At 41.2% G+C, this 144,179-nt stretch overlaps 1 protein-coding gene across 1 annotated transcript; it reads left to right on the forward strand.

Annotated features, from left to right (window-relative positions):
• The first annotated feature begins 7,820 nt into the window (after positions 1-7,820).
• On the forward strand, positions 7,821-57,551 carry LOC126188140 (DDB1- and CUL4-associated factor 13). The gene is made up of 9 exons (XM_049929630.1): positions 7,821-7,995; positions 11,813-12,012; positions 26,457-26,654; positions 36,558-36,726; positions 36,803-36,950; positions 42,929-43,082; positions 49,960-50,106; positions 57,096-57,259; positions 57,415-57,551. Exons 1-9 carry the CDS (start codon positions 7,926-7,928, stop codon positions 57,500-57,502), a joined length of 1,338 nt encoding a protein of 445 aa, XP_049785587.1. The 5' UTR covers positions 7,821-7,925; the 3' UTR covers positions 57,503-57,551.
• The last annotated feature ends 86,628 nt before the right edge of the window (positions 57,552-144,179 follow it).

A 144,179-nucleotide genomic window follows, 5' to 3' on the forward strand; every position in this document is an offset into this window, starting at 1 on the left:
CCAATAAGAACTTATTTGAGTTAGTAACACTATCATTCAACTTAATTCCCACAGTAAAGTTCCCCACTAGGATAGCCACTTGCTCACAAACAGCCATTGATAATATCTTTATAGAAAAGTCCAATGAACAAAATTATATTACAAAACCAATAGTCAATGGCCTCTCAGACCATGACATGCAGTTCCTTCTGTTAAATGTTAATACTGAACAGGATATAAAATCTGTTAAATCTGAGCTCAAGAGGGTAATCAGTAAGCCAAAAATTGATTATTTTAGGACACTCCTCAGAGACATTCACTGGACTGATGTTTACAGTGCTCATGGCATGAATGAAAAATATAACATTTTTGCTAATAAAGTGCTTACCTTATTTGAACACTGCTTTCCCCCAAAACTTACCAAGGTTAGAGCAAAGTCTACAAAGAAGCCATGGATTACTCGAGGAATAGGGGTATCTTGTAAAACAAAAAGAAAACTGTATCTGTCAATCCGAAACATTTCCAATGTTGATGCTATAGCACATTATAAGAAATACTGCAAAATATTAAAGACTGTAATACGGATGTCAAAGCAAATATATTACAAGGAAAAGATAGCCATATCAGATAACAAAATAAAGACAATATGGGATATAGTGAAGGAGGAGACTGGTAGAACCAGACATGAAGAGGAACAAATAGCATTAAGAGTAAATGATACATTGGTGACAGATGTGTATAGTGTTGCAGAACTTTTTAACAAACATTTTATAACTGTTACTGAAAAGATGGGGTTGTCAGGTTCGGTAGATGCTGCTATGGATTACCTTAGACCAGACATTTCAAGTAACTTCCATAATATGAATTTGACCCTCACTACCCCAACAGAAATAATGTCCATCATAAAATCTTTAAAATCAAAAACATCTAGTGGGTATGATGAAATATCAACAAAGTTAATTAAAGAATGTGATTCTGAGCTAAGTAACATATTAAGCTATCTGTGTAACCAGTCGGTTATCAGTGGAATATTTCCTGAGTGGCTGAAATATGCTGAAGTTAAGCCACTGTTTAAGAATGGAGATAAAGAAATAGCATCAAATTTCCGTCCAATTTCACTGTTGCCAGTATTCTCAAAAATTTTCGAAAAAGTAATGTACAGTCGTCTTTATAACCATCTTATCTCAAATAACATACTGTCAAAGTCACAGTTTGGATTTTTAAAAGGTTCTGATATTGAGAAGGCTATCTTCACTTACAGTGAAAATGTGCTTAATTCATTAGACAAAAAATTGCAGGCAACTGGTATATTTTGTGATCTGTCAAAGGCATTTGACTGTGTAAATCACAATATCCTTTTAAGTAAACTAGAATATTATAGTGTAACAGGAAATGCTGCAAAATGGTTCAAATCTTATATCTCTGGCAGGAAACAAAGGGTGTTATTAGGAAAGAGACATGTATCAAGCTATCAGGCATCATCCAACTGGGAACTAATTACATGTGGGGTCCCACAGGGTTCCATTTTGGGGCCCTTACTTTTTCTTGTGTATATCAATGACCTTTCATCAGTAACATTACCAGATGGCAAGTTTGTTTTGTTTGCTGATGATACAAACATTGCAATAAATAGCAAATCAAGTGTAGTCTTAGAAAGATCAGCCAATAAAATATTTGTGGACATTAATCACTGGTTCCTAGCCAATTCTTTGTCACTAAACTTTGAAAAACACACTACATGCAGTTCAGAACTTGTAAGGGGTGTCCCAAGAGTATATGTCTAACATACGATGACAAGAAGATAGAAGAAGTGGACAGTGTTAAATACTTCGGATTACAGCTTGATAATAAATTCAACTGGGAGGAGCACACCACAGAACTGCTGAAGCGTCTTAACAAATCTCTGTTTGCAATGCGAATTTTGTCAGACATAGGGGATATAAAAATGAAAAAGCTGGCATACTATGCTTACTTTCATTCCATAATGTCATATGGGATTATTTTTTGGGGTAATTCATCAAGCCAAGCTAAAGTTTTCCGGGCACAAAAACGTGCAGTAAGAATTATATGTGGTGTGAACTCAAGAACATCCTGCAGAAGCCTGTTTAGGGAACTAGGGATACTGACTACAGCTTCCCAATATATTTATTCCTTAATGAAATTTGTCATTAAAAATATATCACTTTTTCAAACCAACAGCTCAATTCATGGAATCAATACTAGAAATAAGAATAATCTTTACAAGGATTTAAAGTCACTTAGTCTTGTACAAAAAGGTGTGCATTATTCAGGAACACACATTTTCAATAACTTGCCAGCAGCCATAAAAAGCTTAACAACCAATGAAATTCAGTTTAAGAGAAGCCTAAAGGATTTATTGGTGGCCAACTCCTTCTACTCTATTGATGAATTTCTTAGTAAAACCAACTGATTTGTATATAAGTACAACATAACTTCTGCACAATTTCAGTGCAGTAATGTGTTCACTGAAAATTTGTGTGTGTGTGTGTGTGTGTGTGTGCGTGTAAGTATAATCTAACTTCTGCACCATTTCAGTGCAGTAATGTGTTCATTGTAAATAAGTATTAAAGTAGTTGTATTACATGTTTATTACCTTATAAATAAATAAAAAACTTTTTTATTTTAAATTCAGTGCATTAGTATTTGTAAAATGACTCTTAGTGTTCATTAAAAAATGACGATCATTCCACTTGGGACCTGTGGAATGGTACATTAGCTTATTTGTTTTAGTTGTAAATATTTGTCATGTGTTGTTGTTTTTCTGACATGTTCCACATCCTGGAGGACCTCCTCACTACGGATCAATTGGAATGAAAGTAAATCTAATCTAATCTAATCTGGGGCGATGGTTCAAATGGTTCAAATGGCTCTGAGCACTACGGGACTTAACATCTGAGGTCATCAGTCCCCTAGAACTTAGAACTACTTAAACCTAACTAACCTAAGGACACCACACACATCCATACCCGAGGCAGGATTCGAACCTGCGACCTTAGGGGTAGCGCGGTTCCAGACTGAAGTGCCTAGAATCGCTCGGCCATACTGGCCTTTGACTGTGGAGAGATTTGGCGCGCGCTCTCTCTCTCTCGCCGTGTTTGGACGGACATTATCTTGCTGAAATGTTAGCTGAGGATGGCCCTCCATGAAGGGCATCATAATGTGGTGTATATCATCGACATACCGCTGTGCTGTTAGAGAGTTGTGCATGACAACCAAAGTTATGCACTACCTTGTGTAGGTTTCTGGCTTTTAATAAAAAGGAAAACTCTGACTTTAATTCTTTTTCCAGCAACAGAAACAGTCATCCTCAGTATTTCTGTGGAATTATCTGTTTTTCATATGGTTTGGTTTATGTGCTCTGTAGTCGATTATAATTACACTTGATGAAAAAAACAGAAAATTATGTATTAATAGACAGCAAAGAAAGTCCTAAAAATGTGTCACCAGTGTGGTGTTCACAGACATTTAAATATGCAATGGCTAGAATTTAATGCATGCAGTGTTAAAATTAATATTAATGAAACTCACAAAGTACCTTAAGTATTTCAGCGAAATGTAATCTCATAACAATTGTTACCATCTGCAGCCAGTTCTCTCTCTTGATGTTATTCATGATGATCAGTGAGGAAAGAAATCGTTTACCTTGTAGCATTCTCACTTTGTCTTCATATAAATCAGACTTCAGCACAATAAAATTGAGTGGGCACTACCTTAAGCACATACTGGGCAGAGTACAACAATGAATAATGTGGTGTGAAGGTATAGTAACATGTATAATGAATGCTGGAAAGTTAGTTATGTTAAATATTTATATTCAGTAAATATTTGTCCTTGGCGTCAAAATATGGCAGTTGCAAAGCCACTGAGTGTATATGTATTGATCAGAATGTTGTTATATATTACTGAATACGAGATATATGTGTAATAATTATCACAGCAATCACATTTTCCACCTAGCTCTAATATGCATAATGCTGATACCCAATAGACTGATTTGACAGTCGTCAACAGAAACCAAAACATTGCTTTAAAACAAGCGTTCTGTGCATAGTGTTGTGGAATGGCGAAAAAAACCGCAAATTGGCGTTCATAAGAAGAAGAACAACACCAAAAATGCAACAGGAGCGTAATATGTAGGAAATTGTCCACGCAACCTGCCACTGATGATGCCTTGCAGAAAATAAAGGCGAAACGCGTATGGCACTAATATTGTGTTTTATTCAGTTGCTGTCAGACGGTCCATAAGTAAAAATTGTTAATATACCGTAATATTGCGCGCAACTGAGGAGGACAGGACTATAAAAGTTGAAGACGTCACTTGTGTTTTATTCAACGAATTTCTATCAGTTACTACAAACTGTGACCTCTCTGACAGGAAATCATGAATCCAATCAAATATCTGAGACGATATTTTATAAGCACACAAGTTGGTTACAAGCCACTTGTGAGGTATTGTATCAAAAGCCTTCTGGAAATCTACAAATACAATTTGAAATTCCTTGCCAATAGCACTCAACACCTCATTTGAGTATATAGTGAGTTGTGTTTCACAAGAATGACGTTTTCTAGATCAGTGTTGTCTGTATGTCAATAGACCGTTCTCTTTGAGGTAATTCATAATGTTCAAACACAATATATGTTCCAAAATTCTGCTGCATATTGTTATTAATGAGAAGGACATGTAATTTACTGGAGTAATCCTACTGCCTTTCTTGAATACTGGTATGACCTGTGCCACTTTCCAGTCTTTGAACAAGATTCATCATCGTGTAGATGGTTGTATATGATCGTTAATTATGAAGCTACTGCATCAGCGTACTCTGAAAGGAGCCTAACTGGTATACAATTTGGACCAGAAGACTAGCTTTTACTAAGCAATTTAGGTTGGTTCACTAATCTGATGATATCTACTTCTAAGTTACTCATATTAGCAGCTGCTCTTGATTCAATTTCTGAAATATTTACTCTGTCTTCTCTGGTGAAGGAATGTTGGAAGGTTGTGTTTAGTAACACCGCTTTAGCAACACAGTCATCGATAGTATTTCCATTGCTATCATGCAGAGAAGGCACTGACTGTGTATTGCCACTAGCATGCTTTACATACGACCAGTTTTCGAGACAAAGTTTCGTTGTGGGAACTATAATAACCATCTTGCATTGAGTCCATGCTAAATTTCGAGGTTCTGTAAAAGATCACCATTCTTGAGGATTTTGTGTTCACTTAAATTTGGCATGCTTTCTTCATTGTTTATGCAACAATGTTGTGGCCTATTTTATGTACCATCGGGGCTCAGCGCTGTTTTTTGTTAATTTATTTAGTATAAATCTCTCGATTGCTGTCGATACTATGTCTTTGAATTCAAGCCACATATAGACTACAGTTACATTATTAATTTGGAAAGAGTGGAGATTGTCTCTCAGTAAGGTATCAAGTGAATTTTTATCTGTTATTTTGAATAGATATATTTTTCGTTTATTTTTGTTGAATTTCGGAGTTATTGTATTCAGTCACACTATGACCACCCTATGACGCTATGACCACACTAATCTCTGTACCCATTTTGATGCTAATTATTAGCTAGGATTATTTGCTGCTAAGAGGTCAAGTGCGTTTCCACAACCGTTTACTATTAAAGTGGGCTCATGAACTAACTGCTTGAAATAATTTTCAGAGAACACGTTCAACACAGTTTTGGATGATGTTTTTTCATATCTCCAGTTTTGAACATATATTATCGCCAACATATTGAAGGTAAATTGAATTTACCTCCAACTATAATTGTATGAGTCTTGTAAGTGTTTGAAATCAGACTCATCTTTTCTTTGAACCTTTCAGCAATTGTATCATCTGAGTTAGGAGGGCGGTAATAGGATCCAAATATTATTTTATTCCGGTAGCCAAGAATGATCTCTGCCCATACTATCCCACAGGAAATGTCTACTTCGGTTTTGCTACATAATAAACTACTTCTAAAAGTAACAAACACGCCACTGTCAAATGTACTTACGTTATTCTTTTTTGAACACCATTAGGTCATTCACAAAAATTTCAGCTGAACTTATCTACGGCTTTAGCCAGCTTTCAGTGTCTACAACGATTTGAGCATCAATGCTTTGTATCAGCACTTGGAGCTCTTATATTTTCCCAACACAGGTATGACAAATTTACGACTGTTATACCGATGATTCCTAGGCCTACATTCTTCATGTGTTCGACCTACACCCTTTGAGACTGAGGTCCTTTTTGTGTCTCCCCAAGACCTTCTATCCTAAAGAACTGCCCAGTCCACCCCACACAGCCCTTGCTACCTGTGTAGCCGCCTCCTGGATGTAATGGGCTCCTGACTTATTTAGCAGATTCTGAAACCCCACCATTCTGTGACACAAGTCGAGGAACCTGCAACCTACGAAGTTACAGAACCACCTGAGCCTCAGATTCACATCCTCCACTTGGCTCTGTACCAGAGGTCTTCAGTCAGTCCTGTTGATTGTGCTGCAAGTGATGAGCTCTGCTTTCATCTTGCAAGCATGACTGGCAGCCTTCACTACTTCCGATAGTTGCTCAAAACCAGAGAGAATCTTTTCCAGTCCAAAGTAACACACACATGAAGTGCACACTGGCTTTCTTCTCCTCCTTGGCAACTAAGTCCCTAAGGGGCCTCATAGCCTGCCTTACATTGGAGCTCCAAACTACTAACAATCTCACTCTCTCTGTCTGCCCAGATATTGAAGGCTGAGAGGTTTCCTCTGAAACAGGACAAGAGATTGCATATGGCTGAGTGACATTCTCAGCTACAGTTAGCACTTGGAACCTGCTTGTCAGACTAACTGGGGAGGCCTTACATTCTGCCACATGGGAAATCTTTCACAGCCTGCCATGTCCCGAGGCGACCTCCCACTCGACCATGGGTGAGTGATCAATCTCAATACAAGCAGTAAATTGTCTGGCCAATTGGCGGTCCAATCGGTGGACTCATGTTTTGTGCTGGACGTCTGCTGAATCCCATCCAGTGCAGCCTCTAGCTATGTAGCCGAATCCAACACAGCCTGGAGCTGAGAGCAAAATGTCACCAACTCAGCTCGCATCCGCACGCAGCAGTCACAGTCCCTATCCATACTAAATATGAGCAAAAATGTGCGGCAGAACTTTACTGTAAACACTGACGAAAAGAACCATGTCTAGTAAATTAAATTAACATGCAGAAATTCAAAAAGTAACCTAACAAAGCACACTGGTCAGACTAAATAATTCGCCCTTGGTTAAGAACTTGAAAAATGTCACAAAATCGGTTACTTTCTGACACAAACGAAAACGCGGGAAACTGTGTCTAGTAAATATGAAATTGACACGAAGAAACTGAAAAACTCTACTACCAAAGCAAAACAGATTCTGTGGGGGGGGGGGGGGGGGGGGTAGCCCATGCTATTGGATCTCACCAGCCAATCCATCGCCCATACAATGTTGCGACGAGGTACTGTCGCACGATGGGCTGATGTCCCATCGTTCATAAATCATAGTCGCTGACTTCCTGGAAGAGTAAAGTTTTTCGATAGTGCTGGTAATTTATCGCACAGTCACTTCAACCACCACGTTACTCATTACAAACAAAACGACTCACATCTGGTTGTCAGTTGGGGGAACTTTTCTTCTATTTCTGACCAAAACTACGTCCTATATAAATATGTGCTGTTTTTTTAAATAGCTTGTACACAAAAAACAATTATTAAATTATTACTTGCCGAGAATTTTACGTAGTGGTCACAACAATCTGACATAAAACTATGGTGATCACTTCAAAACGACAATGTGTACTTTGGTCATGGTGTTAAGTAGCGAATGTCTTTGCAATACGGATAGTAAAGCATGGTTGTAATGTTTACTTGACATGTGTTTGTGTTTGTGTGGAGTTTGTTTGTAAGTGACAATGAAAGTTAAAGTTCTCTGTCGGAATCCAGACGATTATCTGCGTGAAACGAAACGTGATTTGTACAAAGGTGAGTTTATTATTCTTGTTTTGTGCCAAATTTGTGTGTTGTGTTGTGTTGTGATTTGCGCTGTGACTTACTGTGACACAAACGCCAAGTGAGACACAATCATTCATACGGCATGCGGATTTTACACTTAATTGTAATTGAAAATGATACTTGACATGCAATCATTTAGAAGACTAGAGTATAATTTATGCTCTCCCCCAATTACACAGTATCATAACAATGGATGGTAGCATAAGGTGAGTTCCATGATCAACCCTGAATGAAGCGATTTGGAGTCAACTGTTAGAGCTATGACCTTTTACGTTTCGTGAAGTGCACAACCTTGTATTAAGAACTAGTTGCCAGTCGTTCCACCAGGCTGCTGTCCTGTCGATATCCAACTTGACTATTTACTGCAATTTTGTCAAATAGAATTTTCCTCATTTTAAAGTCTGCGATTGCAACAAACGCAGTGTTCCAAATTTTTAAATCATTGATGTGTTACATGACCATTAACAGCCCTATTACCTTCCACTGGGGTACATCAGATAACTGCTTCAATATAGGTGAATCTCCATCCAGGATAATGTGCTGGATCCTGCCAGTCAGGACTTTTGCTTCAGCCGCAAACCTGGTTAGTTACCCTACATCAAGGTTTTCTTTTTCTTCAAAAGCTATTGTTGTATTTAATCAGAAGCATAGAAACGACGACCGAACTTGGATTACTATAGCCTATCCATAGCACCAATGTTATTGTGGGAAGAGTCAAGCTTAGTTTCTAATCAGTTTCCTGACCCCTGTTGATTTCCATGGGGAAGGCTGTTTTGAAAGAGATAGGTTATAATGTTTGACATCAAGATATATTCTAGGAACCTGCTGCAAATGAATAAGTAATGTTAAATTTTAGTTATGTCATTCAGTTCTGCTTCCTTTTTATGTAGATGTGACTTGTGCTCTTTGCCAGTGACAAGTAACGTGTCTCTATTCAATGGATCTAGCATGGAGCAGAACTTAATAGATATTCTTTCAGGTGTCTGGGCACTGTTGTGTGACATTGGGCAGCCTTATCACAATTGTATATAATTTTTTTTCTTTTAGTTTTGTTACAGCTCATATGATAATATTTTGCTGTTGTAGCTCTCTGATTGTTCTGCTTTGTACATGTTTTCTTGAGCTTGGTTGACTGTTTGTTGTAACTTCAGACAACTCATTTGTGAGGGGCAGTGAAATGAAAGCTCAACACTCACCACAGTGAGACCATAGAATGGTTCCATTGAAAAGTAATTTCGTCATTCATTAAGACATTATCCCACTGTGAGACGAGATGAGCAATTCCTGTTTCGTTGAATTCGAGGGACTGCTGGCGAATCCAAAACCATGCTCTTTCTTGCACTTCCTCATCTGACTAAAACCGACATCCATTCATGTGTTCCTCCACGTTTCCAAAGATGTGAAAACCACATGGTGAAAGATCTAGGCTATACAGGGGTTTTGCAGTGTTTCCCAACCGAAAAGTTGTAGCCTTTGTTCAATTGGCAGTGTAGGGGAGAGCATTATCACACAACAGTAAGATTGTGTTCAACAGCATTACTGAGCGTTGTGACTTTATGGTTTGTCACAGTTCATGCAAAAGGGCTTCATAGTGCCATGAACTGATTGTGGTTCCATGCTCGAGGGCCTCTACTGTCAAAGAAAAAGGTCATCGTGATTTTACCAGAACTTGTGTGAACAATTTTGAATTTCATTGGTGAATTGTTCAGTGGCTGACCACATTATACAAAACAGGATCTGATTATCTTCCAGTTCAATAAATCTGTTTACATAGTTGGTGATTACTTTTGGATTACGAAAGTGCTCGATTCCACCCGTCTGCTTTGACCCATGACGTCATCAATATGGCAGAAATAGCTATTCTAAGCGTCTCCAATACGGTGCCTATGGTGTCACTACATACACACAGCAACAAACACGAAAATACATGTAAATAAGACAATAACATTTCCCTCCTAACATTCAATGAAACTAATGGGACAACCACGGGAAATTGAGGGTTTCAGGGATGGGACAAGCTAAATATAACAGGGGAAAAAAAAAGAAAAAAAAAACCACCATGGTCCCAAAACACAGAAAATGACGAACAAAAGAAAAAAAAAATACAAAATCTACAGGAATCGGACACTTATCTTGATCTATATAGGTCAACTGCAGCTGAAGATTCCAAAACACCATTACCTATACATAAAACTATGAAAATTAGAATCGGTCATTTCCCTTGACCCACCAACACCCACAACTACGAGAAACGAAACCAAAACTTCAACACCTCAAAAATTCAAAAGTCAAACATCCCTACATAAATTCAAATACATTCAATGCACAATAAATACAGAAAACATTACAACTTGATAAAAATAGACCCTGAAAAACAATTACTTACCACCAACAAATTTGGGCGCTGCAGAGTATGTCGGTCATCCCAAACACACACACACACATGGCGCCATCAAAAACAACCACCAACTCATAAACTCCACGCCTTAATGATGCCACACAGTACGACACCCTTAAGTCATGGGTCAAAGCAGATGGGTGAAATCGGACGCTTCCGGGTCGGGTCAATGAAGCGTCTGATTCCAGCCGTCTGCTTTGACCCATGACTTAAGGTTGTCGTGGTGTGTGATCTCATTAAGGTGTGGAGTTTATGAGTTGTGTGTGTGTGTGTGTGTGTGTGTGTGTGTGTGTGTGTGTGTCAGTTTGGCATGACTGACATACTCTGCAGCGCTGAAATTGGTTGGTCGTAAGTAATTGTTTTTGAGGGTCTATTTTTCTCGAGTTGTAATGTTTTGTGTATTTATTGTGCATTGAATGTATTTTAATTTACATAGGGATGTTTGCCTTTTGAATTTTTGAGGTGTTGTGGTTTTGGTTTCGTTTTTCGTAGTTGTAGGTGTTGGTAGGTCAAGGGAAATGGCGGGTTCTAATTTTCATTTTGGTATCGTCAGCTGCGGTTAACCCGACCATTCCATGTTCCCATTGTATCGGATCTTGAGTTTTCATTTGACTGCCACTTACACATGCCTGAGAAGTAAGATACACACCTCCTTATGAATTTTACTGCACATATAGGCTTTTATAGTACTTTTTATATTGGTGTTCATTGTTGCTACAATTTAATTGTGATCGCTGACTCCTATCTCTCTGTGGACACAGCCAAAGGAGTAAGATCTGTTTGTCACTAACAAGTTGTATATATTTCCATCATGGATTGAATGCTAACCCATCTGATGTCAATAATTTTCTGAGAAATCTTTTAGGACTGTTTTGCAGGAAGTTATATTGTCTGCCACCTGTGAAGTATCAATGGTGCCTGTCAAGTGTGGGCTTATGAAAATCTCCTCCAACCAGTATAACATGGCTTGTATACTTATGCACTAGAGAATATAATTCATTTTTTACTTTTTTAGTAATCAGTTGCTTCTGTAGCTTTGATTCCAGTCATTACAGTTAATGCCACAGTCATTTCACATACAGGCTCAGTTTCTACCTCAATTGATTTAAAATTCTTGTCTCTTAGGCCTACTGCAAATACTCCAATGCCAATCCAATTAATCTTCTAAAAGAATGAAAATTTCGGAAGGTAAATATTGTAATGTCTTTCATTATAAATCAAACCCATTTTTCTATTACTGAGATTAATAGTGTGAAACAGGTAAAAAGTTATCAGAATGGCTGCAAAAATGAGCATATTTGACAACCTAATATTTTTTCTACATTTTCGGAAATGTTGGACTGCGACAAACTTATCATTGCCTGCAATGCTTTGTCTATTTGATTTCAGTACCTAGGAACTATGATCCAAATCTTCATCCATTTGAAGCACCTCGAGAATATATACGTGCACTCAATGCAGTGAAGCTTGAGCGGGTCTTTGCAAAACCATTTATTGGAAATTTAGAAGGTCATAAAGAAGGAGTCAGTTGCATTGTAAAACATCCTGCTCGTCTTTCATCAGTAGCTAGTGGTTCGTATGATGGAGAGGTAAGTTTCAGTATATCACTTTTTGTGATTTATGGTGATTAGAATGTTTACATTCCCAAGCATCTGCCCATAGAACCTTGTGAACTCAGTTTAGGTTCATTTTCTATAATTAGTAAACAATGCAACATTGCACCTATATAGATGTGACACACTCAGCCTGGTGAAAATACGAGCCTCAAGAAATGATCAACACGAAAACATAACAAAAACCAGTGAACTAACAAGACCTCATTGGAAATGAGAGGTTTTAAGTGATTTTCTTATTGTTGATGCCTTCCAACACATTAAAGAGCAGAAAATGTCAGACCACTCTTTTAAAATAAAGGTTTTCATAATGGGCATCAGTGTAACTATAAAAGGCCAAACTGGAGAATGCAGTACCACCTGTTGGCTTTAACCCTTGATAAAGATGGTTGATACCTCTATTTCGAGCTTATACAATATGACGACCATGACGTTGCTTATTACACACACAAGCAGACACAAATAATATGCCGGCCGCTGTGGCTGAGCGGTTCTAGGCACTTCAGTCCGGGACCGCGCTGCTGCTACGGTTGCACATTCGATTCCTGCCTCAGGCATTGATGGGTGTGACGTCCTTAGGTTAGTTAGGTTTAAGTAGTTCTAATTCTAGGGGACTGATGACCTCAGATGTTAAGACCCATAGTGCTTAGAGCCATTTGAACAAATAATACAAACAGTATTTAATTTCAGAAAAATCATTAAACTAATGGAACAACCACAGGATTTGGGTGGTTTTGGGTGTGGATAAACTAAATATATGACAGTCCTAATAATAAAAACATACCAAAACAAATACTAACTCAAAGATTAAGCAAATAAAATCCTCAGCAATCAACAAAACTACAATGAAAAAACCTGAACAAAAACTGGTGTCGGTAATTTTCCTTGACTTATATAGCTCCAAAGAAATCCATTAACTCACAAAACCCCACACAATTTGACAAGTCTGTTATCTAACACTTCAGTTGGTCTAGTAAAGTAAGTAAACACCACTGATGGGTTATGTCTTGGCCTGTTCTGATTGGCCGACTGTGCCTCCAAAGCAGTTCCATGATTGTGTGATGTGATTAGCATATTGCCAATCCTGATAATGCTGGTGCTTCTTTAGTCAAGCAGCTCCAAATTTGACCTCAGAAGATCTGAGTAGACTCTGTACCAGACCTTCTTACATCTCAGAAAAAATCTGAGGAGGTATCGGGAATTGAAATCAGGTCCTTCCGCACCGAAACCAGTGACATTAACTGTCTGGCTATGAAGGTAGGTCAGTTGGCTTATATAGCTAAAGCAAAGTCCACAATGCCACAAAGCCAAAACTCGCTCTCATAATTAAAACTGAAAGTTGTAGACCAGTAATGTACATAAAATCAGCTCCACAATACCTCCCAATCACAATCGAACATAATTACAAGCAGCTAACACCAATTTTGTTAACACAGTAAATGCACGTGAGCACACATCCCACACATACTTCAATAAAAATAACACGACAAACCATCCAAATCAGCCAACATGCAAATCTAAAAAACCAATGGTAGCAAAAGTAATATATCATCAACACAATCTCTAAAATGGCCAATCTAAACTTCTCAAACTAGGAACCCCTCCAGATAGAATGCTGACAGCACCACATATACCAGTATGTGGTCTGAGATACAGCAGCTTCGGTCAGTCTTGTACCTCCTCCACAAATCACAAATGTAACACTTCACATACTCGGCAGTTAAACCAAATAACTGTAGGAATTTTATCATGGTCAACATGTTGTCCCCATTGTGGCATGCAGGGACATGCTTGTGTACTTAATTCTCATATCCGTAACTATCAAAAGATGAAACATAAATTTAAGTCTCCAAATATAAACAACAGACAGCACTAACAATTCTAAACCTAAGAATAAATGTATTGCTCAAACCGCCAGCATTAAAATAACTCACTAATGAACTGCTGCAAACTCATCCAGTATTATTTTCACAAACAACACTCAAGAAGTCCAGCGAATCACCGAGAGCAGTCACAAAAAATTTAGAAACAAACATCCCACACTACAGCGCACCACCATATACTGCAACACACCCTCTACAGGTACGATCCATTTCAAATATGTCACACAACACAGTTACGTCATAGGTCAAAACAGACATGTGGTACCTTCATCTTCAGTTGGCCTCCAGTAATATGACCGTCACTGCTCAAAACAGAATGACAGTATTGTGCTCTTCAATTCACTCATTATCTCCACTAGTCTAACATGGTATATAATAATAAAAAAAAAAAAAAAAAAAAAAAAAAAAAAAAACAGACGGTTCACATTGTTCACCTGACCCCATTTTCCATTTGTGTACCGTGTTATTGCTATTTGGATACATTTCAGTTCTTTGAAGGAAAAAATATTACTCATGGAATTCTCACTGTTTATGGTTGTTAATGTGACCAAACAGAAATGTATTAAATGTTGTCTTCATTGTTTTTTTGGCCATTTCTTTCTGCCATTACAGATATGCAAGTTGTATAGTTTAATCAATGTCTTTTGCAGCTGTAATGAAAGTCTTATTAAGACTTTTTACACCAAAACCTACAGATGTCAGACACTCTGATCAGTGCCAAATGCTGTATGTTGATAGAGTATCAACCAAAACACCGATTTTGTTCATCCTATGTTCTGTTGTCCAGTAGTCACGCGTAAACGGTGATTGAAAGTGACACCAGAACTACAGAGCACGTGAAAGGTGTATGTGTGAACGGTGGTTTTGTAAATCTCATGTGCGTAAGTTGGTAGGTCGTCATTCTAAATGTCCTGTGTTCAGATCTAACTGATGACTTTGTTTAACTGTTTATGTGTGAAACTGTCATAGGGGAGAACATTTTTCTGACATGTAAAAGGACTTTTCGGAGTCTGAAGCAATGTTCTTTTGGCAGTCTGCTTTTGCTTCGTTAGGGTGAAAGTAGCAAACCTATAGAGTACATTTGTATAGATAGGTATTATGTTCTGTTGCTCATGTCCGATAGAACAGGCACCACTCGAGATGAAGCAGCTAATGTATTTGTAGTTTCACTGAATAAACATAAACAGTCTGAATAGTAGAATAAAGAAACAATTGCATCCCACATGCGGAAGTATTAATAGTGCCATATAACACTTTTGTGCATAACGCAGTAAAAATTTGTCATCATTGGGATATGAATCCATGACCCTTGGTACAACAATCTAATGCTCTACCAATTTTCCAGTGAGATTAGATAGGATTAGATTCAGTTTTTGTTCCATAGACCCAAAAAATGAGATGATTTTCGTGGGTGTGGAACATGTCATAAAGTATAACATTAAAACAAAAAAGATTTAAATATACTACTTACTACCCTGATCATTTGTCAGGAGATTGTCGAAATAGGTGAGTACAATGCGGTAAACTGGAACAGCTAATATTTACAGAATTAACATGCTGCTAGAATGAAACATTCTTGTGCACTATTAATAAATTTATCATACAGAAATACCTAATCTTGACTGTTGTGACCAAGTGCTGTCAAAACTGAAATCTAAAAGACATTTTTACTAAAGCTGGCTTAACAGTCTGTTAAGATATTCATCTATAGAGTAGAAGGAGTTGCCTATCAAAAAGTCTTTCGAACTCTCTTTAAACCTTGCTTTTTCTGAAACAAAAAGTTTTTAATGGTTACTGGCAATTTATTGAAAATGTGTATTCCTGACTATTGGACCCCGTTTTGGACCAAGGTAAGTGACTTTAGGTGTTCATGTTGATGGTTCTTATCCTGAGTATTGAAACTATGTGTTGAACTACTGGTTGGAAATAGAGATATATTACTTGCAACAAATTTTGTTAAGGAATAAATATATTGAGAAACAGTGGTGAGAATACAAGTTCCTTGAACAGGTTTCTATAGGATGTTCTGGAATTTACACCACAAATGACTTTTATCACATGTTTTTGCACCCTAAAAACTTTTGCTCAGTTTGATGAGTTACCCCAGAATATGATCCTGTATGTCATAATAGGATGAAAGTAAGCAAAGTATGCAATTTTTTTTATATTTATATCTCCTACACCTGACATCATTCTCACTGCAAATACAGGCTTGTTTAGGCACTTGAGCAATTCTGTGGTATGTCCTTTCCAACTGAACGTATTATCTAGTTGTAATCCCAGAAATTTAACACAGTCAACATCTTCTATCTGCATGTTTTCATATGTTATACACATGCTGGAAGGAAATATCTTATAGGTTCTGAACTGCATATTGTGGGTCTTCTCAAAGTTTAATGACAATGAATTAGCTTTAAACCATTTATTAATGTCAGTGAAAATTTGATTAGCAGCTATTTCTAAATCTGTACTTGACTTGCTACTTATTGCAAAGTTTTTGTATCATCTGCAAACAAAACAACATTAGCATCTGGCAATGTAACAGACGAGAGGTCATTAATGTACACAGGAAAAAGCAATGGACTCAAGGTGGAGCCTTGAGGAACACCACATGTAATTAATTCCCAATCAGATGAAGACTGACTGCTTACTGCACAGGTATTTTGGAATGACAATCTTTGCTTCCTGTTGGAAAGAAAAGACCCAAACCATTTCGCAGCATTGCTGGTGACACCATAATATTCTAATTTACTTAAGAGAATGCTGTGATTCACACAGTCAAAGGCTTTTGATAGGTCACAGAAAACGAATTAAGTACATTCTCACTGTAAGTGCAAATAGTTTTCTCTGTATCAGAACCCTTAAGAAATCCAAACAGTGACTTGGACAATATGTTATTTGCAGTCAGATGCTTAAGGAGAAGCTTGAACACAACCATTTCAAATATTTTTGAGAAAGCTGGCAAAAGTGAAATTGGTTGATAGTTTGATGGTATCTCCTTATCCCCCTTCTTGTAAAGGGGAAGCTATACATAATAATTACTTAAAATTATGCTTTTTATGTGCTCCATAGTTCTGATATTAATTTAAATTAACGTTTATGCCCATTCTGCTGGACATCAGCACGTAATATGAACTGAATCAGGCTTTGAGTCGATACTCTAATGATGTATAACATTTGGTACTGATCTGAGTGTCTGACATCTGGAGGTTTGGGTGTTAGCTCACAGAGCGGAAGTAACAGTCCTCTCTGTTGAGTTGGTACTTGGAGAAGCTCCAACCTGTCTGCAAAAACCGAAGTGATTGGTATAACAACTGTGATGCTACCTGCAGCCATGGTCAGGACAACTTAATAGGACACAGTACTGCAAAGCGGAATCCCATTATCTCTATGTAGCACATGCACCTCTCAGCTAAAGATGTTATGAAGGCTTCCTCATGGGTAAAGTCTCCTGGAGGTACAGTAGCCCTATTTGCATCTGTAGGTGAATTTATTTAGAAAGAGTTATTAGACAAAAATAAAATGATAATCAGGGTGAACATGTGGAATGCTGGGTGCTAAGGCTGTGTGGAGAGCTATAAATTGAAAGGATGCATATATGTAGGTAGAGAGCTTAGGAATCAGAGAGGGAAAAGGGGGGGGGGGGGGAATTTTGGAGTGATTTATTCGTACTGAGTCAGATAGTGGTTAGGTAGGAATGAAAACCAGTAGGGAACAGGCAATATGGTAAAGGAGGACTATATTCAGTAAACAGGAAGTTGGAGACAGTAAGTAGAATCCAACAGACATTGTAATCTTGAGGACATGATAAAATGGTGGTGTGGGCACACAGGAGCAAGGTCATTAACCCTTTGAATGCTGCAGACGTGATATCTGGCCACACTCCACCTTTCCTTGGGGGCTGCGGACCTCATTAGCCGCTGCAGTGGTATTTCCCATGGGCACTGCGGATGGCATTCACCATTGCAGCCTGGCAGTACCTGAGTCCTAATAGTGGCTTTTACCATCAGCCAGTTCCACTATCAGCAGTATTTCCGTCAGATTTCACAATTGCTGTTCTACATTCATGGTAGCTGATTTGTGTGATCATCTGCATTCTGCTTCTGTGGTGTCTTTTAGCTTTCTGCCTATTCATCTGGATTTTTAGAGTGCTATCACTTTTGTGTTGTGCAAACAAATGGCACATTAACATGGATGCACTGACGAAGAGATACTGGAGATACTCACGAGGAATGATAGTGACAGTCTGTGAGGCATCTTCAATGACTGTAGTGATGATGATGATTCTTCAGAAGAAACCTGTTGTAATGAATCTACGTACTTCACCTAATAGAGCTCACCAGGATAGCTCTTCTTCAGATTCTGACTGAGCGAGGTGGCGCAGTGGTTAGCACACTAGACTCTCATTCGGGAGGACGATGGTTCAATCCCGCATCCGATGAACCAGATTTAGGTTTTTCGTGATTCCCCTAAATCGCTTCAGGCAAATGCTGGGATGGATCCTTTGAAAGGACACGGCTGACTTCCGTATCCATTCTTCCCTAATCTGATGAGACCGATGACCTCGCAGTTTGGTCTCTTCCACTCAAATCAACCCCCGACCCTCTTCAGATTCTAAAAGTGGAGACCAATCGATCCGTAAAAGGCCATGCCTTATTGACAGATTTGATTGGCAAAAGCATGATTTCAGTCCAGCTGCAGGACATTATTGCCAACTAGTGCCTGCGTTCTATCTTTTTTCATGCTATTTCAGTCAGAAAATCTGATGAAATTTATAGCACTTGAAATGAACTAATCTTACACTTTCACCATTGCAAATACATTAGAATCATTCTCGACAGTCCACCTGGAAAGATACTGGTCTTGAGGAACTGTATTGATTCATTGGTATGTGGCTTCTCATGGCCCACATTAAAAAGTTGAGAATAAGGAATATTGGTCCAGAGATGTACTTCTGAGCACTCCATTTTTCGACGAAGTTATGTCTCAATCATAGAGATGACAGTTTGTTTGAAATTAGCAAAATAATTGATACTGCTCATTTTGCAGTGCGTTTAATCCGTACAAAAAGCTCTGCATTGATGAGACTCCATTATTGTTCAAAGGTTGCTTATCTTTTAAACAATTTATTCCTTCGAAATGAAGTAGATTTAGAATCAAGACATTTGTGTTGTGTGACGGTAAAAGTGAAAATGTCTTTGATTTCATTGTATATACAGGCACAACAACAGAAATTGAAATCCATAACTTGGGGAAATCTGGCAATATAGTGGCAACTCTAATGAAGCCGTACTGTGAATGTGGACATAACCTGTGTGTTGACAGTTGGTATACAAGCCCAGATCTGTTCCTCTGGCTTCACAGCCATAGAACAGCAGCATGTGGTACTGCATATAGCAACAGGTGCAATTTGCCGAATCTACAGAGGAAATTTAAATGAGGAGAAGTTGATTTTATGTCAACTGCCAAAATGCTTGCCATCAAGTTCTGCAACAAAAGAGAAGTGTTGATGTTAACTGTTCTGTATCACTACAGAATTGTGTGACCTGGGAAAGACAAACAGGAAGACTGGTGAGAAAGTAATGAAGCCACAGTGAGTTGTCGACTATGAGTACAGTGCAAGTATGGGTGCAGTATACAGCCCTGACATGCTATTAAGCTCAGTTGGATCTATACGTAAATCTGTTAAATGGTAAAAAAGCTTTTTTTTTGCGTGGTGTGGGTCTTGTGTTTTGAATGCTCACACTCTTCACAGATCGATGACATGGAGAAAAATACCATTAGCAGATTTTCATTCATGTCTGGTATGAGAAATTCTTGGAAAAATTTGCTTCAGAATGGAGAAGAGATAGGAAAGGAAGATGCTTGATGATGTGAATCCTTTGCACTATAGTGGAAGGCACTTTCCAAATGTCATCCCAAGTGATTGGTTCAAGAAACGCAGACTGTGGCGTAGACATACAGTCTACTCGAAACAGAATGAGCGCAGAGAAATATGAATGCAAAATATGCAATGTATCCTTGTGTGCTGTACCATGTTTTGAAACGTACCACACTAAGAACAACTATTAGCCAAGTTTCTACATTTGGAAGATGAAATTAAGCCCTAACTTCTGACAAAATTATTTAAAAATAAACAAAAAATGAAAAAGTACAAAAATTATAAAAAATATTGTTAACTTTACCATTGCTGGTCCAAGGCCTATATGAGGAGGAGGATGGGAATATAACAGTGCAAAATGAAAATAAATTAATACAAACACAGACTTATCTGAGCTGGAAGAAGCTCTCCAGATGAATTACTGTTCTAACAAACACATTATGTATGTACGTGTGAAACATCCAGTCCGTGCTGACACACAGACTGGATGCTTCCAAGTCCAAGACCATAATGAACAGAATAAAAATCATGAAAATCCCATAGAAAAAAGCTCTTCCAGTATTTCCAGAGTTTTCCAGGTTTCTAGGCAACTTTTCCAAACTTTTCTTTCATACAAACTTTGCCTTAACAATTACAAATGCAACAAAAAAAGCATCACCCAAATCGGTTAAGCCATTTTTGAGTTTTAGTGAGACTAACACACACATTTCATTTTTGTATATAGAGATATTATGTACAATATGTACATAAATGAAGGTTAAATACATTAGATGTTGGTCAGTTGCACATACTTGCCCGTTTCTGAGGCACAAGAGGTCATTACGAATTAAAAGTGATGTTTAATTAGGTAACAAAGAAACTTTAGCATTTCGTTATTGAATTATTAAACAAATGCATCATCATTTATTTCTGCTGTATAACAACATTTGTATGCTGTATAAAACAAACTCAGAATCATTGACTTTTCGATTTTGAAGTTTCCCTGATGATAATTTGTTGGGTTAATGAGGTCAAAATACAGTATATTTATTATCTTCGAAAGTATGTGTTGGCATCCAGACGCTTCGCTTGAAAGTTGTTTATGGATGAATTATTGTGCGAGTACAAACAAAAGTCAATGTCTGATTGTTATGGATTCTCCAGCGTTTACATCATAAGTTACATAAAAAAAGCTGATAATTAAGTATCAGTATGTGAAATAAAACTCAGATGTATACAGAGACCTTATGATGATTAACAAGAACTAATTGCAAATGAAGGAAGCCCTTGATGAGGAGTTAGCAGCATCAACAGTTTCAGTGAACATTATATCTGTTGAGCAATTCATCTTCAGATTCAAAGCTAAGGAATAAGTATCCAGATGTACGGTGTTTATTTGTAACGTCGATAATCACACTCAGACTGCCAGACAGTTGCGACCGCCCTGGCTCCCGAAAAACTCAACAAAGGGCAAGGTTGGACGAGGGAAGAGCTCAGGCACAGGCAGTAGTCCGCGGAGATGGCTACCAGTGCGGGTAAACGCATTATGCGACCTCAAGGGTGTGCTCGACAGGCCAGCCAGACGCGCAGCTGCAGCAGCCAAAATTCTATAAGACCAAAATTATTAAAATGAGAATTGAAAAGAAAAACATAAATTCGTTTCCATGTGCTTATAATAATATAGAATGTGCTAAGTTAATACGTGGCGTACAGTGATTCCCATGCCACAGGCTCCACCGACGGGGGAGGTGAGAGGGTCTCTCTTCCTTGAGTAGGAAGCCACATATTAGGGAACAGTGCCCAATTCATGGCAGATCAGGGTCACTTCATCCTACCTGACTGATCAGCATGAGAAATGGCACTGTCATGTAGTTGGTTTCGCCAACTTCAGGTTATTGTCCCTCACTGCCAGCTGATCCTCTGCCACAACTGCATGGAAGTGAATTGACAGACTGCAGGGAAATGCCACATTGTATCACCTCATGTTCCCTGCAGGGCTGTGTGGTGGCTTGGTCTGCTTATTCATTTCCCTTGATTCCTATATGTTCCAGTATCCAGCAGAATGATGTGTTTCCCCCTCTGTTGAAGAAAGTATGAAGGGTCATGTATTACCTGAACCATTTTCTCTGTAGGCTACATGTCTTTGCAATGATTGTGGGGCACTAAGGGAATCAGAGCAGATGAGAAACCACTTGCCCTGAAGATGTCTTATCTGCCTGAGTGCCTTCAGGATTACATGGAGCTTTGCGGTGAATAGGGACTACAGTATATTCACAAGGGAGGTAAATCCTGAAGACATCACTGGGGAAAACCACTGAACAGCCACGAGAGTTCCCTTGTTTGGAATTAACAGTGCAGACAACTTTAAAACGTATTGAAAATGTTAAAAAGCAGAGACCGAAAGGCACAATCTTTCCTATGATTCATCTAGTCTAAAATAATTCTGGACGTCTTTAGGAGGTTCTGTTCTAACTAAGTGTAAAACTTTAAAATCAGCCACACTCATCTCTAACATGGAGCAGCAGCTCACAAGTCACAGCGTAGAAGCTCAATGCAGGGCTCGTTCTAAATGCCCCACTGACCAGTCTTAATTCCTTCATGCTGCTCCATGTCTAATGTTTTAATATCAGGGGGTCTTGCAAATCCATACATTGTGCACTTACAATCGAGCCAAAATCTCATGTATTTTAAAATACTGACTGTGTTGAGGGACTGTCTTTTCAGGTCCTTAAGGTGTGGCAATTAGTCAGATGTGAAGCCTAGAAATCTCATTGTGTACTTAAAAATAAGAACAATGTCCACCATCCTCAACTCAGGAAAATTCAAAACAGTATGTGAACAGCTAAAAAGAAAAACAAACATACATTTCATGTTTTAGAATTTAAAACTGCTCATCTCATAAATTCCTCCAGTTGTTGAATAGTCAGTTGCAACTGATTAGTCATCATTGTGAGGCCTAAGGAGGAACAAAAGACAGAGAAGTCATCAGTTGATGGAACTTCTTAAGATATTGTGGCTCCAAATAGCATTTTAGGGTTTCTTGATGTCCAAACATACATCCGTTAGGTGGTGAGAGCACAGGAAAACATGCTCTGTAGCTGCTGTCCCACACTTGTGAAAATGATGGGCATCCACTACATGATGGGATTAGGCTGGCCATGTGTGCTTACGGGACCGGCCCGATATTGTCTTGGTGCTGACGCACGAGAACCGCCACTCACCATCTGGTGGCAGCTTCTCATAGTGTGTCAGGCATGTAAGTTTCTTGCCGCTCCAAACTGATCTGTGTACCTTACTTTTTCTTGTCCACTTCTGCAATGCCTTTTCTCCAATTGTCCACAAGCAATGATACTGTTTGGGATCTGCATGCAGCATGTGCTGGAGCATGTACAATCCTAAATCCAGACTTTTAACTCCATGCCACCATGGTTATTACAGAAGCCCACAGTAATTTTAGATTTGGTGTAGTACAGGAGAGATTGCACTCCTGCATATGTTTTTAATACATTGTTTTATAGCATTTTAACTACACACCAAACTCTGTAGCTCTATTTATGCATGGGCCTAAGCAGTGGAACGCCATTGGTTACTCTGTTGTTTTCCCTCATTGTGTCCCCAAGATCTGACTGCCTAAGGACTTTACTATCTTCAATGCAAAATTTATGCAATTTAGCTAGAACTGTAGCATATGAGACACATCTGTTCAGATTCCCTGAATGCCCTTCACACTCTACAATGCTTGTACCCAGCACATAAAGTAATCTAGCATATCCAGGACGCCCTCCTCCAACAACAAAGGCTGAGGAGGAGAAGTCTTTCTGCTGGATGGCAGGGCACACGGGTATTGCAGGGGATGAAAGGGCACATGTAGCAACTAAGTAAGTGTGTCATGATCTTAGTTCAATGTGCCATCCTCCTGCAAGCTCTTGCGTTGCTGTTGAAGAACAGAGTTGTGCATCATTGGGAATAAGAATGGAAGTGAACAGATAATAAGGTGCATCTAGCAAAGTCCACAATACGGCCATGGCGTACCCCCTTCGAGCCGTGCTGGTGTGATGAGGTCCTTCGTACTCATCTACACATAAGCCACAGCCATAAGGCACATAACTTCATGCTCCAGTGAGAGAATCCTTGAGTGTGTGGTGCCCTTAGCATAAAGAGCACAGTATGCCACATTTTACTAGACTGTATTTTATTTTCCAGCCAGAGGGCAGCAGCTCATTTGCCAACAGATGTGCCGTGTAGTTTAGTTGACAACCAGAAGAATATGATATGGCTTTATGAATTGTCCAACTTGTTCGTTAAAATTTTAGGATGATGTTTTTAATATAAGGCATGCTCAGAAAGTAAGTGTACTAGATTTTAATAATTTTTTTAGGAAAAATGTATTTGAAAAAATGACAGGATGTAGTTGACTATTTTTCCATACATTTGCCATCCCATTCAATATATATGTGGTGAGCTGTGGCACAAGCTTCTTTATACGCTCCTCAAAGAAGTCTTCCGCCAGCTCCTCTCCCCACTTGAAACTCTCTATCTGCACTTGCTTGTCGGTTGAACATTTAATTCCACTCATGCGTGCCTTCAGAGAGTTGAAAAAATGATAATATGAAAGTGCTAAGTCATGAGAATACGGGGGTGGTTCAAAACATCACAATCAAACGAGTCCAAGAGTGCCTTGACTTGCATGCGCTATTGACCCAATTTTTCTTATGCTGCTTGGTCAGCTTTTTTGGGACCAATCTTCCACACATTTTCTGGTATTCCAATGTTTCTTTGAGGTTTTATTTTAAATTTATTTATCACATGGCATACATTGCTATTTTTACACACTTAATGTACAATTTAATTACAAATTGACATCCAGACACTGAATATGATCTATGACCTCTGTTGCAGCCAGGAAATCGACAAAGGTTCCCATGAAAGTTCGATCTGGGCATTCTTCCACCATGTGCTGGATTGTTTCTGTTAATGTTCTGTATAAGACAGTTTTGGGAAGTTGTAGAAACGTCATAGAAATTTCATCCACTGTTAATCGGTGGCCTCCACAGACAGTTATGTTGATGTTTTACACCAACTCATCGTTAAAAATAAAAGATCTTGGACTCCTCTGTTCCTCGTGAACATTGTTTCAGCCTCCACTAAACTCCGTACACCACTTAAACACACTCATTCTGTTCATAACACCTTCACTATACACCATTCGATTCATGGAAAAATTTGAGTGGTGTTATTTCTTCCACAAAATTGGAAGGGGGGGAATTCTTACTGTCACCTTTCACGCAACTGGACACTACAGTGTGAGTTTATGTACCACTGTTCCTGCAGTGCTTGCTCTGGTCAGAGGATCCCCCTTTACCACTAGGTGTTGCCAACACTCAAAAAACAAAAAAACCACAGCCCATTATGGTCACAGCACAATTACTTTCTGAACATGCCTCGTATCTTGTTATGGTGGCTGGGTCATCCATGTTTTTGATAAGTGATAAGTCAGCCATATACTCCTGTGAGTCTGTTTTAGTTTTCCTCTTGCCTCTCTTAGGTTTACTGAACTGTTTTAGAACATATGCACTCCTTTAATTTTATCTTCCATGGTGTCAGCTTGTATGATTGTGAGTTTATTTCAGTTTGCTTTTTATCTCTTTTTTCATATATTCTGCATTTTAACCACATTTGTTTCTACTAATTTCATAAGGGTGCTGATGACCTCATCGTTGAGTGCAAGTGCACCTAAAACCTCCCCTCCCCCTCCACACATGTGCTCGTGTGCACGCACGCACACACACACACACACACACACACACACACACACACACACACACACACAGAGTTGTTGATTTGTTGTGAGACAATTGTCAGTAACCAGTCAAAATGCCCATTCATAATTTCCCATGGATTGTAAATAAAGGTGACTGTAATTTTGTTCTATTAAGTTAGTGTTTAATCACAGTGTCATAATTTTCAGCAAAATGGGAAATAAGACATACAAGTAGGTTATTGTGATGACGACTGTGTATCTCGGACTCTGTGACACATCAGTCTATTACTGCAATCCTATTTTTGTGTTGAGATTTGTTAGCTTCACCAACTCTTGACCAGATTGTGACACTCCAGTCTAATGTAGACTTCAGGCTTCAGTACATGTATGTCTATTAGCACATCAAGTTTTCTTCCATTCACATTTGTTGGGTTTGCTGTCTCTCAACCAAATTGTCACTGCCCAACATAATGTAGGCCTCAGGCTTCTCTACAAACTAGTCTGTCAGCACATCTAGTTTTCTTCCCATACTCCATATGGAAAACAGATTCATTCAATTTGTATATGCCACCAAAAGAAGTCATTACAGTCAGCCGTTTTCATTGGCTACCTAAACTATCAGCCGAATAACTGAAACTATGTCAGTGAATTGTCAACATTTGCATGCAGTGCAAGAGCCAAGGACACCGTAAGTGCAGTTTAACCAAATAGGCTATTGCCAAGGAATTAGGATGTAGGCTATCCTACTCCTGCTTGTATATTTTTTGGGAGTACTGTTGAAAAAATGTTTTTTATTCCGCTGCGTACTGTTTTTATGTGGAAGTTAAAAAAAAAAGGGTAGCATTTTAATATTGGATCAATGTACTTGTTATTTTTGCTTTAGAATTGGAGTGAAATGTACTGTGTTTGATTGCAGGTTCGCATTTGGGATCTGCCGCAACAGGCCTGCATTCACTCTTTCCAAGCTCATGATGGGTTCTTGCGAGGAATTACCTTCCACTCTGATGGGCAAAAACTTATTACAGTTGGTGATGACAAAACTATAAAGACGTGGCCGTCAAATGCCCCAAAACTTGGAGCAGATGTGGAGCCTCTGAATACTATCCTTAGTAGGGTGAGTTACTCTCATGCTGAACTGTCAAAGTCAGGCTGGCAGTTTTTCACTGGTTTATTATTTTCAGAGCTAATGTGTATTGCAGTTACGAGAATGACTATACTATTTATCAGCATTCTGTTGCTCTGTTTGTGTGTGTGTGTGTGTGTGTGTGTGTGTGTGTGTGTGTGTGTCACAATACCATCTTCAGTGCAATAGTCAGCTATGGGTTGAATGTATATCACACTGATAGTGACTAAAAATGTACAGAAACATACTGAGGTGAGCACCATGTAGTGTACACCAAAGTCTCATCAGAATTTTCAGGACTACACCGGCTGAAGTCCTTATTCTTGGAGTATTTCCAGTTGATGTAACTGTGGGGTGTATGTCAGCTTTATACAGGCTATGGTGAGAACCATAAACGGGCTATGAAATTGCAGGCTGCAGAATCTCTGACAAATGCAGTATAAAACTGTGGAAGATAAACAAAAGGCAGCATAGGTAAGACAGATGTACAGAAAACTAAATGTGTTCATGGTGTATTACCTGGTATTCATGAACTACTAAAATTGAATGAATTAAAGCAAAGTGAGGTTATGAACATTCGTAAGTGTTTATAGTTCCTACCCGCAATATTTGTTTAAAATTCAGAATATGCTCTCAGCAATGTGTTACTGTGGATAGATAAGTCTCCTGAGGACATGGCATTAATTTTTTCCACTTATGGCATATGTTAGGCAGTACATACCATCTGAAGATTTCTATAACCTTCTGAGGGACCCAGAATTATGTTCATCAGTGGACACAACTGCACACAGAGCATCTAGAGCTTTGTAACTTCCTTCCTTGACCTTTGTGATGTGGTATATGTTAGTTCATATTTGCATATTATCAGGATGCATTTGGTTGTTTTTTTACAGTGGTATACAAATAATATGTAGAATTTAATATTGGGATTAGAACAGTGGTAACACTCATGGACTTATGAAGACTCATGCTGTGTCAAGACATGAATAGTCATAGAATACTGAGTAGGTTAGGTACAGCAAAGGTAATTAGGTTCAAATGCATGACGAGGGACTGACAAGACTCAGTGTTTCTGAGGCAACTGTGAAGCCTTGAACATTAGTAGGATAGAAACAGAATTGTACACTAAAATCTCATGAAGACATTCTCCGAGGGTCCAAAGGTAAAGCATGCATTAAACAGGAAAATATCTTAAATGGAAAATTCCATAGCAGCTGCTTCTTTGAGAACTAACATAAATATGTATCTACAAAAGTGATTCCAGATGTTATAAAAATATTTGCAGTATTATAATTTAAATTTAATTAACCCATGCAGTAAAGTACAAAATGCTTTCTTGGGTTGGTTGGGTAGCTAGTTCTAATGTTCCATGGATCATTTGCATGATAAATTATAATGATGTGGAATGAGTCATTTTACATTCAAATAATAAATGACTTTGTAAACATGTCTAGATGCTAACCTTTTTTTGAAAAAAAAAAAATTGCAGATTTGAGTTAATAATTTCTACCCACCACCTTTGCACATTACAATAATAGAAATTCTGCTGTAGAATAGGAGCTGCTAAGGAGAAACTTATCCAGTTTGTTTTCAAATTGTACGTTGCTGTTTGCTACATAATTTTTTTCTATGGCCATGTAATTATGTACATCATTGCCCCTTTTGAAGTGCAGTGGATTTTTTTACAACAAACTTCACGACTGAATAAATACATTGTGAACCAGTAGCCAAAATTCCTAACTCCTGAAACAAATGTCTACAAGATGATCTTGGGTGTGCGCCTTATATCCTTCTTACAGCTTGTTTTTGAATAATGAACACTTTTTTTCCTAAAGATGTATTGCCCCAGAACATTATTCCATATGACACTATTGAATGAAAATATGTCAGCATACTCATTTGTCTCTCCCAAAGATTTGCAGTGATTCTCACTGCAAATAAGTTGTTTCAGAAGTTCCAAAAGTGCTTCTTCCGGAGTTTAAATTCTCATCAGTATGAACAAATAAAGACTCTGAAGTTTCCTCTCTGTTTATTATTTTCTCGCCATATGTTACCCTTATCATTAGTATAGGGACCTCTAGATCTACAAAACATAATATGTTGTTTTTAATTGAGAGTGAAACTGAACATTATTATCAACCAATACAAAGTATTGGAACTAGACATTGCTGAGTTTCTCACATACTGCATGCAGTTCTACGCTGCTAGTACTGTTAACATCAACATTTGCCTCTCCACATGTTTTTGACATAAAATTTATCCAGTTATTCGTGTAGACTACAGAAAAATTCCTCTAAAAATTCCAAGAACTTCATAAACTCATCTAAATAACTCAGGCCTCCTGGAAACAGTTTTCCATGATTTGAGGTGCCACATTATGCCACCCAGCCGATATAAAGATCAGTGCATGCAGAAGATTCACAGAGTCTGTCATGTTAATGTGTTGTTGATACCACTGAATGAGGTGCTCCATCCGTGGACAGAAGTTTGCTGGTTGTCTACCATACGAGGAAAGGAAAGAAAACAAATTCATTGTTTTACAGTGAAACATCTTTTGGTTTAGCAATACAGTTGTTTATAAGAAGCATAGTCTTGCAGTTTTCTTTGGTTGTTTTGTGATCAAACATTTTAACCATGTGACAAATTGTGTTTCTGACATCTAGGCTTGTCACTTATTTGTGAAGTCGTATGTTCTTGAAGCAACAGAGATTTGCAGCTTTACCAGTATCGAGCAATGCCAATTTCTCTGTCCCAACAGCATTGGCACAAGCGAGTACCATTATCCTGTGTATACTGTGGTTCCCATCCTGGCAAGTTTCAGTTTATATTTTGTAAGACTTGTCAGACATGAGTTTCAAGAACAATCCGAATCCATCTGAATTAACCAAATCACGCATTTCAAATCATGTTGTCAAGCCTGCTGAGACACAATTTTTCAAGGCCAGAATGTCATTTCATTCGTAGATTTCACCTCGCCATTGATTTTTGGTAAACAGTTCCAGCTTAAACCTATCAAGTCAGCATTTTATGGTTTCATTTTCTTTCCAATTTCGAGAGATGTTACATGAATTACTGGTCCACTTAGAAAGACTGACACAGTCCTAACTTGATGTATTCACTGAATTAAATTTTTTCCAGCTCAGAATGTCTCCCAACAAAATCTTTCTGGAAGTTTGTTGCCCCTTTACAAGCAATTTTTCAAGTTCCTTCCATTGGTTAACAATGCCTCACAATCCCAAACATGACATCTGGAGAGAGAGTGCAAATTCTTTTTATGGCAGCATCTTGTTTTTGTGGTACCTCTATGTGGTTTGCAGTTTTTGACTCATTGAAAATGCTTTCTTCCTATTTTCCATAGCTATTGTACAAAGCTTTAAACACTACTAAACAGAGGAATGTGATCAATAGATAGAAATCAGGATTGCAACGAGAAGGGAGGTTTCCTGTGTCTGTTTGTTGAGGGCAGCTCACCCTTGCCCATGGAGGCTCACCATTCGTTTGCTGGGTATGGGCTTGGCAACCCCGAGGTTCCTGAGTGCCACCAGTACTCTGTCATGATAAGCTCTGGACATTCTTGATGACCACTGCACAGCTCAATGGTGGAACATTGTGTGTCACAGGGATCTTGGGTTGAGCACCTGGATTGTGGGGATGGTAACACCTCTATTAAAAAAACTTAATGAGCTGCATGGCTGCTGATGTGTAACATTCATCAGCAGGCAACCTCTGGGAGACATGCTGCATGCACTTCAGTAGTGTAAGGCTTATCTAGGCATGTTGGGCTCTGTCTAGGTGGACTTTTATTTCTCCAACTGCTCATGGGACTGAGATGGAACCCTCAAAATTTCCTCTTCTTCCTCCTAGCAGGATGGGCGGGCCAGTGGTGGGTGTCACCACTCAATCCAACAAGAGGGCTCGTCGTCCTGACTCAGCAAGTTTTTGGAGTGCTTATGGTAGTAGTAATAGGACGCATGCTGCTGGTCAGAATGTGTTTGTAATAGTTAAATGGAAAGGCAACATCTTAATTAGTTCTCCCCTTTTTACATTCAGAATTGTTTAGAGGGAATTACTGGACGTTTAAAATCTATCAAGCAGTTGCACAATGGAACGCTGTTGGTAGAAATGTCTAGTTCCCATCAAGTAAAGAGCCTTCAGAAAGCTCAATGCCGTGGGGAGTACGTGATAGGAACTGCTACAGAACACATTGAATTACAGCAAAGGTGTTGTGGCTTGCAGCGATCCAGTTGACATTCTCAGAGAAGAACTGAAAGTTGAGTGTATCCAAGAAGGTATTGTTGATGTGCAAAACATTATGAAAAGGGAGGATGGCGATTTAGTGAATTCAGACTTGTTTATATCGACTTTCAACAGTAAGAAACTTTCAGAGCATGTCAAGGCAGATTTATGTCACTAACCCAATGTGCTGTTTTAAATGCTAGCACGTTGGGCACACTATTCTTGGTTGTAAGGGAGAAGCCACTTATGTGGTCAGGCTGTCCACAACAGAGTCAGTTATTCATCTCCTCCAAAGTGTGTTAATTGCTCTTGGGATCATCCTGTCTGGAGTAGTGATTGCAGTGCCCATAATGTGTTGTGGGGCTCAAACTATACTTGTCCTTGGGGTTGAGTCTTGGAGGACCTCATGATGTCTCAGGAGTTGTGCATCCTCAACACAGGGAGTCCCACTCATTTCTCGGCTGCTAATAATTTGTCCTCAGCCATTGAACTCACTCATCTCCAGCCCTTGCAGACTCTTCTCAGTGGAAAGCAAGTGGTGACCTCCATTCCAGTGACCACTTTCTGTTGTGGATCCAGCTTCTGGAAGGAGCAGTACATGAACGGAAGCCACCAAAATGGATGGTCAGCAGGTCTAACTGGGTGATGTTCAACCAGCTGGCTTTGTTTGAACACTGCCGCTTTCTTGAAGAAAGAAAGACACAGGAAATTATACTAGTGCAGTGCATCCCATATGGTGAGCCCAAAAAGATCTAAACAGGCATGCAGTCCCTTACTTTTGCTACCTCCTTTGCTTCTGTTCTTAAACAGCCACCGAGCGAGGTGGCGCAGTGGTTAGCACACTGGACTCGCATTCGGGAGGACGACGGTTCAATCCCGTCTCCGGCCATCCTGCTTTAGGTTTTCCGTGATTTCCCTAAATCGCTTCAGGCAAATGCCGGGATGGTTCCTCTGAAAGGGCACGGCCGATTTCCTTCCCCATCCTTCCCTCACCCGAGCTTGCGCTCCGTCTCTAATGACCTCGTTGTCGACGGGACGTTAAACACTAACATCCTCCTCCTCCTCCTCCTCCTTAAACAGCCAGTCAGAAGACTGATGCTGCTACATAGATGGAGGTTGGTAGTGTTAGCACCAGTACCTGCACTTGTCAATGAGCCTGTGCTGCTGCAGTTACTTTTATGCCCATACCTCCTCCCAGAACATCAGAAAAGGCCTGGATACTGATGTTGTGGAGATCTCTGCTCCTCCAAAGATTCAGTTTGGTCCACTGTCCAGCAGTAACACTACCACCTTCCCAGGCAAAGAAAACCAAAGTCCAAGACAAAGAACCAGCCACTGATGGAGACGAGAAGTAAGTAGTCTGATCATGATTTCATTGCTCTCTCTGACATCTCTCATGGTTCGTCTTCAGAGCTGATGGACCTTGATGTTGACTTAGGGCACTCAGCTCACCCCAAGATTGAGCCTCCATCCACTATGGACTCTCCTCCCCACCAGAAAGACCGAGTGAAAGTGCAACACACATGGCAAACAGCTACCATACTACAGTGGAACATTAATGAGTTCAGTACACATGTGGAGGAACAGAAACTCTTAGCATAGAGATATATTCTGTGCTTGTGTTTGGATGAAACACATTTCAAAGCCTCTGATGCCTCTGCACTATAGGGGTATACTCTTCATTGCAAGGATGATCTGATTGTAGAAAGTGCCAAGGGAGGGGTTCCTGTGTTTGTCAATAACACACACTCACCACTCCTCTGCTCTCTCCTTGGTTACTGACCTACAAGCTGTAGCCATTGCAGTTCATATGGGTCAGAAGATCACTATCTGCTCACTGTAGTTACATGTACAAGATGTGATAGACAGTGAGGCTGTCACAGTCCTTATAGAACAACTCCCCCCATCATTTCTTGTACTGGGTGATTTCAGTGCCCATAATGTGTTATGGGGCTTAAACTATACTTGTCCTAGGGGTTGAGTCTTGGAGGACCTCATGATGTCTCAGGAGCTGTGCATCCTCAACACAGTCATCCTACTCATTTCTCGGCTGCTAATAGTTTGTCCTCAGCCATTGAACTCATTCATCTCCAGCCCTTGCAGACTCTGCTCAGTGGGAAGTAAGTGGTGACCTCCTGGAAGGAGCATTACATGGGCAGAAGCCACCAAAATGGATGGTCAGCAGGTCTAACTGGATGATGTTCAGCTTGCTGGCTTTGTTTGAACACTGCTACAGTTTTGAGTAGGAATGGCTGGACCACATAAGCTTTCCTGGACACCCCACTTGTCCTATGAAAGCATGGGAAGCCATTAGAAGATTTCCGGTACATGCAGTTGATGTCAGAGCATAGTGCAATGAATATTGCCAATGCCAGTAAGGATTTGCATTCTGCTACTACCGTGTAACTATGGAGAGGAGCAAGACTTCAGATCCAACAGTTGTGAGTCTTACAATTGCCATTTCTCCCCGTGGGAGCTGGATTCGGCACTGTCCGAGACTCGTGATACTGCTCTGGGTCACTACTAACTCTGGTACTGCACTACTGGATGAAGCCTGTGTTTCCTGTATCTTTTGCTTCACACATGTGTTATCTGCTGTCAATATGTCTACTTGCTTGTGCAAAGCTGCATTACTTTTGCTCATCTCTGCTACCCAGCTGATTCCCGAGTCACCATTGCTCGTGTTTGTGAACCCGTCATTTGTGAAAAACTTTTACTTACCAGAAGGTACAATACAACAAACAACACAAAAGAGAATACAAACGGTCACTACAGGCCTTCAAACATAGCAACAGGACCTGCCCTCAATTCTTAAGATGTATCATCAGGCCCCAGGCCTTCAAACATATCAACAGGACATACCCTCAGTTCTTACGATGCATGATCAGCCATATCAACTCTGGACACTCATGGGCTTCATGCCCACAACTTCGACACATCTAGCATCTCACTGGCCAAAATAATCCTCCCAAATGTTACTTTTAAACTGAAGCAAATTCGCACGTCCTTTATACAAGGGGTGTTCATTAAGCAATGCCACACTTCTTTTTGGGTGAAAAAAAGTGGATTTTACGTGGGACATTGTGGAATATGAAATAAGAGATGGTACCCAAAAAACTGGAATTATTTTTTAAAAGCTATGTATTTTGAAATTGTGTACAAAACAACCTTATCCCCTTCAAGATACTCTCCATTAAAACTAATACATTTTCCCCACTGTGCGGAACATTTTTTGTAGCCATCTTTAAAGATGGCTGACAGCTCCTCCTATGATTTTTTTTTTCCTATACTTCTTCAGCGTTTTCAAATTGGTGTCTTTTCATGTGTGAAAATAAGAAAAAGTTGCATGGAGCCAAGTCAGGCGAGTAAGGTGCATGGAGCAGCAGATGCTATTTTTGCCAAAAACCGTCTATCAGAAATGGCTTTGTGTGCAGTTGAATTGTTGTGGTGGAAGAACCAGTCTCCCATGTGCCAAAAATCAGATCTTTTTTGATGAATGCTGTTGCACAATCTTCTCAAAATTCCAAATAAAAGGTTTGAGTGATGGTCTGACCTGAGGGAACAAACTCTGAATGAACCACCCCCTTGGCATCAAAAAAGCAAATCAGCATTGTTCTTATGTTTGATTTGACTTGACAACATTTTTTTGCATAGCTTGACGATGACGTCATCAGTTGGCTTGACTGTTGCTTTGTTTTTGGGTCGTAACTACACCACCATGACTCATCACCAGTAATGACTTTGACGGAAACCCTGGATCAGTTTCAAGCTGTTGTTTCAAAGCACGACATGTTTCAACTCAATGTTCCTTTTGATTGTCAGTCAGAATCCAAGGAACAAACTAGTCAGCAGCGCTTTTCATTTCCAAATCGTCTGTTAAAATTCTCTGAACCAAGCTCCAAGATAACACACTAATTTCTGATAGTTGATTAATTGTCTGTCAGCATAAGCTCTCGAATTTTCTCAATGTTTTCATCAGCTCGGGCAGCTGATGGATGTACAGAGTGAGATCTGTCATCAGTTGACATGTTGCCATTTTTAGATCGAGCACACCACTCGTACACTTCAATTTTTCCCATAGTATTATCATGGTAAGCTGTTTTTAACATTAAAACAGTGACAGCAGTATTTTTACCAAGTAGAAAACAAAATTTCACAGCTGCACGTTGTTCACTTAAACTTGCAATAATAAACAATGAAAAAAGAACAAAATAGCGCTAGCAAAAACAATCGCTGCAGATGAACAGAACAAGCCAGGTTGACAACACTGAATGCACTGAACTGGCAATGAGTTGCGCTATACACCCCTAGCAGCAGAAAATCGTACTACACAAACTCCACCCACTGCAATGTTATTCTGTTCTTTTTGGGTATACCCACATATTCTGACTTCAACCCCTGTAGTTGATTGAAGCTATATGTAGCCCTCAGAATGACATCTATAATGGACATGCATTCCAGGCAGAGAGCTATAAGGTTTCTTCTACCATAAATCCAGAGCATCGCAGATATTCATAGACATTTGCAGAATGACTACAGAGATTCGGCAGTGAACAAAAGAAGAGTGAGTCATTGGTGAAGTGTCTGTCAGAATCACAACAAGGTCACACAAACCTGCCAATACACTGACCGGCTGCACACAGCTGTGACACCTGCAATGTTGGAATGTGTGGACACTCTCATTCAAGATGATCAATGGATCGTAATCAAACCCCTTGCTGCTCAACTGGACATCTCTGTTGGTAGCGCTGAAACATTTGTCCACCAGTTGAAATACTCAAAGGTATATGCCCACTGGGCTCCTTGCCATCTAACAGAAGGCAATAAAGAGCAACGAATGACTATCTGTATGGAGATGCGTGTGCATTATGAGGCAGGTCATGACAGCTTCTTATCAATCATCATCATAGGTGATGAAACATGGATTCACCACTTTGAACTGGAAGCAAAACAGCTATCAGTGGAGTGACTCCAAACCACCTCTCCACCGAAGAAAAAGTTCAATACTGCACCCTAAGTGGCTAAAGTCATGGTGACAGCCATCAGGTATTCTAAAGGGGTTATTCTGTTCGATATCCTCCCTCATGATACAATGTTCAACTCTGAAGTGTACTGTACTACTGTCAGAAAACTGAAGAATGACATCATCGAGTGTGTCATCACAAAAATGCAAACGAACTTCTCCCCCTCCATGACAATGCAAGGATTTACACAAATCTGCGGACCTGAGAGTAGCTCACAAAACTACACTGGACTGTTCTTCCTCATCCATCCTACAGTTCGGATCTCGCAGTTTCAGATTTCCATCTGTTTGACTCAATGAAGGATGCACTCCACTGGAAGCTGTACATATATGATGGGGATGTTATTGATGTAGCAAAATCTTGGTTCCAACGTGGACCGGTAGAGTGGTACCATGTGGGCATACAGGTCCTCCCAGTGAAGTGGTGTAAGGCTTCCCACTGAACAGAGATTATGTTAAAAAACAGAATTTTGTAGCCAAAAGAGTGTGGAATAATATGGTGTATTGGAATTCTAAGTGAAACCAACCTGCTTTCAGAAAAAAGTTGTTGCATTACTTATTGAACACCTCTCATACATGACTTTTTATGTGTTGCATTGCTGAGATGTGAAAAACAATGTATTTGTATTTTTCAGACTGTACTTATGGGAGTGAGCCATAATTACAGAAAAGATGTCTTTGCTACATGTGGTGAACTGTGCCAGATTTGGGAACATTCTCGCAATGAGCCCATTCATTCGTATCAGTGGGGAGTTGACAGCTTACATACCATTGCATTTAATCCTGTAGAAAGTGACTTGTTAGGTAAGTTATTTTTTATACATAAACTAAGTACTATTTTGATGCCTGACATGTTCATGAACAGTGGAAATGATTGCAGTGACGTGTGCAAGTGATAGAAGTATCATTTTGTATGATACACGTGATACTGGACCAATGCGAAAACTTGTTATGACCTTACGTACAAATCAAATTAGTTGGAACCCGATGGAGCCATTTGTTTTTACTACAGCAAATGAGGATTACAAGTGAGTGCACTGTTTGTACCTAACAAAGTAATTCTATCATTGCTGTTTCTTTTCATAATAATGAAGTAAATGAAAAACAGAAAGCATATAAGAAAACATAAATGTTTTTATCTTTTTTGTTTGTAAGTCCAATCCTGTGATATAATTATGTGCTTTACTCTTGTTGTTTCACTCTAAGGGTTTTACTTTAGCTGTTTTTCATTGTAATTAATGTTTATTTTGTGTAATCATCTTCTGTATACATAGCAGCAGCTATTATGTTGACCACATGAAATTAGATTTTGAATAATTCCTGTGAAAACTGGTGTTGGAATGGTCCACCCAATTTTGTTTTATCTTAATTACATATAAACCACTGAGTTAATGATATCCAGGTTTATTAAAGGGTGTTTATTAATTAGTTATACAAAAGTAACCGTCATTGGGAGAAAGGCAAATAGCTTACTGATACAGGGTGACAATTACTGAACTATAGAGAAAAAAATTTAAATTAGTTACAAGCTACAGCATGCATACACTTTATTCAACATGTAAACATCACTTCAGATATTGTGATTTAGATTTAGATTTTGATATGCATGCCATCATTGGTGATGATGTGGCGCAGACGAATAGCAAAATTTTGCATGACCCACTGATGTGTTAGAACGTCGATGCTGTCGATGACCTCCTGAATGGCTGTTTTCATCTCAGCAATGGTTTTGAGGTTGTTGCTGTACACCTTGCCTTTAGTATAGTCTCACAAAAAGGAGTCGCATGTATTCAGATCTGGAGAATGTGGCGGTCAATCGAGACCCATGCCATTGGCCTCATGGGTTTCCCAGACCCAGAATGTGGTCCTCAAAGTGTTCCTCTAGGACAGGGGTGGGGAAACATTGCACTCGGCTCATGAGCGCACCAGCTGGTTGCGGCAGTGTAGTACCAGGCTAAGCTGCGGACGTTGGTGCGAAGCGACCACTACGTAGTGTTTCAAGAAATGCAGAGCGAAACAAGGAAATGGAGAAGTGGAGGTTTGATATCTTTTAAAAAGTAACGGTAGAATCATTTTTTTCTTTGTGCAAAAACGTGTAAATTCGAAATGTTTAATATGTGACAGTATTTTCGCTGGTGAGCGGAACTTTAGTATTGAAGGCCATTATAATAAATTTCACAAGGACGAGTACAATTTATTGTCGGATTCTGAGCGGATGGGGAAATTGATTGAGCTTAAGAAGAGCGATCTGACGATACTAGATGAATCTGTCGTAGTTGCTGTTGTCACGAGTGATCTGCGACTTTCTTCCGTCATGTCTCTCATCTAACTGATTTAACATTTTATGGAGCACTGTTTTCAATTTTTCAGGATGACAACAATGATAGCCCAGTGGTACGTGCAAGTTATAAAAGACTGCGGTTAATAAAGCGAGAGCTGGGAAACTGTTTGCTGAATTAATAAGTCTCGGTTAAGAGCAAACATCAGTGATGAAAATTTACGTAACTGTTTGCGTTTGTCTGTATGTAGACATTTTGTTCCAGATATTAAACGTATTGTAAACTCCACCTGCAATAATTAAATAAAACGTATCGTAGGTAAGCACTGATACTAACCTTATTCCTTCATTCAATAAAGCAAGCTAGGAAACAAAACGCATTACAGAGGAAGGAGCGGACAGTAGGTATGGTGAGGAGGGGAGAGAAGCGGGTGGCTAGTGGGGAGGGGAGAGAAGCGGGTGGCTAGTTTGCCCCTGTGTGCATGCAGAACACCTGTTAACTGCACGCGTGCAAGTGCACCGCACACGTGCAGGATTCCTGCCCGCCCCTGCTCTAGGACATCAAACACACTCGTGCTTTGATGGGGTTGAGCTCAGTCTTGCATGAATCACATCTTGTCAAAATCAGGGTCACTTTGGATAATAGGGATGAAATCATCTTCCAAAACAATCACGTACCATTCGGCAGTCACTGTGCCATCGAGGAATATCGCACTGATTATTCCATGGCTGGACATTGCACAACACACAGTCACCCGTTGAGAGTGAAGAGATTTCTCGACTGCGAAATATGGATTATCAGTCCCCCACATGTGCCAATATTGCTTATTGACGATCCCATCCAAATGCAAGAGGGCTTCGTTGCCAAACCAAAACACATTCACATCAAAGTCCTGTTTATCTATTCTGTGGATGATAGTGTTGGCAAAACACAACTGCTGCTCCATGATCCTGAGGCTTAATGGCTGATGAGTTTGAATTTTGTAGGGGAAGAGATGCAGATCTTTAACAACAATTTGTTGCAGTTGCTCCCAGTTGATTCTCACCTGTTACGCAGCTCGTCTGATTGATTTCCTGGGGCTGGTTTGAAACACAGCGCATGTCTTCTCAATGTCTTCAGGTGCTCTCACCCATTTTGGACAATCGACATTGCTAACATCTACATGTACGTTATTACTCTGCTATTCACAATAAAGTGCCTGGCAGAGGGTTCAGTGAACCAACTTCAAGCTGTCTCTCTACTGTTTCACTCTTGAACGGCGTGCGGGAAAAACAAGCACTTAAATTTTTCTGTGTAAGCCCTAATTTCTCTTATTTTATCATGTTGATAATTTCTCCCTATGTAGGTGGGTGCCAACAGAATGTTTTTGCAATTGGAGGAGAAAATTGGTGATTGAAATTTCATGAGAAGATCCTGTCACAACAAAAAACACCTTTGTTTTTATGATTGCCACTCCAATTCACATATCATGTCAGTGGCACGATATCCCTTATTTTGCGATAATACGAAAAGAGCTTCCCTTCTTTGAACTTTTTTGATGTCATCCATCAGTCCCACCTGATGCTGATCCCACACCACACAGCAATATTCCAGAATAGGGCAGACAAGCGTGGTGCAAGCGGTCTCTTTAGTAGACCTATTGCACCTTTTAAGTGTTCTACCAATGAATCACAGTCTTTGTTTTCTCTCCCCACAACACTATATGTGTGATCGTTCCAATCTAGGTTATTTGTAATTGTAATCCCTAAGTATTTAGTTGAATTTACAGCCTTCAGGTTTGAGTGACTTATCGCGTACTTGAAATTTAGCAGATATCTTTTAGTACTCGTGAATAACTTCACATTTTACTTTATTCAGGGTCAATTGCCAATTTTCACACCATACAGATATCGCATCTAAATCATTTTATAATTCATTTTGGTCATCTGATAACTTGATAAGATGGTAAATGGCAGCATCATCTGCAGACAATCCAAGTGGGCTACTCAGATTGTCTCCTATGTCGCTAATATTGGTCAGGAACAATAGAGGGCCTATAACACTTCGTTGGGGAACGTCAGATATTACTTCTGTTTTTCTCGATGACTTTCCTTCTATTACTACAAACTGTGACCCTTCTGACGGGACATCACGAATCGTCGCACAAATGAGGCGATATTCCACAGGCACGCAGTTTGGTTAGAATACACAGTCATCACGAACACAACCCATCCTCTCAAACTTGCAAATCAAATTCTTGATTGTGAGCACACTTGGACCAGTTGTCTTCAGCTTGAACTCAGTCTCAAACTTCCTTTGAGCCTCAGTTGGGCTGTTATTGCTTGTATAGTAGGCCTTCACAAGTGCTAGATGCTCAGGCATGCTGTACCGTGACATTTTCACATGCAAATGGCTGACAACAAGGCATGTACACATACGCTTAATAATTTCCATCATGCCCCATGGCCAACTGTGCAGTTTGAACTCTATGTTTGATACAACACTGAATGCAGTTTGTGGTGTCACCGCCAGACACCACACTTGCTAGGTGGTAGCTTTAAATCGGCCGCGGTCCATTAGTACATGTCGGACCCGCATGTCGCCACTGTCAGTAATCGCAGACCGAGCGCCACCACACGGCAGGTCTAGAGAGGCGGACTAGCACTCGCCCCAGTTGTACGATGACTTTGCTAGCGACTACACTAACGAAGCCATTTGCCGAGAGACAGTTAGAATAGCCTTCAGCTAAGTCCATGGCTACGACCTAGCAAGGCGCCATTAACCATATCTGGAGAGAGTCTCACTTGTATCGTCAATAGCGATGTACCACAAGGATGAATTAAAGTTAAGTAAACAGACGATACGTACTTTTCTTTAGTGCATTCATACGTATCCTGTTCCAGAACTCACGCCAGCCGGCGTGTGTGTACGCGTGCCTTTCGGTTACCCGTCACTGTGGACTGGCTGTCTTGTCAGGCCACTACACAGTTTATCTTCCAAGTTTTATTTACAAATGTTCTGTGTGGCTACCTTTTGTAACATGACAAATGTCACATCTGCAATCAGTTTCTTGCCAAATCCTAAGAAGCAAGTACAGTGGCAACTACTTGTGTTATCCATTGTCACAGTTTGTCGATGTTTACTGGCAGCACAGGAACAGACACACTGTTTTTAATGGAACACCATACATAGAAATCCATTGGAGTTAAATCAGGTGATTGTGGTGTCCTAGATATTGTTCCACCATGTCCAATTCAAGTTGGCATGTTCCTATGGAGATATGCGACAACTACACAATGATAATGTTGTGGCATGTCACCTTGTTGGAAAATAAATTCTGTGCCTAAACTTGTTGTAATTGAGGCATTAGATAATGTTCAAGAATGTACAGGTACAATATGCCAGTTACAGTTGACTTGGCAAAAAAGAAAGGACCGTAAACCTTGTTTCAACTTCCAGCGCAAAAAGCAGTTACCTTAGGAGAGTCCCATACATGTTCGATTATGTGACGTGGTTTCTCCTCACTCCATATCTGAACGTTATACCGATTTACTTTACTGCAGGTATGGAAGGCGCCTTCGACACTGAAAACCTTTAAGAAAATTGTCTTCACTCTGCATTTTTGTAAACATTTCTACACAAATCTCAGCTCATTTTTCTTTTGTCACTTTCTCTTAAAACTTGTGACAGTTCCAGTTTGTAAGGTTTGAATGACAGGCATTTCTGTAATACATTCCACATTGTAACACTAGGCATATTCAATTCTAAGCTGGCATGTCTCTTTGATTTACCCAGGCTACGAGTGTTAAGACTGCCAAACTTGTTCAATTGCTGCATCAAAGGCTGCTGGCTGACCCTGTCCCAGCATCCTATGTGATATACAGCCAGTTTTGGTGAAACGATTGCCAATTAATAACAGTTTATCTTTGAGGTGTTGGTGTGTGATATTTAGTCTTTAATTGTGTCTGAACTGTAGTAGCATATTTGGATTCATGAAACCATAAACAACACTGCACATGCTCTGCACCATTGTATGACTCCATGTCAACTGTTGGAATAACTCATTTGCGCATGCTACTAGGAGGAACCGTAGGAACTAAGTATTAGGTGTGAGTAAAACTTAAACATATACTGCATTCATTGCTGTATCAATCATTTCTGTAAGTTATTTACTCTTTTCACAATTAAAGGTGGCTTTTGTGTGACTAATTTTTAAACACCCTGTAATTAGCAAGAACTCGGCATGCAGGGTCTGCTTCTGAAATCAAAATCACAATCTTCAAAATAAAATTTATTTGTTCATTAATTCTCTGGAATTCACTTGGAAGTATTATTACAGCTATTCGTACCTCCCATGACAGTTGTTATATTAAGGATTTCTTGTCTTGAGGAATTACAGATTGTCCCTCAGGAACTCAAAAACAATCTTACTGACTTGATACACAAGTGCAGTGCAGTGTTGATTATGACAGTGTTCACCATATCTGGGAACAAACATTTTGGTTATTTTGCAGCTGAATGAGCTAAACAATGTAAGAAAGTTAAGGTGTGTTAAGCTACCGGTATATTTGGATGTACATACGCCTGTGTGTGACGTCAGAAAGAATCAAAAACCTATTGTTACATATTACACTCACATTTTCCCTCCGTTCCATGGTGGCTTAGGCTAGTGTCTTTGTGTGATAATATTTACAGTTATTTTCATTGTATAGTAATTGTTGAGATTAATTAAAAATTGACTTTTACAGCCTCTACAGTTTTGACATGAGAAAGTTAAATGCACCATTTCAAGTTCATTGTGACCACACATCAGCTGTGATCACAGTCGACTATTCTCCTACAGGAAAGGAGTTTGTTAGTGGAAGCTATGACAAATCAATAAGAATTTTTGAAGCTGCAAAGGTATGTTTCATGTTTGTGTGTGTGTGGTGGGGCGGAGGGGGGGGGGGGGGGGCATGTGCGTGCATACATGCGTGTGTGACTTCATAGCATATTTTAGGCTGGTGATTTTATATACAGCTAAAATGGGGAATTTTGTATTGCAAATACAGGAAAAGTTGTAAGAACTTAAGTCCTAGAAAATTGTAAGATATTAATAATACATTTTACGAAATGATGATAAGTTGTGGAAATATTTATAAATTTTTGTGCCATAGGTACAAAGAGAGTTCAGCTTTGTTTACCTAATCCAGTCATCCCAATTCTAGTTTTCCAAGTCACTGTAGACAAACAACTGTGTCACTGAAACAGAAGACCAATTGTTTAAAAATAAAATAAGAGCATAAGGTAGTGGCAGTCTTATGGCTTAGTAGGAAACCACTGCAATCTGCCACCAAAATATTGATTACAAAGCTAAACTTATTTGGGGTAGGAAGAAATGCCTACCTATGGCCAGAAAATGCCTTGAGACACTTCCATATGGATTAGCAACCCATACGATGAGAGTGGGTCAACAGCCCAGTCTCATGCCCACTGACTAAAAACAGCAGTAAACACAGTATGATGGAAAGACAAGCAATAGAGCAATTACTCAAGGGCTAAGTCAGTTACAGCAAATGCAGACCTGATCATTTGGATTCTGGATACTAAGAAATCATTGAAAAGAACTTAGGGTTCCCGAAGCTTCTCAAACCCCACAAAACAAAATTAATTGGCACCCTCAGTATTGAGACTTAATCCAAAACTGGAAACTCAGAATACTGATGTATACCTGCAGCCTATTCAGAATTTTTATACTTCATCATATGCAAAAGAAAACTTGTGGTTAAACACATAAACAGTAATTTACATATATTGGCTACTGCATATACATACTTCTGTCCAGTGTTAGATGGTAAATTTCACATTGCCTTCATGAGTCTCTCTTCACAGTTAAATGTGTTAACAAGACCTATACGTTGGTGAACACACATGCTCCAGCAAACAATGAACCTGACAAAAACAGTTCTGATCACAGCTTGAACGAACCTTGTAGAAGGTGTCTGGACACCATGTTAACATCCTATTTGCAGATTTTAATACACAAATTGGTAGAAAATGGAAAAACAGCCACACTGTCAGAATTTTCTCACCAGACAAGAAGACAAATGCTAATGGACAGTGCTTAATAAATGTATACCCTTTAGCTATGTCCAACATTTTAAGAAACTTCCACAGAAAGTGACCACATGGAAATTACTTATCACTTACATGTATGAACACCAAATTGACCGTGTAGCGATCATTATAAAATTCTCTCTGGAAATCAAACATTTGCTAGTATGCAAGGGTTATCAAGGATTCATATCATCATTTCTTGCAACTGAAAGTCTGCTTCAGACCTAACCAGAAAAACTGTCACAAACCTAGAATATTACACATTAACCCAGAATACTTAAAATAAATACATTTGAATTTATACAGTCACTGCACACAAATATGAGATACACTTGTTGGGACCATTCAAGAATCAGCAAGGAAACTTGGTATACCTCCACAAGACGTAAGCATTTGTACTGTAGAGCCTTGGAATTCTGCATCCAAGTATAGAGAAATTGGAATAGCCACAAAAGTCCACATAATTGACAGTACTTCATAGAAATAGGAAGAAAACATCCAAAACAATTGGTTAAATTAAACGCAGTACCATTTCAATAGAGTGAATGAAGTTTGTGATGATGTCAGAACCACAAAAATTTCTGCACAACTTTTACTGAAGAACAAACACATTAGAAATTGCCCAGAATTTGTTTCCATTGCACAGAGGGAACATGTAGGATGAACACACAAGCTAACTGTGACATATATGAGAAACTACACAGCTGTGACTCTGCTACAGAAAAATTATAACATCACAGATTGATGCCGAACCGAGACCCAGCTTCACAGGCATACTATGCATATATCTTAAAAACAATAACACACTGGAGGAAGACAGTATAATTGCTGAGACACTCAAGATCAAAGTAAAACTCATGACTGACAGACTACATGTCATAATTATGAGTAAATGGGGGAACAAAGTTATACATACTGATTTTAAAACTGCTTGGATTTACTGTCTCACAAAAAAGGCAACATGAGGGACGAGGTATTTATTTTCTGCCAGTCACTCACAAAGTACTCCTCCCATGGTATTCTTAGCTGATTAGAGCAACAGATGAAGAGGAAGGTAGTTAGATGTCAGGTGGAATTTCGATCTAGCTGATCTTTTCAAGTACAGATCTGAAACCTCAAGATATATGATACCGTGAGTGAATTTGCACAATGGTCACATTTGTAGATTTAAAAAAAGGCTACGACTTGATTGACCAACCATCGTCTTCAATGTATCACACTAATATGGTGTTGGATAACAAAAGCACCACTTTATGTGACGGACTTTAAGAAACAACAAAGTAGGAAGACATAGATTGCTACTTACCATAAAGATGACATATTAAGTTGCAGACAGGCAGAATTAAGACACTTACACACAGCTTTTGGCCACAGCCTTCATCAGAAAACACACACACACACACACACACACACACACACACACACACACAAGGAAGCACACCTCACGCACACACGACCGCCAACTCTGGGAGCTCAGGTCAGAATGCATCTATCACGTGGGATGGCAACAGCAATCTGGAGGGGGCGGGGAAAGGGAAGGGATAGTAGTGTACAGGTAGGGGGAGAGAGAACTGCTGTCTGGCAGAGTCTGCAGTGACTAGAATGCCTACAGATACAGTGTCAGGAGGTTGTGGGGCAGGGAGATGATGAGAAAAGGAGTGAGAAAGGAGAGGAGAGAGGAAAGATGGGCGGATTGGAGGTGTGAGGGCAAATGGCATGGGAAATCTGTTTGTGCACTAGGTCTGGGGGATAGTGCCTGTCTGTGAAGACCTTGGTGAGGCCTCAGCATACTGGACAAGGGAGTTCTTTTTACTGCAGACACACCGTCCTCGGGTGGCCAGGTTGTATGGGAGGGACTTTTTGATATGTGCTATCGAAATGCAGGTACTGTGGTGTTTGTTGAGTTTAGTGTGGACAGAGGTGTGGGTGGAGCCATAAGAGAGGAGGAGGAGGTTGTCATCAAGGAAGGTGGCATGCTGGGTTGACAAGGAGCAGATGAAGTGGATGGGAGAGAAGGTGTTGAGGTCATGAAGGAATGAAGATAGGGTGTCTTGGCCCTGAGTCCAGATTGTGAAGATATCATCAATGAACCTGAACCATAGTAGAGGTTTGGCAGTTTGGGAGGCTACGAAGATCTCCCCTAGATGGCCCATAAACATGTTGGCATGAGGGGGTACCATGTGGGTGCCCATAGCTGTGCCACGGATTTGGTTCTAGACATTCCCTTGAAAACAGAAGTAGTCATGGGTTAGGATAAAGTTAGTACAGTGTATGAGAAATGAGAAATGGAATCTGAAGGACATTGCAAAAGATAGAGTTCAGTAGTGGTAAGACCATGGGTATGGGATTTGTTGCTGTATAGGGAGGTGGCATCAACAATGATGAGTAGGGATCCAGGAGGTAAAGGGGTGGGGATGGTGGAGAGCTAATGAAGGAAGTGGTTGGTATTTTTGATGCAAGGAAGTGGTTGGTATTTTTGATGCGGGAGGCTAGATTACGGGCAGTTTGTTGGTGGTTTTGGTCAATGCGGGCCAAAATTCTTTCAATAACCAGCCACATTGGGGCATCCAGGATTGTTGGGTTCATGGATTTTGAGGAACATGTAGGTAGGTTTGCAGGTTTCATATGTGTGAGGAGGGAAATGGAGTCAGGGCTAAGGTTCTGGAAAGGGCCTACGACTCTAAGGAGGGATTGGAGGTTGTGGTGGACTTCTTGGATGGGATAACTCTGGATGAGTTTATAGGTGGAGGAGTCATAGGTGGCAGAGTCCTTCTGCGATTCATTACAACAGTGGTGGAATTTTTGTCTGTAGGTAGAATGATTAGGTCAGGATTTGTTTTGAGTTTGTGTATGGTTATTCTCTCCTCTGCTTAAAGATGGTTGTTCAGAGGAACGGACCTGGGGAAGGATGGTGAGGCTAAGTTTGAGGTAAGGAATTCCAGCGGGTGATTAGGTGGAACCAGGCAGGATCACAGTTAGACGGTGGTATGAAATAGAAGGGGCAGGGTTCAGTGTTGGAGTTAGGTTGGTTTTGGTTGGAGAGATTGGTGGCAAAGAAATGCTTCCATTGCAGGGATCGGAAGAAGGAGAGTAGATTTTTGACAATTCCAGCATGATTAAATGTCAGTGTAGGGCTAAAGGTGAAGCCTTGGGATAGGACTGAAACTTGTATGGAGCTGGTGAGTTTGGTGGAAAGGTTAACAACAGTGTTATGGGAATGTTTCGGTTCTGGATTTGGTGGAGTGTTGATAGGGAGTTTTGGGGGATGTGGCAAGTTGAAAAGGTCAGCTAGCAGAGTTTTATTGCTATGAGAGGCATAAAGGAGGAACACTGCGGTTAAGATAGGGATTGGATAGTGGTGCCCTGAGGCAGCAGTAGGATGTCAGCAAGTTGGATAATTTATGGAGGTGTTGTCTGGAATGCTCCTCCAGCTGCTGGAAGAAACACAATCTCTTGATCTTTTGAAACAAAAATGGGTGTAAAGCAAGGTAATGGATTACTTCCACTCATTTTCAATTTGTTACTGTATCCAGTTATCGGAACTCGACAGAAAGAAGTACCTGGAATAAATATGAGGACAAAAAGTAAATGAAACAATATCAGGAATTTCATCTTTTCTGATGACCTGGTAATAATTACTAGGACCACTACATGGTTTAGAACAGCTTCATTAAACCTCACTCAAAACTGATGTCCACATCTCTTACGAGAAAAACAATATGTAGACTAAAAATGCTCAGTACCGACATCAGTCATGATGTGATATGCCAACATCAGGTTCAAAACATCAATTTCCTTCAAATGGAGTGATTTCAGAGTGTTTTGAGGTTATTTTCATTGTAACTTGGATAGGTTTGTTACATTACATTGTGTGTAACGAATGTAGTGGGGTATATGTTTAATGAATAAAATAGCCTACAAACAGAATATCAAACAATGGAAACTCCAGGTAGGAATATCAACAAAATCGTTGCTAAAAACAGAAAATTTTTGTGCACCAATGCTTGCCAGAAAGATAACTAGTGTTAGAAGGAACCCTATGGATTTGGGTGATTTTGGACAGCTGTCTTTTTCAAAATCTCTGTCTGAAGTAACAAATTATGTGGGGGGGGGGGGGGGGGGGGAATTTGGACATAAATTAGTTTTTTTAATTCTCTGTTCCTCCTATTTCATTTTAGTGACTTTTAACACATTTTAAGGATGTCCATCATTACAAGTAAGTGGTAAGGATTGAGGTAATAAAATTTATATATTAAAGGCCAATTCTTATTTGCTAATAAATTAAATTGTGAATTTTTAAAGTTCTAAATTAAAGTATAAAAATTGGGACAAAACAAAGAAATTTTACTAAAAGACCAAAATCATTTTTCTCACTCAGCATTCAAAATTAAATTGCAAGCACATCAAACACTGACCATGAAGTTGCGATGGCCTAAGAGTCTAAAGCACAACTTCTCAAAAAATAAATATCCCTCTCTTCTCAGAGGGTGTAGGAAATACAAAGTTTGTTCGTTTTGCATTGTGTCTTCATCAGCCACATTAGGAAACCAAATATGTTTCTACTGTTATTGTGTGGGCACATCTATTTTCAGATCCAACAAATGGGTTTTGTGTGCTTTGTATTTAACTCTTGTCACTGTTCTAACACCATAATCTGCACTATAACATTGACACTCACCCATATGATTTCAGTTGACGTCATATTGCAAGCAGTGGAACTACGTACAGTTTGTGGCATCCTGTGTGAATGGTAGCTCATGGTGGCACTACTGAAAGCCAAAAATTGTGGCATCACGTTAGTTATGTCTGTGAACCCAACTTTAGTGTGGGATGATGTGTAACTTACGTCCTGAAGTCCCTATGTAATAATCTAGAATACTGAAATAACAAATGACTGTTATAGCACATGTATGTTCATCATAACAGCCTTAAACAGAGAGTGGGTTCTGCAACATGCGGAAACAACTTCTCTGTAACAGTGGTCTAGGTATTACCGATCATGAACAGGGTGGCTGGCCCAACAATATGTATTTCAAATCTCTCAGTTTTTCCACTTCGTTGGTAGGTGCATTGTCCTAAAGAAAGATGAATTTCCCCACTTTTGCAATCTAGACCTTCACTTGTGTGTTTGTTCATTCATTTGCTGAGTCAGTGTGAAAGAAAACTGCCAGATAATTATTACTTCCATTTCATGTCTAAAATTGTAGGTTATCCACAGTAAGTATACTCCATTTCACTAACATAAACCAAGAACAGCTAAAAATTAAGAGCAAAGTTAAGGAAGCAGATGGTTTATCTCATAATGTCATAAACAGAAGTGAGATGGTGCGGCACTGTACAGGTGTGCCATAGGATCTACTGCTGTGCTGTACTTGTAACTCTCAAACAGGCACCAGCTCTAGAATCTTGGTCAATGTGTCTTCTCCTGAGAGTGAGAAGAATGTATAATGAGTTTGATTTTCTTGGTAATCTGGAGGTTACATAATGGACTATTTTGTGATTGATTGTGATGTCTCATTAACCATAAACTAAGTGGGCAAAGCTTAAAGTTTTAACTGTGACTTTATCCTGTGTGGTAATTGAGAATGGTTGTGTAAATAAAATTCTGTATTCAATATTTTTATTTTTTTTAAAGATAACATTCTGTATGTCAAATAAACATGCGTCTACAATTTTTCTTTAGGGGCATTCAAGAGACATCTACCACACAAAACGAATGCAAAGACTGACATCGGTTGCTTGGTCTCTTGATAACAAATACATTCTAAGTGGCTCAGATGAAATGAATATTCGAATATGGAAAGCACGGGCATCTGAAAAACTGGGAGTGGTAAGCTTTGTAGCACTATATTGATATTACAGCACATACATTTTTGTTACTAAGACCTCATTTTATATAAGTAGTAAGTAAGGTAAACATTAAAATATGTAGACTTTCTCTCTGTTTCCACTTCCATTATTTGATTTTAACTTCTTGGCATCCATCCATCCCCCCTCAGAGCATACACACACCTCATCACTCTTGTAGGGTGTCTGTGATGGTCTAGCAGGTTGAGCACTAGACCCCAGCTGTGAAGGTCCCAGGTTCAGTCTCAGATAGAGAGACAGTGATTTATATTTGTTCCAGTCCCTTCAGGACAGTTCCAGCTCCACTCAATCTGCTATTAAATGAGTACTGGGGACCTCTCTGTAAGGGAGAGGAGGGAGGGAGGGGGGAGGGGGCGCAGCCTAGGTGATGAGCCCACCATCCTCCCCTCCTAGTGCCATGGCGAAGAAAGGCCGCCCTATACTTACAATCAGGCCAATAGCCCAGTCAGGATTTGCACCACAGACTTTATCTTTATTCTTGTTGTTAGCTACAGTGGAGGCCAGATTTACACCTAAATTAGCTTCTTTTGTCTTGTAGAAATTTAAAATGTGGCATTTGGTGATATGTATGCCAGGAGTACCATACGTTACGAATCACTTCCACTGGGATATGAAGCCATCATAAAAGATAATGCCCAGTTCAGAAGCTATTCGTATTATTTTTGTTCTGTCAGAGACGTAAGTGAGGGGTTTGCCTTGGTGGGACAGTTGCATTTTATTGTACTTGACGATTAGCCATTTCTCCTAGGCTATGGCGGAATGTCAGATTGTGATCCCTGCAGGCTTTTGTCATTGATGTGACAGCTGCCTCCTTATCGCAGAATTCCATGTCTGTGAGAGTTGGTCCTAAACTTTTAATTATCAGCTTGAAAAAATAAAGTTATGTAATTAATTTTTGTTTCTCTGCAGCTAGATGTTTGCAGTCCTGCTACACACTGAAATGCCCATGACACAGCAACATAACGCACTGCAAAACAAAATCCCACAGCCCTTTGGTAAAGTAGAGATGGGCAGTGCCATTTTGTTTTAGTCGCTCTAGCGGTGTGCTATGGGACTCTGGCATGGGGATTTCATTGCGTACCGAGACTGAAGTCATGCTTGAAAACAAACAGAAAATTAATTATGTACGTTTATTTTTCCGAGCTGATAGTAAATACCTCATTCCGATACCTAGCACAGTGATATTTTCTTCCTCTGCTGTTGAAGCAGTGGAAATGTCTTTTGAATATTTTTGGTCTCTTTATCTTCTGGATATATTTCTTGTAGTGCTTGTAGGGCCATAAGAGACAGGGAGCACATGAGAAATGTTTTACTCTTATTACACCAGCTTGAATGTGTTCAGGATCTTATATACTTAAAGCTCTGTGGTACAAACAATGAATTTATTAGGAAGGGGGATCATGAAGACATTGTCATGGAAAACGAGTAAGCAGCTGAGGTGTTCTCTTACTTTGAACATTCATAGTGCCATGTATCTAAAATAATGTGCACTAAGTGTGCACTCAAAATTTTGAATTTGTCAAGTTCAAAGTAATTTTGAGTCTCTTAAGATGCTTCATTCTCAATATGAGCCACAGCTGTATCTAAAAGGCATCCCCTCACCCATTTCCCAAAAGGTCTCATCAAGCTTAAAACTTCCAGTGACCAGCTTAATTTCCTAAGGTGCACCATAACTAACAGTTTTAAACCAGATGGTTTGGCAGATCCATAGCTCATGTATCCATAACCAAGACAGGATTATATAAAGTCTGTAAAACTGGACCAGGTGGGCTTATGTTTTATCGCTATGATAAAACATGTTAAAATATTCAACATTTTTATGGACTGTGCTTTCAGGATCGTAATCTGATGTGGCAATCTAGAAATTTAAAATCAAATGTGAGACCCAGAAATATTAATAACCTGAAAAATTAAAACATTGTACTTCATCCTCAATCTAACAAAATTAATTCACCACACGAAAAGCTAAAAGGGTACAAGACAGGATTCCTCACTGTGGACATTGTATTGTCAATTGCAATAACTAAGACAGCCACACTTTACATTATGAGCTGAGAGACAGTCTTCTCTAGTTCAAAGTGGTCAGATAGATATCTTTAAATGGATCTAAATAAGTTAAACATGAAGTGCTGAGAGAAAGGTGTGTATAAACATGTGTAACATTCTTCGAAGCCTTGTGTGTGGATATCATGCCTCTGAGTAGTTTAGAAGGTCTGCTCGCTGTCATGGGGAAAATGCCGAGTAGCCTGTTGTATATTAATCTCCAGAAAGTACTATTGGCATTTTGAGGTTGATACAAGCCATTGGTGACCATTCAATCTTGAGAGTAGTCCAGGAGTACTGATTCTGGGAACACTGTGATACTATTTGGGCATGTAATGATGTAATGGCATTCCTAGGCTTCAGTTGGGGGCTCCTTACATGGTTCAAGGTGGACATGATACACCGTGAAAGTTTCAGTGGCCACTGGGGCCTTTAAAACCATCCCCATACTGAGTTTTCGTGCTGAGGCTAGTGAGCTGCAACTTCACTTCAGGAGACATCTCCTCATGGTGCAACAGGCCTACAAAACAAAGTCCATGCCAAACACATTTGCATACCATATCATTCTTTGATCACCACTGGTTTTTTTGTCATCAACAACAAGAAGCAGTGAGGCCCTGTGGGAATCACACAAAGGATTTCCATCTGGAGATGGGTGTGGCTGATATTATAGTTTTATCTCTTTTTTTTTAACATTTTAGATAGGTATCACAGTTTTAAAGTTATGTTCACTGCTGGTTCCAAAAAGGGGGATTTCCTTGTCTGTTCACTAGTGTCCCTCAACCATGTCTTAGGATTCATCTTCCCCATGAATATACTGTATTTACCACACAGCTCCATATGATCCTTAAGGCTCTTGAGCAAATAAGAGGTCTTCAGGACCAAAATTTCTCATCTGCTGTGATTCCCTAAGTGCCCTACAATCATTGCAACACATGTGCCCAGCAGAGAAAGTGGTCCATCTAATACATGACCAATCGTACTTCAGCAGCAGAGGAGGCAGGTATCATTCTCTGGGTCATGTGGGAATTTGGAGAAATGAACAAGTGAACCAAACCACCAAGGAAGGCAGCAGGGAACACGGGATCAGTGTGCCATTTGCCTGCAGGTTGGCAGTTCACTGTTGCTTCAGTTATCCATGCAATTGGTGGCAGGGGGATTTTTTTTGGGGGGGGGGGGGGGGGTGATTGACAGTGAGGTACAATAAGCTGCAGTTCGTGAAGTCAGCTATCTGGTTATGGCATTCCTCATGTCAGTCACGCAGGAGAGATGAAGTGAGCCTGACATGCATCTGAATTGGGCACTATTCCCTGATACATGGATTCATACTGTGGAAAGAGGATCCCCCAGTCTGTGATGCCTGTGGCGTGCAACTCACTGTACATAACTTTTTAATGGAATGCATTTTATATTGCGATGAGAAGGTGGAAATGAATTTTGGTGATGAGCTGCCCTCTATTTTAGCTTTTGACAAGATAAGAGTGGTAAAGGTTTTAAAGTTTTGTGAAGTGTCTGGCCTCCAGCATAAGCTTTTAGGCTGGAGATTTTAGTGTATTGCAGAGTTCTTGGCTCATCCTTGTTATTCCAGCAATCAGCCAGCCACAGCTATCTGCAGTACTATTTTTTCCTGCAAGGTTTCAATCTTACAACATGTGTGATTATTGTAGGTGTGTGTGTGTGTGTGCGTGTGCATATGCGTGCCTGTTTGTGTGCATTTTTATCTTATAACTGTAGTTTTTAATAACATTGCACCCTTTATCCACACTTTTCTCATAAAATTTTGGTACAGACACGAAAGACCTTGCTGTCACGCACTCATGCCAGAATACCATCTTTATTACAGCTGTCCTTTGAGAAATTGCCCTGTCACCCAGGTATAAGTAAAATGGTTGATTTGGATTTCTAATAACGCAAGTAGTAAAGGCAACCACGCCCTGTGTATTTGATGCATTGAGCAGTTGGTATACACCAGAGCACAGTATAGTGAGTGGCAGTTGGTTCCCATCACTCACTGTCCAAGTGGTTTATGGCATCACTCACTTTCAGCAGGCAAGCACTTGCCCAGTGTTAGCAGACAGACACATGGCCTCTTCCATGCAGCGAAGGAAAGGTGGTGATTAGCCATGCCACAACCCAATGCAAGGCCTACAGAAGAGCATCGAGCCTGTGAATACTGCAATGAGGACTTTGTGCATCTTTGTGCTATTCTTGTGGCTACACTAGCCACACAGTCTGCCTTATAATTAGGTGAGGTAGTTTAAACATCTTGATCAACTACTGTGAGGCTGTGCCAAGTATATGTGCCTTCTGTCACACGCACCAAAGCCGAGTAAACTCTACATGGATAGGGCATGTGCTTGTGGTGTTGTAGTGTACATGATTGGAAACATAGCTGAGTTTTCAGACAGTGTTCTTTTCAGTCCTAACTAATACAAAACACAAACAATGGAAAATCCAGGTTGAAATATCAACAATACTATGAAAAGGATAGAGTCCTACTCACTGTAAAGGTGACACATTGAGTTGCAAACAGGCATGATGAAAGGCTGTTACATACAAGCTTTTGGCCACACCTCTGGTGTACTTGCTTGTGTGAATGTGTGTGCAATTTGAAGAAAGCTTTGGCACAAAGTTTATATGTAACAGTCTTCTCATCATGCCTGTCTGTAACTCAATGTGTCACCTTTATATTAAGTAGCAGTCTATTCATTTCATTAGGTTGTTAATATAAAACAAACACATGTGTGGCTATATTTTCTTGGTGCTTCAGCCTGATAGACTAGGATTTCTTTACTTCTCCCTATAAAGATTTCAATGTGCTGTTGTGGATCTTATTGTGACCAAATGATGTCATTTGTGCCATGGACAATGTAGAATCTGATTGCTACACGTAGAGGAGGTATTGTGTTCTTCACCACTTGTGGAACCTACGTCCCTGTTGAGCCTCCCGGCTACTCACTCTGTTATACCAGAGAGCAATGTGTTCTGTTACATTCTGCCTTATTTCATGAGGAGGGATCTAGACACTTCAGTTTTGGATTACAGTAACAACTGAGTACCTCCCACTTTTCTCAGAAATCCGTAGCGATGAAGTGGGGAGTTTCCCATATGACCATTTCACGAGTGTTCCATGAATATCAGGAATTCGGTAATACATCAAATCTCTGACATTGCTGTGGCTGGGAAAAGATCCTGCAAGAACAGGACCAACAATGACTGAAGAGAATCATTCAGTGTGACAGAAGTGCAGCCCTTCTGCAGATTGCTGTAGATTTCTATGTTGGGCCATCAACAAGTGTCAGCATGCAAACCATTCAACAAAACATGATCAATATGGGCTTTTGGAACTGAAGGCCCACTTGTGTACTCTTGATGACTGCATGACACAAAGCTTTACACCATGCCTGGGCCCTTCAACACCGACAATGTACTGTTGATGACTGGAAACGTGTTGCCTGGTTGGACAAGTCTCGTTTCAAATTGTATCGAGTGGATGTACGTGTACGGGTATGGAGACAACCTCATGAACCCATGGACCCTGCATGTCAGCAGGGGACTGTTCAAGCTGGAGGAGGCCCTGTATAAAGGTGTGGTGTGTGTGCAGTTGGAGTGATCTGGGTCTCCTGATATATGTAGATACGACTCCGACAGGTGACACATATGTAAGCATCCTGTTTGATCACCTGTATCCATTCATGTCCATTGTGCATTCCGATGGACTTTGGCATTTCGAGCAGGACAATGTTACACCCGTCATGTCCAGAATTGCTATAGAATGGCTCCAGGAACACACTTCTGAGTTCAAACACTTCCGCTGGCCACCAGACTCCCCAGACATGAACATTATTGAACAAAGCTGGGATGCCTTGCAACGTGCTGTTCAGAAAAGATCTCCACCCCCTTGTACTTTTACGGATTTATGGACAGCCCTGCAGGATTCACAGTGTTAGTTCAGTCCAGCACTACTTCAGACATTTGTCGAGACCATACCACGTCATGTTGTGGCACTTCTGCGTGCTCGCAGGCGCCCTACACAATATTAGGCAGGTGTACCAGTTTCTTTGGCTCTTCAGTGTAGCTGCATTGCATTTACAGCTATTTAATGTTTCGAGTGTCCTGCAATGAAAAACAACTTAGAATGGAGAAATATTGTAAATGGAATGAAAATCAAGGGTAAAGTTAAAAAACAACAGGATTACTGCATGGCCCATCTACTTGCGGTGAAAGTGTCCAAATTATTTCTAAAAGCTTGCATTATATTGTGTAGTGTAAAATGTGGCATTGATACACTTTCACTCTATTCTGTGCATTTGGACTCTTACCAACTTGATGTCACAGGAACACTTAGTGTTTTAATGTATACTGATTGCACATGGAGACACTACATAGCAAAGATATACTTTGTTCACATTAGGCATCACATACTGGTTAAAACAGGTGACAATATTATCTAAGTTTCGTTAATAACAACAAATGTATAATGCTTAGGGTAACAAAAACCAAATGAATTTGAGAGATGTTAGCATGATATTATTATCATGTACTGATATAAACTGTAAGTAATATATTAATCTATGCTTCTGCCTAAACAGAGTGGCCTTGGTATTTGCATTGTATTATAAACTGTGCTTATTACCTGATTATTTTTGGTTGTTTTTGTTTAGATGTTAAATATTCAAGTTATTAAAGTTATTTATGTGGAAAACGTCTTCATTATGTGTAGGTCTTTAAGGATGATCTGATCCTGTAGGCTTTGATGCACATGTTGTTTTCCTTATCTCAACAAATGTGCTGTAATTTGTGAGAATCTCAAAATTAGAGCATTTCACTGTAGACTCTATGGAAGGTAACATTATTCCATTCATGCTTATTGAGACAATTATAACTGTCTTCTTTATTTACCGATAGCTTCGACCTCGAGAAAAAGCAGCTTTCAACTACAATGAATCACTCAAAGCAAAATTTGCAGCACACCCACAAATCCGTCGCATAGCACATCACAGACAAGTACCAAAGCACATTTATAATGCTCAGAAGGAACATCGTATCATCAAAGAGAAACAAAAGAAAAAGTGAGTTTTATAGCACATCATTCTAAGGTTTTCATGTTTAATTTATTTATGTTGAATGTCTGGAGAATTAGTTACCAATCATTAGCTCTGCCTTAGCTCTGTGTTACCACAACTTCATTGTAGTTATGGTTTTAAAATTCTGATCTGTTTTTCAGGGAAGCCCGCAGACGTGCACACTCCAAACCTGGATCTGTCCCATTTATTTCCGAAAAGAAAAAGCATATTGTCAAAGAACAAGAATAATTTACATTTTTTGTATACTACATGTCAGAATAAAACTTCTTTTGTTGAAGGTAATGACTTTATTCTTGTAGATAACCTGGCATCTTTCTTGTTACTGGATTTTGTTTGCCTTAAATGTTTTTAGTGTGAGTGATGATTAATATTTTCAAGATTGTGCAAGATCTGCAGAAATCCAGGTTTGAAATGTGTTTATGCACACTTTATTCCTAAGAGCCTTGTACTAAATACTGTGGAGAAGTGTAACTATTTAGATCAACTGAAAGTGTGGTCATTCACAGGCAGTTATTTCAATATCAATCGCATGATAAATCTTATGAACTTGCAGTCTGTATTAATTTTTCTTAAAATGTTTTGGTCTGTGCTAAATATGAATACCAGTTAAAATGCTGAGTAAGCATCCCGTGTCCTATGGCTCAGTGGTTGTGACATGCAGTTTCACAATTGGGGCAGCAATGGCTCTAACCCAGCTGGACAACAAGTCAAATTAATCTTGGATGACAGATACAGGTATGCCATTCCATGCTGCTTCACTCTTTGCTACAGTTCATAAATTGTAGCAGCTGGTGAAGTGGTAGCATGCCAGATTCTTGGCAACCTATGGCCAGATATTTTTAGTATGTTAGAAAATGTGTTCTGCATAGGTAAGTCAAGACAGGTTGGGAAACAAGTGAACTTTTATTATCTTGTTGAAAGATAACATCATGGGGACCTCAAAGATATGGCATGCCCACCAGATTTAACAGATGAAAATTGAAAATGTTGCTGTCCAAATTACCATGTACACAAATCAGAGGTGATAGTGTTGTGTGCCCAAAGCAACCTATACTGTTCAAAAAGATTTCGGGCTTGAAGCCGGTCGTTGTAAACTTCATTGCACGATATTTCGGCTGTACAGCCAGGAATATTTTGAACAGTCTGATGGTGTCGCCATGGGCAGCCCTCTGTCTCCTCCGGTGGCTAACCTTTTTATGGAGGATTTTAAGGAGAGAGCACTTGAATTAGTGGTTTGTAAACCAACTGTTTTTTTGAGATATGATGATGATACTTTCATAGTGTGGCCCCACAGAGAAGAAAAGTTAATGGAGTTTTTTCATCATCTAAACTCCATCCATGAGAATATTCGATTTATTATGGAACTAGAGAAAGGTGGTTGTCTTCAATTCCTGGATGTTTTGGTGAAATGGAAGAGTGACGGCTCGGTGGGACATTCTGTTTATCATAAGCCCACTCAAACTGACTTGTACTTGCATTCTTCAAGTTGCCATCACCCATCCCAAACCATGAGTGTATTTAAAACCCTTGTGCACAGGGTACAGACGGTGTCAGAAGCAGAGAATTTGCCTAAGGAACTTCCACATTTAAGGATGGTGTTCAGAGACAATGGATACTTGACCCGGCAAATTAAGAGGGCCTTCTCAACTAGAGCCAGGAACTGGGAAGTGTATAAAAAGGAGAACACGCCAGCCAAGTCCCTAGCTTTTCTTCCCTTCATTGGAAATATCTCCTTCAAAACAGTGAGGATTCTTAATAATTTTCATGTGAAAGTGGTTTTTCGTCCACCTTCTAAGATTTCGGATTTGCTGGGATCGGTGAAGGATGATTTTTTACTGCAGAAGGCATGAGTTAATAAAATACTGTATCAATGTGGTATAGCCTATATAGGACAGACAACGCGTACAGTGGAAGAGCGTTGTATGGAACATCAACGTTGCATTCGCATACTGCAACCCAGTAAGTCAGCAATTGCAGAACATTGTATTTCCAACGGACGTTCAATCGAGTACGACAAAAGTTTGATTTTGGCCACAGCAACAACTTTTTGGGACTCCATTATCAAAGAATCCGTTGAAATACGCATCGCGGGAAATCTGATGAACCGTGACAGTGGTTACCAATTGAATAACACGTGGAATCCCGTCATCTCCGAAATTAGCTTGAGATGAAAACACCAGAAGACTTCGATAGCTGCGCCAAGCGACAATACTGATGGCAGCTGAGTCTTGCAGTTCCACTAACGAGGGCGCTGTCGCTGGGTGTTGTGGTCCTTCTGTCACCATGACTGCAACACATGCGTGGCAGTACCATCAGCGCACTGTATAAGACAGAGTGGAGAACATCTTCGTCAGTCCTCATTCAGCTCACCTGAAGATGGCTGGCAGTTGTCCAGATGAAATATCGTGCAATGAAGTTTATGACGACCGGCTGCAAGCCCAAAATCTTTTTGAACAGTTGATTCACTGGGAAAATTTCAAATTTTACAGCACCCCGTACTGTCATGTAAGGTGCTGCACCTGTTGGATGATAGTCAATACAGTCCAGCAACCTTTGTTCTCTAGGGCCTCCACACATGGATGCATCCCCATCATGTTGTGTACAGAGCCTAGCCTCATCCAAAAAGAGTGCGTGGTGCCACCCCTTTGTTCAGTGATGTCATTGAGTGGACTGCTGTCAGCACATGGAAACTTCAAAATGGTTGCTTTGCTGACAGTCTGTTGTGCTGCAGACTGTCTGTGTGGATACTTGTCCTGCTGCAAGCACATTTCTGCGCATTGATGGTGACTACATTGATTAGTATTGAATTAACATTGCTGGTGTTGTCCATCTCTCTCCAGAAACCCCGAATGACTAAGATGTGCATAAATCAAGTTTCAGTAGCTTATCCGTATGAGGGCGATTTGGTAAGTTTAGTAAAAAAGTAAGGAAAAATGTCTGTGTCATAAACAAATAAACAACTGTCCATTATAATTATCCGGGCTGTTATGCCGTGGTCGGTTGATGAATTCTGTGTCGATTCCCAACATTTCGTCTCAGACTGCGGGAGACATCTTCAAGGGGGTCCGTAGCTCAATGGAAGGTCCAACACACCCACTGGCTCGCTACTGACTGCCGCTAAATTCCGTGTCTGCATGCTCCCACGCCGCGGCGTGACGTCATGTGTTTTGAAAACGTCAGTGCAATTGGCCGCTGTCCGTCGCCGTTGCCATCACCCAGTAGTGGACAGGTGGTACACATCTTCTTTAACACCGGCATCCATATGCCGTTTAATTTCACACCCTCCTCCTTACGGTTAAAATTATTTGGGTGTTTAGCGATTTCGATTGCCTCCCTGTAGAGCCTTTCGTAATATCCGCTTGTGGCCGCTAGTACTTGCGTCTCCTCGAAACGAATATTGTAGTTCCCTGGCTGGAAAGCATGCTCCGCAACAGCTGATCGTTCCGTTTCTCGTCTTCTGCAATTTCCCTTATGCTCTTCCAAACGTTTACATACAGTTCTTTTAGTGGTACCCACATAAACATCACCACAGCTGCATGGGATCCTATACACTACAGCTTTTTCCAGTGGTTTGCGAGCGTCCTTGGCAGGCTTAAGGTATTCCTGTATCTTCCTGGTGGGCTTGTAAATTACGGTAATATTCCATAATAAACTGTACAGCGGTGACTGGGATAAAATTGATAGACTACTGCATGATACCATGGGGAAGCGTATGTTGACAACGTCTGCTAGACAGAAGAAGAATTTTGATAATTTGCTACCTAATCAGACTGTTCGGCATTTAGACGTTTCCCGGACCATTATCAATTTGTCCAAACGTTTGTTATCTGACGATGAGACATCTGTGCTTGCCAAGGGAGGAAATTTTGCTGGTAGTCCGCATTTTGTGCCCACGGAAGAAATTATAGCCAGTGTAGAAGCAGGAATTCGCAGTGTGGATTCTGTAACAGCTGAAGAAATCCGTATAGAAACAGTAAGAATATTAGCCAATGCAAAACCGCCAAAAAGTAATATAACTGTGGGTGAGAGAAGAGCTTTAAAACTCCTGAATGACAACGATAGTATTTTGGTTCTCCCAGCTGACAAAGGAAGCGCAACGGTGGTTATGGATGTGGCCGACTATCAGAGTAAAATTACTGATCTACTAGATCCGCAAGCATATAGGAAGCTGAATAAGGACCCCACTAACAGCGTTCTCAGAACTGTGTCGCGGTTAATAAAAAAGTCCTCCATTGAAGAGAGTCTACAGAAAGGTCTCTGAAATTCGGTTGCGCTACCACCGAGGCTTTATGGATTGCCCAAAATTCATAAAGAAAATGTGCCGTTAAGACCGATACTAAATGCCATTGGTTCGCCCACCTACTCGTTAGCCAAGTTTTTGACTACGCTGCTCTAACCACATATGGGCCGTTCGGACTCTTATATAAAGAATTCGACACATTTCATCAGCAGATTGAATGGCATAGTGGTCCAGCCGGAGGACATATTGGTCAGCTTCGATGTGGTATCGCTGTTTACCATGGTTCCACTTAATGATGTATTGGAACAGCTGGATCGAATTTTTCCTGCCGATATTTCAGAACTGTTTAAGTGTTGTTTGACGACCACATACTTCAAGTGGAATGAACAGTTTTATGAGCAAACGGATGGTGTGGCTATGGGAAGCCCCCTAAGTCCTGTAATTGCAAACTTCTTTATGGAGAAATTCGAAGAACAGGCCTTAGGTACTGCCAGCAAAAAACCAAATGTATGGTTCCATTACGTGGATGACACGTTTGTGCTGTGGAGACATGCTAGGGAGGAACTAAGCTGGTTCCACGAACATCTGAACAGTATAAACTCGAGAATTCAGTTTACAATGGAGGAGGAGGTACACGGCAAGTTACATTTCCTCGATGTGCTTGTTTTTGGAAACAAAAATGGTAGTTTGGGCCACTCAGTATACCGTAAACCCATGCACACGGACCGTTATTTGCACCGGGATTCGAACCACCACCCACAACAGAAGCGGGGTGTTATCAAGACGTTAGCGGACAGAGCTAGAAATATTTGTGAACCTGAGTTGCTTGACGCTGAGATGGAACATCTCCACAATGCACTAATGAAGAACGGATATTCGTCCGCCGAAATAAAACGTGTGTTGAGGCAGCCACGCAGAAATCATACTGACGTACAGGCTACTGCAAAATCTAAGGTTTTCCTGCCGTTTGTTAAAAATGTAACGGAAAGAATAGGGAGGTTCTTGACGAAGTGGAATATTAACCGTAATTTACAAGCCCACCAGGAAGATACAGGAATACCTTAAGCCTGCCAAGGACGCTCGCAAACCACTGGAAAAGTACCACTAAAAGAACTGTTTGCAAACGTTTGGAAGAGCATAAGGGAAATTGCAGAAGACGAGAAACGGAACGATCAGCTGTTGCGGAGCATGCTTTCCAGCCAGGGAACTACAATATTCGTTTCGAGGAGACGCAAGTACTAGCGGCCACAAGCGGATATTACAAAAGGCTCTACAGGGAGGCAATCGAAATCGCTAAACACCCAAATAATTTTAACTGTAACGAGGAGGGTGTGAAATTAAACGGCATATGGATGCCGGTGTTAAAGAAGATGTGTACCACCGGTCCACTACTGGGTGATGGCAACGGCGATCGACGGCGACGGACAGCGGCCAACTGCACTGACGTTTTCAAAACACGTGACGTCACGCCACGGCGTGGGAGCGCGCGGACACGGAATTTAGCTGCAGTCAGTAGCAAGCCAGTGGGTGTGTTGGACCTTCCATTGAGCTACGGACCCCCTTGAAGATGTCTCTCGCAGTCAGAGATGAAACGTTGGAAATCGACACAGAATTCATCAACCGACCACGGCAGAACAGCCCGGATAATTATAATGGACACGATATTTCCGGCCGTGAAAGTCTACATTTAAATAAACAACTCACCTTACTTCTCACCGAGCAAGGTGGCGCAGTGGGTAGTACACTGGACTTGCATTCGGGAGGACAGCAGTTCGATCCCGCGTCCGGCCATCCTGATTTAGGTTTTCCTTGATTTCCCTAAAATCGCTTTGGGCGAATGCCAGGATGGTTCCTTTGAAATGGCACGGCTGACTTCCTTCCCAATCCTTCACTAATCTGATGAGACCGACGACCTTGCAGTTTGGTCTCCGCCCCCAAATCAAACCAACCCAACCCCACATTACTTCTCAACAGTCTCTTTTGAGGTATATATGTTTGGTCCAGTTATCCTCCAGCTTTTACTTCCCATTGAAAAACCAGGTTTTGTCAGTCTCTGTAAAATACTCGTTGACTGCAACTGTCACTTCCTCATTTGATGAAAATTTCTTCCCAACCAAAGTTTTGAGTTAGGTAACAGGTAAAAGTCCCTTGGGCTAAGTCTAGTGAATAGGATGGATGAGGGTCCAATTCAAAACCCACTTCATACACTTTTGTAACTGTTGTTGCTGATGTGTGGCATGCTGCACTATACTGGTAAAAGAGCACTTTTTTGTGTGCTAACCTTGGTCTTTTTTAGCTAATGCAAGGTTCAAATGATCCAACAATTGAGGCATAGTAGTGTCCAGTCATGGTTCTACCTTTTTTCAAGTAATATGTGAGCATTATTCCTTGGGAATACCAAAAAACAGTGGCCATCACATATCAGTTGACAAAAAGGGCCTTTGACGTCTATCTACATTTACATGGTTAGTCTGCAATTCACTGTTAAGTGCCTGGCAGAGGGTTCATCGAACCATTTTCATACTACTTCTCTACCATCCCACTCTCGAATGGCACGTGGGAAAAAGGAACACGTAAATCTTTCCATTCGAGCTCTGATTTCTCTTATTTTATTATGATGGCATTTCTCCCTACGTAGGTGGGTGTCAACAAAATATTTTTGCATTCAGAAGAGAAAGTTGGTGATTGAAATTTAGTAAATAGATCTCGCTGCAAAGAAAACCGCCTTTGTTTCAGTGACTGCCACCCCAACTTGCGAATCATATCAGTGACACCCTCACCCCTATTGTGCGATAACATGAAACGAGCTGCCCTTCTTTGCACTTTTTTGATGTACTCAGTCAGTCCTACCTGGTAAGGCTCCCACACTGTGCAGCAATATTCCAGCAGAGGACGGACAAGTGTAATGTAGGCTGTCTCTTTATTGGGTTTGTTGCATCTTCAAAGTGTTCTGCCAACAAAGTGCAGTCTTTGTTTTGCCTTCCCCACAATATTATCTATGTGGTCTTTCCAATTTAAGTTGCTTGTAATTCTAATTCCTAGATATTTCGTTGAATTGACAGCCCTTAGATTTGTGCAATTTATCGTATGCCCAAAATTTATTAGATTTCTTTTAGTATCCATGTGGATGACCTCACACTTTTTGTTTAGTGCCAATTGCCACGTTTTGCACCATACAGAAATTCTCTCTAGATCATTTTGTAATTGGAATTTATCGTCTCATGATTTTACTAGACAGTAAATTACAGTGTCATCTGCAAACAACCTATGGGGGCTGCTCAGATCATCACCTAGATCATTTATGTAAATCAGGAACAGCAGCGAGCCTATGACACTTCCTTGTGGAACACCAGATATCAGTTCTGTTCTACCCGATGATTTACCGTCTGTCACTACGAACTGTGACATCTCTGAGAGGAAATCACGAATCCAGTCACACAACTGAGACGATACTCCATATGCACGCAATTTGATTAATAGTTGCTTGTGAGGAATGGTATCAAAATCCTTCTGGAAATCCAGGAATATGGAATCGATTTGAGATCCCATGTCGACAGCACTCATTACTTCATGTGTTGCACAAGAACTATATTTTCTGAATCTGTGTTGGTTATGTATCAATAAGTCATTTTCTTCAAGGTCATTCATAATGTTAGAGAACAGTATATGCTCCAAAATCCTACTGCAAATTCAGGTCCGTAATTCAGTGGGTTACTCCTATTTCCTTTCTTGAATATTGGTGTGACCTGTGCTACTTTCCAGTCTTTAGGAAGAGACCTTTCGTCAAGTGAGCTGTTGTATATGATTGCTAAGAAAGATGCTATTGTGTCGCATACTCTGAAAGGAACGTGATTGGTATACCATCTGGACCGGAAGACATGTCTTTCTTAAATAATCTGAGTTGTTTTGCAACGCCTTTGATATCTACTTTTATGTCACTCATGCCAACAGCTGTTCTGGTTTCAAATTCCGCAATATTTATTTTGTCTTTTTTTGTGAAGGAGTTACCGAAAATTGTATTTAGTAACTCTGCTTTAGTGGCACCTTCATTGGTAACATTTCCATCACTATCGCGCAGTGACAGTATTGATTGTTTTTTGCCACTGGTGTACTTTACGTACGACCAGAATCTCTTTGGGTTTTCAACCATATTTTGGGATAATGTTTTGTTGTGGAAGCTATTAAAAGCATCTGGCATTGACACCCACACTAAATTTCGAGCTTCCGTGAAACGTAGCCAGTCTTTAGGATTTTGCTTTGTTCTGAATTTGGCATGCTTTTTTTGTTGTTTCTGCAACAGTGTTCTGATGTGTTTTGTGTACCATGGTGGATCAGTCCCGTATGCGGTATGAATCTATCTATTGCTGTCGACACTGTATCTTTGAATTTGAGCCATATCTGGTCTACTCTTACATAATTAGCTTGGAAGGAATGGAGACTCTGTCTTAGGAAGGCATCAAGTGAATTTTTATCTACTGTTTTAAATAGATACATTTTGTGTTTATTTTTAGTGGTTTTGGTTGATATGGTTTTTAGCCTCGCTACAATTGTGTTCACTAATCCCCGTATCTATCATGATGCACTCTAATCTGTCATGATGCGCTCTATTAGATCAGGATTATTTGTGGCTAAGAGGTAAAGTGTGTTTTCGCAACCATTTACAATTTGTGTGGGCTCATGAACAAATTGTTCAAAGTAATTCTCAGAGAAAGCATTTAGTACAATTTCGGAAGATGTTTTCTGTCTACTGCCGGCTTTGAACATATATTTGCGCCAACAAATGGAGGGTAGATTGAAGTCTCCACCAATTATTACTGTATGAGTGGGGTACTTATACGTAATGAGACTCAAGTTTTCTTTGAACCGCTCAGCTATTATATCATCTGAGCTAGGGGGTTGGTAGAAGGAGCCAGTTATTATTTTGGTACAGCTGTTGAGTATAACCTCTACTCATAGTAATTCGCAGGAGGAATCCATTTCAGCTTCACTACAAGATAAACTACTACCAGCAGACACAGACACACCACCACCTACTTTATTGAATCTATCCTTTCTGAATACAGTTTGTACCTCTGTAAAAATTTCAGCAGAATTTTATCTCCAGCTTTAGCCAGCTTTCTGTTCCTGTAACAATTTCAACTTCAGTGCTTTCTATCAACGCTTGAAGCTCTGGTACTTTTCTTCCAACACAGCTACGGCAATTTACAACTACAATACTGACTGTTACTTGGTCGATTCTCGTCGTTTCTTTACCCTGTACCCTTTGAGACTGGAGCTCTTTTTGATATTTTCTGAGACTGTCTAACCTAAAAAAACTGCCCAGTCCACGCCACACAACACGTCATTAGTGCCAACATGAGCAACCACCTGCAGTTGGCTGCACCCTGTACCCATCATGGCCTCCGGAAGGACCCTTTCCACATCTTGGATGACTCCGCCCGGTATGCACACTGAGTGCACATTGGCTTTCTTCCCATCCTTAGCTGCCATATCCCTAAGGGGCTCCATCAACCACCTAACATTGGAGCTCCCAGTGACAAGCAGTCCCACCCTCTGCACCTGTCCGGACCTCTCAGGAAGACCGGCCACTGCCGTAACCAGCAAAGGCCACCCTTGTTGGCTCAGAAGTACTTTCAGCAATGGGCAGTACCTCAAACCTGTTACGGAGGTGTAAGGTTACAGCCTTGCGGCCAGCACCAACTTTCACCTTCCGCCCAGGGATTCGTGACCCCGTCACGGTTCGCCAATCACCGTCAGGCAAGTGTCAACTGACAGGAACGTCCGAATCTGAGGGTGCAGTGGCATCAGAGATCCCAGGCGATGCTACAGATTCCAGAGGTGCCAAAGTGCTCGCCTCGGGTGTCCCAATGTCACTGCGGCCCAGGGCAACAGCCTGGAGCCTGTCGACCACGGCCACCTCAGCTTCCAGCTGTTTATGGACGGTGGCCAATTCCCCCTGAATCCATACACAACAGGCGCAGTCCCTTTCCATCCCTAACAATTTCTTTTCCTGCCTTTTATCTCACAAGCTGTTCAAAACAAACAGATGACTGACGACTACACAAATTTACACTATACAGGTACTAAAATGCGATGCTACAACTCTCAAATACTATAATACGCCCGAAATTTGTGAATTAAACTATGCATGTACCCAACAACACGCAAAGAAATTAAGAATTAAACTATGAAACAAATAAGTGACCTAAGAGTACGACCTGCTAGTGGCTGCTGCTTATCCAACGGCAGCAGGGAGCACTTTAACCAGCCTTTGTCCATTGTTTTGACTGCCATTTTGACTGTGGTGTGTAATGATGGATCTAGATTTCATCAACAGTCACAAATTGGCACAAAAATCTCTCAGATTGCGATTAAAAAAATCTCAAACATTGTGCTGTAATGTTGTGTTGAGAGAACTTATGGTAGACTGTGAGCAATTGTAGCATCCACCTTGCCCACAGCTTCCACATAGTGAATTCTTCATGCAAGAGATATGCACTTGCTCAGTTGAGATGCCTACAGTCTCAGCAATCATTAATTTTTATTTGGGGTCTTGCATTACCAATCATGGATTTTTGTCAGTGGTTTCCCGTGTGATGACCTCATTTGAATGGTTGGTGTGCACTTTGTTTTGCCCTTGTCTGACCACATTGAAGTTCGTTAATCCATTGGTAGATGGTCATCAGTGGTGGTGCAGAGTCCTCGAGAACTTCATCCAATTCTGTTTTGATTTGCGCAGCAGTCCAACCCTGTAAATGAAAATGTTTGATAGTGCGAAACTTGTTTTTTTCTTTTTCCATTTTCAATTGCAGTTAATTCACTGAACAGTTCAGATGGCTGTCAACAAAGAACTGTTTACTGTACATTGTAGAAATTTTGTATCCTTGGAATAACCAAGCTTACCATCCAGGAAGGTGCAACAAAAATGTTCCATTCTTTTATGGAAATTTACCAGACTTATCAGATAAGCCTTGTAATTATTGGCAGGCTGAGGCTGTGATACTTCTGATGAGATGGACATGATTGGGATCTGAAAAATTCACATTTGCGATAAACGGGTTTTGAAATACCCTTATTCTCTGCATATAAATATTGAGAAAGTGGCCAGTTTTTGGTTACCTGTATTGCAACACATCCAGGGAAGCCCAATTTGGAAAGAGAATATATGTAAGTTCGCAAAGTAAATAGCGCACCTGTGCATAAATGTAATGACATATGGTCTTAAGTTACTTTCTGGCATCATATCAACTGTGGACTATTGAATGGTCTATGAGATAAATGCCACTTACAGCTATGTAGGACTCAGCCATCAGACATATGCCTGGATCAGAATGACAAAGTGACTGATAGATATGGAAAAGAGCAATGTTGCAGTTCACTGCTACCTGCATGCCAAAATAGCCATGGCAGTAACAGTTGTGCAGTTCAGTAATAAATCCAGTTAAGTTAGTGGCTGTAACTGTCATCCACAGAGTGATGTGACAACAAGAAGCAGACAGATGACCTGATAAAGCTTGTTTCCTGGTTGGTTGTTACTATTAGCTGTCATGTAAACAAGCAACTGTCTGTCACTTCATTATTCTGATCCAGGTATAGCATTTTAGGACAAAGAAATCTGTTTCTTTGTTTGCTAGTGCGAAGAAAAAGTGACAGTTTTAGAATGGGAAGGGGGCAGGAAGCTGTTTTTAAACTATGGCTGTGAAAGATACCAGTAGAAGTAGTTCATGAACTACCTTGTTTACGGCATTACCAACCAAAGCAAGCAGTCACAAAGTAACCATTACCAAATGCTTAGTGCACTCCGCCTTTCTTTGTAGTGTGTGTTGTTTTAATTTCTTGTTTGAAGTATGACTCTTACAAAAAGGAAGCAGCAGCCGTTTATCAGTTCTGCTTTCACAGAAACAGAAAATAGGTGTAGCTCAGTTGCCTTGCGAGATGGTGGCGGGGTTTGTACCTCCACACTGCTCCTTATCCATCAGGCAGCCAAAATGCACATTTGTTTATGCACGTGGCTGATTGCCATGTTATAGTGTCCACACTTATAGCAACTGGAAAACAAAACTTGTCAATCTGTTTCTATCAGGCTGAGGAGAAAATACTGCTTCTCAACAGGAACAATCATTTGTTGAAAGCTTAAATAGAGTCAAAAGAAGAAGAAAACCAAAGAGCATTTTGGAAAAAATCTGTTGAAGTTTCTGTGAAAACAAATATTCAATTTATTATAGGGAATAAAAACTGTTTATTCTCTTATTATTTTATTTACAATCCCTTCTTTATGATCAGTTTCATCTTCAGACACATAGCAAGACAAGTCTTTAAATTAAAAAAAAAAAAGTTAATTTTGCAAAGAATAGATGTTACATTTTAGGTCTCTAGACATGATGGTAACATCTGTGTGTGGAGACAGATTTGCCAACACCAAGTGACACATCGTTTAGTCGAGTGATCACTACTTGAAGACTTTTGAGGAAGTAATTGCCTACATTCGGGAGAACGACGGTTCAATCCCGCGTCCAGCCATCCTGATTTAGGTTTTCCGTGATTTTCCTAAATCGCTCCAGGCAAATGCTGGGATGGTTCCTTTGAAAGGGCACGGCCGACTTCCTTTCCCATCCTTCCCTACTCAGATGAGACCGATTACTTCGCTGTCTGTTCTGCTCCTGCAAACAACCCAACCCAAGTAATTGCCTAAAATGCAAATTTTCCAGTAATATTTGTTCAATGCATCGTAACAGCCTGTTATAATGTTAAGGAGGTCCTGGAGTCATTTGTTTTCCCATGCTTAGACTGGTAGGGCAATGTTTACAAAGACAGTTCATGACCTCACATAGCTACCACATCAATTAATTGCCTGCAAGCTATATACTTTATCCCATGATCTGCAGATTTACTTGATCTGTTCTTAAAGAAAACATATCCAGTGAAATTGAACACAACCTGCCCACATGTGTGTACCTTTGCTCATTGCATCTCATAGGCTACAAAGAATAGCTTGGGCATAGTAAGATTGTCATTGGACTTTGAAAGTGAGGACCACATACTACTTGATATGTGTATATTCAACTGAACGTTACTTTATTGTGTATCAGAGATTATGACCCCCTTCTTCTGTCTCGCGTGTCACTGAATTCGGAGGTATCCCTTATGGATGTAATTGTTCACGTATCTGAGAGTTGAGATAACATTAACCCTTTGCACTCTGTAATACAGACACAGGTCATCGCATTCTTATTTAAATCACTGCAGAGAATTGCATGAGTGTTTTTTTTTTTTGAGCTTCTAAGGCTGCTGACTAATTCTTAGGGTTTACATTGAAATAAAAAGTGCAGTTTCTATAGTCATTTCATTTGAATTGTTTATGTATGAATCACTGTCATCATCAAAATCACTGGCATTCTCGTTATCACTTAGACATTCCTGTAAAAGCTCTAAAATCTCTTCCTCAGAAAGGACTTTGTGTAAAGAACTAGTCATTTTGCACCTACTAACTTGAACTTAATAAGTACAATCTTTCTTTCAATGCAGCTGCTACAGTTCGACACCAAGTAAATTCTGGCAGTACTATGCAGCCTTGATGCGTAGTACTGTCACATTCAGGAATGGGGCATGTACTATGAAAAATCATGTCAAATGAGGCTAAACGTCAGAGTGGGAAACAAAATTCACGATGTCAAGTGCCACTCGCCATTGAAGTGAAAAGTGTTGAAAGTCAGGAAACTGATCTTCCAAATATCTGTACTCACAAATGGGAAGTTTACTAGAAATGTAATGCTGTTGTGCATTTTGATGGAAAAATCTCTTTCTAAATTACTACGAATGGCTATAAGAGTAGTTAATTGAGTTCGTGATACTTGGTTGACAAATATAGAACAACTCTGCCACTTGTGTGAGTGATCTCTGGTGCCAGTGATGGAAGCTCACTGAGCACTATGTAGATATAAGAATAGCAAATAGAATCAGAAGGGAGTAAAAAGGCATTCAAAAAAGTGTAACCATAAGTAATAGACATATTATTGTTGTGCTCTCTTGTGCGTGATGCTAGTGTAAATTTGTGGCTAGTTTCACAGTATGTACAAGAGAACTGAAAAGAGAGAGATTTGGCTGTGTCCAGTATTCAAATTGGAGCAAAGTAAGGGAAAATATAGAAGACCATACTCTGTGTACACATCTCGGGGATTGTTAGTTCATGCAAAGTAAAACCGTCTTTGGACTCTTCAAGCATGAAACGATTTACCTGGTCTGTTGAGTTGCAGTATCTTTGGTACAAGCTAATATAGTATGAATTTTGTGCCTTGAATATTATTAATTGCACCCATCTTATGTGGTTGGTGAGAGTATGGTGCAGAAGATAAGAAACATGATTTTTTATGTTATTAAATATTATCCATTAGAAGAGTTAAACAGATGCACAAATGAAAATCGAATTGGATGAAGTTAATGTGGGCCTTAAACTACATTTAAGACTATATTTATGGAGCAATGAATTTAAACATGGTCTCAGAAGAATGATTAAGTGTACTAACCCCTGCTGTGCTTCATTAATCTATCTTCTGAAGTAGCAGCTGGTTGAAAAGCAACCAAACTGGCACACTAGAACATACTTTTAAGCAGGACAGTGCTGCAGCCAACACGATGTCATTCACAATTCAAACTGATTCTTTGTTAGTTTTCTGATTCATCTCTATTCTGTAGCTTTGTAGATTTGGCTTGGTGAAAGAACTTTTTGTCAAATGTGGAAGTCATCTTCTTCACAACAGAGTCTTTTGACAAGCTTCATCTCTTTTTTATAGAAAAAAGCTCACTAGATATAGTGTGTAATCATTGAAGGTGATTACATCCACCATCATTTAACAGTTCCAGTTTCCCAGGTACTGGTAATGAGCCTCTCCCACTTCGTCCTGTCCAAATACACCTGTTCACAGAGAACATCATCCACTGTCCATCCTCGGGTCACTAGATCAGCCTTAATCAAGTCCATTCATCGGGTTTGAGGTCGATGGTGGATCTAAGAAATTTCATCTCTGATGCTTGCAGCCTTGATGATTCTCTTTTTGTGAGGGTACATATTTCAATACCATAGGTCAATCAGTCATCGGTTTGGCTGGTTTTGGAGTCAAGTCATCACATAGAAGTGATCTTACTTGTTGGAAGAATTCAGATCCTTTTTGCACTGTGTTGGTGATTTCATTTCTGACCAAATTATCACTGGAGATCACACTTCCAAGGCAAGGAAAACTGTCCACACTCTAGTTGGTGGTATCCTAGTTTTACACTTGCTGGTTGTCCATCTCTGTTGACTGCCATCACCACTGTCTTGGTCTTGCTGATGTTCAGGTTATATTTCTGGAACTAAGATTTCCAGTCATCGAGTCTGATCGGTACTTCCTCTTCAGTTTCACCCCATATCATGATGTCCTCAGAAAAGACAAATGCATTCAGTTCACCTGACTTCTCCTTGATGTTCTTTATTATAGTGTCCATAACAGTGATGAACAGTAGTGGAGACAGTGGACTTCCTTGCTGAACTCCACACTTGGTCTCAAACCAATAATGATCATCCTTCCCCAATTTGTACACAGCTAGTACAGTCTTTGTACAACATCTGAATTTTTCTCATTAGTCCTTCAGGCACATTCTTTTTCCTCGGGCATTCCTAGATCTTGTCTCTTATAACACTATCATAGGCTTTTTCTATATCCAGGAATAAAATGACCAGGTTCTTGCATTTCTCCCAATACTTTTCCATCAACATGCAGGTGCTAAAAATAAGATCTATTGTTAATCTGTTACTTCTGAAACCTTATTGTTCCTCCTCCAGCTGTGGTTCTATGATAGTTCTCAGTCTCTTTTCTATGATCTTCTCAAGTATTTTCAGCCCATGAGACAATAGGGTTATTCCTCTATAGTTGGTGGGTTTCTGCCTGCTACCTTTCTTAAACAGGGGAATTATTACATCCTTGCTCCAATCCGCAGGTATTTTGTTATCTGCCCATATGGCACTGAGTACTTGGTGTTGCCATTGTATGCCTTGGATACCTGCTGCTTTTATCATGTCTGCGTTCACTTCATCTGCACCTGAAGATTTTCCTTTAAACATAGATTTTAAGGCTGCCTCTGTTTCTGTCCAGGCGATGGGCGTTTCCTCATTGTAAGTGTGGATTTCCAGTTTTGTATTTGGTTCTTCAACTGATCTATTTAATAGGTGGTCAAAATGGTTTTTCAGGACTTCTCTCATGTCACTCTCTGTCCTAACCAGATTTCCATTTTCATCTTCAAGTGCTTTTATGGTATTCATTGGTTTCCTTTACTTCTGATAACCCTATACAACAGTTTCTTATTGCCTCTACTGTCCTCCTCCAATCTGAGAAATTAAATAATTAAAAAAATAATCAGTTCAAAGTAGTATTTTTCATTAGACTTATTAGAAAGAAACTAACACCATTCTTGAACCAAGTGCAGTAAAAGAAATGTTTTATTAATCTAAAGAAGCCAGTCACTTTTTTTACTTTTCCTGTGGTAAATAACCTTGTACAGCCACTTTGGCTGATTTGGAGGTTACTTACCTAACTAACAGGAAACAAAGGGTATTGTGAAATACCTGTGCAGCAAGCACTCAGTCTTCACCTGATTGGGAATTAATTACATCAGGCGTTCCTTAAGTTTTCACCTTGGGTCCATCGCTTTTTCTTGTGTACATTAATGACCTGTCATCTGTTACATTGCCAGATGCTAAGTTTGTTTTGTTTGCAGATGGTACAAACATTGCAATAAATAGCAAATCAAGTAAAGATTTAGAAATGGATACTAATCAAATTTTCACTGATGTAAATAAATGGTTTAAAGCTAATTCACTGTCATTAAACTTTGAAAAGATCCATTATATGCAATTCAGAACCTGTAAGAGATTTCCTTCCAGCATGTTAATAACATATGAAAACATGCAGATCGAAGACGTTGATAGTGTTAAATATCTGATATTGTTGTTGTTGTGGTCTTCAGTCCTGAGACTGGTTTGATGCAGCTCTCCATGCTACTCTATCCTGTGCAAGCTTCTTCATCTCCCAGTACCTACTGCAACCTACATCCTTTTGAATCTGCTTAGTGTATTCATCTCTTGGTCTCCCTCTACGATTTTTACCTTCCACGCTGCCCTCCAATACTAAATTGGTGATCCCTTGATGCCTCAGAACATGTCCTACCAACCGATCCCTTCTTCTAGTCAAGTTGTGCCACAAACTTCTCTTCTCCCCAATGCTATTCAATACCTCCTCATTAGTTATGTGATCTACCCATATAATCTTCAGCATTCTTCTGTAGCACCACATTTCGAAAGCTTCTATTCTCTTCTTGTCCAAACTATTTATCGTCCATGTTTCACTTCCATACATGGCCACACTCCATACAAATTCTTTCAGAAATGACTTCCTGACATTTAAATCTATATTCGATGTTAACAAATTTCTCTTCTTCAGAAACGCTTTCCTCGCCGTTGCCAGTCTACATTTTATATCCTCTCTACTTCGACCATCATCAGTTATTTTGCTTCCCAAATAGCAAGAACCTTTACTACTTCAAGTGTCTCATTTCCTAATCTAATTCCCTCAGCATCACCCGATTTAATTCGACTACATTCCATTATCCTAGTTTTGCTTCTGTTGATGTTCATCTTATATCCTCCTTTCAAAACACTATCCATTCCGTTCAACTGCTCTTCCAAGTCCTTTGCTGTCTCTGACAGAATTACAATGTCATTGGCGAACCTCAAAGTTTTTATTTCTTCTCCATAGATTTTAATACCTACTCCGAATTTGTCTTTTGTTTCCTTCACTGCTTGCTCAATATAAAGATTGAATAACATTGGGGATAGGCTACAACCCTGTCTCACTCCCTTCCCAACCACTGCTTCCCTTTCATGTCCCTCGACTCTTATAACTGCCATCTGGTTTCTGTACAAATTGTAAATAGCCTTTCGCTCCCTGTATTTTACCCCTGCCACCTTCAGAATTTGAAAGAGAGTATTCCAGTCAACATTGTCAAAAGCTTTCTCTAAGTCTAAAAATGCTAGAAACGTAGTTTTGCCTTTCCTTAATCAATCTTCTAAGATAAGTCGTAGGGTCAGTATTGCCTCACGTGTTGCAACATTTCTATGGAATCCAAACTGATGTTCCCTGAGGTTGGCTTCTACCAGTTTTTCCATTCGTCTATAAAGAGTCGCGTTAGTATTTTGCAGCTGTGACTTATTAAACTGATAGTTCGGTAATTTTCACATCTGTCAACACCTGATTTCTTTGGGATTGGAATTATTATATTCTTCTTGAAGTCTGAGGGTATTTCACCTGTCATACATCTTGCTCAACAGATGGCAGAGTTTTGTCATGACTGGCTCTCCCAAGGTCGTCAGTAGTTCTAATGGAGTGTTGTTGTCTACTCCCGGGGCCTTGTTTCGACTTAGGTCTTTCACTGCTCTGTCAAACTCTTCACGCAGTACCATATCTCCCATTTCATCTACATCCTCTTCCATTTCCATAATATTGTCCTCAAGTACATCGCCCTTGTATAGACCCTCTATATACTCCTTCCACCTTTCTGCTTTCCCTTCTTTGCTTAGAACTGGGTTTCCATCTGAGCTCTTGATATTCATACAAGTGGTTCTCTTTTCTCCAAAGGTCTCTTTACTTTTCCTGTAGGCAGTATCTATCTTACCCCTAGTGAGATAAGCCTCTACATCCTTACATTTGTTATCTAGCCATTCTTGCTTAGCCATTTTGCACTTCCTGTCGATCTCATTTGTGAGACGTTTGTATTCCTTTTTGCCTGCTTCATTTACTGCATTTTTATATTTTCTCCTTTCACCAATTAAATTCAATATTTCTTCTGTTACCCAAGGATTTCTACTAGCCCTCGTCTTTTTACCTACTTGGTACTCTGCTGCCTTCACTACTTCATCCCTCAAAGCTACCCATTCTTCTTCTACTGTATTTCTTTCCCCCAGTCCTGTCAATTGTTCCCTTATGCTCTCCCTGAAACTCTGTACAACCTCTGGTTCTTTCAGTTTATCCAGGTCACATCACCTTTTTGCAGTTTCTTCAGTTTTAATCTACAGTTCATAACCAATATATTGTGGTCAGAGTCTACATCTGCCCCTGGAAATGTCTTACAATTTAAAACCTGGTTCCTAAATCTCTGTCTTACCATTATATAATCTATCTGAAACCTGTCAGTATCTCCAGGGTTCTTCCATATATACAACCTTCTTTCATGATTCTTGAACCAAGTGTTAGCTATGATTAAGTTGTGCTCTGTGCAAAATTCTACCAAGCGGCTTCCTCTTTCATTTCTTAGCCTCAACCCATATTCACCTACTACGTTTCCTTCTCTCCCTTTTCCTACTACTCAATTCCTGTCACCCATGACTATTAAATTTTCGCCTCCCTTCACTATCTGAATAATTTCTTTGATTTCATCATACATTTCTTCAATTTCTTCGTCATCTGGTATTACACCTTGATAATAAATTCAGAATTGCTGAAATTACTTTCACTCTGTTATATGGGATCATATTCTGGGGCAACTCGTCAATCCGAACAAAAGTTTTTAGTGTACAAAAGTGTGTAAATTCAAGAACATCATGTAGAAAAACTGCTCAAGGAACTTGGTATTCTAACCACTGCTTCTCAGTATATTTACTCCTTAATGAAATTTGCTGCAAGTAATGTGTCTCTATTTTCAACCAGTAGCTCAATACATAGTTTCAATACTCGGAATAAGAACAATCTACATAAACACCTAAAATCACTTAACTTGGTCCAAAAAGGGGTCCAGTATAGAAGGAACACACATTTTCAATAAATTGCCAGCAGCCATCAAAAACTTGGTTTCAATTTGAAAGACTTTTTGATAGTCAGTTCCTTCTACTCTGTAGATGAATATCTTAACAATGACAGCTAGATCAGCTGAAATAAAAAGTCTGTTAGATTTCAGTTTTGACAGCATTTGGTCACAATAGTCAAGATTAGGTATTTTGCGTATGATACATTTATTTAAAGTGCGTAACAATGTTTCATTTTGATAGCATAATTATTCTGTAAATATTAGCAGTTTCTGTTTACTGTAATGTGTTCGACTATTTTTGACAATCTCCTGACAATTGATTAGGATAGTGTTGTTATATTCAAATGTTTTTTGTTTGACTTGTTCCAAACACATGAGAATCATCTCATTTTTTGGGTCTATGGAACGAAAATTGAGTCTAATCTAATCTATCCGTGATACCCTTGCCTATTATGAGTTGGCTTTTGAACTGTACTCAAGTGTCGGAAGTAAACAGTTGTAGTTGAGGTGTTTACAGATACATTCTCAACTACACTGTGCCCACACATACTGTAATCAGTTTTGTACCTCACACATACTGTCATATTTTTTTAAAAAATCATGGCACTACCAAACGAGCCTTCTGCAGGTAAATTCAGCAATTATGTGACTATCTGTCTGACATCAAACACTTGTAAACTAATAACTGAAATAATATGCTGAAGGATAGACTGCTACTCACGGTAAAGGTGACCTGTTGAGTTGTGGACAGACATAACGAAAAGACTGTTACACAATATAACTTTCAGCCAAAACGATCTTCAGCAAAGAAGGAAAGAAAGAAAGGAAAACACACACACACACACACACACACACACACACACACACACAGGCAAGCACACCTCATACAAACATGACCACTACCATCGATGACCACTACCATCGATGGCTCTGACCAGTCAGAGTTGTCGTCGTGTGTATGAGGTGTGCTTGCCTGTGTGAATGTGTGTGTGTTTCTTGCTGAAGAAGGCTTTGGCCGAAAGCTATAATGTGTAACAGTCTTTTTGTTGTGCCTGTGTGCAGCTCAACAGGTCACCTTTACCGTGAGTAGCAATCTATCCTTTTTCTTGTTGCTATTCCAACATGTAGTTTTCATTGTGTGAAAATAGTATCATTCAATTGGATCTTTGTGTCAGTGACAGAAGGTAATGAATCCACTATAACATAACCAGAACTTTCAAAAGGAAAAATATCAGCAAAATGGTGAATAATGGAAAAGACCAAAAATAGCAGTAGTAATATTAATAAAAACTATGTGAACTAATTTTCTTAAATTTGCAACTATTGATAATGGGCAAGGACAGGAGACTGCCTGTTTCTTGGAACCATCATTATTTGAATGGAACAATTTGGAAAAATAATCCAAGCCAAAATTGTGATGACTGAATCAGGTAAATGAGACAGATTCTTCTGTACATGCCTTCTTTAATTAGAAAGGAGAGCTGAAGAGATAGGCCATACTGAAAGAAGATCAATATGCTTTCAGAAAATAAATGCAAATGTGCTGGAACTACATTTGAATTAGTACTTATTAATTGAAGAAGGAAGAATAAAGGGGATAATAATTTTAAAAAAAACACCTTGCACTTTTAAATCTAGATAAAGCATTTGACATTGTAAGCCGGGATAAGAGAAATCCTAAGAATAATGCAGGAAAGTAGCAACAACAGGTATCTAACCAGTAATTGTCAATGTTTAATACTAATATTCCTTTCAACATTTTCAGCACTAATAATTTTATTGTGTGTTAAAGAAGCAGTACAAAAAGTGAAAGAAATGTTGGAAAAGGTATAAAAATGAAGAGGAGTAAAACCTACTTGGAGTGCTAACGTTTACAGGTGTCACAGCTGTCCTGACCCAAAGGAGGTATCACAGAAGAAACATTGACTTAAATGGGCTACTTGGAATCAAATCTAAATTTCGTATATACAAAAGACAAGCAGAAGTAATCAAAAATAGTAAGCAGTGTAACAATTTGCTTAATGCAAAAAGTAGGAAAATGAGACTTGAAGTAGTGAAATAATTCTGCTATGTAGGAAGCAAGGTGGCAGAAGAAGCAGAATGTCACTAGTAGAGAAATTCTTTGTCAAAAAGAAAGAAAGAAAACTGCTGGAATGAAATGTTGGCATGGAATCGTAGATGAAGATCCTGAAACTGTAAGTTTGTAGTGAGGTGTCGTAGTGAAAAGAAATGTGGACAACATGGAAGACAAAACTGGTAGTATGTTAAATATTGTGCCCCTAATCTTTTTGATGAGTTGGAGATTCTAACTGCATGTTGGGAGCCATAAAAAGAAAGACACTGAATACATCACTCACAAAATGGCATTCATATGGTAATGGAAACCAATTGAGTTCAGAATTCATGTTGAGCAACTGAGACACTATACATGATCTGTGGTATTATTGAGGAGAGTAAGAAGAGATTATGGCAAGAACTCCTGAACTTGACAAAATATTGGAAGCCATCCGAAAGATTTTCAGAAAGTACAGTAGACCACCTACAGAAGCTGTATTCAAGGATGAGTGTCTTCAAACAATACCCAGAGAGGTCTCAAACATGGTTAAGGTTGAAAATACCCCCGGTAGTTATCAAAGGTTCATTGTATCTAACTGTGTAGGAAGGACTGTGGAGCACAAGGTAAACTATTGCTGGGTCCAAGTGACTAGGAAGCTCTGACAACCTGACACATGCTGGGGGCAGCTGTACAATAGGTTTTCTTATTGAGACATTATCTGATAGCCATATTTTGGACATAGAAAAGGTGTAATGTGGAGTAACAAATTCCTCAGATAGCTCCATCAATGGTGCTTCTGTGGACGTCTGTGTATATTTATATGACATAGCCTATCTCAAAATTTCTTTAGATATGAGTCACCAAATTTGTCCAACATGATGTAGCAGGACATTGTTGCCCTCAAGGCAGTACTTTAAGTGAAGTCCTATTATTATCAGTAGTGTAGCTTTCGTAGTAAGGAACATTATAAATGGATGATTTTTCAGATTGTTGCTCGCCCTCCAGTGGTGCAACTTACTGTTTGCAGTTTGGAGAGCAACTTTTTAATGCTGCCCAAGAATATCAAAGAACATGGCAGATTAGTTGCTAGCTTCAACTTCTGTAGTCCTGTCTTCCTCAGTTGCGTGTCATATTACGGTATATTCATAATTTTTACTTATGGACGGTATAACAGCAACTGAATAAAACACGATTTTAGTGCCATACGCATTTCGCCTTTATTTTCTGCAAGGCATTGAAACAAGCGTTCAGTTCATAGTGCTGTGGAATGTAGGAAAACAACCGCAAATTGGCATTCATAAGAAGAACACCAAAAATGCAACAGGAGCGTAATATGTAATAAAGTGTCCATGCAACCTGCCACTGATGATGCCTTGCAGAAAATAAAGGTGAAACGCGTATGGCACTAAAATTGTGTTTTATTCAGTTGCTGTCAGATGGTCCATAAGTAAAAATTATCAATATACCATAATAGTTGCTAGCTAATCATCTTGGTGTTGAGCAGCTCTTGATGAAAATATTTTCATTTTCCTTTTCATCATCCAATCTTTCTTTAGTACTTGCAGCAAAAAATGTAGATTGTTTGGAGAAATAAAAAAAATGAAGCTGCCATAAACTAGCAATGTTACAAATAAACTGTAAATTGAATTTAAAACAAAAGAAATGCACTGATAACTTGTTGGCAGTGTTATTACCAAGAAGATTTAGGGAATGTCTCGAATGTGGTATCCACTCAGCTCAAGACTTGATACTCCTAATTATAGGTTGCAGTCCCAAATACTTTAATGGAATTGTCTTACGACAGTCGTCCCTAATCATCACTGTTAATTTGAAGGTTTTTCAGTCTTGTAAAAATGTTGCATGATAGTTCTGAAAGTTTTTGGCCGGAGTTTGGTGCTTGTTGTTGTGGTCTTCAGCCTGAAGTTTGGTTCATACAGCTCTCCCTGCTACTCTATCCTGTGTGAGGCTCTTCATCTCTGAATAACTATTGCACCTTACGTCCTTCTGGATCTGCATACTGAATTCATCTCTTCGTCTCTCTCTATGATTTTTACAATCCACACTTCTCTCCAATACTAAATTTGTAATCCCTTGATGTCTCAGAATGTGTCCTATCCACCGATCGCTTCTGCTAGTCAGGTTGTACAAAATATTTGTTTTCTTGGCAATTCTGTTCAATACCTCCTCATTAGTTGTGTGTTTTACCAATCTTGATTTTCAGCATACTTCTGTAACACCACATTTCAAATGCTTCTATTTTCTTCTTGTCTAAACTGTTTATCGCCCATGTTTCATTTACATACTTTGCTACACCCCATAAAAACACTTTCAGAAAATATTAAATCTGTAATTGATATTAACAGATTTATCTTCTCCACAAACGCTTTTCTTGCTATTGCCAGTCTACACTTTATACCCTCTCACTTTGGCCATCATTAGTTATTTTGCTGCCCACACAGAAAAGCTTAGCTACTGCTTTAAGTGTCTTGTTTCCTAATCTAATTCCCTCAGCATCTCCTGATTTAATTTGACTGCATTCCAGTATCCTTGTTTTACTTTTGTTGATGTTCATCTTATATATCGTTTCAGGACACTGTCCATCTCATTCCAACTGCTTTTTCAATTTCTTTATTGTCTGACAGAAATACAATGCCATTGGCAAACCTCAAAGTTTTTACTTCTTCTCCCTGGACTTAAAATCCCACTCCAAATTTTTCTATGGTTTTCTTTTCTGCTTGCTCAGTGTACATGTTGAACAAGTTCAGGGTAGGCTACAACCCTGTCTCACTCCTTTCCTAAGCACTGCGTCCCTTTCATGCCCCTCAACTCGTATAACTGCCATTTGGTTTCTGTACATTTGTAAATAGCCTTTCGCTCCCTGTATTTTACCCCCACCACCTTAAGAATTTGAAAGAGAGTATTCCAGTCAACATTGTCAAAAGCTTTCTCCAAGTCTACAAATGCCACAAACGTAGGTTTGCCTTTTCTTAACGTACCTCTAAGAGAAGTTGTAGGGCCAATATTGTCTCGTGTGTTCCAACATTTGTCTGAAATCCAAACTGATGTTTACTGAGGTCAGCTTCTACCAGTTTTTCCATTCTTCTGTAAAGAATTCGTGTTAGTATTTTGCAAACATGACTTATTAAACTGATTGTCAGCATTTGCCTTCTTTGGAATTGGAATTATTATATTCTTCTTAAAGTCTGAGGATATGTTGCCTGCCTCATACATATTGCACACCAAATGGTAGAGTTCTGTTATGGCTTACTCTCTCAAGCCTATCCATAGTTCTGACGGAGTGTCATCTATTCCCAGGACCTTGTTTTGACTTAGGTCTTCAGTGTTCCATCAGATACTTCCCACAGTATCATATCTTCCATCTCATCTGTGTTCTCTTCCAGTTCTGTAATATTGCCATAAAGTACATCTCCCTTGTATAGGTCCTCTATATACTCCTTCCACCTTTCAGCTTTCTCTTCTTTGCTTAGGACTGGTTTTCCATCAGAGCTATTGAGCTTCATCAGATGCTTCTCTTTCCTCCAAAGGCCTCTTTAATCTTCCTGTAGGTGGTTTCTATCTTTCCATTAGTGATATATGCTTCTAATTCCTTACATTTGTCATCTAGCCATTCCTGCTTACTTCCTGTCAATCTTATGTTTTTGGATGTTTGTGTTCTCTTTTGTTTGCATTTTTATAGTTTCTCCTTTCATCAGTTAAATTAAGTATCTCCTGTGTTATCCAAGGATTTCTTTTACTTATTTGATCCTCTGCTGCCTTCACAATTTCATCTCTCAAAGCTATCTATTCGTCTCCTGCTGCATTCCTTTCACGTGTTCCAATCAATTGTTGTCTAATGCTCCCTTTTAAACTCTTAACAACCTCTGTTTCTTTCAACTTATCCAGGTCCCATCTCTTTAATTACTTAACTCTGCAATTTCTTCAGTTTTAATCTACAGTTCATAACCAATAAATTGTGGTCAGTTTCTACAGCTGCCCCTGGAAATGTTTTGCCGTTTTAACAAATGGTTCAGAAATCTGTATCTTACCATTATATAATCAATTTGAAACCTTCAGGCATCTCCAGGTCTCATACATGTATACAGTCTTCTTTCACAATTCTTAAACCAAGTGTTAATGATTAAATTGTGCTCTGTGCAAAATTCTGCCAGGCAGCTTCATCTTTCGTTCCTTTTCCCCTATCCATATTCACCCACTATTTTTTCTTCTCTTCTCTTTCCTACTACCAAATTCCAGTCACCCATCACTATTAAACTTTCATCTCCTTTAACTGTCTAATAATTTCTTTTATCTCGCCATACATTTCTTCAACTTCTTCATTATGTGCAGATCTAGTTGGAATATAAACTTGTACTACTGTGGTGGTTGTGGGGCTAGTGTCTATCGTCACTATGATAATGCGTTCTCTATGGCGTTATAATAGCTTACCCACATTCCCGTTTTCTCAAACAGTATTAAACCTACTCCTGCACTACCCCTATTTGATTTGGTATTTATAAAGCTGTACACACCTGACCAGAAGTCCTGTTCCTCCTGCCACCAAAGCTCACTAATTCCCACTGTATCTAACTTTAACCTATCCATTTCCCTTTTTAAATTATCTAACCTATGTGCCTGATTAGGGATCTAACATTCCATGCAGTCAGTAGAATGTCAGTTTTGTTTGTCCTGATGACAACGTCCTCCCAAGTAGTTCACGCCTGGAGATCAGAATGGTGTTGGTATGAACTGAAAAAAATCACTCAGCAGGGGGAAAGTCTTCCATTCACTACTGAGTCAGGAGAGCTAATTAGTTTTCATGTGACAAGTCGGGTGGGAAACCAATTATAATCGAAAAATACTTCTTAGTTTGGATTTCCTTAGCAATCTCCTTTACTCAGTCAGCGCTGATAAGAACAAACTCCTCACATGTTTGAGTTGATAAATAATATGTTCTATGACTTCCTTTTGAGTTTTGGACACCCATACCATTCTACCGGTTTGTGCTCTGAAAGAAAGGGCACAAATTCTATGATGAGCTACAGCGAAGTTGATCCAATATGAACTTATGTAGTTCCCACAAGGAAAATGATCTGAAACATTAATCAGATCCCCACAGTTGTAAACTGCGACAACTGCCAATGACATAAAAAAAGTTTGAGGAAAGGCCACTTGTTTTGTATTACCCCGAAGTGAGAAGAGAATGTCACGGATGTGATACACATGTTGGCAGGGCAGACATTAAAACCGAAGAAGGTTGTGTTGCAGTGAGATACTTGCCTAAATAAAAAATAAAAATAAATTAAAAAAAAAAAACGGAAAATGTAACTCTTAATAAAGTCAATAAGCTGAGATAAGCATCTTTTATGACTAAAAAACAAAACCGTTTATAATTAGAAGGAAGAGTAAAATACCATATTATGACTGAAATGGAAATATGTAATGGTTTTATAAAAATATTAAGAGGCTTTAGTTTCTTTCAGTAGTTGGTATTTTGGAGCTTACGCGCCATATCTAAACAGTATGTAATCCCAGCAAAGTACCAATGTCATCTTTGAGGAAAGACGAGCTACTGTTTCAGCTTCTTTTCTCCATTTGCTAGCCTATGGTAGGATAGAGCTTTTTTTTGTAAATGGCAAATGCAGTCTGCATATACTGGTTTTGATTTGTAAAATCACAGTTGTGTTTCCACGAGCAACACAAACAGCAATAAACTCTCTGGCAGTATAATTAATCATCCAGTTTGTCAGCTCATTGAAAATTTCATTTTCATTGATCTTGTCTTTAATACACAGTTTTATCACAATATCCACAATTGTATGTACACCCACATCATCATTTGTTCTCTTTCTTCAACATACTCTTTGTGACTTTTCTTGCTGTGTCCAATGTCATCTAGATGGCACTGCTGTGTCCTCTATTTATTTATTTCAAAAGGTGGGAACTCCGTGCTGCCATTATGACTGCCGTATTTAATGTCTCCTCAGCATCAGTACCAACAGCTTCTAACATCTGCATCTGCATCCATACTCTGCAAACCAGCACAAAGTACGACAGAGGGTATGCCCCATTGTACCAGTTATTACGGTTTCTTGCCGTTGCATTAAAGTTTGGAGCACGGGAAGATTAATTGATTGAATCCCTCTGAGTGTGTAATGATTATTGTAATCTTCCAGAATGAGATTTTCACTCTGCAGCGGAGTGTGCGCTGATATGAAACTTCCTGGCAGATTAAAACTGCGTGCCCGACCGAGACTCGAACTCGGGACCTTTGCCTTTCGCGGGCAAGTGCTCTACCATCTGAGCTACCGAAGCACGACTCACGCCCGGTACTGACAGCTTTACTTCTGCCAGTATCTCGTCTCCCACCTTTCAAACTTTACAGAAGCTCTCCTGCGAACCTTGCAGAACTAGCACTCCTGAAAGAAAGGATATTGCGGAGACATGGCTTAGCCACAGCCTGGGGGACGTTTCCAGAATGAGATTTTCACTCTGCAGCGGAGTGTGCGCTGATATGAAACTTCCTGGCAGATTAAAACTGTGTGCCCGACCGAGACTCGAACTCGGGACCTTTGCCTTTCGCGGGCAAGTGCTCTACCATCTGAGCTACCGAAGCACGACTCACGCCCGGTACTCACAGCTTTATTTCTGCCAGTATCTCGTCTCCCACCTTCCAAACTTTACAGAAGCTCTCCTGCGAACCTTGCAGAACTAGCACTCCTGAAAGAAAGGATATTGCGGAGACATGGCTTAGCCACAGCCTGGGGGACGTTTCCAGAATGAGATTATCACTCTGCAGCGGAGTGTGCGCTGATATGAAACTTCCTGGCAGATTAAAACTGTGTGCCCGACCGAGACTCGAACTCGGGACCTTTGCCTTTTGGAAGGTGGGAGACGAGATACTGGCAGAAGTAAAGCTGTGAGTACCGGGCGTGAGTCGTGCTTCGGTAGCTCAGATGGTAGAGCACTTGCCCGCGAAAGGCAAAGGTCCCGAGTTCGAGTCTCGGTCGGGCACACAGTTTTAATCTGCCAGGAAGTTTCATATCAGCGCACACTCCGCTGCAGAGTGAAAATCTCATTCTAGAAACGTCCCCCAGGCTGTGGCTAAGCCATGTCTCCGCAATATCCTTTCTTTCAGGAGTGCTAGTTCTGCAAGGTTCGCAGGAGAGCTTCTGTAAAGTTTGGAAGGTGGGAGACGAGATACTGGCAGAAGTAAAGCTGTGAGTACCGGGCGTGAGTCGTGCTTTGGTAGCTCAGATGGTAGAGCACTTGCCCGCGAAAGGCAAAGGTCCCGAGTTTGAGTCTCGGTCGGGCACACAGTTTTAATCTGCCAGGAAGTTTCATATCAGCGCACACTCTGCTGCAGAGTGAAAATCTCATTCTGGAAACGTCCCCCAGGCTGTGGCTAAGCCATGTCTCCGCAATATCCTTTCTTTCAGGAGTGCTAGTTCTGCAAGGTTCGCAGGAGAGCTTCTGTAAAGTTTGGAAGGTGGGAGACGAGATACTGGCAGAAGTAAAGCTATGAGTACCGGGCGTGAGTCGTGCTTCGGTAGCTCAGATGGTAGAGCACTTGCCCGCGAAAGGCAAAGGTCCCGAGTTCGAGTCTCGGTCGGGCACACAGTTTTAATCTGCCAGGAAGTTTCATATCAGCGCACACTCCGCTGCAGAGTGAAAATCTCATTCTGGAAACGTCCCCCAGGCTGTGGCTAAGCCATGTCTCCGCAATATCCTTTCTTTCAGGAGTGCTAGTTCTGCAAGGTTCGCAGGAGAGCTTCTGTAAAGTTTGGAAGGTGGGAGACGAGATACTGGCAGAAGTAAAGCTGTGAGTACCGGGCGTGAGTCGTGCTTCGGTAGCTCAGATGGTAGAGCACTTGCCCGCGATAGGCAAAGGTCCCGAGTTCGAGTCTCGGTCGGGCACACAGTTTTAATCTGCCAGGAAGTTTCATGTCAGCGCACACTCCGCTGCAGAGTGAAAATCTCATTCTGGAAACGTCCCCCAGGCTGTGGCTAAGCCGTGTCTCCGCAATATCCTTTCTTTCAGGAGTGCTAGTTCTGCAAGGTTCGCAGGAGAGCTTCTGTAAAGTTTGGAAGGTGGGAGACGAGATACTGGCAGAAGTAAAGCTGTGAGTACCGGGCGTGAGTCGTGCTTCGGTAGCTCAGATGGTAGAGCACTTGCCCGCGAAAGGCAAAGGTCCCGAGTTTGAGTCTCGGTCGGGCACACAGTTTTAATCTGCCAGGAAGTTTCATATCAGCGCACACTCCGCTGCAGAGTGAAAATCTCATTCTGGAAACGTCCCCCAGGCTGTGGCTGAGCCATGTCTCCGCAATATCCTTTCTTTCAGGAGTGCTAGTTCTGCAAGGTTCGCAGGAGAGCTTCTGTAAAGTTTGGAAGGTGGGAGACGAGATACTGGCAGAAGTAAAGCTGTGAGTACCGGGCGTGAGTCGTGCTTCAGTAGCTCAGATGGTAGAGCACTTGCCCGCGAAAGGCAAAGGTCCCGAGTTCGAGTCTCGGTCGGGCACACAGTTTTAATCTGCCAGGAAGTTTCATATCAGCGCACACTCCGCTGCAGAGTGAAAATCTCATTCTGGAAACGTCCCCCAGGCTGTGGCTAAGCCATGTCTCCGCAATATCCTTTCTTTCAGGAGTGCTAGTTCTGCAAGGTTCGCAGGAGAGCTTCTGTAAAGTTTGGAAGGTGGGAGACGAGATACTGGCAGAAGTAAAGCTGTGAGTACCGGGCGTGAGTCGTGCTTCGGTAGCTCAGATGGTAGAGCACTTGCCCGCGAAAGGCAAAGGTCCCGAGTTCGAGTCTCGGTCGGGCACACAGTTTTAATCTGCCAGGAAGTTTCATATTGTAATCTTGTTCTCACCATCTGCATGTGAGTGATACATAGGGGGTTCAGAGTCATTATATAAGGTGCTTCTTGAAACTTTCAGGATAGTTTACGTCTATCTTCAAGAGCCTGCCCTTCAGTTGCTTCATCATTACTGTAATTCTCTCTCATGGATCAAACAGACCCGTGATCATTCATACTGCCCTTCTCTGTGAATGTTGAACATCCCCTGTTAGTCTTATTTGGTACAGGTCCCACACACTTGAGCAATATTCTAGAATGGGTCAGACAAGTGATTTACAAGCAATCTCCTTTGTAGACTGATTGCACTTCCCCAGCATTCCACCAACAAACCGAAGTCAGACACCTGCTTTACCCACAGCTGAGCCTATGGGATCATTCCATTTCATATCCGTACAAACTGTTACACCTAGGTATTTGTAACAATTGGCTGATTTCAACTGTGGCACATTGGTACTGTAGTCATAGGGTACTATGTTTTATTGTTTTGTAAAGTGCACAGTTTTACATTTCTGAACATTTAACAAAGTTACCAATGTATGCACCACTTTGAAATCTTATTAAGATCTGACTGAATATTTATGCAGATTCTTTCAGACAGTACTTCATTATAGATAACTGCATCATCTGCAAAATCTCTGAAGTTATTATTAATATTGTCAACAAGGTTATTAATATGCAACAAGATGAGTAATGGTAACAGCACTGTTCTCTGGGCACACCTGAAGTTACTTTTACATCTGACAATGACTCTCCATCCAAGATTACATGCTGCATCCTTCCTACCAGAAAGTCCTCAATACAGTAACAAATTTCACTTGACACTTCATATGATAGAACTTTCGACAATAAGCGCAGGAATGGTTCTGAGCCAAATACATTTTGGAAATCAAGAAATACTACATCTACCTGACTGTCTCTATCCAAAACTTTCAGTATGTCGTGTGAGAAAAGTGGGAGTTGGGTTTCACATGACCAATGTCGTTCTGGTCAAGAAACTACATTATGTTTGAGTGTAGATTGTGTTCTAAGATTCTACAACAAACTTATGTCAAAGATATTGGATGGTAGTTTTGTGGATCACTTCTGCTACCCTTCTCGTAGATGGATGTCCCCTGTGTTTTCTTCCAGCTACTGTGCATGGTTTTGTATTTGAGGGATCTGCAACAGATTATAGTTGGAAGAGGAGCTAACTCAGCCACAAATTCAATATAGAATCCAACAGGGATTTCATTGGGCTCTGGAGCTTTGTTCAGTTTTAACATTTTCAGCTGTTTCTCAATGCCACTGACACTAATATTGATTTCACTCGTCTGTTCAGTAGTACACGAATTAAACTGGAGGAATTCTCCTGGGTTTTACTTTGTAAAAGACTGTGTAAAAATAGAGTTAAGCGTTTCAGTTTTTTCTTTGCTACCCTAAATTTCAGTTACTTTCTCATTCTCTAGGGACTGAACACTGACTTTGGTGCCACTAACAGCCTTTACATATGACCAGAATTTCTTTGTGTTTTGTGAAAGATCATTTGACAATATTCTGCTATGGTACTCAATGAAGGCTTCATACATTGCTCTCTTGACAGTGAACACGTTTCATTCAGCATGTCTCTGTCTATAGTCCTATGCTTTGTTTGACTGTATACCATAGAGGACCCCTCCCATTATGAATGGTTCTACTGGGAACATATCTGTCCAGTGCATTGTCAACTATATTTTTAAAATTGAGCCGTAGTTCTTCTGCCTGCTCCTGCCATATGCTGAAAATTTCAAGTTCCTTACTGAGATATGACACTACTGATTTTTTATCTAGTTTATTGAAAATACTAACTTTCTGCTTGTTTTCGGTGCCCTTCGTACATTGGCAAAAATTGTTGCCACAGCCATCTCATGCATGATACTGATACCAGTTTCGATCTGGTCATTTTCAGAGAGGTCAGGTCTATTTGTTGCCATTAGAGCCAATATATTTCCGTCATGAGTGGGGTTCCGAACTATTTGTTCTAGGTAGTTTTCAGAGAAGGCATTAAGCAATGTTTCACAAGATATCTCATCACTCCTTCCTCTAACAAAAATGTAATTTTTCCCAATAGATTGTTGGATGATTAAAGTCTCCACTGATGATTACTGTAAAACTGGGGAACTCGTGCACAAGCGAACTGAGGTTTTCTCTAAAGTTTTCGGTCACATCAAGAGATGAGTCTGGTGGGTGATAGAAGGACCCAGTTGGCATTTTATGCCCATGCTGATTCTGAGTTTTGCCCAAACAGTGTCATATGCAGCTTCAGTTTCTATCTCAGTTGTTAAGTTTCTTGTCTGCTGTGACAAATACACACTTTCCATTTTGCATTAGCCAATCCTCTTGATATATACTTAAACTTTCCCCAAAAATGTCACTGCTGTCAATTTCAGGTTTCAACCAGCTTTCTGTACCTAGTATTATGGGAGTTTCACTGCTTTTCAGGAACACTTCAATCTATGACACTTTGTTGTGAATGCTTCAGCAGTTAAACACAAGGATTTTAATACTCTCACCTTTGAGACACATTTCTTTCGATCTTACACTGGTACTTGTGGGTGTTCTACAACTACCATTATCTAGACTGGATGGAGGGTCGCCTAATCTAAAAAACCCTTGCATGCATCCCACCCACAATCAGCTATCTGGGTAGCCGCCTCTGATGAGTCGTGCAAACCTGATCCATTTAGGGACACCCTACAGTTTTCAACCCAATGGCTCAAGTCCAGAAGTCGCAGTCTAGCCTCTTCTTCTTTCAGTCTCTAGCTCATCCTTCCACTTGACTCAGAACCAAGGGGCCAAGATCAGTTCTGGGGACAATGCTGCAAATTGTGAGCTTAATTGAAATTCCATGTGCAATGCTGGTCTTCTCAACCTTCTCTGGCAGTCAAGGGAATGATCCAAGTATGAGCTCTCAGACCAGACGACAGGCATAATTTATTCCAATGTGGGCCACAATTTGCAGTTGCTTGCTCCCTGTTCCCTCAGTGGCTGCTGGAATAGTCTCTTCAACATGTTGAATGAGGCCCTCAGGCATACACATTGAGTGCACCTGGTGTCCTTTCCTGTCCCTTGCTGCCATATCCCTAAGGGGTACCATCATTCACCATATGCTTGGACTCCTGATGATTAATAGAGTCCTACCTTTTTGCCTTTGTCTCGTGTTGAAAACAGATGAAACGGGTTTTCCCAGAACAGGTAAAGTGAGTCCCATTGTCAGTGAAAGACAGCACCTCAAACTTGTTGGTTAGAGGGATTGGTATCACACCCAGAGCCCTCCCTGGTCCCCGTCCACGCTGCACAGGATGCCTAGATCTAAAATTGAAACGCCACTCACAGTTAAGTGGATGAGTAATGATAGATCCCATACTTTCTGCAGAGGAGACAGGATCCACAGGAGCGTATAGTACTTGAGGTACCTTTGGTACCAGTACATGACTCTCGGAAGCTATTACAACTCACTGATTAACAGCAGCTGTCAGTCGTTTGATAGCAGTCAGGGCGATTTCCAATTGCTTCCGAACGCCACCAACTCATCCCGTGTTCGAAAACAGCATGCACAGTGGGGATGTTTTTTGTCTGGTGCAATGTATTACAGGATAGTGAACAAATAACTTTAAACTAAGCCTGCTGATTGTATTTTATATATGTTGAGCTAAAAAATTACTAATTTCTGATATGAACTGGAGTAAATACACAAAACGAGATTTCCAGTAAGGCATTGGAAAAAGCTATGGTAAAAGTTCCTAATTTCCAAAAACTTTTTGACGTTAATTATTGTTATTAGTAAACTCGAAAATAGAGCTTAATTTACGATAAATGTGGATAATATATACTCCTTTAGAGAAAACTAGATGTAAAACAATATGTTAGCTAGAATATCTGCTACCATAATTAAATCACAAACGTCGATTTACTACAAATTAGATTATGCACAGGACAATGGTAACTTCCGAAACTTCACAAAAATGCGCATTTATTTGCGTTAATATACAATGGAATTCGCGATGATTTATATTTTGGCTGTAACTGTGAACCTAAAACTTTGATATTCTACGAAATAATTTATCCAAAACTGCTATTATGGGTAACTTACGAAAATACAGCTTTGTGAGCCTTCGAAAATCTCAAAAAATAACCTGTTTCTCACGTAATTACACAATGAAATTAGAGAACGATTATTTTGAACGAGGATAGGTCTACTGTTCTCAAAAATTTGAAAAGGGCACAAATAAGTTTAAGCGTACAATTGATAACAGCAGGAGTTTATCGCGGTATTCGCGAGTGTTCAAAATTTCTCTTTATATCATAGTACAAATGGGTGTTGATACAGTCAATGAAAGTGATACAGGAGAGACGCGACTGTAAAATACACAAATCTAGAATTTCGAATCGACACACGAATTTTGTACACGGGGTCTCACACAAAGGAAAATTCCGAATTCGGATTTTTACATGTAAATATACGTGTGAATTACACGAACTTTTTTTTCTTGGCTGTCTCTGTGCCAATTTGTACACTGGTGTACCGAAGAACAACACTGCAGCGTGGTTTATCTCAGTCAAATTTAGATAGATGTGCAGCACCAACAAAGCACTCTTCTGCCTATTACAGTTAACAGTGCAACTCAGCGTGTGTACTGTGTAGCTACATATTAACATGTGATTGGTGGGTTGATTTCGGGGAGGGGAAGAGACAGCGAGGTCATCGGTACCAGCGGATTGGGAAAGGAAGTGGGCCGTGCTCTTTTAAAGGAACTTTTCCGGCATATGCCTGAAGCGATTTAGGAAAATTATGGAAAACTTTAATCAGGATGGCCGGGCGCAGGTTTGAACCGTCGCCCTCCCAAATGTGAGTCCAGTGTGCCACCCACTACGCCACCTCTCTCGGTGCTACATGTTTAATTGACTTGACTTTAAATGTTACTACTGATCGTCCGGATGAAAATTTCACGGTTAGAAAAAAATTGCCTTTGTTTTTAGTTTCATCAGCATGTTCTTTTCCTCGTACAATAGTAGATCACCTATGTTGTGCACCGCTTAGCTTCTTCACGCCAGTCACCGTATAGGATAGATTATTGTTTTAAAAAGAATAGTAGCATGCATGTGGAATGATTACAAATGTCAGCAAATGCAATTTCGGCTTTAGCTGGGCGCGCTGCGAACTATTGACGTGTGCTGCTACTGGACGACCCACGAGCTAGGGCTGTTGATAGAATATCGGTATTGTTCCCCAAAAAATAACGATATATATTCTCTATAATTTCTTCGCCGATATATCGATATCAAATTAACAATAAAGAGCGCCGATATTTATATTTTATATTACTTTTTTTTACAATTTTCGATGAATATTTGAAGGTGTTCTTTTGAAATTGTAGTAGAACACAATTTCTACTTTCATTGTGTAAAGGAGTCTTACTACTTTTTGAGCTTTCATCACATCCGTTCTTTCTCTTTGGCTGTCTGAAGCAAGTATAGATGGCACAAAGAAGAAGTCCAATTCATTGGGGGATTTAACGCAACTAGTGTGCTTTTTCTTGACATAAGCATTCTTCTGAAATAGTTGCTGAAACTGATGAAAAATGACAAGATTGGTCTTTGTGGTGGGCGGAGACGAGTGAGGGGAATGCTGACGTAATCGGTGATCGGTGCTACCAACAGAAATTGCAACGTTTAAGTTCACCACGCTGTTTTGACACTACAACTGATAGGTCGCTGGAGTTTGCAGAAATGAAAAGACAGAGTACCGCACCTATCCGATATGTGACGAAACCGAACGACGGACCCATCAGACATCTTTTATTGTGCCACTTACCTGCAGTTACCATTGTTAGCAAGTGGTTATCGCCAAGCGTGAACGTGCATCGTTTTACTTTCAGTTCTTGCTCTGAGGGGGGATAAGCAGGTTACTAGCTTGTAGAGTGATGTTTTTATAAATATCGATATATCGGGTTCCCGGTATTTTTAAAAATATCAACAGTCCTGGTACGAACGAGCGCTCAATGAAAATGTAACACGGTTCGTGAAATGTACTAGTGTAAGTGCAGCAGATGAGACATACATACACCCTGTTAACACGTTCTTGTACAGAAAAACAATCGAAATGAACAATAATACAATGAAATGGTTGTTTTATGGTCAAAGAATGCAGAAGTGCGTGCGTTTAGGAGACAATGGTACATTCGCTTTTAATACATTCTTCTAGAGGAAAATGTAAAAAGAAAAAAAGTGTGTTACGATCTAATAACTGAAACGAAAGCGTAATGCATTTGCTAGCAACACGTTCTTCTACAGAGAAATGAAAATGAAAATGTGGCTTTTGGATCTTATAACTTGAGCAGGGTGTGCAGCAGATAAAAATACGTTTGCTGTTAATACATTATTCTACAGAAAAGCATAAGAAATGAAAATGAAATAGAAAGTTTGATGTACAGTCTAATAACTAACGAAGAGAAGTCCCCAATGGAGGCATCGACTTTTGAAAAGATATGTATAGTGGTCTAGGTTAGGTTTCCATGTATCACATACTGGAGCGATTCACCCTAGTGGCCCTTGTTTGCAAGAAATGGACTAAAAAAAGAAAAAAAATCGGAATTTCGTGCGAGAATCTATACTGTCAAAATAGAGAGCTCATACTGTCAGCCGGAGTAGTGCAGTGGATAACACGTCTGCCTACTGTGCAAGAGGTTACGGGTAGTCTTATCAGGTTCTGTAACATTTTTTTATTTTCATATCTGTATCGAAAATACTTTTATCACTATATTATTAAATCTTGTCGCGAAAAATACATTTTTGACCGCGCTGCGCAACGCATAGAAACAGATTATTCTATACTCAATAAATTAGCATATTCAAATATTATGATGGATAAATAAATATAATTAAAATATCGGATACACAAGGATTCCCAGTGGAAAAAGGGATAGGAGCAAAAAACGTGACATAGTGAAAAATTGGAAGAGCTGAACACTTAAGCTCGTCCACACGCAGTTCTGCCTCATAGTGAAAAATTGGAAGAGCTGAACACTTAAGCTCGTCCACACGCAGTTATGCCTCGTCTGCTGACTCTGTAGAGCTATTGCTGATGTTCGAAGCAGCTCTCTCGTCGACCCTGAATTTGCCTCGTCCGATATGTCCTCAGAACCGCGTGACGAAATTTCGTTGTCACTGGTTGAAGTTGATTAATTACGCTCTCAATAACTCAGTCCAACAGTGCGTCTCTATGCCAGTATTCGTCCAAAATAGTTTTCGCTTTATCACGCGCCTTCTTCCAGTCATCTTTCGTAATGCTCTGTATTGCAACCATAGTCATTTGTTTAAGTTGGAAAAGGGTAACGCTGCTGACATTGTTCGATGAAACTTTCTGTTTCATTAAATTCCACATGAGTTCGATAGGGTTGAAATCGTAGTTGTAAGGTGGAACACTAAATCATTTCTCAGATTCTTTCAGTACTCCATCTACTGTTTATTCCGGTCCGGACTTGTAACATTTCACCTTCTAAAACCTCGTTGCGTGTTAAATCCGTACCGAACAGAATTTTATGCTTAGTCAGCCATGATTGTATAGCTGCTTCACGAGAAGATGTGTTAGGCGCTTTATTTTTGCGAACACTATGCTAGGGTGCATTGTCTAATACAATACTTTCACCAAGAATATTTGGTATTGTTGTATGTTAACTGGGGGCCTAGAAACGACGGAGAGGCTCCATCCCCGTCGCAGCCGCAGTGGTTCACAACCCCACGATGACTACTGCAGTCCACTTCACCCACCACTCTTTCAGGGTTATTGTGTGGTTCAGGGTTATAGTGTGGTTGTGTGTCGACCCCCGGTGGACACTCCCTCCCCCCCCCCCCTTTCCAGGGAAAGTCTCACATCAGACGAGTGCAACCCCTATGTTTGCGTGGTAGAGTAATGGTGGCGTACGCGTACGTGGAGAACTTGTGTCCGCAGCAATCGCCGACATAGTATAGCTGAGGGGGAATAACGGGAACCAGCCCGCATTCGCCGAGGCAGATGGAAACCGCCTAAAAACCATCCACAGACTGGCCGGCTCACCGGACCTCGACGCAAGTCGAAACCACATATTCTTCAAAATTTTCCAGAAAGTGGTTCGTTTCTTTGTGAAATTAATGTCTTTATCCTCTTTCATCCAACTGTAAAGCTTTCGAAGGGTGGGTATTTATCTTTTAACGTCGTAATATTCCAAGAAATTTCTTTTCAGTAAACACTTATCAAAGTCGTCGAGACACTTCGTTTCCTTCATCGGTCTCTTCTTCCTTGGTGTCACAATTTTCTGAACACTCCGTATATCTTTCTTAACATCGTTCACAGCATTGTTCAATGTCCGTATACTCTTCCCTACTGTGTCTGCTGCTCTCTCTACAGTTGTGTCTAACGGTATTTTTTGTGTTAGCAGAAGAGCCAACACCGCGTTCCGAGTGGAGGCCGAAATGCACGCGTTTTAGCTCACGCAGGCTGGCGTGAGGAGGGAAGAATGACGTGAGGTCTGGAACACGACAAGGAATGAGAATTCAGAAAGCGGACGTAATTAGTTTGATACTTAACTTTAATCCATTAATGATGAACGTCGCTCTTGACGGTATATGATTCACAATATTATCTGTTCAGAATACATTCTTGAAGATAGTTATTACAGTAACTGAATATGGCGCCCTGATAGGTCGTAGCAAATGACGTAGCTGAAGGCTTTGCTAAACTGTCGTCTCTGCAAATGAGAGCGTATGTAGACAGTGAACCATCGCTAGCAAAGTCGGCTGTACAACTGGGGCGAGTGCTAGGGAGTCTCTCTAGACTAGACCTGCAGTGTGGCGGCGCTCGGTCTGCAATCAGTGATAGTGGCGACACGCGGGTCCGACGTATACTAACGGGCCGCGGCCGATTTAAAGGCTACCGCCTAGCAAGTGTGGTGTCTGGCGGTGACACCACAGTATTAGCAAACCTTTCCATTTTTCTTCTTGTAGAAATGAACTACATTCTTAATCAAGACTTTTCTGTCTTAGCGTACTCCTCGATAACGTATATTTGCTCGATCACTGTCCATTTCAGCAGACACTAAGAATACACAGCAGTAGTAGTAATGCTCTTGGACAATAATATGACTGTACAGTGGCGATCCACGTGCGTATTTTGTGTAGTATCGAGTGTTGTCGGTTGCCTTCGGCCCCATCAGTATGTAAACAAAGTTTAATTCCGCGTTCTGCCGTCGGAAATTGTAACATGAACACGTAATACACGAATCGAAGCGAAACACTACTGTTCAGCGGTTGTGGCCAGCGACATTAAACAATCGCCCACCAACTGAAATTAATAATGAGCCAAAAGCTACGCTAACGTCACTGGCGCTAGCTTGCCTTCCATGTCGTCCATGTATACCATACATTTCTTAGGCTTTTTCTTGAGTGTGAATGCAGTAGTGTTCTGGAACTACTGCAAGCTGATACATCCGCTCATCAGGTCCATTGTTGACTTAAGTTGTCAAATGTCTCAGTAATATTTGGGATGGCACAAGCATCAGTGATAGTTTTTGTGTTCACGATAACGTTAGTCGCAATAGAATACACATTTTTTAGTGCCCTCTACTGATTTCTTGAGGAGAAAGACTACCACTGCAGCTCGTGGTCTATCACTATGTTTCACTATTCCCTTTGCTAATTGCTACTCATTGAATTCCTCCATTAACGGCTGAAGATGCCTTGGCACACTGAATGGCTTCCAATAGACTGAACTGTTAACATCGGTGGATCTAAGACCCTTTGCTGGTAACGGATCATTTGTATCAAATCTATGAATCATAGCAGTAAATCTTCCATCACTTATCGATCACTATCTTGTAAGTGACTCACTTTTTTGCGTAAAGTAGCTGCACTAACTGTTTGCATGTGGTTCTGGTCATCACATGACCTAACAACATCTTCAAATTACATGCATTTTTTAAAACCAAGCCCACGTAAAATGGAAAATACAACAGCCGATCGAAGTCTCTTTTCGCCCTGGACCATCTCTTACAGTAAATCTGGACCTGGTTAATGACTTAAAAGTAAAGGAAAATCGCCCACAAATACGAACCATATTGTGCAGGCATCTTCAACCGAATAATAAAAGCAAATTATGCTAGAAGAGAGCACACAGACAGTTAGATATTCTGGAGAGGTGGAGGACGTTTGTTCGGGTCCCAAAAGTTATATGCGACAATGCAGACGCATTCCACGCTTCACGCGGACTTTGTTGCGTTAAAATTATTGCCGCAGCTCTGGGTTCGGTAGCGTGTGTGGTGTTTGTGCGCTTAGGGCAGGCGAGCTGCGGGCCCGAGGCTGACGAGGAGCCTGGCAGAGGTCAAGGGCGTTCGACGGCGCCGCGGAGAAGAAGCAATCAGCGGCCCGTTGTCTGCACGGAGGCGCCTCAATAGGCAGCGAAATTACCTGCAGACTAGGCCCTTCAGTACCTGCAATTGTTCATTGGATTGAAAGCAGACACGTTCCCGCAGTGGCCGCAGAGCGGCAGGTTTTAAATTAGCTAAGAAGAGTCAGCGTGCGGGCAACTGAATTACGTGCTCTGTGAGCCAGGTGGCCGTCTTCCTAAGGCTATTCGCCGGTGACATGAGAGAAACACTGTTGTCCGGCACTAGCCGATGTTTTGAAGTTCGGTTTGTGAGCGATCTGCGACAATCCGTCATCAAGCTGATTTACTGTGCCAGGAGACACATGTTACGAACCAGGAACTGATAAACGCATAGTAAAATGCTAGTTTCTACAACTACTTTTCCGTGGACCTGGGTTAACAGCAACGATTAACCTGATTCATCTACATCTGCACCTACATACATTACTGGCCAATAAAACTGCTGCACCAAGACGAAATGCAGATGATAAACGGGTATTCATTGGACAAATATATTATACTAGAACTGACATGTGATTACATTTTCACGCAATTTGGGTGCATAGATCCTGAGAAATCAGTACCCAGAACAACCTCCTCTGGCCGTAATAACGGCCTTGATACGCCTGGGCATTGAGTCAAACAGAGCTTCGATAGCGTGTACAGCTATAGCTGCCCATGCAGCTTCAACACGATACCACAGTTCATCAAGTGTAGTGATTGGCGTATTGTGACGAGCCAGTTGCTCGGCCACCATTGACCAGACGTTTTCAATTGGTGAGACATCTGGAGAATGTGCTGGCCATGGCAGCAGTCGCACATTTTCTGTATCCAGAAAGACCCGTAGGGATAGAATGAAGGGTAGATTCATGGGTCTTAACACATCTGAAATGTAACGTCCACTGTTGAAAGTGCCGTCAATGCGAACAAGAGGTGACCGAGACGTGTAACCAATGGCACCCCATACCATCACGCTGGGTGTTACGCCAGTATGGCGATGACGAATACACGCTTCCAATGTGCGTTCACGGCGATGACGCCAAACACGGATGCGACCATCATGATGCTGTAAACAGAACCTGGATTCATCCGAAAAGATGACGTATTGCCATTCGTGCACCCAGGTTCGTCGTTGAGTACACCATCGCAGGCGCTCCTGTCTGTGATGTAGCGTCAAGGGTAACCGCAGCCAAGGTCTCCGAGCTGATAGTCCATGCTGCTGCAAACGTCGTACGTCGTCGAACTGTTCGTGCAGATGGTTGTTGTCTTGCAAACGTCCCCATCTATTGACTCAGGGATCGAGACGTGGCTGCACGATCCGTTACAGCCATGCGGGTAAGATGCCTGCCATCTCGACTGCTAGTGATACGAGGACGTTGGGATCCAGCACGGCGTTCCGTATTACCCTCCTGAACCCACCGATTCCATATTCTGCTAACAGTCATTGGATCTCGACCAACGCGAGCAGCAATGTCGCGATACGATAAACCGCAATCGCGATAGGCTACATTCCGACCTTTATCAAAGTCGGAAACGTTATGGTACGTATTTCTCCTCCTTACACACGAGGCATCACAACAGCGTTTCACCAGGCAACGTCGGTCAACTGCTGTTTGTGTATGAGAAATCGGTTGGAAACTTTCCTCGTGTCAGCACGTTGTATGTGTCGCCACCGGCGCCAACCTTGTGTGAATGCTCTGAAAAGCTAATCATTTGCATATCACAGTATCATCTTCCTGTCGGTTAATTTGAGCGTCTGTAGCACGTCTTCTTCGTGGTGTAGCAATTTTAATGGCCAGTAGTGTAGATACCCCGCAGGCCACGTACGGTGCGTGGCGGAGGGTACCCTGTACCACTACTTTCCTGTTTTACTCGCAAATAGAGGAGGGTAAAATGACTGTCTCTATGCCTCCAGACGAGTTCTAATTTCTCGAATCTCATGTTCGTTGTTCTTACGCGCATTGTATGTTGCCGGCGGTAGAATCGTTCGGCAGTCAGCTTCAATAGCCGGTTCTCTAAATTTTCTAGTGGTGTTTCTCGAAAATAACGGCCCCTTCCCTGCAGGGATACCCATTTGAGTTACCGGAGCATCTCCATAATACTTACGCATTGTTCGAACCTGCTGGTAACAAATCTAGCTGCCCAACTCTGAATTGCTTCGATGTCTTCCTTCATTCCGATCTGGTATGGATTCCAAACACTGGAGCAGTACTCAAGTATAGGTCTCGCCAGTTTTCTATATGCTGTCTCCTTTACAGATGAACCATACTTTCCTAAAATTTTCCCAATAAACTGAAGTTCACCATTCGCCTTCCCTACCGCAGTTCTCACATGCTCGTTCCATTTCAAATCGCATTGCAACATTACGCCCAGATATTGAAACGACTTGACTGTATCAAGCTGGACACTAGTAAAATAGTATCCGAACATTACAGGTTTGTTGTTCTTACTTATCCGCATTACATTTTTCCACATTTAGAGCTAGCTGCCATTCATAACACCAGCTAGAAATTCTGTGTAAGTCGTCTTGTATCTTCCTACAGTCACTCAACTTCAATACGTTACCGTACGCCACGGCATCATCAGCAAACAATCGCAGATTTCTGCCCACCCTGACCGCCAAATCGTTTATGTGTACAGAGAACAACAGCGGTCCTACCCTGAGGCACTCCTGACGATAACCTTGTCTCTGATGAACTCTCACCGCCGAGGACAACGTACTGGGTTCTATTACTTAAGAAGTCTTCGAGCCACTCACATATCTGTGAATTTATTCCATATGCTCGTATCTTAGTTAACAGCCTGCAATGGCACACCATGTCAAATGCTTTCTGGAAATCTAAAAGTATGGAGTCTGCCTGTTCACTTTCATCCATAGTTCGCAGTATATCACGTGAGAAAAGTGCAAGGAGAGCTTCACACGAGCGATGCTTTCTGAAACCGTGCTGATCCGTAGACGTAAGCTTCTCAATCTCAAGAAAGCTTATGATCTTCGAACTGAGAATATGTTCAAGGATTTTGCAGCAAACCCAAGTTAGGGACAGTGGTCTGTAATTCCGTGGGTCCGTTCTTTTACCCTTCTTAAGTACAGGAGTCACTGCACTTTTTTCCAGTTGCTTGGGACTTTGTGCTGGACGAGAGATTCACAATAAATGCAAGCTAGGTAAGGGGCCAATGCCGTAGAGTACTGTAAAACCGAATTGGGTTTCCATCCAGACCTGGCGATTTATTTGCTTTCAAATCTTTCAGTTGTTTCTCTACACCAGGGATGCTTATTACTATGTCGCCCATGCGGAAGTCCGTCCGATGGTGAGATGCCAGAATGTTTGTACGATTCTCCTGTGCGAACGATATCCTGAACGTGAAATTTTAAACTTCGGCTTTCGTTTTGCTGTCTTCAACTGCCTTACCAGACTGGCCAACGGCGAACTGAATGGAAGCCTTAGACTTGATTAGCGATTTTACATAGGACCGGAATTTTCTCAGGTTCTCTGCCCGACCTTTTGCTAAGTTGTGACAGTCGTAGTTGTTGTATGTTTCGCGCATAGATATTTTCACAGAGACACAAAAATCTCTACTAACCTTTGCTTGTCGTAATTTTTGCGTACTCTTTTGAGCCGAGAGTGCAACAGCTCTGCTTCTACAGCATCTTCTGAATTTCGTTATTAAACCATGGTGGGTCTTTTCCATCCTTTATCCACTTACTAGTCACAGACTCCCCAGACCACGATTTACAATCTGCCTATACTTTGCCCATAATTCCTCTACGTCTCCCTTACTGGAACTAAGTGATGTCAGTTCACTGTCTAAGTGAGGTGCTAACAACTACTTATCTGCTATACTTAGCAGAAACACTCTCCTCGACTTCTTAACTGATTTATTAACTTTCGTAACCATAGAAGACGAGGGCTAGTAGAAACCCTTGGGTAACAGAAGAAATATTGAATTTAATGTGTGAAAGGAGAAAATATAAAAATGCAGTAAATGAAGCGGGCAAAAAGGAATACAAACGTCTCAAAAATGAGATCGACAGGTAGTGCAAAATGGCTAAGCAGGGATGGCTAGAGGACAAATGTAAGGATGTAGAGGCTTATCTCACTAGGGGTAAGATAGATACTGCGTATAGGAAAATTAAAGAGGCCTTTGGAGAAAGGAGAACCACTTGCACGAGTATCAAGAGCTTTGATGGAAACCCAGTTCTAAGCAAAGAAGGGAAAGCAGAAAGGTGGAAGGAGTATATAGAGGGTCTATGTTAGGGCGGTGTACTTGACGACAATATTATGGAAATGGAAGAGGATGGCCATCGCTTCCTCCCACAACATGTATTTGAATTTATGTGATATGCCTCAAATGTCTTTTCTTCGTTCTCACTAGTATTTCTTTTACTTGAACATCTCAGATCCATAAACTGTCTGAAACTGATTTCGCACATTCTTCTGCGAACCAGTTTTCGTCAGAAAATTGCTTTCTCTTCGCGTTTCTTTTTTAATGCATCAAAACGAAAATGTTTTATACTATGTTTTACTTTCAAACGCCACTGAATCCTCACACAGTAACTGGTATACCAAAATGTGCATCAGAGACAGTCTGCAGCAGTCACTCATATGTTTTCGGTGAGAAAGATCACATAACTCCGTGATGAGGAGCAAATGCTACAAACACATAGACATTAGAATCTTGCAGGGTCGTAGGGTCGTTGAACTGCTGCAACTTTCTTAGGCTCGTGCTTTATTTCCCATTAACTTTTCTGACCGAGGTCAGGACTTATAAATGTACCTTCAGTGAGGTGGCAAAAATCACGGCATAGCCACATGCACATATACAAAACGCAAGGCATAAAAGGGTAGTGCATCGGCGGAGCTTCGTTTGCACTCAGGTGATTCATGTGAAAAGGTTTCCGACTGGATTATGGCCGCAAACAGAAATGAACACACTGCGAATACGGCACGGTAATTGGAGCTAGGTGCATGGGCCATTCCATTTCGGAAGTCTTTAGGGAATTCAAAATTCCTATAACCATAATGTCACGATTGTGCAGTGAAACCAAACTTCAAGCATTACTTCTCACAACGTACACAACACAGTGGCTGACGGCCTTCTCTAACGAGCGAGAGCATCGGTGTCTGCGTAGTGCCGTTAGTGCTAACAGGTAAGCTACACTGTGTGAAATAATCGCAGGAATCAATTGGGACGTAAGACGAATGTATCCGTTAGGGTAGTGCTGCGAAATTTGGGCTACGGCGGCAGACGACCGACGCGAGTGGCTTTGCTAACAGCACGACATCGTCTGCAGCGCCTCTCTGGGGCTGGTACCGTATCGGTTGGACGCTAGACTACTACAACTGAAAAATCGCGGCCTGGTCAGATGAGTCCCGATTTCAGTTGGTAAGAGCTGACGGCAGTTTTCGAATGTGGTGCAGACCCCACGAAGCCATGGACCCGATTTGTCAACAAGGCACTGTCAAGCTGGTGGTGGCTCCGTAATGGTGTGGAGTTTGGTTACATGGAATGGACTGCGTCCTCTGGTCCACCTGAACCGATAATTGACTGGAAATGCTTATATTCGGTCACATGGAGACCATTCGCAGCCATTCATGGACTTCATCTTCCCAAACAACGATGGAATTGTTTTGGATGACAGTGCGCCATGTCACCAGGCCAGAATTGTTCGCGATTGGTTTGAATAATATTGTGGACAATCCTAGCGAATGATTTGGCCACCCAGATCGTCCCACACGAATTCTATCGAACATTTATGGGACGTAATCGAGAGGTCAGTTCATGCACAAAATTCTGCACCGGCAGCACTTTCGCAATTGTGGACGGCTGTAGATGCAGCGTAGCTCAATATTTCTCCAGGGGACTTCCAACGGTTTGTTAAGTCTATTCTATGTCGACTTCCTGCACTACGCTGGGAAAAAGGAGGTCCGACACGATCTAAAGAGATATCCCAAGAGATATCACCTCAGTGTAGCTTACAGTTTGAATCTTGGATGCAACCTATTTCACAGAATCCACCTACCAGTACTTTCACTCCACATATTTGAAACGCTTTATTTACAAACATTATTCTGTGAAATTTAATTGAGACTGACTTTGCTTATTTGGTGATTAGAACGAGATGGTAATGGCTCTAGAGATGTAAACTGTCAGCCTATAAAGCTGAACGCTCCTACTGGCAACGACGGGTGAGGAAGTTAGTAACGAACCTGTACTCTGAGTTTACTAGTAATGTGACCAATAAATTTACTGAAAGAAGCAGTAGTGTAAAATTTAAAACTTCCCCGGCGTACAGGTTGTTCCATAAGATTTCGGGAGACCTGCAGGATGTCTGTAACTTGCTGATACGATATTTCGGCGCAGAGTCTTCTGGCCATTTTCAGTGAACACTGACAGCAATGCACTAAGCTCCCCTATTCAAAATTCCGCCGGCACAGGTGTAGCGTTCTAGTGAGTATTGAACATACTTTACTTGAGCACATGCGGTTCTGCTGTTAAGTCTATGCGCTGCTCTTCGCGCCCTCCGTGGCGAAAGCTCGCCTTTTCGATATCTTCGCATGGTAAGATCGCAGGACGACGCGGATTATATAGAACACAGAATTTTTCTATAATAGGGTCCGATGCACAATTTAACTGCAAAACGCCGTCTCGGCTAATAAGAGATTCAGACAGTTGTATTTCCACCGGGTCATTGGTAACTGAGCTCCTGAAGTTTGATGTATGGGCCACAATTTTTGTTTCATTATTTTTTATCGAATGACCAGTGGAAATGCAGCGTTCAGCGGTAACGGACTTATTTGCTTGGAGAAGGAGAGTATGCCGCTTATGTTCTGGAATGCGATTCTGCACAATGAGCGTCGTTTGCCCTGTATAACATTTGCTGCATTCACTAGGAATCCTGTAAACACCCGCTTTGCGCTAGTCTACGTCGTCTTTAATAGATTCCAAAAGCGCTGGTATTTTGGAAGGAGGTCGAAAGATTACTTTAGCTTCCATCTCTTCTTAATACTCTGCCAATTTTAGCTGAAACATCTCCAATGTACCGCATACAAGCTGTGTTTTTGATGGCCTCATTCTCTTCCTTGTTCTGTCGTTTGTATGTCTGTAGCCCTCTCTGTGCTTATTGAGACGAATATGCGTTGTTCAGGAACACAGTTTGGAGGTGTTCTAGTGTGGTTTGCAGGCTATCGGCATCTGAGATGGTATGGGCTCAGTGGATCAAGGTCTTTAGAACGTCCATCTTTTGTACAGGATGGTGGCAACTAGTAGATTGTAAATAAAATCTGTATGCGTGGCCTTTCGAAACAATGGATACCCAATTATGTCATCGCTCTAAAAACGACAAGCAATCATCTTTCTCCACCTTCATTGTAAATAATAGTAGTGTATCACAGCAAATTTTATGTTGTATGTTTAATATGAAATGTGTTTAAATCCTGTGAGTAAACACAATGGTGTTGTATAAGTTAAGAGCTGACATGCTGACATGATTACAGTAGTACTCATGATGTATATAGTGATGGAGCAGATCATGTTGAGTGGTCTTTCGTCTGCTGTCGTCGAGTGTGTACGATTTTGTGAGGCCTAGGAGCTGCTTACAACAACGTGATTTACTGAAACTTGGACTTGGTTATTTCAATGGATCAGTTTGAGACTCTGGAAACAAGCATCTTGGTATGTTAGTATGAACTGTTGTACTGAACTTTGTGTTGAGAATCAATTATTTATGAAACTCCAGCAAAGTGTTTAGACGCTAGAATTTGCTTACAAACGAATCTCCCCATCGCTCTCCCTTCAGATTTAGTGGTAATATGGCTCAGTGGATAGCCCGTCAAAAACTGAACACAGATCAAACATGAAAACAGGAAGAAGGTGTGCTGAAGTGTGAAAAAAAGAAGCAAAATAGAAATAGTGAACGATCCCAGGTTGAGAAGTGCAACATCAAGCTCAGTGGAAGAGCCACCTCATTCTCTTCCTTGTTCTGTCGTTCGTACGTCTGTAGCGCTCTCTGTACTTGTTGAGACGAATATCCGTTGTTCAAGAACACAGTTTGGAGGTGTTCCAGTTCCATTTGCAGGCTATCGGCTTGTGCTTGGACCGTCCACTGTTTCTATTTTTCTTTATTTTTCACAGTTCAGTACTCCTTCTTCCTGTTTTCATGCTTTGTCTGTGTTCAGTGTTTGACGAGGTGTCCACTGGGACCTCTTACCACTAAATCTGAGGGGTTGCGAAGGGGAATTTCCTTTGTTAGATTAACGTATGAGTGCACTGAACAATGCCGCTTGCACAAAGTAAACGTTGCCCGTGTATACTCAGCTCGCTGTAACTCCAAAAATCGTGTATATTATCAGGATTATAAGATCACTATTACACGTTACTTTTTTCAGTTTGATTTGAATGAAGTTCGATACTGAATATAATTCTGGGATCAGGGTCCTGACGGACTACTCCCATATCAGTTACTTCATATTTCATATTTATTTGTGTTTTATATCCATTGACTGTTCATTAGGCTGGTTTACTATGATTTAAAAATTCTCTTACTGTCACGATGCAACAGCACACAACCAGACCCCTATGTTAGCAGACGAGCCACTAAATTTCTTAAACGGCTGTGAGATTGCGATAGTTTATTTCACTTCATTTCCTTGCTGTAAACCAAGTGATAATTTTCAATTGGTTATATTTCACCGAAAGATAAAGCACGGATTATCCAAGTGAAGTTGCAATTCTGGGACCCATACCAGATAGGACTGAAAGAGGAAATAGAAAAATCCCAAGAAGAGCAGCGCGTATCGTCACAGGATCGCATAGTAACCGAGAAAGCACTACGGACATGCTCATCCAACTCCAGGGGCGCATGCTACAAGAGTGGCGTTGCGCATGGCGGTGTGGTTTATGGTACTGTTAGAATTCGGAGAGCGCACGTTCCCAGAATATTAAACCAATATATTGCTTCTTCTTCGTTATATATAGACTAGGGACCATGGAGGTAATGTTATAAAGATTTAGTCTCACACAGACGCTTCCCAACAATCGTTCTTTTTGCGAACCATTCACGACTGGAGCAGGAGAGGATGAAAGTGACTGATACAGACAGAGGAGGTTCCAGAACATTTTTTCCACACAAGCGACTTGCGACTTGGCGCCACGTTTCCTCCCTACTCCCTCCCTTTTCCCTCGCACACTTTTATTCGTGTCAGTTCCAAATGCTACGCTACTGGACATTAAAATTTCTACACCAAGAAGAAATGCATATGATAAACGGGTATTCATTGGACAAATATATTATACTAGAACTGACATGTGATTACATTTTCACGCAATTTGGGTGCATAGGTCCTTAGAAATCAATACCCAGAACAACCACCTCTGGCCATAATAACGGTCTTGATACGCCTGGACATTGAGTCAAACGGAGCTTGGATAGCATGTACAGGTACAGCTGCCCATGCAGCTTCAACACGATACCACAGTTCATCAAGAGTAGTGACTGGCGTATTGTGACAAGCCAGTTGCTCGGCCACCATTGACCAGACGTTTTCAGTTGGTGAGAGATCTGGAGAATGTGCTGGCCAGGGCAGCAGTCGAACATTTTCTGTATCCAGACAGGGCCGTAGGGATAGAATGAAGGGTAGATTCATGGGTCTTAACACATCTGAAATGTAACGTCCACTGTTCAAAGTGCCGTCAATGCGAACAAGAGGTGACCGAGACGTGTAATCAATGGCACCCCATACCATCACGCCGGGTGTTACGCCAGTATGGCGATGACGAATACACGCTTCCAATGTGCGTTCACGGCGATGACGCCAAACACGGATGCGACCATCATGATGCTGTAAACAGAACCTGGATTCATCCGAAAAAATGACGTTTTGCCATTCGTGCACCCAGGTTCGTCGTTGAGTACACCATCGCAGGCGCTCCTGTCTGTGATGCAGCGTCAAGGGTAACCGCAGCCATGGTCTCCGAGCTGATAGTCCATGCTGCTGCAAACGTCGTACGTCGTCGAACTGTTCGTGCAGATGGTGGTTATCTTGCAAACGTCCCCATCTATTGACTCTGGGATCGAGACGTGGCTGCACGATCCGTTACAGCCATGCGGATAAGATGCCTGCCACCTCGACTGCTAGTGATACGAGGCCGTTGGGATCCAGCACGGCGTTCCGTATTACCCTCCTGAACCCACCGATTCCATATTCTGCTAACAGTCATTGGATCTCGACCAACGCGAGCAGCAATGTCGCGATACGATAAACCGCAATCGCGATAGGCTACAATCCGACCTTTATCAAAGTCGGAAACGTGATGGTACGCATTTCTCCTCCTTACACGAGGCATCACAACAACGTTTCACCAGGCAACGCCGGTCAACTGCTGTTTGTGTATGAGAAATCGGTTGGAAACTTTCCTCGTGTCAGCACGTTGTATGTGTCGCCACCGGCGCCAACCTTGTGTGAATGCTCTGAAAAGCTAATCATTTGCATATCACAGCATCATCTTCCTGTCGGTTAAATTTCGCCTCTGTAGCACGTCATTTTCGTGGTGTAGCAATTTTAATGCCCAGTAGTGTAATAATGATACGCACTGTATACCAATATTAGACTGATGCCCCCTTCAGCTTGACGCCCCAAGTGACTGCTGCGAATTCTGATATGTCCTGTACGGAAATCTTACAGCAGTGGCCCCTTTGGCGCCCCTATCAGTTTTGCGCCCCAAGTGACGGCTTGTCTCTCTCGGGCTTTAAACTGGACTTCGATGTGAAAGCACCCCTCCACCACACACCATAAGGGCGCTAGTGTAGGTGTAGATGTAGAAGAATGGCTGATTAAATATCTATGTGCCCTCTGCAGTTAGTCTGATCTTGTCTTCGTGGCCCATACGTCAGCAACACGTAGGGAGATGTAGTAAACTCAAGTGACAAATGTCATGGGATAGCAACATGTACATATACAGATGGTGGTAGTATCGCGTACACAAGGTAGAGAATGGCAGTGAACAGGCGGAGCTGTCATTTGTACTCAGGTAATTTATGTGAAAAGGTTTTCGACGTGATTATGGCCGCACGACGGATATTAACAGACTTTGAACGCAGAACGGTAATTTGAAACTAGACACATGGGACAATCCATTTCGGAAATCGTTAGGGAATTTAATATTCCGAGATCCACAGTGAACATCAAATTTCAGGCATTGCCTCTCACCGCTGACAACGCAATGGCCAACGGTCTTCACTTAATGACCGATACCAGCGGAGTTTGTGTAATGTTATCAGTGGTAACAGACTAGCAACGCTGCATGAAATAAACGCATGAATCAATATGGGATGTACGATAGTGCGGCGAAATTAATGGGTTATGACTGCGGACGACTGACGCGAGTGCCTTTTCTAACAGCTCGGCGTCGCCAGCAGCACCCCTCCGGAGCTCATGACCATATCGAATGGACCCTGGTCGACTGGAAATCCTTGGCCTGGTCAGATGAGTCCCGATTTCAGTTGATAAGAGCTGATGATAGGGTTAGAGTGTCACGCAGACCCCACAAAGCCGTGGGCTTCAGCTGTCAACAGAGCACTATGCGCCGGCCGCAGTGGCCGAGCAGTTCTAGGCGCTTCAGTCTGGAACCACGCCCCCGTTACGGTCGCAGGTTCCAACCCTGCCTCGGGCATGGATGTGTGCGATGTCCTTAGGTTAGTTAGGTTTAAGTAGTTCTAAGTTGTAGGGGACTGATGACCTCAGCTGTTAAGTCCCATAGTGCTCAGAGCCGTTTTCAGAGCACTGCACAGCTCAGAGTACTGGCTCCATAATGGTGTGGGGTGTGTTTACATGGAATGGACAGGGTCCTCTGGTCCAACTGAAACGATCATTGACTGGAAATGCTATGTTAGCCTACTTGGAGACTATTTGCAGCCATTCATGAACTTCACGTTCCAGAATGGCGATAGAAATTTTATAGATGACAGTGCGTCATGCCACCGAGCCACAGTTGTTTGCGATTGGCTTCAAGAACATTCTGACAATTCGAGCGTATGGTTGGGCCACTCAGATCGCCTGACATGAATCTCATCGAACATTTATGGCACATAGTCGAGAGGTAAGTTCGTGCACAAAATCTTGTATCTGCAAAACTTTGGCAAATGTGGACGGCTATAGAGGCAGCATGGCTCAGTATTTCTGCATGCGACTTGCAATGACATGTGGAGTCCGTGCACATCAAATTGCTGCACCGTGCCGGACAAAAGGATGTCCGAACGATATTGGGAGGTATCCCATGACCTGTTGCCACCTCAGTATATACAAGTGTTCTTAGATTACCCACTAAATACCGATTGCCGGAACTTTGAAATGGTTCAAATGGCTTTGAGCACTATGGGACTTAACATCTGAGGTATCAGTCCTCTAGACTTAGAGCTACTTAAACCTAACTAACCTAAGGACATCACACACATCCATGCCCGAGGCAGGATTCGAACCTGCGACCGTAGCATCAGCGCGATTCTGGACTGAAGCACCTAGAACCGCTCGGCCACAACGGCCGACGTGTCGGAACTTTGTAAGTTGGTTCTGCGGGTTAGTTGATGACTAAAATATCTTCGAGCGCCTGCCAATTCAGGGTTTTCATCATTTCCGTAACGCATTCCTGTGGGTCAAACAAACCTTTCGTTAATGTGTAGAAATTAATCGATACATAGCAGTAAAAAACAACAGTATTGTTCTTTTTCTCCTATGTTATCTCGCACAGGTAGATGCTGTAAACAGACAATGAGTGCTTTTGCAACACACGCGAAGCACGCTCTTCGTGTGAAACAACAGCTTCATGTCGGCGTCCGGATTCCTCGCTGATTTATTCGAAAACCGTGGGCAAACAGACGGTAGCAATTATGCCATTGTCTTATCACGAGGGATCTGTAGCACTGGCGGACACAGTGTATTGTTCTGTAGCCGCTTCCCCATCACAATGAAACAAGTAATTACTTCTGCGAGGTCATGACATCCATTCAGAAACCGCGTCCGAGCCACAAAATGCCTTCGGATTACTTCAATTGCATCACTTAACCCTCGGGAATAGCTGCGTGACGAAAGCGCCAGAAGGGAAGCTGTAATCAACTTGATGACCTGTAAAATAACTAAAAGCATTCCTGCTTTAATTTTTTTGTGCAGATGGAAATGTTTTCCTTTTCCTTACGGGATGTCTGCCTGAGTGTGTGTAATTGGAAATAAACTTTTTTTTTTGCCTGGCCACTAGAGATTTTATAGCGACGTCCTTCGCACAGATTTGATGAATACAGATTAGAAGCTGAGCGGAGTGGCCGCGCGGTTTAGGGCGCGTACGCAAGGCACATAATGGCAGTGGACAGGCGAAGCTGTCATTTGTACTCAGGTGAATCATGTGGAAAGGTTTTCGGTGTGATTATAGTTTAAGTGGTATGTAAGTTTAGGGACCGATGACCTCAGCGGTTTGGTCCCTTAGGAATTCACTCACACACACACACACACACACACACACACACACACACAGATTAGAAATAACACACCCTCTTTTTTGTCGTTCGATAATCCGCTTCGTACTAGGCAACAAACATAGATAGCGTTGATGGATCATTTGCACGGACATCTAGAATGACTCATTGGATACTTTCGACTACCAGCCAGGAGAAGTACAAAACAGATGTTCAATAAATTCCATCTGTGCTGGTGGATCTGGAAATAGCAGGTTCAAATCCTGGCGGAGTAACAACTGTTCATCATCAATATTCAACGGACTACGAAGAATAATTTCTGATCTCCTGCTCGTACGCCTAAAACCAGCATTAAATCCCCCTTCCTCTTCTCCAGTGCCTCATTGACCGAGGGCATGTCTCACTCGGCAGCCACCACGCCGCTATTCAAGACAGACTGAATACAAAAGACAGACTACACCAGCAAAGCAGGGAAGCAAGTTGAATACCTTCCGCCATGTTTTATTTAGCATGTCATTCTCAATGGAGAGAAGTCTTCCGAAGTAAGAGTGATTTCAGGTGTGCCGCAGGGGAGTGTCGTAGGACCGTTGCTATTCACATTATACATAAATGACCTTGTGGATGACGTCGGAAGTTCACTGAGGCTTTTTGCGGATGATGCTGTGGTATATCGAGAGGTTGTAACAATGGAAAATTGTACTGAAGTGCAGGAGGATCTGCAGCGAATTGATGCATGGTGCAGGGAATAGCAATTGAATCTCAATGTAGACAAGTGTAATGTGCTGCGAATACATAGAAAGAAAGATCCCTTATCATTTAGCTACAATATAGCAGGTCAGCAACTGGAAGCAGTTAATTCCATAAATTATCTGGGAGTACGCATTAGGAGTGATTTAAAATGGAATGATCAGCCGGCCGGAGTGGCCGTGCGGTTCTAGGCGCTACAGTCTGGAACCGCGTGACCGCTACGGTCGCAGGTTCGAATCCTGCCTCGGGCATGGATGTGTGTGATGTCCTTAGGTTAGTTAGGTTTAAGTAGTTCTAAGTTCTAGGGGACTGATGACCACAGCAGTTAAGTCCCATAGTGCTCAGAGCCATTTGAACCATTTGAATTTGGAATGATCATATAAAGTTGATCGTCGGTAAAGCAGATGCCAGACTGAGATTCATTGGAAGAATACTAAGGAAATGCAATCCGAAAACAAAGGAAGTAGGTTACAGTACGCTTGTTCGCCCACTGCTTGAATACTGCTCAGCAGTGTGGGGTCCATACCAGATAGGGTTGATAGAAGAGATAGAGAAGATCCAACGGAGAGCAGCGCGCTTCGGTACAGGATCATTCAGTAATCGCGAAAGCGTTACGGAGATGATAAACTCCAGTGGAAGGCTCTGCAGAAGAGACGCTCAGTAGCTCGGTACGGGCTTTTGTTGAAGTTTCGAGAACATACCTTCACCGAGGAGTCAAGCAGTATATTGCTCCCTCCTACGTATATCTCGCGAAGAAACCATGAGGATAAAATCAGAGAGATTAGAGCCCACACAGAAGCATACCGACAATCCTTCTTTCCACGAACAATACGAGACTGGAATAGAAGGGAGAACCGATAGATGTACTCAAGGTACTCTCCACCACACACCGTCAGGTGGCTTGCGGAGTGTGGATGTAGATGTAGATGTCATCTAAGACATCGGTAGATAATGCTTCGAACAACGACTAATTAATATTCAAGCTTCGATTGTTAGCTGTCACATCCACAAAATAAAGTAGGCCTATCCCTGATTTGTAGTGGACAACCAGTTGATATATTTCGTCTCGCAGCAGTTTCTATAACCTGTTCACAAGTACTATAGTCCCAGACGATAGACCGCGTGACATTCACAAGCCAAAAACAGTATAGAATCAGTTTTCTCTGTCTGTGGTTGTCCTCCCCACAAAATTGTTTGTATCACTTTTGTGTGTTTGAGTTCACGCTTTACTGTAAAAAGGCGGAACAAATTTCCGATTGTCTCGGTGCGGATTATCTAATTTGCAGATTGTCAGTGCATATTTCGGCGATTTTTCAAAAAACAGAAAACAAACCAAGAAGCTACTACTGTAATTAGAACGAATATTTTCGTTTAGAGTGCACTGCTATACATATGGTTCCTGCTCCATTACGCACACCGAGGCACTAAAATGGGTTGATTGTTTTTAGGGACTACAGGAGAAAATTTGTTTAAGTTAACCAATACTCCCCGGAACACTGGAACTGTCGACAGCAAAAAAGTGAATGAAAAACGGAAACAGAAAAAAATTGGACAATTATTTCCCAGAAGCGAACAGAAAGCAAGTGATACGAAATACTGTTTGTTTTAAGCATAATTTGGTAAGTTGGCAGTTTTCGTCTGTTAACGTGTATGTAATGCAACGGACTTTCAAATGTGATACATGTTATACATTTCGTAAATGAAGTAAATGGTAGTTTCCATTAAAAACGTATGTATTTTCGATTATCCGTGTTTTTCCGTCATCCAAGTAGTCGCGGCTCCACATTAACCTGATAATACGGAGCGTACTGTACATCAAACAGGTGAAATTCAACTCAATTTGTTGTCTTCCTCTGGTTATTGACTAGAAATAGTTATGTTCGGCTACTTGGAGGCCTTCTGCAGTCATTCGTGGACTTCTTACAATAAATTAGCACATGTCAAGTATAACATTGTGAAACCATTCAGAAATACAATAGATAATAAGTACATCTACATCTACACGGTTACTCTGCAATTCACACTTAAGTGCCTGGCAGAGGGTTCATCGAACAATTTTCATACTACTTCTCTACTATTCCACTCTCGAATGGCACGTGGGAAAAATGAACACCTAAATCTTTCCGTTCGAGCTCTGATTTCTCTTATTTAATTATGATGATAATTTCTCCCTGCGTAGGTGGGTGTCAACAAAATATTTTCGCATTCGGAAGAGAAAGTTGGTGATTGAAATTTCGTAAATAGATCTCGCCGCTAAGAAAACCGCTTTTGTTTCAGCGACTGCCACCCCAACTTGCGTATCATATCAGTGACACCCTCACCCCTATTGCGCAATATCACGGAACGAGCTGCTCTTCTTTGCACTTTTTCGATGTCCTCCGTCAATCCTACCTGGTAAGGATCCCACACCGTGCAGCAATATTCCAGCAGAGGACGGACAAGTGTAATGTAGGCTGCCTCTTTAGTCGGTTTGTCGCATCGTCTAAGTGTTCTGCCAACAAAGCGCAGGCTTTGTTTCACCTTCCCCTCAGTATTATCTATGTGATCTTTCCAATTTAAGTTGCTCGTAATTGTAATTCCTAGGTATTTAGTCGAATTGATAGCCCTTAGATTTGTGCGATTTATCGTACACCCAAAATTTATCGGATTTCTTTCAGTACCCATGTGGATGACCTCGCACTTTTTTTTGTTTAGTGCCAATTGCCACTTTTCGCATCATACAGAAATTCTCTCTAGATCATTTTGTAATTGGAATTGATCGTCTGATGATTTTACTAGACTGTAAATTACAGCGTCATCTGCAAACAATCTAAGGGGGCTGCTCAGATTATCACCTAGGTCATTTATGTAAATCAGGAACAGTAGAGAGCCTGTGACACTACCTTGCGGAACGCCAGATATCACTTCTGTTCTGCTCGATGATTTACGGTCTACCACTACGAACTGTGACCTCTCTGAGAGGAAATTACGAATCTAGTCACACAACTGAGACGATACTCCATATGCACGCAATTTGATTAATAGTCGTTTGTGAGGAAATCTAGGAATATGGCGATCTGAAATCACTTGTCGACAGCACTCATTACTTGATGGGAATAAAGAGCTAGCTGTGTTGCACAAGAACGATATTTTCTGAATCCGCGTTGGTTATGTATCAATAAGTCATTTTCTTCAAGGTGATTCATAAAGTTCGAGTACAGTACATGCTCCAAAATCCTACTACAAATTGAGGTCAGCCATATGGGTCTGTAATTCAATGGGTTACTCCTATTTCCTTTCTTGAATATTGTTGTGACCTGTGCTACTTCCAGTCTTTAGGAACAGACCTTTCGTCAAGTGAGCGGTTGTATACGATTGCTAAGAAAGGCGCAATTGCGTCTGCATACTCTGAGAGGAACCTGTTTGGTATACCATCTGGACCGGGAGACTTGCCTTTCTTAAGTGATTTGAGTTGTTTCGAAACACCTAAGATATCTACTTTTATGTCAGTCGTGTATTGTTACTCAAGTATTGCTTAAAAATATTTAATCAAAATATAAGAAACCTTTTAAACAAAGAAGAAGAGCTGCTGTTTCCCCTTTAAGAAACGGCGGACGCAAATGAACCTCTTGTTGAAGTTCTCTGTTTAACAGAACATAACCTACAAGCTACAGATATTGATCAGATACATTTAAATAGTTATAGAATTCGTACTTCTTATTGTAGGACCAAATTAAAACAGTGTCGGGGGCAATTTATATGCACAACAGCCTTAGACCACAAGACTCAGTACTGTATTGAACAGCATTTTCATGCTGTGCTGTCAGATGGAAACTCAATCCCTCATAATAATTACATTGCAGGGCACCTGTGGGGAAACATTCAAGAATTAACTTCTCAGCTAGATTCGGTTCTTATAAAATTTTATAAAAATAACAGTAAGATTGTAGTATCTAGTGATTTTAACATAAGTTGTCTTTCAAATAATAACAGCATTTGGCAACTGGAATCATTATGGTCCACTTTCAACCTACTCCCTATAATATCATTTCCAACAAGAGCATATGGGAGCGGTGACGAACTACTGTACGTGCACGTGCCCGCCATCCATCTACAGCGACGGATGTCAACAGCAAATCACACATAGCACAGCGTCGGATCGAGCCACGAGCAGAAGTCGACCCGAGAGTCGGAGTCTCTCTCTGGCATGTACTTCCTTGCTGCAGCTCGGATTTTCCCCCAGAACGGCACGTGGTAGAAAGTGCTCCCTGACCGAACTTCCCTCGCGGACGCCGAGCGACTCAAATCTCCGCTTAAACTACTGTAGATACTGGTAACGTTTTCCTGAGAGTTAATTCCGGAATGTTTTGTGATAGAAGAATGAACATTCGACAGCTTGCTGCAATGTTGCTCCATATAGGTACGAATGAAAAGAAGACAACGCCTATGAGTCAGTGCCACATGTTTTGACCGAATAGTACTTGCTGGCAGCTGCAATGGCAGAGTGTTTCATTTACTATTGATATAGGCAAAGATTTGCAACTGATCCTTACGCACTGCCAAGCAGCTACGCTTACGCAGGTTACTACATCCACCTCACGTTATCCCTTGCATTAATGGCTACAGCCTGATGGACTGTATGACTCATGCCACACGTATTATCAAAATATTACACGTGTGCACCAGCTTGGAATTTTCCTTCCAACGAGAACCTCCTCCATTGTCATTAGATGATTTAATTGTGTTGCCCTGCACACATTGTAATTGTTAAAAAGGGTGAAGAAAAAATGCCGCATTCGGCGGTCGGCATACGATTCCTCATCTGACTTCAAGACAAAAGTGTAAACGACCGCTTTGTTTCGTCCGTGACACAAATAAAGTCAACAGAAAATAATAGTGGATATATTAACATCGTCTGTGTCCAGTGAGGTGCAAGAGACACAATAGGTAGGCTACCCTAGGATGCACATTATGCTGTGCACAATGATTTCATTCTGTACGTTGGACGTCGAGGCGTATCTTCACAGAGCTGGTACATACGAGGTCTGTTCAAAAAAGTTTGGAACATTTGTAATTTCTCGTCAATGATGTGTTGGAGCGAAATGTGATTGGCATCCCTGCACACGTCTGCGTTTGATGTGTAACTGACGAAAGTTTCATTGTTGTATATTGTTAGTTATTGTTCAGTGCTCTATTGAGTAGAAAGTTGTGACGCACAGTTTGCGAATTTCGAAACAACAGAGTTAGAGGAGCAACACGTTTGCATTAAATTCTGCGTGGAACTCAGGAAAATCTTTATAGAGACACACCAAATGATACAGGAAGTCTACGGTGATGAGTGCTTAAGACGTATTCGGTGTTACGAGTGATTCACAGAGTTTAAAAATGGCCGGACGGAAGATAAGGATGACCCTCGTTCAGGACGCTCTTCGACGTCTACCGATGATGCTTATGTCAGGAACATCAACGAAATTGTGCGTGCCAATCGAAGACTGACTGTCAGAGAGATTGCAGAAGAATGTTACATTCCAGTCAGATCATGTTGTGAAGTCCTGACCCAGCATCTTAGAATGCATCGTGTTGCTGCCAAGACAAGACCAGAAAGACTTTCACCTCGCAGTCTGTGAAGAGGTATTGGTTGGCGTAAAGGAGATCGAGATGTTCCTTAAGAGAATCGTCACTGGTGATGTGACTTGGGTCCACTGTTATAATGTTGAGACCAAGGTTCAATCTTCACAACGCGCCGGGAAAGATTCTCCAAGACCAAAAAAAGCTTGTCGTGTCAGGTCAAATGTTAAAGCCATGTTGATAGTTTTCTTTGACTTTGAAGGATTAGTTCATCATGAATTCGCCCCATAGGGACATACTGTTAATGAATGGTACTATCGGGATGTGTTGCGATGCCTGCAATAAAATGTGAGAAGGAAACGGCCTGAAATGTGGTAAAATAATTCATTGCCCTTGCATCACGATAATGCACCTGCACATTCATCCCTGTTGGTGCGTGACTATTGCTCAAAAATCGAAATCATTTTGCAACCTCATCCTCCATACGCTCCGGACCTGGCCCCTGCGGCCTTTTTTTATTTCCAGAGTTGAAAATCGGGTTGAAAGAACGAAGATTTGCATCAATAGCCAAGGTAAAAGAAAATTCCCAGACGCACCATGTGTGATCCAGCGAGAGACATACCAAGACTGCGTTTGGTCGTGGAAACGGCGTTGGCAGTGGTGTATTAATTGTGGAGGAGAATATTTCGAAGGAGACCATGCACAACAAGTAATAGGTAAGTGCAGAAAATTTTGTGGACAAAGTTCCAAAATTTTTTGAGCAGGCCTCATACATGTACAAGCAACAGTCACTTCAGAGAAGACGTTCAAAGCAACTACGTCGCATTTGCAAACACTTCACCTCTCACTGGATCATGCTTTGCTGGACCTATGCCACACACCTACACCCACCATTGCCGAGGCAGTATCCATGCAAGCTGTTAGGTGGTGTATATCGATGGGTGGAGCACTATAAACTTTTTCTTTTAAGAGTCCTCACAAATAAAAATCTAGTGGGTTAAGGTCCAGGGAATGTGGTGACCAGAACATTGGACCTCTATGACCCATCCATTTCCTTGAAAATAGTTCATTTAAATAGTTATGGGCATCCATTCCAAAGTGTGTCAGTGCACCACCACACTGAAACCATAGCTTTTGCTAAACTTCAAGTAGAATGTTTTCTAATGTGTCTGGCAATGTACTGCAAAGAAACGTACAATACAGGGGTGCATTCAGCTTCTCTGGCAATAAGTAAGGACCCAAAAGACTCTTTCCATGATTCCAGTCCACATTTTTATGCCAAAGTTTGTCTGAAAGCCACATCCATGGATAACGAGTGGCTTGTGTTTTGACCAATAATGGCTGTTGTGGAGGTTGAAAATACTTTCACAAGTGAAGCTAGATTCGTCAGTCCATATCATGTTATTTATAAAATGTTTGTCATCTTCCACTTGGTGTGTAAGCCACTCAGAAACCTGTACCTGTCGAATGCACTCTTCTGGCCACTGGTGTTGAGTTAATGTGTACTGAGATGGAAACAGTTCTTCATTGTGTAACCGTTCAAGAACCAGTCTTTGAGATGCCTGGAACTGCCTTAGAATATCATGGGTACACTGCCGAGGTGATTGGTGAATGGTTTCAAGAATCATACCCTCTATTTGTGGAGTGCGTCTAGTCCTTGGATGACCTCTGTCCATTACTTATGGACAAAGATCACTGGTTCCCAAAGGCATTGCTGCAGGTGACAAAAAACTTCCTTATGAGATGGTGCCCTCGAGGATACTGTACAGCACATGCATGAGCAGCAGCTTGGTTGTAGGATACACCCAGCACCAAAAGCATATTGAAGTATTCATCATTTGTGTACTCCATCAGGAACCTGCTCTACATGAACCTGGCAGGACCACTTATGGTTGTGCACTGCGTGGTCTGACTCCCACCCTATAATTACTGATTCAAATTAATTACCGGTATTTAAGTCCTGTCTCAGATGATTTTCAGGACATACACTTCGCCCTTTGTAACAGCACATGGAGCAAACAGGGTGAAAAGTTCAGAAATGTTGTTTGATCAAAATAATTGGTACTTAGATGGTAAAATTCTTTTTCATTGTTTTTTGTGGTTCATGTCTAGGGGTCTCCTTACTCGCTTTCCTGTAGAATATTGACAAATTATTTGGGTTTGCAGGAGTTCACGGGTTTGATCTTGTAGTATCAATTCTAATCAAAACAATGAACACGTTTCAGTTTTCATGTTGTTGATATGTTCTTGAAATCATTTCACAAATTTTAAGTAACACAATTTCTTTGTGGTTCACAATTATAAAAACAAATTTTTGAGCATTGATATTTAGACATAATGGGCAACACTTGCCCATCTTTGACCAAATGGAGCCACACACAACGTCATTCACGAAATTATTCCCCAGCAACTCACTTACTTTACCCACTGATAGTCCATAGATTATTAAATATGGAGATAATAACACATTGGTCAAACGTTATAAAATTTCTCCATGCTTACATACCTCTCTGACATTTACATCTAAATCATCAAAATAATCAAGACAATCTTTTTTTATAACAAATATTAACAAAATTTGACAATCGAAAAGGTATTGCAAAATGTGTGATAAAAGATCTTGTATCAGAAATTACACTTGGTACGTAGAATTTGGTGTAGTCACACTAGTTTCACTACAGTGGGTAGTAGACAGATATGTGCAGTTTAATGGATCCTAATGTCATGTGATAGGCTATTGTCACGTGACAAAATGATGATGTGCTTACAAACAATGAGAACTAGGGAACAGACACCTAAAAAATAAAAAACGAACCTGATGTGGATATGAACCATAGCTCTATGGTGGATGTGAGTTTAATGTCCTAGAAGTCTACTCAGTGAACTATGATGCCTGGTACAGTAGCATGGGATGATACGCATTCCTCTGTACATTCCAGTGACTGCACGATGTGACAGTGTTGCCCATAAATGGGGTTTCAGAATGCACCCAATCGACTTTGCTATATAAACGTTTGTCTTGAATCTAGATGAGGAATTGCATGACGAACTCCAAATGTGGCTTTTTTTTTTGTTCGGCCTTTAGAGTAAATTCATACATGGCTTGTCTTTTTATCTGCCTGTTTCTTTTGTGTCTCATGTACATTACGGTATTAGTACATAACTGTACCCTTGTGGATAGCATGCCATTTCCATTGCCATTATTGTGAGAGTATGTAATTGTATTGTTTGCTCTACGTTCCCTAAAAGCTTATGACTCCATCATTATCCACCCAGCAGACAAAGGATCTACCACTCTAGTACTTGATCCAAAGGAATATGTTAGTGAACGTCTATGCCAGCTGTCTGACACCTCTACATACAGCGTCTGCCATCAAGATCCCATCCCTGTGGTTCAAACTGACCTGCAGTCCCTCCTTAAAACCTCAGCTCCTTCACAGGGACTAACACCTCAATCCACAGAACTTCTCACCCCACCCAAACCACACGTCCCCACTTTTTATCTTCTTCCTAAGATCCATAAACCCAATCATCCTGGCTGTCCTGTAGTTGCTGGCTTCAAAGCATCCATCGAACATATACCTGCCTTAGTTGATCAACACCTGCAACTCATAGTACAAAAACTCCCCTCCTACATCGAAGATACCAACCCTTTCCTAGATTATCTGAAATCCATGCCTGTCCCACTCCCACACCACACCTTGCTTGTCACCATTGATGCCACCTCCCTCTATACCAACATCCCCCATGTACATGGTCTGTCTGCTGCTGAACATTTCCTCAGTCAGCACCCACCTGATCCCAAACCTATGACATCCTTCCTACTCATCTTAATCAACTTCATACTTACCAACAACTACTTCTCCTTTGAGTAGCAGACATACAAACAGATCAGGGTTACGGCCATGGGAACCAGGATGGCACCTACCTATGCCAACCTTTTCATGGGTCACTTGGAAGGGGCTTTCCTGGTATCCATAAGTCTTCACTCCCTGGTTTGGCGACATCTTTGATGACACCTTTACCATATGGACCCATGGTGTGGCTGACCTGCTAAAATTCCTGGAATCTCTGAATACCTTTTCCCAATTAAATTTCACATAGTCCTATTCCAAATCCCGTGCCACTTTCCTTGACGCTGATCTCATCCTCACCGATGGCCAGCTACATTCTTCTGTCCACATTAAACCTACCAACAACAGTACTTACATTTTGACAGTTTCCATCCTTTCCATGTCAAACGTTCCCTCTCATACAACCTTGGCATCCGAGGCAAATGTACACTCCTGGAAATTGAAATAAGAACACCGTGAATTCATTGTCCCAGGAAGGGGAAACTTTATTGACACATTCCTGGGGTCAGATACATCACATGATCACACTGACAGAACCATAGGCACATAGACACAGGCAACAGAGCATGCACAATGTCGGCACTAGTACAGTGTATATCCACCTTTCGCAGCAATGCAGGCTGCTATTCTCCCATGGAGACGATCGTAGAGATGCTGGATGTAGTCCTGTGGAACGGCTTGCCATGCCATTTCCACCTGGCGCCTCAGTTGGACCAGCGTTCGTGCTGGACGTGCAGACCGCGTGAGACGACGCTTCATCCAGTCCCAAACATGCTCAATGGGGGACATATCCGGAGATCTTGCTGGCCATGGTAGTTGACTTACACCTTCTAGAGCACGTTGGGTGGCACGGGATACATGCGGACGTGCATTGTCCTGTTGGAACAGCAAGTTCCCTTGCCGGTCTAGGAATGGTAGAACGATGGGTTCGATGACGGTTTGGATGTACCGTGCACTATTCAGTGTCACCTCGACGATCACCAGTGGTGTACGGCCAGTGTAGGAGATCGCTCCCCACACCATGATGCCGGGTGTTGGCCCTGTGTGCCACGGTCGTATGCAGTCCTGATTGTGGCGCTCACCTGCACGGCGCCAAACACGCATACGACCATCATTGGCACCAAGGCAGAAGCGACTCTCATCGCTGAAGACGACACGTCTCCATTCGTCCCTCCATTCACGCCTGTCGCGACACCACTGGAGGCGGGCTGCACGATGTTGGGGCGTGAGCGGAAGACGGCCTAACGGTGTGCGGGACCGTAGCCCAGCTTCATGGAGACGGCTGCGAATGGTCCTCGCCGATACCCCAGGAGCAACAGTGTCCCTAATTTGCTAGGAAGTGGCGGTGCGGTCCCCTACGGCACTGCGTAGGATCCTACGGTCTTGGCGTGCATCCGTGCGTCGCTGCGGTCCGGTCCCAGGTCGACGGGCACGTGCACCTTCCGCCGACCACTGGCGACAACATCGATGTACTGTGGAGACCTCACGCCCCACGTGTTGAGCAATTCGGCGGTACGTCCACCCGGCCTCCCGCATGCCCACTATACGCCCTCGCTCAAAGTCCGTCATCTGCACATACGGTTCACGTCCACGCTGTCGCGGCATGCTACCAGTGTTAAAGACTGCGATGGAGCTCCGTATGCCACGGCAAACTGGCTGACACTGACGGCGGCGGTGCACAAATGCTGCGCAGCTAGCGCCATTCGACGGCCAACACCGCGGTTCCTGGTGTGTCCGCTGTGCCGTGCGTGTGATCATTGCTTGTACAGCCCTCTCGCAGTGTCCGGAGCAAGTATGGTGGGTCTGACACACCGGTGTCAATGTGTTCTTTTTTCCATTTCCAGGAGTGTATTTGTTTGGATGCAGACTCTTTACAGCAATACACCACCATTCTCACCTCTGCCTTCACTGCACGTAATTACCCCATCAGCCTAGTTAAAAAGCAGATTTCCCGGGCTATCACATCATTTCTCGACCTCCGCTATCGGGTGGAGAAATGTAGGGTCCCCCTGAATAGGTCAGGAGCGCACTACACGCCGGAAGCGGTTACAAGGGTAGCGGAGTACGTGTGGAGTGCACATGGGGTTTTTTTAGGTTAGAGAATCCCCTACCTAGGCCCGACAAGACGCCTCCTGAGACGCGGAAAGGTAGGAGTAGGCAAAATGCAACAGGGAATAACAATATTAATATGCTAATAGTAAACTGCAGGAGCGTCTACAGAAAGGTCCCAGAACTACTCTCATTAATAAACGGTCACAACGCCCATATAGTACTAGGGACAGAAAGTTGGCTGAAACCAGACGTAAACAGTAATGAAATCCTAAACTCAGATTGGAATGTATACCGCAGAGACAGGCTAGATAGTGAAGGGGGAGGCGTGTTTATAGCGATAAGAAGTGCAATAGTATCGAAGGAAATTGACGGAGATCCGAAATGTGAAATGATTTGGGTGAAGGTCACGGTTAAAGCAGGCTCAGACATGGTAATTGGATGTCTCTATAGGCCCCCTGGCTCAGCAGCTGTTGTGGCTGAGCACCTGAAGGATAATTTGGAGAATATTTCGAGTAGATTTCCCCACCATGTTATAGTTCTGGGTGGAGATTTTAATTTGCCGGATATAGACTGGGAGACTCAAACGTTCATAACGGGTGGCAGGGACAAAGAGTCCAGTGAAATTTTTTTAAGTGCTTTATCTGAAAACTACCTTGAGCAGTTAAACAGAGAACCGACTCGTGGCGATAACATATTAGACCTTCTGGCGACAAACAGACCTGAACTATTTGAAAAAGTTAACGCAGAACAGGGAATCAGCGATCATAAAGCGGTTACGGCATCGATGATTTCAGCCGTAAATAGGAATATTAAAAAGGGTAGGAAGATTTTTCTGTTTAGAAAAAGTGACTTAAAGCAGATTTCAGAGTACCTGTTGGCTCAACACAAAAGTTTTGTCTCAAGTACAGATAATGTTGAGGATCAGTGGACAAAGTTCAAAACCGTCGTACATAATGCGTTAGATGAGTATGTGCCAAGCAAGATCGTAAGAGATGGAAAAGAGCCACCGTGGTACAACAACCGAGTTAGAAAACTGCTGCGGAAGCAAAGGGAACTTCACAGCAAACATAAACATAGCCAAAGCCTTGCAGACAAACAAAAATTACGCGAAGCGAAATGTAGTGTGAGGAGGGCTATGCGAGAGGCGTTCAATGAATTCGAAAGTAAAGTTCTATGTACTGACTTGGCAGAAAATCCTAAGAAATTTTGGTCTTATGTCAAAGCGGTAGGTGGATCAAAACAAAATGTCCAGACACTCTGTGACCAAAATGGTACTGAAACAGAGGATGACAGACTAAAAGCCGAAATACTAAATGTCTTTTTCCAAAGTTGTTTCACAGAGGAAGATTGCACTGTACTTCCTTCTCTAGATTGTCGCACAGATGACAAAATGGTAGATATCGAAATAGACGACAGAGGGATAGAGAAACAATTAAAATCGCTCAAAAGAGGAAAGGCCTCTGGACCTGATGGGATACCAGTTCAATTTTACACAGAGTACGCGAAGGAACTTGCCCCCCTTCTTGCAGCGGTGTACCGTAGGTCTCTAGAAGAGCGTAGCGTTCCAAAGGATTGGAAAAGGGCACAGGTCATCCCCGTTTTCAAGAAGGGACGTCGAACAGATGTGCAGAACTATAGACATATATCTCTAACGTCGATCAGTTGTAGAATTTTGGAACACGTATTGTGTTCGAGTATAATGACTTTTCTGGAGACTAGAAATCTACTCTGTAGGAATCAGCATGGGTTTCGAAAAAGACGGTCATGTGAAACCCAGCTCGCGCTATTCGTCCACGAGACTCAGAGGGCCATAGACACGGGTTCACAGGTAGATGCCGTGTTTCTTGACTTCCGCAAGGCGTTCGATACAGTTCCCCACAGTCGTTTAATGAACAAAGTAAGAGCATATGGACTATAACACCAATTGTGTGATTGGATTGAGGAGTTCCTAGATAACAGAACGCAGCATGTCATTCTCAATGGAGAGAAGTCTTCCGAAGTAAGAATGATTTCAGGTGTGCCGCAGGGGAGTGTCATAGGACCGTTGCTATTCACAATATACATAAATGACCTGGTGGATGACATCGGAAGTTCACTGAGGCTTTTTGCAGATGATGCTGTGGTGTATCGAGAGGTTGTAACAATGGAAAATTGTACTGAAATGCAGGAGGATCTGCAGCGAATTGACGCATGGTGCAGGGAATGGCAATTGAATCTCAATGTAGACAAGTGTAATGTGCTGCGAATACACAGAAAGATAGATCCTTTATCATTTAGCTACAAAATAGCAGGTCAGCAACTGGAAGCAGTTAATACCATAAATTATCTGGGAGTACGCATTAGGAGTGATTTAAAATGGAATGATCATATAATGTTGATCGTCGGTAAAGCAGATGCCAGACTGAGATTCATTGGAAGAATCCTAAGGAAATGCAATCCGAAAACAAAGGAAGTAGGTTACAGTACGCTTGTTCGCCCACTGCTTGAATACTGCTCAGCAGTGTGGGATCCGTACCAGATAGGGTTGATAGAAGATATAGAGAAGATCCAACGGAGAGCAGCGCGCTTCGTTACAGGATCATTTAGTAATCGCGAAAGCGTTACGGAGATGATAGATAAACTCCAGTGGAAGACTCTGAAGGAGAGACGCTCAGTAGCTCGGTACGAGCTTTTGTCAAAGTTTCGAGAACATACCTTCACCGAAGAGTCAAGCAGTATATTGCTCCCTCCTACGTATATCTCGCGAAGAGACCATGAGGATAAAATCAGAGAGATTAGAGCCCACACAGAGGCATACCGACAATCCTTCTTTCCACGAACAATACGAGACTGGAATAGAAGGGAGAACCTATAGAGGTACTCAAGGTACCCTCCGCCACACACCGTCAGGTGGCTTGCGGAGTATGGATGTAGATGTAGATGTAGAAATCCTGGTACTGATGATCCCTCCGCAAAATAGCTTTAGAGCACACCATTGGTGACTCAGTATTATCCTGGTCTGAAATGTGTTAATCAGCTACTTTGACAGGGCCATGATTTCCTAAAATCATGCCCTGAAATGAGATCCTTTCTGTCTGAAATCTTGCCCACCACATCTAGAATAGCTTTCCGTCGCCCTCCCAATTTCCACAATATTCTTGTCAGACCCTATGCTCCATCTGCACCCATGTCCCTACCCTATGGCTACTGCCCCTGTCACAATCCCCACTGCAAGACTTGCCCTATTCACCCTCCTACCACCACCTATAATAGCCCTGTAACTGGCAAAACATATACTGTTGTGTCTAGACAAGACAGTCTAGACACAATGAGAGGGAGCCGAAAGGCACGCGCTTAAACTCACGCAGGCTGGCGTGAGGTCTGAAACAGGATACGTAATGAATGCTATAAAGAAAAGTACGTAGCTTCTGGAATACTTAACTTTAATCCACATTTGTAGAACATTGCTCTTGATGATACATTAATAGAATCTCAATCTCTATTGAATACGGCGCCTTGCTAGGTTGTAGCAAATGTAGCTGAAGGCTATGCTACTATCGTCTTGGCAAATGAGAGCGTAATTCTCAGTGAACCATGGCTAGCAACGTCGGCTGTACAACTGGGGCGAATGCTAGTACGTCTCTCTAGACCTGCCGTGTGGCGGCGCTCGGTCTGCAATTACTGACAGTGGCGACACGCGGGTCTGTCGTATACTAGCGGACCGCGGCCGATTTAAAAGCTACCACCTAGCAAGTGTGGTGTCTGGCGGTGACACCACATATACTCTCAAAGGGAGAGCCACCCGTGAAACGACACATCATATACCAGCCATTGTGTAGACACTGTTCAACCTTCTACATTGGCATGACTACCACCAAATTATCAGTTAGGATGAATGGGCATAGACAGAGGGTATATCCTGGCAACTCACAATATCCTGTTGCAGAGCATGCTCTACAGCATGACATTCATGACCTCAGCACCTGTTTCACCATACGCGCCATCTGGATTCTTCCCCTGACAGCAGTTTCTCAGAACTCCACAGGTGGGAGCTAGCACTACAACATGTCCTTGGTTCTCGCTACCTACCTTGCCTTAATTTACGTTAATTTCTTCTGTCTCAACTTTTCTTCACTGTAGCTACTCTTTCCTTGATTCTGTTTTGGTTTTCTACATCTTTCATTGTCTTTCCCATCTATTTTTCACCACCACCTCCCACCTCCATTACATACAATGCAGTTAGCTTCTCGCTCTTATTAACTCTTGCACGATGCTTCAGTAGTAATCTCTGTCTTGCATATTACCCTGTCTTCCACCTTTAAGCTCTCAGGTTTTCAAATCTTGTCCAATGCATTCTCCAACAATCAGTCTTTCCTTCTCAGCCCGTACAGTGAGTCTCCCCTGACTTGTTGTTCTAGGTGACTTTTCCAAAATCTACCCCTTTTACTAAACCTCTCCAGTCCTTTTTCTTCACCCTTCTTCCTTCCCCTTCAGCCCCTCTGCCTGAAGAAGGAGCCACTGGCTCCAAAAGCTTGCAAATCACAACAGTCTTTTATGTGTATGTTCTGCCATCACTTGGTGAGTAGATTCTTTATCTATTTTTTTCTGGGACAGCTTAAGTTTGTACATTATCAAATGCAATCCTACAACATCTTAATTGTAGTTGTGTCCATTTCTGATGAAGGAACCATGAGAACACTTCTGTGCCCCATTATTTCATTCGGCAGACCCAGTTCTGTTTGTGCCAGCACACAGTACAAGTTAAGCTCACAGGTAGCATGATGGTGAGGAAGGTATTTCCCACATAGGCAGAGCAAGACAATGACTGATAACCCATTCCAGAGCCTCACAGATTTCTGAGAAGTAAAAACTCAAGCTGTAATAAACTAATGGTCTGTCTGATCACAATGGTCAACTGACAACCTTAAAGCACTCCACTGGAAAAACAGTAAGTGGTCACACCCAAATTAAACACATTAGAGCAATGTATATTGAGTCTGCTAGTTTGTTTGGAAATAGTTTATACCAGGAAATATGGAAGGAAGAATACCAGGCAGACAAAGTGAATGAGAAATTCAGTTCATTCCTGAACTTACTTATTAAACGTTTTGAATCCTGCTTCCCCCAAAGACAAATTAAAATCAAACCAACCTGTAATGGAAGGAAAGAGTCGTTAACAACTGGCATTAAAATATCATGTGCCAAAAAGAGGGAGCTGTATGATGAACAGAACTAGTATAAACCTAACAGTGAAATTATATTACAAGAAATACTGTAAAATTCTAACATTTGTAAAAAGAGAAGGCCAAACAAATTATTCACAAAAAAAATTCGGAAGTCAAACAATAAAGTAAAAACCATATGGAACATCATAAAAAGTGAGACAAATAGGACCATAAAATCAGAGCAAGCTGGGATATCACTATCCTCTGGCTATACAGCCCAGAATAATCAAAAAGTTGCAGTCTGAGATTTAAATAATTTTTTCTCATTATAGCTAAAGCACAGATAACCATAATGAATAATCTCCCACAGCAGCCACAGAGCTACTGAATTACACGCAAATCATATCAAACACAGCACTTTATTTCCAAATGACAACTGCTAAGAAATTGAAAAATCATAAAATTACCTGCTTAAAAGCTCTCAGTCCTCTGAATATGGTGATGTATTAAGTAGGATTTTAAAATCATGTGCATACTTAATCATCACATATTTGGCTAATTGTCTCACCAATCAATGTAAACTGGTGTATTTTCAGAGAGACTAGAACATGTGATAGTGACACCAACACACAAACGTGAGCCAAGGAATGTATTATCCAACTATCGACCCATCTATCTGCTGCCAGTGTTCTCAAATGTATTTGAGAGAATAGTGTATGATAATTATAATACACAAAATGTCTAACTGGCACCTACACAGTTCAACTTTCATAAGGGATTCTCCAAGGAGAGGGCTATGTTCAGCCTAAGAGATGAAATTCTAGTGGGTACCTAAGGGAGATCTTTTGTGAGCTTGCTAAGGCTTTTGACTAAAAAAGCTTCCACACTGTGGGATCAAAGACAAACTTCTGACTTGGCAAGAATCTTATTTACGAAATAGGAAAGAAAGAGTTTTCTTAATCGAGGAAGGGATAACAATAAACTCAGACTCAGGAAATGTAAAATACAGGTATCCCCAGAGCTTGATACTTGGACCACTAATTTTCTTGATCTACATTAATGATCTACAAATCACAGTTAATGGCATAGTAAAAATAGTCTTGTTTGCTAATATTACAAGTGTTCTGATTACTGAAATCATGTATACAAAATTCCTAGGTGTCCAGATACACAATCAGTTAAAACAGAAAGAGTAAACTGATGAACTGATCAAGAAGATTAGCTCAGCATACTCTGCACCGAGAGTCATTTCACGTTTTGTTGATAGAGAAATAATGCTGTTGTCATAGTTTGCATTTTTCCATTCTATACACTCCTATGACTGTGCTACAGGAATTGAACAGAATGTCCTGCAGGGGTCTCTTCAAGTCTTGTAGGGTATTTATGATTACATCCACTGATGATGACTGTGGCCAACAATAGGGAATTATTTCAGAAAAATTGTTGCACTCACAACCATGATACATGACATAAATAATTTCTACCAAGACTGCATCTCTTGCAGAAGTACTCTAGGGAGTTAATGAGTCAAGTATAATAGTATGCAATAAGCTTCCCATCAAAAGAATGAAGAAAATTAATCATGTACAGGTATTCAAAAGAAAACTATAAACATTCTTCATATATAAGAATGAGCTTAAAAAGCATCCCAAAAATTCACATGTACATGTGTATTTGTCTTCACAAAGAACTTGGAGCCAGACTTAAGTAGTGAGAAAAATATATTTGTTGCAATTACAGTTGTTTGGTGCATGCATAACCAATTTTTTAATTTTACTTTAAGAAGAGTGCACTAGACAGTGCAATTTCTTTAACACCATTAGATACAAATGTTCATAGATTTTTCTGAAATACTTAACCTGTCATGGGAGGACGATGGTTCAATCCCGTCTCCAGCCATCCTGATTTAGGTTTTCCGTGATTTCCCTAAATCGCTTCAGGCAAATGCCGGGATGGTTCCTTTGAAAGGGCATGGCCGATTTCCTTCCCAATCCTTCCCTAACCTGAGCTTGCGCTCCGTCTCTAATGACCTCGTTGTCGATGGGACGTTAAACATTAACCACCACCACCACCACCACTTAACTTGTCAGTACCACCTGGCTGCTTTACATTTTTATTTATCTTATCTCTTTTGAAGTTTTGGATTAAAGTATGTTGTATTATCAATTTCATTGCACTTTTTGCTGATATACTTAAATCACAGTAATTTCCACAGGTGTAGGCTGAATGACGATTGTGGCTTCAAACCTAATCACATATAAAATTTCCCTTTGTGATTCTAACTCGATATACATGTGGTACTGAGTATCAAGCAGTATGAAATTATCCTGACATATATAAATCAGTCACCGCTGTAAGTCTGGTCATTAGTGTAGCACCAATCTGTGTTTTGGTTTGAGGGTCTTGGAAACCTGGGAGCACAAAAGTTAATATAATGCACATATTTAGAAGCATCTGCAACTGGCATCTCATAATTATTATTAACTAACCTGGCAGCACATTGTACCATTCCTATGTGAAACTACAGTCATTACTAGAACTGGATAAGCTGTCAGTTACTATGAGTTAAATATTCAAGTTGCAAGTGCCATGTAAATACTGTCCACAAAAAATGTAATTTCTACTATCAGAAGAAATATGGCACACTTTTTATCCTCATTCTGTTTTTGACTTAATCTTTGCTTACATTGATATGAAACCTATTTTTCTGTAGGTCAAATTACTCTTGTGGAGGAGATGCCAGTAGGTTACCCTTGGCATCTACAGTGTGGAAAAAGAGTGAACTGTTCCAACCGCCTCAAAGCATCATTGTGGAAAACAGTTAAGGAACATAGAAAGAAACTGATCATCTCCTACTGTATATACATTTTCTTAAAAATTAGAAAGCCTTTTCAATTTTAAAATATCTTACTACCTCCTGTTGTCTGTACTCTGTTAAGTAATTTGTTGAAAACCTATCAGCTTCAGCTTCAGCTTATGTGTAAGTGTGTGGGTGTATGTTGCGTATTTCCAATGAAGGCCTTGTTGGCCGAAAGCTTACTTTCCAATAGTCTTCTTGTTATGCCTATTAGTGACTCAGCATCTGCACTATAAGGTGAGTAGCAACTATCTTTTTCATAATACTGTCATATTCCAGCCTGGATTTTTCATTGTTTGTTTGACCAAATGTAAATCACACAGCTGTACTATTTTTGTAAGTATGTATTGTGTTAATCAGTTCAGGGAATTTTGGAACAGTGTAGGAAACTCATGCCACCAGTCATACAAGATGGAGGACATCTCCCACCTTCTCAAAAAGTGTATGCATCATGTTAATATTTTTTAAGAATCTTACACATACCAAAGTTTTTGAGTAGTATAGGTGATCTAAGGATGAAAAATAGTCCTCAATGATGTTCTCAATTTACATCATGTGCCTAAGGCCTAGTGGCTTAATTATTATAAAAAAGTGCCAGTGCTGTATCACAGAGGTCCTTTTCATAATAATGTCACATTGCATGCTGGATTTTTCATTGTGTGATAAGTGTATTTTATTCACGTAAACTTCAGCGCACAAAACACTCACGTAATTTCACAAGTGCTGCTTTGCTTTGTGCATTAGTATGAGAAAAACAATGACAGTGCATTCTCAAAAAAAAAGTTGTTGTTGTTGTTGTTATGGTCTTCAATCTGAAGGCTCGTAGGACGCAGCTGGTCGGATGCAGCTCTCCATGCTATTCTGGCCTGTGCAAGCATCTTCATCTCCAAATAACTACTGCAACTTACAATCTTCTGAATCTGCTTACTGTATTCATTTCTTGGTCTCCCTCTATGATCCCCCCCCCCCCTCCCCACATACACACTTCCCTTCAATACTAAATTTGTGATCCCTTCATGTCTCAGAATGCGTTCTATCACCCTATCCCTTCTTCTAGTCAGATTGTGCCACAAATTTCATTTATTGCCAGTTCTGTTCAGTAGCTCCTCATTAGTTATGTGATTTACCCATCTAAACTTTGGCATTTTTCTGTGGCACCTCATTTCAAAAGCTTCTGTTTTCTTCTTGTCTAAACTGTTTATTGTCTGCATTTCACTTCCATAAATGGCTGCACGTTTAAAAAAGAATTCCTAATACATAAATCAGTATTTTATGTTAACAAAATGTCTCTTCTTCAGAAATGTTTCACGTGCCATTGCCAGTCTACATTTTATATCTTCTCTCCTTTGACCATCATCAGTTATTTTGGTGCACAATAGTCTCATTTCCTAATCTAATTCCCTCAGCATCACCTAATTTAATTAGACTACATTCCATTATCCTTGTTTTGTTTTGTTGGTGTTCATCTTATATCCTCCTTTCAAGACACTGTCCATTCTGTTCAACTGCTCTTCTATGTCCTTTGTTGACTCTAACACAATTACAATATAATCAGAAAAACCTCAAAGTTTTTATTTCTTCTCCTTGGACTATAATTTATATTCCAATTTTTTCTTTGCTTTCCTTTATTGTTTGCTCAATGTACAGATTGAATCAGATCAGCAATAGGCTACAACCCTGTCTCACTCTCTTCTCAACCACTGGTTCCCTTTCATGCCTTTTGACACTTATAACTGCCGTCTGCTTTCTGTACAAATCATAAATAGTCATCTGCTCCCTATATTTTATCCTTGCTACCTTCAGAATTTCGAAGAGTATTCCAGTTAACATTGTCAAAAGCTTTCTCTAAGTTTACAAATGCTATAAACATAGGTTTGCCTTTCCTTAACTTACCTTCTGAGATAAGCCATAGTGTCAGTACCTTCTGAGATAAGCCATAGTGTCAGTATTGCCTCACATGTTACTACATTTCTCTGGGATCCAAACTGGTCTTCCCCAAGGTTGGCTTCTACCAGTTTTTCCATTCTGTAAAGAATTTGTGTTAGTATTTTGCTGCCATGACCTATTAAACAGATAGTTTGGTAATATTCACACTTCTCAGCACGTGCTTTCCTTGAAATTGGAATTATTATATTATTCTAGAAGTTTGAGGGCACTTCACCTGTCTCATTTATCTTCCTCACCATATGGCTGGCTCTCCCAAAGCTATCAGTTGTTCTAACAGAATGTTGTCTACTCCTAGGGCCTTGTTTTGACTTAGGTCTTCCAGTACTCTGTCAAATACTTCTCTCACTGTCATATCTCCCATCTTATCTTCATCTATGTCCTGTTCCATTTCTGTAATATTGCCTTCAAGTACATCTCCCTTGTATCTATATACTCCTTCCATCTTTCAGCTTTCTCTTTTTTGCTTAGGACTGGTTTCCTATCAGACCTATTGATATTCATACATCTTTTCTTCAAAGCACTCTTTAATTTTTCCTGTTGGCAGTATCTACCTTTCCCCTAGTGTTGTATGCTTTATAATCCTTTCAATCCTTTCAATCATTGCCTCATGCCTCCTCTGAAACTTTCAACAACCTCTGGTTCTTTAAACTTATCTAGGTTCCATCTCCTTAATTTCCTACCATTTTGCAATTTCTTCAGTTCTAATCTACATTTCATAACCAATAAGGTGTGGTCAGAGTCTGCAATGCCCCTAGAAATGTATTATAATTTAAGATATGCTTCCAAAATCTCAGTCTTACCATTATATTACCAATCCGTATCCTTCCAGTGTCTCCAGATCTCTTCCACAAATACAACCTTCTTTCATGATTATTAAAAATGACGAAATTATGCTCTGTGCAAAATTCTACCAGTCAGCTTCCTCTTTCATTCCTTTCCCCCAGTCCTTATTCTCCTACTATATTCCTTCTGTTCCTTTTCCTGCTGTTGAATTCCAATCACCTACCACAACTAAATTTAATCTCCCTTAACTATCTGAATAATTTCTTTTATCTATTCTGACATGTTTTGAATCTCTTCATCATCTGCAGAGTTAATTGTCATATACGCTTATGCTACTATGCTTTGTGTCTATCTTGACCATGATAATGTGTTCACTATGCTATTTATATTACCCTAACCACATCCTGTTTTCTTATTCATTATTAAACCCACTCCTGGATGACACCTATTTCATTTTGTATTTATAGCTCTGTATTCACCTCACCAGAAGTCCTGTTCCTCCTGGCACTGAACTTCACTAATTCCTGCTATATTCAAGTTCAAATCATCCATTTTACTTTTTAACTTTTGTAACCTAATCCTATTAAGGGACCTAATATTTCATGCTCCGATACATAGAATGCCAGTTTTGTTTTTCCTTATGACATCCTGCTGAGTAGTCCCTGCCCAGAGATCTGAATGGTGGGCTATTTTACCTCTGGAATATTTTACACAAGAGGATGTCATCATGTCAGTTCAAGTGTGTGTCTTCTGATTTCGTTGTTCACGATTAGGGTGTTGGTGGCTGCCTGGTCTTGCCCTGTTAGGGTTTTGAATCGCCTCCAGAATTTCCCCCCCCCATTCCTGTAGTCAAGTCTGCTGCATTGTCATTGTCTATGTTCGGAAACTATTCTTTTTATTCTTACGTTGAGTCTGTTCCATTGTCTTTTCAAGTCAGGGTTGTCATTTTATCTCATTTGTCTTTGTGCTGGCTTCTTTTGTTGTATGAGGACTAGTGATTCCTGGGGGATTGATGGTTTCCAGTTTTCTACCATTTTGGTGGGAATTGCTTTTTATGCTGCTTTTTTTTTGTTGCTAGTTTGGGTCTATTGTGAGTTTGCTGCAAGTCATTGTCGTCAATGACAGTCAACGGGGTGTATAGTTCTTCAGTCTGTACATCCTGCTACTTATTCCAGTCTGCCCTGGCGTGTATTAGGATTGTTTGTTGGGGTCTGGGGTAGGGCGGCGATTAGCAGATGTGGAGAACAGAATTAGGAGATGGTCGCTATTTATTGAGTCGACTGTTCTGGGAAAATGCATGGTGTCATTTAAGTAAGGACTGATTAGGACATGGTCTGGGGCTGATGTACCTTTATGACATATGTACGTCTCTTCATTCAGTGGCCGTTGTTGGATCGGATTTGTAGTCAGTAGATCGAAAAGTCTGTGACCGTTGCCATTTCCATCTCCTAGCCTGCTACGTCTACTGTTGAAATCCCCTAGCACTATGGTGCAGTCAAATGACATATCGGATGAACTGGGTAATCAGTGCTGCCCCAGGGGGGGGGGGGGGGGGGCTATACAAGCACGCTGTCTTCAGAGATCTGCTGAGCCTGTCTGTTATTTGCACTGCAATGGCATCTATGTTGTCAAAGGCAGCAGGAAGGGTGATCTCCTTCACTGCGAAAGTGTTGCGGATGTAGATAGCCACATTTTCCCAGCTGTCTTGACTCAGCATCCTGAAGGTGTGGAACTTGGGGAAATCACATTTTATTCTGGACTTGAGCCATGTGTTCACAAAATGAATATTTTCCCTATTGACACGTGCGTGAGTAGTGATTTTTTGTTCCTGGTTCTCTTCGCATTTGCGAAGCGGAGACGCAGTTGGTTGGATTTTATTTTGTTGCCAGGGCGGAGGGTGGTTAGTACTGGGACAACCTGGCGGGAAGTTTGAATTTTGGCGGGAAAGTGCCACGCCCTCCTGCCCCCTCCCTGAAAAATGGCGTGAAGTTCAAATTCCAACAGGATAATGTTATCTCTACTAAGCAAAGAAAATTGAAGGAAGATAGTTCACTTGGGTTACCTCCACTAACCTGAGTCACCCGACCGCCACTTCATCTACATCTACATCTACATTTATACTCTGCAAGCCACCCAACGGTGTGTGGCGGAGGGCACTTTACGTGCCACTGTCATCACCTCCCTTTCCTGTTCCAGTCGCGTATGGTTCGCGGGAAAAACAACTGTCTGAAAGCCTCCGTGCGCGCTCTAATCTCTCTAATTTTACATTCGTGATCTCCTCGGGAGGTATAAGTAGGGGAAAGCAATACATTCGATACCTCACCCAGAAACGCACCCTCTCGAAACCTGGCGAGCAAGCTACACCGCGATGCAGAGCGCCTCTCTTGCAGAGTCTGCCACTTGAGTTTGTTAAACATCTCCGTAATGCTATCACGGTTACCAAATAACCCTGTGACGAAACGCGCAGCTCTTCTTTGGATCTTCTCTATCTCCTCCGTCAACCCGATCTGGTACGGATCCCACACTGATGAGCAATACTCAAGTATAGGTCGAACGAGTCTTTTGTAAGCCACCTCCTTTGTTGATGGACTACATTTTCTAAGGACTCTCCCAATGAATCTCAACCTGGTACCCGCCTTACCAACAATTAATTTTATATGATCATTCCACTTCAAATCGTTCCGCACGCATACTCCCAGATATTTTACAGAAGTAACTGCTACCAGTGTTTGTTCCGCTATCATATAATCATACAATAAAGGATCCTTCTTTCTATGTATTCTCAATACATTACATTTGTCTATGTTAAGGGTCAGTTGCCACTCCCTGCACCAAGTGCCTATCCGCTGCAGATCTTCCTGCATTTCGCTACAATTTTCTAATGGTGCAACTTCTCTGTATACTACAGCATCATCCGCGAAAAGCCGCATGGAACTTCCGACACTATCTACTAGGTCATTTATATATATTGTGAAAAGCAATGGTCCCATAACACTCCCCTGTGGCACGCCAGAGGTTACTTTAACGTCTGTAGACGTCTCTCCATTGATAACAACATGCTGTGTTCTGTTTGTTAAAAACTCTTCAATCCAGCCACACAGCTGGTCTGATATTCCGTAGGCTCTTACTTTGTTTATCAGGCGACAGTGCGGAACTGTATCGAACGCCTTCCGGAAGTCAAGAAAAATAGCATCTACCTGGGAGCCTGTATCTAATATTTTCTGGGCCTCATGAACAAATAAAGCGAGTTGGGTCTCACACGATCGCTGTTTCCGGAATCCATGTTGATTCCTACATAGTAGATTCTGGGTTTCCAAAAACGACATGATACTCGAGCAAAAAACATGTTCTAAAATTCTACAACAGATCGACGTCAGAGATATAGGTCTATAGTTTTGCGCATCTGGTCGACGACCCTTCTTGAAGACTGGGACTACCTGTGCTCTTTTCCAATCATTTGGAACCTTCCGTTCCTCTAGAGACTTGCGGTACACGGCTGTTAGAAGGGGGGGCAAGTTCTTTCGCGTACTCTGTGTAGAATCGAATTGGTATCCCGTCAGGTCCAGTGGACTTTCCTCTGTTGAGTGATTCCAGTTGCTTTCCACTTCCTCCTATGACTGGTGCTAAGTTTGAATTTTGGTAGTAAACAAAGCTCACTTGGGGTTTCGCTGCTAATCTATGAAAATGGGGCGAAAGAAAGGACACTTGTACTAACCTCAGTCACCCGACCGCCACTTCTTCCTAGGGAATCGTTGGAAATTGAATCAGCATGCACTGGGTTGCAGGAGAGAGAAAGGAGTGTACTTTATTTATTTAGAGATGCAATATATTTGTCACAGTGATACAGAACACACGCTCTGACATGCCACACAGGATACAGACCTGCAAACTACTCCTAAATAATTCATCTATAATGCCCTACACACACACCTGCTAATTGTAAACTGTCCAAATAACGCATAGCGCAGCCTACTGACATGCAAGCCACTCTTAAATAATGCAATACATTTACATCCACAGAAAAAAACAACTCCTAAATTGTCAAAATAATAATCCATCTAAAATACTCTGCAAACATGCTTACTACCCGTCAACTATCGAAATCAGGCACCACTCTTTATTTAAACAATTATAGACAGCACCACCATCCAGTGTGTTGGCCAGGAGGTCTGGACTCCAACTGACTTAGTACACACTACCACCAGCGGAGGGCGCTGTCTTCTGTGATGTCATCTGATGAGGTGACTACTGTTATTCAAGATGGTTGCATACAGTGTGTTCACCACGAGGCCTAGTACATATTGACACCACCAGAGAGTGCTACTGTGGACTTGGAATTAATTTTCTCCAATGCCACACCCACCTGGACTTGGAAGGAAATAGTTAAAACCTTCTCCACGATCCTCAACCGACCACAACGTCTCCTTACCAATCCATGTTGTCAGGCTAACGTACACCAGGGTGCGATTTGTGCTTTTACCAGTGGGGGGGATGTCTTTGGGGGTTAGTAGAATTATATATGTTACTAGCTTGGACTGTGGCATTACGCATGGTTACACAGCTATTTATAAATAGGTGTTAATGCCGAAACTCAGTATTGACGCGTATGCACTCTCAGAAAAGCCATCCCTTGTTATATCTTTAAAAGTACATTATAGGTAAAGCTTATTTACAAAATCATCTACATACGGGTACAGGTATACGAGGGGAATTCAAAAAGTAGAGGCACATTTGTGAAAAGTTGTACTTATTATGATGATAGAAAAATGAAAAATATTAATAGTATTAATAGTAAGACTTATTAAAAACTTTGTGTTCGGTTCCACAAATTTAAATTATCTGTAAAGTTTTACTCCAGTGCGTGGGAAATAAACATCCCAGGTTGGGATGCATAAACTAAAACCAGAGGAGGGGATGGTCTGATGCAGAGGGGGGGAAATCCCCCCATCCCCCCCCTGCAAATCGCACACTGACGTACACTAACGTGTACTAAAGTGTAATAACGTGCACTAACGTGTACTAACGTACACAGCGCCTAACGTAACCCAAGATGGAGGGGGGAGGGGTAAATGGCGGGAAAACGAATCTACCTGTGCTGAACATGAGTTTTTATTTTGCAGGCAGTGTCTCGACCACAAGATCTAGACTCCAACTGACAGTACGCAGTACCCGCACCAAAGGGCGCTGTCGTCCCTGACGTCATCTGTTCAACCACTTTCTATCTATCGCTGTTCTAACAGAACGCTATTGACATCACAGTATGAAGCCCGCACGCTCATACTTACAGGTCGTGCAATAGAAAACTGCCCGCAATTCAAACGGAACACGTGGGCGCTGCTGCCCCCCCGGCTGCAGCCGGGAACACCCCACGAAGTGACAAGGCTGTCAGCTGTCAAGCCACTCACAGACGTCCGTTCGGGTCCCGCACGCATGAGGCAAAGCCATCGCCATCATACTTGACACACCTGAGAAATTCCTCTCCAAATTCGTAAATACCTACGCGCTTTTGATTACGTGATCGCACGGGAATGAAGACCTATTTTCAAAGCGCAGACACTCCAAGGTGGCCTGCTGGCGTGTGCATGCTTGCGAAAACACCCTTAATCATAAGAGCATCCTCCTTGTTTGGAAATAGATCACTGTCTAAGCACAGACAGGGGTGATCATCACAAGTGCATCTAACAATGCTCTCAATGTTATTCTTACATCTCATGGGTCTGTAAAATATAACAGCCAAGTCGACCTCTAGGGAATTGTATAGTGTCCCTGAAATAGTTAAAGCTCGCTTTCTTGATGTCTCAGCTTGTATGCACGAAAATTCTTACCCTAACAGAATGTGTTTACGAAAATAACGATGAATGCAGTCTTCCTTGCAGATCTAACATGATAGCCTTCCTGCTCTCAACATACGCAAATGTTCTCACTGCTATGTAGAGGCTCCTATATCCCAGCACAAAGGATGTGAATGAATCGAGCATTACGATTGGCTCTTATCGAATTTACCCGCCGAATTACTTATGCTGCTGGTATCGAAGCACCATCCACCTTTTCTTTCTGGGACTTTCAGTGGTTAAATTATTTTGCACAGATCGCTAGTTTGCATAGATAGTTGAACCCGTAAAGTTGTCTACAGACCATCCAATACAAATCAGACTCACAAGAATATTGGAAGCCAGGAACATACACTCCTGGAAATGGAAAAAAGAACACATTGACACCGGTGTGTCAGACCCACCATACTTGCTCCGGACACTGCGAGAGGGCTGTACAAGCAATGATCACACGCACGGCACAGCGGACACACCAGGAACCGCGGTGTTGGCCGTCGAATGGCGCTAGCTGCGCAGCATTTGTGCACCGCCGCCGTCAGTGTCAGCCAGTTTGCCGTGGCATACGGAGCTCCATCGCAGTCTTTAACACTGGTAGCATGCCGCGACAGCGTGGACGTGAACCGTATGTGCAGTTGACGGACTTTGAGCGAGGGCGTATAGTGGGCATGCGGGAGGCCGGGTGGACGTACCGCCGAATTGCTCAACACGTGGGGCGTGAGGTCTCCACAGTACATCGATGTTGTCGCCAGTGGTCGGCGGAAGGTGCACGTGCCCGTCGACCTGGGACCGGACCGCAGCGACGCACGGATGCACGCCAAGACCGTAGGATCCTACGCAGTGCCGTAGGGGACCGCACCGCCACTTCCCAGCAAATTAGGGACACTGTTGCTCCTGGGGTATCGGCGAGGACCATTCGCAACCGTCTCCATGAAGCTGGGCTACGGTCCCGCACACCGTTAGGCCGTCTTCCGCTCACGCCCCAACATCGTGCAGCCCGCCTCCAGTGGTGTCGCGACAGGCGTGAATGGAGGGACGAATGGAGACGTGTCGTCTTCAGCGATGAGAGTCGCTTCTGCCTTGGTGCCAATGATGGTCGTATGCGTGTTTGGCGCCGTGCAGGTGAGCGCCACAATCAGGACTGCATACGACCGAGGCACACAGGGCCAACACCCGGCATCATGGTGTGGGGAGCGATCTCCTACACTGGCCGTACACCACTGGTGATCGTCGAGGGGACACTGAATAGTGCACGGTACATCCAAACCGTCATCGAACCCATCGTTCTACCATTCCTAGACCGGCAAGGGAACTTGCTGTTCCAACAGGACAATGCACGTCCGCATGTATCCCGTGCCACCCAACGTGCTCTAGAAGGTGTAAGTCAACTACCCTGGCCAGCAAGATCTCCGGATCTGTCCCCCATTGAGCATGTTTGGGACTGGATGAAGCGTCGTCTCACGCGGTCTGCACGTCCAGCACGAACGCTGGTTCAACTGAGGCGCCAGGTGGAAATGGCATGGCAAGCCGTTCCACAGGACTACATCCAGCATCTCTACGATCGTCTCCATGGGAGAATAGCAGCCTGCATTGCTGCGAAAGGTGGATATACACTGTACTAGTGCCGACATTGTGCATGCTCTGTTGCCTGTGTCTATGTGCCTATGGTTCTGTCAGTGTGATCATGTGATGTATCTGACCCCAGGAATGTGTCAATAAAGTTTCCCCTTCCTGGGACAATGAATTCACGGTGTTCTTATTTCAATTTCCAGGAGTGTATTTACCAGTGTAACTACTATTAAATACTACTATTGCTGCAACAGTCTGACACCGATCGATGTACATGTAATTTATGCTCTTGACGGTTGTGCTTCTGGAACAAATCTCACTATCTATAGTGCACATAATTTCCCACGTAAAAAATCTCTCTCTGTTATGGATGTGCTGAATCTATAAGTCCCTCACGATAGGACACACAATCATCCTCTCTAGTCATGCCATAACATAAACCATATGAACTTTACAATGCAATGTATACACATTTTACACTACATAAGCCACAGTAACTTTATAATACAATATATACACACTTTCCTCAAACTGTGCAGTTATCTTTTATATCTGTACAGCACCTGAAAAAGTTATAGTATGCCTCCACTCACACCAGCTATACGTCACTATGCTCCCTAGTCCTAGGCAAGCACCGTCAGCCTTTTCTTTCTTTCTACAGACGAGAATTTCAACGGCGATAAACTATTTTACAATGATCACCATATTGCACGGACAACTAAACCTTGCAAAGTGCCATACATATCGTCAAATACGTGAAGTGTCTTACCCATTTACACTGCTCTCCCACCAAGGACAGGAGCTTGAATATTAGTCCATGAAACCGATCTCTAACCTGTCAATATATCACCACCTACCCTGTCGATGTAGTAAACATACATTTCATATCCTCCACTGTACAAAATCATCCCTTTTACATCATTCATGCATATACTGCAAAGACGGACAGTACTATATATATATATACACTCCTCTCAGCACTAGGGCATTTATACCCGATGAGTGGGTGCCCACAGCACCTCAGAACTGTTCTACAAATTCGGGATTATTTCCCCTCGGCATAAACGCGTTACTGTTTCTCCTTCCTTGCTTGCTCGCTCGCTTTTCTACGCACATCTCCAGTCTCAGGGATTACAAGAACACACGTACTTTCGCATGGTTCGCTATAATATTATACCCTTTTCTCGGTACTTCTCGATATCAAGAACTAGGCAGCATCCTACCGATCACTATCACAACATAATTCCCAAGATATAGACTGGAAATTATTTCTCTATAAATGCCAAACTTTAGCCAGGTGCAGTGTGCTCTAAACTACTAAGTAACTAGAAACAAATATAGCAAACTGTTATTTCCCCTCTCGAATACAAGTGTTGATAACGTAACAGATTCCAAATCATCCCTATAATTTACAAGCCAACTAAGGTTTTTCCCATGTGCAGAGAACAGGTAAATGTATCTTACAAATGCTACATGCACACACCACAATCTATCTTCCCTCAAATAAATAAAAGCGCGAAATGTGCATAAGCAGTTAACAGAACAATTTACATGGGAGGGAATAACAGTCCAGCACAAACGCACTTCCATTCACAATCTTCTCAAATTTCCATGTGATCACAAAAGCTGCCTAACGCATACCAAGTATTAATTCTATATTTGGTCCTCTAGAGGATGTCAAAGTTAGCTCAGATACATTCCTACACTCCAACAGGCCTCTG

Source organism: Schistocerca cancellata, chromosome 5, assembly GCF_023864275.1.
Source record: "Schistocerca cancellata isolate TAMUIC-IGC-003103 chromosome 5, iqSchCanc2.1, whole genome shotgun sequence".
Classification (NCBI taxonomy): Eukaryota; Metazoa; Arthropoda; class Insecta; order Orthoptera; family Acrididae; genus Schistocerca; species Schistocerca cancellata.

Bases quoted from the DNA above. Each gene is read 5' to 3' on its own strand.
- LOC126188140 (XM_049929630.1), top strand. From the start codon at position 7,926: ATGAAAGTTAAAGTTCTCTGTCGGAATCCAGACGATTATCTGCGTGAA. The intron at 7,996-11,812 runs GTGAGTTTATTA...ATTTGATTTCAG, and splicing joins GAAACGTGATTTGTACAAAG to TACCTAGGAACTATGATCCA. The intron at 12,013-26,456 runs GTAAGTTTCAGT...GTTTGATTGCAG, and splicing joins GTGGTTCGTATGATGGAGAG to GTTCGCATTTGGGATCTGCC.